Here is a 144,179-nt window from a genome sequence, read left to right on the forward strand (position 1 = left end):
GCTTCTTTGAAAATTGAAGACTATCAATGTCAATATGACCCGAAAGTGGACATATGCATATATTACGTGCTATGTACTAAGAAATACACAAAACCTTTCGTACCTGAAGCGTCCAGCTTCCGGTTTCCCGACTTGTTTATTTATATTTGAGGTTGGTTAAATTCTTGGCATTTGCTAATAATATTAGACTCAGAGTGTGATTCGTATGAGGTTGACCATTATCAACACAGGGCTTTCCATCAAATGATTTATTTAAATCGCTTTAGAAAATAGAGGGCAATGGAATTTTTAGCTATATTATACGGAGCTGTTGCGCACTTGTCGTTCCTCACATCTTTTGCTTTTTCTTCAGCCTTCAGTTCAGAAGCGGGGTCGGCTCGTGGTGATCGGTTTCGTCATTTTATTTTATAAAATGCTTGATCAGGATGTAATCTTGAGACCTTTAAATCCCCATCCAGCGTATCAAGCCACCATTGTTTTGGCCGGCTTTTTAGTTGCTTACCATTGCTTTCGATGTTCTGACCAATACTGGTTGTTGAATTCTCCTTAGCGTGAATTACGTGACCGCATCGTCGAAAACGCTTCTCTTGCAGTTTTTCCACGATCGATGCAAACCCATATCGATCGCGGATAATCTCATTTCAGACGTAATCAAAACGTGTCACGCCACCAGTGCAATGCAACATTTTCGTCCCCATTACCGCAAGTCCCGTTCAATGTCCTTTATAGTCGGCCAACACTCGGAACTATAGAGAGCGGCAGACGGGCGACATTACAGTAAATTTTAGATTTGGGACGTGCGCTGATACGTCGATCATAAAGAACACAAGTTGGGGAATGCCACTTCATCCAGGTTGCAATAATGCGTGAAACAATTTCATTACGCAGTTCTCCATTGGACAAAATTTTACGTACATTGGACAGCAGCGGGGTGAAGGTGGTGGCGTATGCCGACGACTTGGTGATATTAGTATCAGGGATGTTTCTGTCCATTATGAGCGACATCATGGATTGTGATTTGACGTCGGATACCAGTCGACTCAGCTGCGAATGAGTACCTGAGTCAAATCAGGGTAATAATCTCGGGCGAGCGCAATGCTGACCACATTGCCTCCTAGTGTACCGTTACGGTCTTGAATGAAGTGCTCTAACACACTTCAAGGCCCTGATCCAACATGGATTGTTGCGCCAACGATTATTATTATTATATCATGGAAGGAGCGTTGCAAAAGGTGTGCCTGTGGTTGAACATAGAACTGAGGGTTAAGAAGGCCTGTATAGCCTTCTATGCCTGTAAGAGAACCTTTGTGAAGAAATGGGGTCTCCGGCCGAGGATGGTTCTCTGGATATACACCGCTGTAGTGCGTCCGATCCTCACGTACGGATCTATTGTATGGTGGCAGGCTTTGAAGAAGAAATACAATAGAACGAAGCTTAATAGGGTTCAGAGAACCGCGTGTGCAGGTGTTACGGAGGCTCTGCAGTCCTGCCCGGCAGATGCTCTCAATGTACTCCTGCATCTCCTCCTCCTAGACCTCCACATAAAATATGTTGCAGCGTGCAGTGCCGTCAGACTACGTGAGTCCGGATGCTGGGCAGCGAAGTCCTACGGCCACAGCAACATTCTAGATGAAATACCTCGAGAAATCTGGGCATCCCCCACGGACTATGTCACACGCAAGCTGAACTTCACGAGAAGCTTTGCTGTGGGCCTTCCAACCAGGGCAAAGTGGAAAACCGGCGGCGTGTTGCAAGACTATGGCACGGTATTCTTTACGGACGGATCAAAGATGGCCTATGGAGTCGGCGCGGGGGTTTTCTCGAATACACACGGTGTATCCAAGTCGTATGGTCTCCCAGGTTTCACCAGTGTATTCCAGGCGGAAGTACTGGAGATATTGGAAGTCTGTCGATGGCTGGAGCGTGATTCGAGCCCCAAGCGTAACATAGCCATTCTGGCCGACAGCCAAGCGGCCATCAAGGCCTTGTACTCAACGACGACATCTTCCCGGTTGGTGGGGCAGTGCAGAGACACGCTCAACCATCTGGGCGGCATGCTCAAGATCACTCTCCTCTGGGTTCCCGGGCATAGGAACGTAGAGGGGAATGAGGGGGCTGACGGATTGGCCAGGCAAGGCTCTGCTCTTGGCAGTCCCTCGGCGAATACAGTCGGTGTTCCGCTGGAGGCTGTCGGGGGTGGAGTCTACTCGCACTACCTACCAGCCGCGGGCCTGAGATGGCGAAGGCTTACAAGCTGTGCCAAATCAAGGAGAATTTGGCTCGCTTATAACATAGCCCGATCACGAGAGCTCCTGTGCCAGACACATGCAAATGCATTCAAGATTACGACGGTCTCAGAAGATCCGAGCCAGCTGGACTCTGCTTCCCTGTTCCTATAACAACAGTCACGGTCTTAGGAGTTTGTGGCATCAAAACGGCGCACCAATGCGCTAATTGGGCTCCTCGGAGCGGCCACTGATACCTACCTACCTACCTCTCCATTGGCTGATAGCAATGACTCGAGATATTTAAAATGCTGAGTTCTGGGAATGGCAGTAACCTGCCCAGAACTGAGCGATTTCAATATCTCGGGTCAATGCTATAAGCCACTGGAGAGCTACGTTATACTCCTCACATAGGGAAACACAAAACCTTTTATACCTGAAGCGTCAAGCTTCCGGTTTCCCGACTTGTTTTTCTTATTGACTTGGGCTGCATAGTTGGGACTATTAATGACTGTATATGGTCCATCCCAGTTCTTCAGTTTATCCTTTTGTTTATGTTTAGTGCTGGAAAACACTCTTACTAAAACTTTTACTTTTATTGTCTGAATTTTCACTTTATTCTTTTGGTCATATCATTCTTTTAATTTTTGTTTATTTTCCCAGTTGAAACTTCTGGCCTTTTTAAGGTTTTGTGTGAAACAACCTTATTAGAATATGTCTGTCCGTCTTTTTTTTTTAAGGAGGTGGAAATCTTCACGGCTGGGCACGCCAGAGTGTGAGATTTTTACCCACTAAAACCGCCCCGAGTCCCCCCTTCCTACCCCGTGGAACCACCTTTAGGTATTACATCACGGGGCGGAGTTAGCTTACTTTAGCTAGGTCTCCTTCCGTCTTCCCGCGGGGTTCGTAAGCCCGCCTTCCTCACTTCTTCTGCTTTTCGCAGTTTCTCCTGGATTACTGTGATCATGGAATTGATCGCATCTCAGTCTTCCTGACAAGCTACCATTCTCCGGACAAAATTTTCCCGTGATAGCACTTCACCTAGAATTGCCTCTAGGTTCCTCCTTTCTTCCACGAACCTAGGACACTGGAACAATACGTGCACTGGGTCCTCTGGGACTCCGCCGCAGTTTGGACAATAAGGTGAGGTGACCAATTTAAACCTGTACAGGTATTGACGGTATCCTCCATGGCCGGTGAGAAACTGGGTGAGATTATAATTGATCTCCCCATGCTTTCTCTCCAGCCACTCCCTGAAGGGATCAACCTGGAAGTCCAATGACCCTTTTCTGACTGGTCTCACTGCTGTTGCCATCTGGTTATGGATATCTCTCTTTCGGCTTTTTTTACCTGCGATAAGGGAGAGGTAGACCTGGTGTTATAAATGTTCATCATTTTGGTTGCCAGGATGTCAATTGGCATCATTCCCGAGATGACGAACGCTGCATCGTCTGAGACGGTCCCGAAGGCAGAACACACCCTTAAGGATGTTCTCCTGTAAACTGTACACAGTTTATATGCATTGCCTAAAACCGGTAGCGCGTTTCCCCAAACTAGGAATGCATACAGCATGATAGAACTCACCACCCTGGCTATGAGCAGCCTGCAAGTATGTCGCGGTCCTCCCACGTTCGGCATCATCCTTGCGAAAGCCATACTCGTGGTGGATGCTTTTTTGCAAGTATGCTCTGTATGTTGCTCAAAATTGAGTTTTCCGTCTATCATCACCCCCAAGTATTTGATGGCAGGCTTGGAAGTGATGATACGATTCCCGATTCTAATGCAAGCGTAATTTCTTTTGCGACGCTTAGTGATGAGGACCGCTTCCGTTTTTTCTTCCGCGAGTGCCAGTCCAGCACTCTCCAAGCCTTAACAGTACTGATCGCATCCTCGAGATGGTTTGCGACCAAAACCAGTGCTATGTCATCGGCGTAACCCACCACGGAAGGTTAAGCACATCATTGTACATGATGTTCCACAGTAGTGGGCCCAGTACAGAGCCCTGTGGGATACCCGCGGAGACAATGTACTCCTTGGGTCCATCGTCGGTATTATACCACAATGTTCGCTTATGCAAATAGCTATCTATAATAGTGGCGAGGTAGGTGGGAACACCAATCGTCACCAGAGATTTTCGTATAAGGTTCCAATTGGCCGAGTTGAATGCACTTCTCACATCCAGGGTGACCACCACACAATGTTTGCTGGTACAACCCCTTCCGTGAATTGCATTTTCGGCCAAGCCAGGAACCATTTTGATGGCATCAATGGTTGATCTGGCTTTACGGAACCCATAGTGCCTATCTGAAAGGCCCCTTTGGCTCTCGACTACTGGGAATAGTTTATTATAAATGACCCACTCCAACATTTTCCCCATGGTGTGTAGAAGACATATGGGTCTATAGGAGCACGGTTCCTCTGCAGGTTTGCCAGCCTTAGGCAACAGCACCAGCTTCTGGCGGTTGCACGGTGCAGGGAAGATACCCTCGGACATATCCAAATTTTCGACAATTTTGCATTTTTCCATGTATTGCCGACACCGAGAACGAAGCCGCCACCGTGTCTTATTTGCACGTTTTTATTGCAATTCCAATTGCGTTAACAAGAAGAAATTCATTGATTCTGTTGATATCTTAGTGTAGAAAGAAGAGCCGGCCGCCATTTTGTGTGATTATGTGACGTGTAATAGGAAGCACACTGGTTTTATCTTATGTATATTGAAATGATGACTAGTTGTGCACTTTATCTATTGCACACGCTACTCTATACTTGATTTTGGAAATAATCAAATGTATTTCTTTCCGTTTCTCTCAAAAATATCTGTATTTATGTGTGTGTTTGTTTTCTTTCATTCCGCGAACACATCCGGTCTACATTTGACGGCAAGTTTGAGGGTCTTATTCGGTATGACATCAAGACTGGGGGCTTTACTGTTGCCTATTCGACTCCAGATCTCCATCAGCTCGTCCCTGGTGACTGGTGGAATCGGCGTCACATTCAGGGGACGCTGGAAAGTGTTAGTACCCCGCTCTTCCTGGGGAAATAACCCTTGGATTATTTTCAACAAGAGCATAGGTGATTTCTTATAGGCGCTACCCCACGGATTTATATCCGCTTCCAAACAGAGCTTCTTAAAATATTCCCTCTTACTCCGCTGGATGGCGAACTTGAGGTTCTTGCGAGCTTTCCTATAGGCATGCTCCTTTTACCCTTGATCGATCTTACCTATTTCACTCTGAGCCACTCGTCTGGCTCTGTGGCAAGTCGATCGAAGGCTGGCAAGTTCACTATTCCACCAATAATTGGGTCTTCTAGTGGAGAATGAGCATCTCCTAGGCATCGACGCCTCACATGCCTTAGAGATGCTTTGTGCAACATGGAGAGCTCTATCCGTGGAGGTGCCTGCTTTGCTAGGTAGGTCTAGCCACATTTCCATGAATGTTTGCTCATCCATCGCTTTTGCAGACCATCCTGGTATTCTTTTGGATTTCGGCATCCGAGGTGCGAGTATTCTGCCTTGTGGCTCTGTCCTTAGTTCAAAGGTGATTGCCTGGTGGTCGCTGTACGTGAAGTCCTCTCTAACTTGCCAGCACAGGGCTGACAAAAGCCAGATCTACAATTGAACCAGTTCCCCCTTTCTGATAAGTGTTTACATCGCCTTCGTTGGCCAGAACTACATCCAACTTGGCAAATACTTCTAATAAGCACCGCCCCTTTGCGTCCGTCTCTTTGCCGCCCCATTCAATAGCTCACGTATTAAAGTCAGAACAAGACCATCTAACAGTTTTTCAAACTCAGGAAGTGTGAGGCTCGGTGGAGCGTAGTAGGTGTATACGAATATACCGCTTATTTTCGGCCACACAAAGCCACTAGCCGCCTGACGCATGCTGTATTTTTTGGCTTGACGACCGCACGCCCATATCGCCGCTCCACCAGTCGAATCTGTGACCCATATACCACCGTCAAGATTTCTGTACGGTTCACTAATGATAGCAATCTCCATCGCGGATTCGTAAGTGGTCTGCGCAAGCAAATGTTGTGCGACCCTGTAATAATTAAGGTTTATTTTTATTAACCTCATTTTTTCATTGCAGCTAACGCCTTCTTAAATTCTGGGCATTTACCACTTCCGGCAATATGCCGGTTATCCCTTCCCTCCTTTTCTTCTCACAAAATGCATTTGGGGTCTCTATTGCACTCCTTCGCAATATGTCCTTTTTCCCCACACCTTCGACATCGATGGGACCGATCGATGCCGCTAGTGCATGCCTTCGCGAAGTGTCCAAACATTAGGCATTTGAAACACCTTTTTAAAGAGATCTGTTCCCTTAGTCGGCAAACAACCCATCCAATTCGAACCTCCCCACGGCCAACAATTTCTGGGCTGACTTCACTGACAGTCGCATTGTGGCCGTTTGAGTACCACCATAAGCTTTTCTTAGGCTCGCGATAGATTCTTCCCTCAATTCCTCCAACTCGAATTGTTCCTTCAAGGCAGTGCAGATCTCTTCTCTTGATGTTACCTCATCGAGATCCTTGCACTTTAGATCTCATGTTTTTGGGAACGAACCGCGACATTCTCTACAAGTGAATTTAAAACTTGGTTACGAAAGCCGTCAGTTTTCCAGTTCAGACTTGAGATCCCCTTTCTGGGTCCCCCGGGTTTTGCTGACGTTTCCGCCTAGGTTTTTTAGGTCGATGTCAGATTTCACCTTTTTCAGTATCTCCGCATACGTTAGATGTCTTCTGCTGGAAATTACAATTGCCTCCGGGCGAATTCGCATCTTTGGTTTCTTGTCTCTTTTCTTGATCACGACCTTAGTCCAACCACTGCTCTTATTTTCTTTCGGTTTCGCTAGCTGACGTTCCTACTTTAGGCACTTTGGGCCCTTCTGAACTTTTAGTCCCGTTTGTTGGACTGTTCGAGACTCCTTTCTTCCTTTTTGGTGCCTGATGATTCGGCAAAGCTTCGCGCTCTTTGTCTCGCACTTGCCTAGTTGATCGAAGATCAGTGACTTTGTGCTTGGGTGTCACTTGGGTCGCCTGTGACATTGTTGGGGCTGGAATGTCCGGCTTTTCCTTAGACTTTCCTACTTCTTCCTGGGACCTACTGTAAAGCACCCTGATGGCTCTCACCATGTTCTTAATAGCTTGGTGCACGTTGTGCTTGTTCTTGATGAATTGGGATAGCTTAACTATTTTAGTCCCAAGCTGCATAAAAGGTAGTTCTTCTCCTTACTCCTTTTACTGACTGCTTCGCCTTTTTCAATTACTGAGTTCCCAGGGGCTTTCTCTTTTGCCGGCTTTGATATTGGAGGCGATCGTAAAATTGACGAGCTTCTCCGGAACGGATCTATTTGCTGCTGCTGGAATACCTCTTGATCAAATCCGATGGGTGTCGAAACCGCCTTTTTTGGCCAGCTATCTCCTTTTAGTCCATCATTCTTTACCTTTGCAATTGGTGTTCTTGGCAGAGTTGTGCTTCGTTTGAACACTTCCTTCTCCAAATCTAAAACACTTGTAGTATTAGATGCAACGGTGGCCATGTTTTCCACCACCGAGGCACTACGGTCGAGGGATATCGACGGCCGGGAATCCGCTTGCTCACTCCCAAAAGCCGCCGGTACTGGGGTTTCGAGCGCCTGCACAGTAACTTTCTTCCTTTTCAATTCGTCCATCTTGGTTTTATTTTCTAGGTGTCCTTCCCGTAGCCATTTGATCAAAATCATACTATTACCAACAAAGTTACAGTACCTCAAAGTCGACTCTCCACTGTAAATTTCCTGCAACTATATATCAATATCACATTGAAGTGGGCAGACAGAAATACATAACGGGCTAGGTACAAATGGAATAGCTCTACACTTAAATATACTCACAGAAGAAGCAAACAAAACCTTTCATACCTGAAGCGCCCAGCTTTCGGTTTCCCGACTTGTTCTGCTTTATCTTCGTTTTAGTCTGTCATGCCCAAAAACAAGCGGCGACAAATAGTTGCTGCCATCCCACTCAAATTTCGCGAAAGCTTTGGATCAATATGTAATTATGATGGGCGTTTCATATTGAGCATGGACTGAAATCTTTTTGAATTTCCAAAAGTTTCTAAACTGTGATCCGTTACACATTGCTACATGTGGAGCTTAACATACCACCCAAAGATGGGTGTACAATTGTTTTCCCCCCAATATACTTTTTGAAACAGATATTCATTTTGATATTAGTTGCAAAGCGGAGGAGCGCGAGAGTCTGAAAAGAGTCAATTATTTGAAGGTCCTGTTCTTAGAAACTATTCAACCGAAATCTGAAAAAATATGGCGCTCCGTGCACATGGTACCTACTACTCAAACACCTTATGATATCTGTTTAAATAAAGTTAGCAATAGTATATGATCGCAAATCAGTAAAATTTTGCAGTAATATAGGCTTGAATAGCTATTATTAGCAAAACTTTTGGTAGGTTAAAGTTACCTCCTCTGCATCAAATTACTACTTCTACTACTTGGCATTTAGAGATTGAATTTTTTATAGAAAATTGACGAGAAAGCCAATGAAAGTCCGAAAGAATAATTATGCTTAGTAGAATTTTGACTTACAAGGACTCGACTGTACATATGCGACGTTACCAAAAAACTTCATTAACATATACATGTATATACCATGCATATTTATTTCGAGAAATTAATACTGATGTGCAAATAATTAAGAAAAGCTCAAAAAGAAAAATTAGGATGTTCCCATGTGCTCACTTTATTATGGTATAGATATATTAGTATATTATGACGACGTCATATAGGTCTTATAGTGAAATAAATTGAAATAGAAGCATCTTCTATAATTTTGCTAACATTTTACCGCAGCGTCTATTAATCAGTTGCCATGACGATAAATAATTTATTATTATATGAGGAATAAGTTATTTAGTATTCAGTATTGTTCAGTTACGTTACGAAAAATGGGAACTATTTATAAGATTATCCTGACAGTTATTCAGGAAGTGATAGTGGTGCTGAAAGTGATAGCAACGATATGATAATTCAAAGTTTCCCTTAAGAGATAGTAATTCAGAAAATCGCGAAACAAGTAACATCGATCTTATTTCGAATATGCCAATTATTGTGTATTGGTATATTATGGTATATTATGTAAACTAAAATTCCTTATTTGTACTTCTACGATAAGCACACACTGTGACTCCTAACTCCCCTATGTTTCACACAATATCAGTTTTGAAAAGTGCTAGTTGAGCCTTTCCATTTAGTATGCTACGTGCCAATACTCTGAAAAAGAAAATTACACACCACTGTGAATCACCGACTGCACCTTTTCACAAAATTTCGGGACGATAGGTTCAGCCATTTTCGAGTAAATCGAGTGTAGCAAAATTGATTTTAATAATGTTTTGTTTTACATAATACCTTTAAAAGGAATAAGGAAAACTATCTGCTTCATATATGAGACGTTGCCACTATATATCAACTGTTACCGTTAGTTATGACCACACCATAACATTTCTATGATTTGAGGTGCAATAAATTCACCCAAAATTTATAGCATTGAAGTGATATTGTTGTTTGTTACCAATATCAAGATTTGTACAAAACTTTCCAGTATTATACGTGATACTCTTTTCCATGCAACAGTAAGGAAAGCTTGCGGTGCTGCCTCACGCATCGTCTAAGGGCACTTGCAATTTGGGTTAATGATACGTGATAAACTGAAGTGTCCAAAAAGACCCCCGCATTGCAGTGTCTGGTTACTTCGGATGTCTGTAAGCGCATTTCGATTGTACACTTTAGTAGAGCTACAGAATTTGCGGTCCAACCTTCAAGGTCAATTTGGCCATCTTTTGACACTTTCTAAGTTTACTTCGCCAGCTCTGATCATCTTTTGACCATCGCATAATCTTATAAGATGAAAACGATTACGGAGAACGCATTTCAACGAGCGAGACAATGTATTGGAAAAATCGAAAGGTCTCTAATGGACATACATACCTGGCATAAGTGTGTTGCAGTCAATAGTTTTGAGAAAACAATATAGGTTCTGGGGAATAATCTTATATTTTAGTTTTCCGAATAAATTTCGAAATTTTTCGATCAAGATAGCAAGGTATCCTCTCCGTATTTATGATTTACATAAAAGGAAGCTTATTCAGTCCCTAAATTTGAAAAATAATCTTGCCTATTCTAATCACCATATCTCTTTCGTCTAGTTCTATTTAATATGCCATGTCTGTAACCCAAAAGAACTTTGATGAACGCCTTTTCTTCAAAGTTTGCGTGGTTATGATTGAGAGCTGTATCTTGCCAAGACCTTGGTTCAAGCTAGTTCATAATTGGCCAACATGCGTAACCAATCATCGTGGACGAATGATTTAGTTAAGATAATCCACACAAAATCCACATTCAGCCTACATTCATCCACGAAAACTTTAGTAAAGTTATTAACCAAAAATAAGTTTCTTTTTGAATTTTTAAGCGCCTTAAGATATGACTCAATATCTGATTTTTGCCGCGTTAGTTATTTCAGTCTCTGTTACCAACTAAAGCTTTATATTCTTCATGTTTTTCCACTGTAAGATATTCAAAAATTAATGTGATCTTACCTGTTTTCTTAACAGTTATTTGTCTGGTCCAATTGAGATCAATTTGGCCGTGTAAGTGAAAGTGAGCGACCTTGAAAACATTTTTTTATTACGGAAACTAATATCTAACGTCAACTTTGGATTCATATGCCTAAATGCGTGTGTATGTGCTCCAGGAGACACTACGTCTGAAGTGTTTATTATAGACAATAGATCTAAAATCTATGCGCATATGCATATGCATGTGAAATAGTTGGTTTGAATGAACTACTACATATGACAACTGTGCATTCCTCAATGTAACACTCTTGGTTTAAAGGTGCAAATTAGTCTTAACATTTGTTTTTTTTTTGCATTTAATTTTGTTACTTGTTTTGGTAGAAAAGTACTTTAAGAATATATGTTTGAAATTTCAAATTGATATTTATTTCCTTCTAATTTTATAGCTCTCAGAAGGGGCGCGGTCTTCTTATCTTTTTCCAACTTACAGCAAACTTTTCTGGTGAGCGTCGTCGAAATAAATTTATCAAATAAGGATGAGTGTGACTAATATTTTATTTTATCATTAAAATCTCAATTTCAAACTTTAATAAATAAACAGTCAAAATTTCAAATGGATATATTTTGTGTTACTTTTTTATGGCAATTTTAAAAGGTATTCTCCATGAACGCTTTAACAATAGAATGCCCTCTTAAGTTAATCAACATTTTTCTTATCTCAGTAAACAAGATGCAGTTGATTACAATTTAATGAACTAATTGGAAAATAACCTTGCAGCGAAATAAATAGGTGTGGAGGGAAATAGTTCAATGTTGAATACAATAAAAATTTTGCAATTAAGTATATTTATTGTTCTAATGTCGGGATTGATCGTTGGGTGAATATATATGTCTGTGTAAACTTGAATTTGGTTTTTGGAGTGCAGAATTGATATTAACCCCACCATGTTATTAACATAGCGTGCTAGTCCCAACCCGAGGTAAACGAGGGGAGTTCGAAGTAACGTACTTTGTGTTACCCTCAGCAAAATTAAAATAAAATGATGATGTCAGGTAAAGAGATAAATAAAGTACAGTTGTTGGAACAACTCCAACTATACTTTATTTATCTCTCTGCTAATTCCTACTTGATTTATCGTGGTAACAGGTCCGCGACGGGCTGGCCAAGAAAACGCATCCCATTTCGTTCAAAACAAAATGCTCATGTTCAGTCCTAAGCTTCGGAAAAATACTACCTCAGTCCATGAGGTACTTATGAACTTGTGAACGATTGCTTTATCTTCCTACATTTTGCAATGGGGACAGTAAAACGCAAATCGATTAAATCCTCATAATTGGCGACATTTTACCACCATCACTGCAAAGCCGTTTCCCATGAAACCTCGCATCTCAACATCGACATTTGGTCGCTGTCTTACCAATTAAGCTACCGATAAAAGTACATGAGGAACGCACTGGTCCAATGAGCATTAAATGGTGACGATTTATTTCGTGAGAAGCAAGAAGAAATGATCTCACTTACGTGATTACCAACCATTAGGAATGTGTAATAATCGTGGAACCAAGTTAAAGACACAACCAGGGCAAAATAAACCGCGGACTGGCAGAAGTATAAAAATGCACTGGCTGCGTATAGAAACGCGATCAGGGAAACGAATCCAGGGAATTCTGTGAAGGGAACGAATAGATCACAGAAGCAACCAGGCTGTACAAGGCTGTAGCCAAAGGCGGGGGAATATCCTCTGTCTGCTCGAAAAAGGAAGATGGGACATTTACCGAGAATGAGGAGGACAGGGTACACCTGCTTCTCAGAACTCATTTCCCGGGGTTCGCATCCAACGGACAGGAAGATGGGACATTTACCGAGAATGAGGAGGACAGGGTACACCTGCTTCTCAGAACTCATTTCCCGGGGTCCTAACTCTCGGTGGCAGGCGACAACATTCTGCCTGACACGCCAACAACGAATAGAAGGGGAAGGAAGGAGAGGTGGAAACTAGCAAAAGAGGTATGCTCAGAAGCTAGGCTAAGATGGGCAGTGGGAACTTTTAAACCAATGAGAGTCGATGGCATTTTCCCAGCACTAATCCAGAGAGGCCTAAGTATTATCTTAGAGTCCCTTCTGTGGGTGGTAAGGGGGGAAGGAAGCACTGGCATGCAGACCAAGGGCATGGAGACGGGCAAAAGTGGTCTTCATTCCGAAAGCGGGTAAAAAGAATCCTTTTCACCCTGAATCCTTCAGACCAATCTGCCTAACATCGTTCGTACTCAAAACGGCGGAGAAGGGCATAGACAACTATATTAGAACTAACGTTCTAAAGCGTAATCCCCTACATCACTGTCAACACGCTTACCGGGCAGGACGGTCAACTGAAACTGCTCTGTATCAACTGAAAGAGGCACTACGGGACGCCAAAGAAACAAAAGAAATTGCACTGTGCGCGTTTTTGGATATCGAAGGTGCATTTGACAACACATCGCACACAGAGATACAAGAAGCCCTGAGCCGCAAAGGAGTGGGAAACACCCTGGCATTCTGGACGGGCGAAATGCTACAATGCAGGCAAATAAAGGTACCGACAAGTACAAATTCTGTCTTGAACACCACTCAAGGCTGTCCACAGGGTGGGGTACTATCGCCGCTGATGTGGAGTATGGTAGTGGATGAACTCCTGGACGTGTTAACAAATACTGGAATACAAGTCCAGGATTAAGCGGACGAAATTGTTTCAATCTGTAGGGGCAAATATGAAGATACCCTATGTAATAGAGTCCAAACTGGATTAAGGGTTACTAGTGCCTGGTGCAGGAAGATGGGACTGCGGATCAACCCAGCCAAAACCACCATAATACCATTCACTAGGAGGCGTAAGCTTGATCACCTGGGAGCCATAACATTACATGATATTGAGGTGAAACGAGAAACAGAGGTCAAATATTTGGGAATTACGCTAGACCAAAAATTACTCTGGAAGACACATGTCGGAAACACTTGTCGGAAAGCCACGAGGGCTCTGATGACTTGTAGATCCAGCAGAAAAAAATGGAGTTGCCGCCCGAAGACATAACTTTGGATATATACTGCAATAGTAAGTGGTTACCTATGGAGCGGTCATCTGGGCAGAAAGAACCGAACTCAGCACACAAGCCAGGGAATTACACAAACTCCAAAGGCTGGCTTGCGTGCGTATCAATGGGGCAATGAGGACATGCTTAACTGCATCCCTGGAGATCCTTCTGGGGTTAACCTCTCCCCATCTGCACATACAGATGCAGGCAAGGAGGCCAATATTCAGGATGGCCGGTAGTATGAGTGAGGCGGGGAGTTGCCTAAAACGAAGGAAGGTTGATATTCTTTATAGGCGGGGTCACGAATTACTGATGCTAAGGGATAACACGACAACGATGTTTCACTTCAATAAGAAGTTTGAAACACGATGGCCTAACAAGGCAAACTGGGAGAGCGTGGTTGCGACATTCGGTTTAAACCAGCAACTGATTATTTGGTATACTGACGGATCCCTCACAGTAGAGGGAGCGGGTGCCGGTGTCATTGGTCCAAGGAAAGTGTACTTTGAGCTAATAAGCAAGTACACTAGTATATTCCAGGCGAAAATATATGTCATAGACAAATGAGCCTACTTTTATCTGCAAAGGAACTATAGGAGGCAGTTAGGTAGTTAGGTCTAACCAGGTGAACTCTAAACTGGTATGGGAATGCCTTGAGAGACTGAGTACACTGGGCTCGCCCAACAAGGTCTGGATACTTTAGGTTCCGGGCCAAGCTGGGTTGGAAGACAAAGAGGCAGCGGATGAACTAGCCAAGAAGGGATCAGCGACGCCTTTACACGGGCCAGAACCCTTCTGTGGAATTGCAAACGGTTTCATGGCTATGAATCTAAGAAATGAAACCTCACCAAAAAGAACCTCCGAATCCCATCACATCCGCAATGAGGATATCCGTGATTGAAATTGGGGTGCACCGATCGTAGAAAAGTTACAAGAGAGGCGTTTTCGATGCTATGGTGATGTAATTTCCGCTAAGGGGAACTCATTTGCCAAGATTAGTCTGAACATCAAAGTCGATGGTAAGGGACCAATAGGCCGGCTGAAACAACGGTGGCTTGTAACGCTGGATGTGACTGCATCTAGATCAGGCCTTTTATAATACACCGTACACGGCGAGCCAACCCTGCTTGCGAACGGGACTGAGGCCTAAGAAAAAGAAGAAAAGAATTGCGTTTATGTTCTGGACAAAATTAAGAGCATTACTTAGGTAATGGGGTTTATAGCGTGGATTGAAGCAAAGTGCTGACTTGGAATATATTGTTCCTGGCGGCACTTTTACAAGATTTGCATGAGTGTAGGATGAATTATTTTGAAGCTCACAGGAAAGAATTACAACCGTAAATAAAGTAACCCATAACAACCGTTGCTATAAGGGTCACAATTACTGCATTGGCGGCGATTGATGCAATCTTATGGAAAGGCTAATATTTTATCTTTTTAATATTATCTGCGTCCAATTTATGAAAGTATTTTAAGTTCCTTCTGTTAAGTTACCTTACCTCCTCTATTTTGTGTCAGGTAGTTTCTAGGCAACTTACCAAGTGTTTAAAATTTAAACAAAACGGCGAAGGCGGATTTAGCACAATTAAAATGTTGACTGACATCAACCTCCGCGCCATCGTTGGCGAAACAACGATAAAACTTCAAAGGCCAGCAGCTTTACTTCCCTTGATGAAAAATTTAATTTTCATTCTGTTGCTATATTCGTAAGTTATGTAATTAGCGTTTCACCTGGTGCATCGTATATTAGGAATCGTGGAGAAACCCTCATTCTACATCTCCAAGTGCGCAACAGCGAGGATAACAAGTCCAACGTTAATGTACGTGGTGCGGTATGCCATAGCGAAACTATTATTATTCACGGCAGTTTCAGCTTCGGTTACCAATGCAATGGTAGAATTTCTCAATCCCACTCTGCCGCGTCTACAATTCTCTCAGTTCCTTACTTTCATTGATTTGCTCCCACGTTCTCCAAGTCAGCTAGTGTTTGTAACGTCCTTTTATGACATGCCCAACAACTTCATTCGCATTACAGATAAAAGCAACTTTAATGGCGGCTTACTGTTCATCAATAATCTCGGGCAGGTTGTTTATAGTTTCCGCCGTTTGCGCAATAAGAAATTTTTTCTCACTGTTGGAATACTACCGGATTTCAAATACGCATATTTGATTTGATGGGTCGACGCTCCGTTCCTCTGTGAGGTAAGGGACCATCAGTGATTGGTGAATCAATACCAATAGCTCTGGCGCGAAATGCTATCTCAACTTACACTTAGTATTGCTGGAAGTTCTTGCTTAACGAAAAACTGCACACGGAGAAAGATAAACGCGAATCTCTCAAATTTTACTAATTGTACTAATTGGTTCCCTAGGTTGCGGGTTGGATACGGTTAACAAATCCACAAGCAAACCGACCGAAGCAAAGAGAAAGCCTCGAACTGTACCTCAAATTCAAGGATGGATTCAGGCAGGATATTATCTCATGGAGTATGTAATTACTGTACAGCAGTCTGACCCAATGTAGGGCTGCGACATTTTTGACAGATGGACAGATAACGCACTCCTCCCCGTATGAAAGGGAACAGAAAGTATAAGCAACCATTGACCGTCTTTGCTATATCAGTGGTAATTGAGGAGAAAGTTGCGAAGGGCACCAGGATAGTCGGTGGTTATGAAGCCCGCAGTTTAGGTACTGTTCACAATACAGCTCCTAAGCCGGCTGTTAAGAGCAGATGCAATTGGTTCCCCCCCGTTTTGCTACTGAAGCCCAATGAGTAACCGGGACATCCTTATCCTCATTGGAATGGTGGGAAAAATCCTAAAAAGGGTCACCTTCTATCACTGAATAAAGGGATGGCTTATCAGAGCTGCGGGTTGATCTTCGCCGAGCTCATTAAATGATCGACATTGTGGATATGGTTTTAAAACTGGCTCGTGACGAGATCTCCTCCAATAAATGTTGTGCTTTGGCAACACTGGACGAAAAAATGCGTTTAGGTCAGTCGCGGAATTTTTCGAACCACCGCCGTGTAGTTCGTTCGGTTACCGTGTCAGCTCCAAATGCGCTGTTAATGTTCTTGGTCGCCTCCGCCGCTTTATGATAGAGTTTGAACTCATACAGAAAAAGTATACCTTCTTGGTCCTTTTCCATCCTTTTTTGCTTTCTCCTCCTCCTGAGGACAATAATTAATTGGAATTCTTTCTGTTTGTTGTCCGTTAATTAAATAAATAAATAAATAAATAAATAAATGTAGGAGTATTTATACTTCAATATTCAACACCAACAGCGCCCACTGGTGGTGGTTTGATACACCAAAATCGCAACTAACTTCACTTGATTGCCAAAAGGGCCATTGCATCTGCAACAACAAAATAGCTCGCTGTCGCTGACAGTACTAGCATTTGATTCATTGGGGTTTATCGACAACTATTGTTGGCTTATTAAATGTTCGGTTTTGTCTGCAACATGCAAAAATTCTATAACTATAATGTTAACGTTTACTGCGGTGAATGGTACGTACATATGGTTCATTTAGAAAATAACAAAAAATAAAATGAGATTAGTCGATGGCCAAAAGACACCGGTGCTCACCTACGCGTGTGCTATCTGGTTTAATTTAAGTGCTAGCCAAATGAAGAAAATAAGGATCTTTGAAAGGAAATGTCTGCATGCTTACACGGGGCTTAATAGGACTGGTTCGTCAAACTATGAGTACTATGTAACTAATGAAGTGATGTATGCAGCTGCTGCTGTGCCAAGAATCGACACAGTTATCGTCAGATTGATTCGGAATCATATAGTGCGATCTGCTTCGCATGGTCAGAACCCTTGGGTTTCGCAGCCGTTCTACTTAAATGATGGGTATTTTGAGAAAACTCTCCCGACAGGCTTCATTCCTCCCGAAGTGTTCGTGTATCTTGACAGGAATTGTCTAATTATTGATTCTGCCGATGATCCGGTTATGTATCATATACATAGACGGGCCACGGACAAAAGGATAAATACTCCCCCGAATTTGACAGTGGGGGCTCCGGGATTCGACTGGAGATACTCCAGAGCGAGAGCAATTGATATTAACCGAGCTAAACAAGAGAAATCCTGGTACTGGTGGCTGCGGGATGCCGGCTAGCGGTGGCCTTGCTCAGTTCTGCCATTTGTTTCTTGATGGGGCTTTGTAAATATGTACATATTGAACGAGTGCTGATTTTCCCTCCAGCTGTAACTTATACATACATACGTTATTATTCTTTGTTTCTTTGTTATTATTATGTTTTCTCCCTATGGATGTTATTGTCAAAAAAAGAAAAAATACATAGTATAAAATATATAATTATGATAGTTTTAAGAACAATAATTTAAGTTAAAAGTATCTTTTGAAGCGATCAAACAATTATTATTACTTTTATATTTCTTTATTTGCCACTAAGGCCAAGTGACTCAAGTGACCCACAGTGACCATTAGATTTAAGTTATTTTTGTTATTTTAAAAGATTGTTTTTTATTGTTCATTTTTCCAATCAGTATATTATTGTTAACTATAATATTTCTTAAAAATAAAAATGATTCTAAAAAACCAAAAAAAAAAAACTAAAAAATGGCCAAAAAACCATCCTGAGTGGCCTGAAATGACTAAAAGGGGAGAGCTGTCGCAAAGCTAAAAGGTGGCGAAATTGACCATGTGTCTGGTCGTAAATATTGGAATTATTCCTAAGTGTTCTGTCAACACGCGCTTCTTTGCCTCTTCGCTAGCCTCGTTCGGGAATGTGAGTGCGTCTATTGAACATGGATCACCCATGTTCCATTTTACAAAAACTTCACCTGTGCTTATGCCGATGCAGGAGTCCTCACTGGAACTTAAAAATTAAACAAGTTAAAGCTGGAAATGAAAACAAAGGAAAATAACGGGTCAACCACGCATCTTCAAGCAATGAAATTGGAGTTAAGGAGGGCAAGAAGGGGTCCTTAAAATCGACTGGATACCTTTTTGTTCTTCCGAATGACGTTTTACAGACATACCAGACCATATCAGATCAGTTTAAAAAAAAGTCCGCAAATCAGAAGCTAAATTCTTCATATATATAAGGTTTTGTGTATTCCTTACTCTGAAATATTTAAATGGATATTTGTACCAGGTGCTTTATCTATATGCATATATTGTTTCCGGATAGCTCAAGTGGTTAGGGTGCTGGGCTGTCGTAGCGGAAAGTAGCGGTTCAAATCTTACTGGTCACAGAGGGATTTGTTATCGTGACTGGATGTCGGACACCAGTCGAATTAGCTGCGAATGAGTACTTGAGTCAAATCAGAGTAATAATCTCGGGAAAGCGCAATGCTGACCACATTGCCTCCTACAGTGTTCTGTAGCGTACCGTTATAGTCTTGAATGAAGTACTCCAACACACAGAATGGATTGTTGCGCCAACGATTATTATTATTATATATTATATAAGGCTATTCACGTTAGCGTGGTACTAACACTCGAAATCTTAGAATTTGAACTGAAGCAATGCCTTTGACCTATTATAATTGTATTAGTCAAAGCGCGATTTTCATCAAATTTTATTTATAACTATTTTATAACTAATATCACTATATTCTAAGATGAAATGAGGGGAAGTTTACTCTCAATTAGTAAAAAATAAAGAAATTCACTATTATTAACTTAAACTCAACGTAGAATGATGTTACTTCCTGACCACGGAATGTAGGGATGGCAAACAGGGAATTATAAGAAGGTGTTAAAGAGTTAGTTGCATACAAGGAAATTATATCTCTCATCCATTCATCGCCGATCAAAGAGAGCAATATACGGTTGCCATAAATGTCTATATAGGAAATAGTGCTTCAACCACAGCTAAGGACTATCGCAGTCGATTCATGGCAGTGTGTTTCACCTCATCCAACGATTTTCCGAGAGGTTTTCCCTTCCCTCTACGCCAGAATGACCAGTTACTCAGAGTAGTTCCACCGTATTGAATCTAGACATAGAGTTGAAACGGTTTCTGTATTCCTGAACGATTTCCAAGGTGATCAAAAGGCTGCTCAACGCCCTCAATGCGGCTTGGCTGTCAATGCAGATTGCGATGCGCCTGCCCTTCAACCGCTCGTCAATCACCCAGTTTGCCACCCTTAGGATCGCATAAACTTCGGCTTGAAAAATCGTTGCATATTGCCTCAAAGGAAAAGCCCACTTCTCGTTTTTATTCGAGAGGTAGACTCCGGCTCCAGAACCCTCTACTGTTTTTGAGCCATCGGTGTAGAAGACTTCCGTATATCCCGCCACCCATTCCTCTGGGTTTTCCCAGTCCTCTCTATGCTTCAGGGTAACTTCATATCTTCTACCAAACAGATCTATGGGGACACGAGAATCGGAAGGCATTGTAAGAACTGGATTCAGTCCTCCCAGTAACTCTTCCAATGCTCTGTACCTCCCACATCCGTTGTTTTCCCATAGATCTAATCGAATTAGCCTATGAGCTGCTCTCATTGCAGTGCTTTGAATAAATATATGCAGGGGCTGCAAATTGAGTAGTGCATTCAGAGCTGCGCCGGATGTCATGCTCATGGCACCAGTGATACCCAGACACACAGTTCTTTGTAGTGCGACTAGTTTACGGTGAAAACCTTTTTGCCTGATCTTCACCCACCACACTACGGATGCATATACGAACGTCGGCCTAATGATGGCAATGTATATCCACATTACCACATGAGGCCTGAGTCCCCATGTCGAGGCAAAGGTCCGTCTGCACAGCCCATAAGCTGTGAACGCTCTCCCAGATATTTCACTTCTTCGGAGAGTTGAAGGGTAATATCCCTCATCTCAGGGAGGCAAAGTCCATCCAGTTTTCTCCTTTTTGTGAATAAAACCATTGTGGTTTTATTTGGATTAACTGACAGACCATGTCTGAGGCACAAGCTGTCTATCAAATCAACGGCACGGTGTATATTCCTACACACCGTTCCAAGATCCCAATCAGTAGCAAGTACAGCCACGTCATCAGCATAAGCTTGAGCGTGTATTGTAAATTTTGCAGTTCGCATAGTAGTGACAGGTAGAGCACTTCGTAAAAGGGCCGAAAAATATGCAGAGACAATTCTTTGGTGCGATGCGCTATGCGAACTCCTGGCCGCGCAACAACCGGCATCAGGTCTAGCCCTGCTTTAGTAAGGAACTCCAGACATCTCGGTTTTGCGCCGAGGTCCACCAATTCGATATCCCTAAAAGCTGCCTCGTCTTTCCACTGTAGATATTGCCCTTATAGACTTTCCGGGATGGATCATCCTCATCCATATGGATTAAGTGACCCGCCCACCGTAACCTGTTGAGCCAGGTTTTATCCACAACCTGACGGTCATGGTAACACTCATAGATTTCGTCGTTATGTAGGCTACGGAAACATCCATCCTCTTCCCAAAAATTCTTCGGAGGATTCTTCTCTCGAATGCGGCCAAGAGTTCGCAATTTATTATTAAGTCATTAATGTGCATTAGTCGTTAAGTGCATTTCAATAAATAAACATTTTCTTTTAAGAAACTGTTCGTTTTTATCCATTACGATAACCAAGTGAGTAATTAACGTGGCAGTGTGACAACCAGGCAACTACGTGTTTACCCAAATACAAGGAATAGTGTTCTTAGGAAAAAGAGGCTCCCAAGTATTATAGCAGCAGCAAAACAGTTAATTTCTAAATTAACAGCCATCCTAATCAGCGTAACCAGCAGTCCAGAACCTGAAAATTATAAATTGATAACAGAGGCTCATCAATCAAAAATAACAAGGATACAGATAATAGCAGCAGCAATATTATTAATGTAAGTCAATTATATGTAAAAAGGTTGGTAAAAAAGTTAAAAGTGAAAAATCCTTGAAAACGGAATAATTACAAAAATCTACTAGCCTTGCAATTTTGTCTATTATCGCTTTGAGTTTGCCAAACTCATTATTGAATTTGCTAATTAAAGAGATGAGCGAATAGTGAACCCTTTATTACTACTTCAGTTGATAGTTGCATATTTATCGCGAAAAACGCAGCTTTGCCGGTGCATTGTGTAGCCCAACTTATAAACGGGACAGTATCTCTACCATAATAATTTATTTTTTCTCTAAAAGAAAAATAAAAACCTGCAAACTGTTTAAAAGAAATTTTCTTGGTGAACAACTCGAAAGAAGAATGACGAACTTAAATGTTATTCATCCACCTCGGATGCAAGTGGAAAATGAAAATGCCGATCTAATTGCTTCATCTAATCCTCCTCCAAATGAGGTCAATGTTCCAATTAGTTACGAACGATTAGTTTCAAGTTTCGTAATCCAAAACCTTGAATCCGAGGGTAGAAATATCATTAATTCAATCATAAATCCTCCCCCAGATACAAGTTATGAGCGAGATATATCAGTAAATGTCAATGCCGAGATAAACTTATGCAAAATTGATAAGATCTCTGACGTCGTAAAGAGCCTCACGGATTTTTCTGGTAAACCTGAAGAGTTCATTTTCTTTTTTAGGGATTGAGGAGTCCTGAATCCCTGCTCCCACTCTTGATGGTTCACGGACTCCTCTTTTTGGGTTTAACACCCCAAGTTTTGTCTAGTTCCGGCCAAGCTTTTGGTCTGAACTGTAGGTGGATTTACGTAGAATATAATTGGCACCCTTGTCGTGTTTTGCGAATTATAAAAGGCAGCGTATAACATCCGTGAGCCGCTTTTGTCACGCTGCTCCCAGGACAGAGGTAAGGCAGCGCCTGAAAAGTTGCCTCTGCTCTGGTAAGAAACCGTGGCCGTCTTCGTCCCCGTATTAATTTTGGAGAGTTTATTTCATGGAGAAAAAGTGTAGATCGCATTCTTAAAATTTGGGAACACCTTAAAGAAACTCCAAAACATAATAGAAACTTTTCAGTGGTGAGAAACAAAATTGTTGGAGCTGCAGACATAGCATTGGAATCATATAATACTCCTTTGAAATAGGAAAAAATAGCGAAGTGTCATTACATTATGCGGATAAGAGAGATTTAGGAACACTCGAGTGCCAAATTACAACTGTCTCGCAAAATAACTATTCACCAATTTTATCAACATGTGTATCATCACTTATGTGTTATACTGAATAAATTATCTTGTACGGAGATAGGTCAAGAATTCCTCGATAACATTACGCGATGCAATCGTGAAAACGCTCAACACTTTCATAAGGGGATTAAATGGCGATTTGCCAAGGCTGTTGAGCATTCGGGAGCCAGTCTGCCACAAATTAAAAATCGTTTTATTGAACTAATCATGCTCATAATTCTAAAAATTATATGCGAAAACACAATCCTCAAAAACCAAAGAAAAATATACATAAACTAAATTATATGTTAAGGAACGACTTCTACCCCACATTACTCCATAATCCACAGTTACCCCAACCACCAAGATTTACAGGAAGAACCCAGCATCCGACCAACTCTCAGCAACAATTACAAATACGGCACTTTTACGTACAACCTTATTACAGGCCAGTTCCGCCAAAACCTCGTAGATACGAGCCTATGGAGGTTGATCATTTCATAAAAAGTCGCGCTATAAATTACCAAAACAGACCAGCTGTTTGTCGCCAATTTCCAGCATCCAATTACACAACTTCAGAAATAGACAACAGAGAAGTTTCTTTATCCAAAATCATAAGATAATGCCTGAAATTCGCAATGAAACTATTCACCAAACGATATTAGAACCGACGACGACCTTCGCGAATACTTAGCTCAGGACGATACCGAACCGTATCCTCACGAGCAAAAGGATCAATGATCATCCCCTAGAGAAAATCATGAACCTGAACAAGGTATCCATTTTTAAGGTTTTGTGTAAACACAAAATCGGTTTACTGTCTGTCTCTCTGACCGTCTGTCTGTCTGTCGGTCCATCACGCGCATTTTTCTCGGCGACGGTTATAGCGATCGACACCAAATTGGTAGAAAGGTGGGAACTGTGAACGCTCACGCATATAGTGAGTTACATCCTTTTACGATGAATTTAAGGGGGGGGTGCCCATACATGCAAAAGGGGAGTGTACATTTTTTTTTCATCAAATATAGTCATGTGGGGTATCAAATTAAAGGCCTCGGTTAGTACTTTTCGAAGCCGGTCTTATTTTTGGGTTTTGTTGAAAAGGTGGGGAGTGCGGGGAGTTAAAATTGGTCATTTTTTAACGAACCCATTCTCAGGAACTACTTAACCGAAAAATCTGGAAAAAATCAGGGAGCTGCCACTATATGGTGCCTAGGCTCCGAAATACCCTCCATATCGATTCCTGTTCAAATAAAGTTAATAATAGTATAGTACTATAATTTTTAGTAATTGACAGGAAAACCCCCTTAAGTTCACCCTCGAATCACAAAATTTTGTAGCAATATAGGCTACAGTATAGAGCATGATCCTGCCAAATTTGGTGAAAATCGCAGTATTACTAACAAAATTATACTAGGTCGAATCTGTCGCTCCTCTGCAAATTCAAGACTATGAATGTCAATATCACTCGAAAGTGGCTATTTTCCAATAATATATGCATATTTTACGTGCTACATGTTAATGGGACAAATGCACACCCAAATCTCTTTATAAAAGAAATACACGAAACCTTTCATACCTGAAGCGTCCAGCTCCCGGTTTCCCGACTTGTTTATACTACATAGCTCTTCACTTTCATACATTGTACACGTAGCGAAGAGCAAAAACATTTTAAAATTCCTTGTTGACACGGGGTCGAAAAAAACTACATTCAACCTCGGTTTATAAGAACCCCCATTCTGAACGCATTCCATGCAAGCTCCGATCAATAGAAATTCAAATTGACCTGTTTGGCAACAATATCGAAAAACTTAAGTTCTTTATTCTCCCTAGAGTCAAAACGTTTACAGCCGAAAACTCCACACAGGTAAAAACTACATGACAATTAAGAATGGCATCCAAATCCCCTTAAAGTAATATATTTTTGAATCAATAAACAATATTAACATTAGGACAACTCATATTAACAGAAACCAAAATATTAGATTGCAGGCAATTCTTGAAAAATGTCGTAAAATTCTTTAAGCCCCCTGACGAAAAATTAACTTACACTACGGTAGTGAAAAAAGAAATCCGTACCACGTCAAATGATCTGGTCTACTGCAAATCATATCTGCACAAAGAAATTTCGAAACTCCTGGCTGATGGAATTATTATACCATCAAGAACACCACATAATTTTGGAGTTTAGATTATCCCCAAAAAAACAGGACGACTCTGGTAAAAAAATTCGGCATAATCATTGACTACAGAAAACTGAATTCTATTACCATTGCCGATAGATATCCTATACCAGAAATTAATGAAATTCTAGCAAATTTAGGAAAATTCTTTACGATTATTGACTTAAAAAGCGGCTTTCACCAAACCCCGCTAAAGGAAAAAGTGCATTCTTGATTAATAATGGAAAAATTGAATTTGTACGTCTTCCATTCAGACTAAAAAACTCACCCGTTATGTTCCAAAGAGTTTCGGACGATATCCTTAAACAACACATCGGTGTACGTTGGTCATATCTATATAGATGATATCATAATCTTCTCCGGAAAAATTCTAGAAAAGGTAAATATGAAAATTTAGCTGGATAAATGCAAATTTATGAAAAAGAAACTTGAATTTTTAGGGTTCAGAGGTAGCGTCGATGGTATTAAAACTACTCCGAAAAATGTTGAGACGATCGCGGCATTTCCTCCACCGAATACATTAAAAGAGCTTCGTTCCTTTCTAGACATATCAGTGTACTATCCACGGTTTGTTAAAGTCTTTGCTAAACTCGCGAAGCCCCTGACATCCCTCTTAAGGGGGGCAGATGGACGAGTATCGAAAAATTCCCCCAAAAGAAAGGTACTTCTCTCTACAGTAACGCGATAACAGCTTTCAACAAACTGAAAAATTCTCTTATGTCAGAAGAAGTCCTGCTTTCGCATCCAAGCTTCGAAAAAGAGTTTGAATTGACAACAGATGCATCTAACTATTGTGATGTTACCAGTCCAATGATAGTTCCCAAGGGTCGTATTTGTGCCCCCTTCGATCCTAGTCTCTTTATCTTGCCTTCTCTCTATGTGATTTTATGGAAAGTCGGAGCAGCTAAAGTGCCAAACTTCAGGCCAACCAATTTTGGGAGCAGCAATTGCTTAAACTCCCCAAGATTTTTAAACATATCCTGTTCAGTTTTGATAATTCCGACGAACTATATATTTCTAAATTCATGTTTTCTAATTTATACAAAATTTACATATGCTTAGTAGGCCTGTACTTTTAGGTACATATGAATGTACAGTATATGAGAGCAAATAGTACGTCGTAAGCAATAATAATGTGGGTAAGTTTTGCAGTATTTCACACTATGCTATTGGCGTAGTCCTTTCCCAGGACAATAAACTAATCTCTCTCTTATAAAGAACTCTTGATGAGACTGAAGAAAACTGTGCTACAAATGGGAAAGGGATGCTTGCCATAATATGATCGTCAAAATCCCTCCGTAATTTTCTATATGGGTCACGGAAAGTAAAAATTTATACAGATCATCAACCTTTAACTTATCCTTAAGTAATAAAAATACAAACAGGAAATTGAAGCGTTGGAAATCGATATTAGAATATAACTTAATAATATATAATTACGAATTACTGTACAAACTCGGTGAAGCCAATAATGTTGCTGATGCCCTATTAAGACTTCCAAGAGCACCCGAAATCAATTCGTTGACACCCACTGAGCATAGCGTTCAGACCTCCTCACATAATTTAACACCTTGTGTAGAGACCCTCGTCAATGCATTCAGAAACCAGCTATTCTATAGATTGGTGATGAAAATAGTTACCAAATCAGTAACCCATTCGACAATTACATACAAGTACACAACAAAATTACACAGAGCAGGACTTGATTAGAATTTTCAAAAGATACCTCAATCCCAACACCATAAATGGACTTCTTTGCCATGAGCGGATGATGGGACTTTACAAAAATTCTACCGAAGACACTTTAAGGGTTAGAAGATTAGATCCACAAGCAAAATTGTAGAAGATATCCTAAATGAAATTAAGTAGGACGAATAGATAGAAAACATCGTAGGGCTCATCTTAATGCGGAAGAAAGCCGTCTCCACCAATTACAAAACTTTTACTTCCCAAGAATGTCAGCGAAGATTAAAATATTGATTAATTAGTTACAACTTGTAAAGAAAATAAATATGACCGCCACCCGAACAACCTTTTTATCAACACAGCCATATCCATATCTTTTTCACAGAAAAACATCTGTCTTGACTGCAACAGATAGATCCACCAAATTTCTTAAAGTTCAGAGTTTAGAGTCAAAATCAGATCAAGATGTTAGGTATCCTCTTAGTAACATCCTCTTCTCTTTTTGTAACCCCGAAAATGTCGTTATCGACAATGAAGGCGCTCTGAGGTCAATTTTACTGAAATCCATAATGGAGCATGAGCTGCAGATAAAAGTTTAAAAAACATCTTGCTAAAATTGGAGCAGTAAACGCGTTGATGCTTTTGCAAAAGGGGATAAAATTAGCCACTCAAATCCTGGACAAAGAAAAACCTCTCTCACCAGAAGAGGCACTGGAACTCTCGAATGTTGAAATTCTTACAAATCACTCCTCATTATTGTAATTCTTAATATCCCAATGACACGGGAAGAAACATTCGAAAAATTTCTGAGAAAACTTGTAAAAAATGGAAATGCAATTGTAGAAATTACACAAACAATGATAAAAACACAAATAAAATTCATAGTTTATCGAAAAAGAAAGCTGTAGATCTTCTAACAACCTTTCAATTTGCAAACAAAGTGTTTTATTGGACATAACTAATTCATCTTTTGTATCTAATATCGTACACAGCGTATCTTCCACTTGTAATAACATAGGTAGCCAACATATACCAAGCGTTGAACATTTCGACCAAATATGATCCTTGGGAACGATTTCAATGGGACAGTTAACATTGGAGGCGCAGCTCAAGATCTGAAAGGAACATTCGTAATCCAATTCAACAACGCAACAATCGAAGTCAATGGTCAAACATTAATCTCATGACAAGTCACAAGTTTTGAAGCTCTTCCGGCTATCTTACAACCAACACTAAGGGAAAAACAGTATCGAGAACCATTATCCCTCGAAATGATGAAGAAGCTCAATATTAACAATACGGAACAAATCAAATTAGTTCGGGCTGAAAAGGAGAATGAGAAATGGACTAGCGGACTTGTTGATTTATTATTATACGAGTATTTGTCATCCTGGTTATCATAAAAACATGTTTTCGACCAAACATCAGAACGAACAAGTCTGTGAACTAGAGAAGTACCTGGAGCAACCGCACCAGGCGCGCAAGTTTTACCAACAAGTCAGCAGGATGAAGCCTTATATACCTCGATGTTCATCCTGCCGAGACAAAGAGGGACATCTGATTTTCGAGAAAATGGGCATATTGGGGTGATGTGTTGAGTCGCCAAGAGCCGATGGAATTACAGGCGAATTGTTTAATATGGAGGCGACCAATTACGCTGTGGTTTATCAACCTATGCTCAAAGTAGGGGATAGCGAATCAATGCCTGACTGGCAACGAGACATTATCAGTCATAAAAAGGGGGATATCACGCAATGGGCAATTATGGAGGTATTTTAGTTTCTTCTCTTTAAGTCTATTTTCAGTAATGTCTGTTGAATGCGTTTTAGTTTTGTCTTCCATTGATAGATCAGAAACAAATAAAAACGAAGATGCCTTTGAATCAGTGGTTGTATGTTACACAATAAGATAAATCGGATCAGCACAATATTCGTAACGTAAGTTTTGTAAGTTTTGTTGTGATGAAAACGAAATAGTTAATTAAACGAGAATTAGTTCCACTGAATGGTTAAAAAATTCGGATATTACTGCGCGTTCAAAGTACACTAATTGATTCTCGACTGTTACCCGCAACGACTGAAGACAGAATAGACCGGCTTATTTCCATGCGGTCCTTAGTGTCCCAACCAACGGCACTTTCTCACCGCTAATTATCCACTCTCGTGGCGAGTTCTAAATGAGTGGCGAGTTCTAAAGTGAGTGGAGAGTTCCGCGCCATCTACCCGTCCGCATCGGCAACATTTGCAATCAATTTCGAATGCTGCGGATCCTGCCGCGCCACAGTATCACGTTGCTGAGTACCATCTATAAAATATTCTCCTGTATCTTGCTAGGCCGGATAGCCCCAGACGCCCAGAACATCATTGGCCCATATCAAAGAGGCTTCACTCGAGGCAAATGAGCAGTAGATCAGATTTCCCTCTGCGGCAAGCGATGGAAAAAATGATGGAATGTGGACATAAGTTGCACCGTCTTTTTATCGGCTTTAAAGCCGCCTATGATAGCATAGAAAAGGTGAAACTGTACACGGTCATGAGAGAATTCGGTATCCCGACGAAATTGATAAGACTGACTATGCTGACGCTGACGAATGTGCGAGTCCAGATAAAAGCAACAGGATCACCCTCGAGACCATCCAACATTAACAACGGTCTAAGACAAGAGGATACCCTATCATGCGACCTCTTCAAACTGGCCCTGGAGAAAGTGTTTCGCGATTCCGATGTAAATGAGAGAGGCACCATCCTCTTCGAGTCCGCCCAACTACTGGCCTACGCTGACGATATCGCTATCATGGGAAGAACAACCCGAGATGTACAGTCCACCTTCACCGAAATCGAGTAGGCGGCGCGAGATCTTGAGTTGCACATTAATGAAGGCAACACGAAGTACATGGTGGCAATGTCAGCGCCAAAATCAAAGAACGAACGACATCGAATCGAACTGGTCAAACGAAAACAATGAAAATAGGAGACTACAACTTTGAGACCGTTGAAAATTTTTCCTATCTAGGGTCGAAAATCACAACCGATAACAGCTATGACGATGAAATCCACGCATGGTTGTTGGTAGCCAAACGAGCCTATTTCAGCTTACAAAAACTGTTTCGTTAGAAACGTCTCATCATAGGGTCAAAGCCAGTCCTCATATATTCCTCGAAGACTTTTTTTCTTAGCAAAAAAAAACTGCGCACTCTTGGCCGCGTTGAAGAGAAGAATCCTCCGAAGAAGTTTTGGTCCCCTACATGAGGATAGATGATTTCGTAGCCTACATAACGACGAAATCTATGAGCGATACCACGACCGTCTGGTTGTGGATAAAATCTGGCCAAATAGGTTACGGTGGGTAGGTCACTTAATCCGTATGGATGAGGATTATCAAGCCCGGAAAGTCTATAAGGGCAATATCTATAGTAGAAAAATAAGACAAGGCAGAACCTGCCTGAGATGGAGCGATGGCGTAAATCAGGATGCCAGGCAGCGTTTAGGGATATCGAATTGGTGGTCCTCGGCGCAAAACCGGAATGTCTGGAGTTCCTTATTAAGACAGGCCTAGAGCGGATACTGGTTGTTGAGCCGTTGATGATGATGATGAAACACCATATGCGAAATCAATGCACCTATAAGGAACGAGCAAAATACCACAGATCGTTCGATTGAGATAAACTCGCCATAATCAGCTAATATTGTACCAAACAAACTCCAACATCTACAAAATCAGACCCTCCAAATACCCCCCTAATATTCCACCGTTGTGAAGAGATGAAGATATCTCCATCTAAGAGGGGAAGAGTTACCATTTCGATAAACGAATGTCGGCAAATTATGTCAACACGGGCCGCTAACCCCATTAATAGGTCAGCAATAAAAACTCGCGCTACCTGACATGCAGAACTCCACCGGATGGGTCGAAACCTAATGCTGAAGCCTCAGTATTTATACAAAGTGTAATTTATTATTAAGTTATTAATGTGAATTAGTCGTTAAGATCTTTTTTAAGAAATTGTTCGTTTTTAAGGTTTTGTGTAAACACAAAACCTTATTAAAATCGGGTTACTGTCTGTCTGTCTGTCTGTCTGGCTGTCTGTCCGTCACACGCATTTTTTTCGGAGACGGTTATAGCGATTGACACCAAATTTGGTAGAAAGGTGGGAACTGTGAACGCTCACGCATTCAGTGAATTACATCCTTTTACGTTGAATTTAAGGGGGGGTCCCCATACATGCAAAAGGAGGGTGTAACATTTTTCTTCATCAAATATAGTCATGTGGGGTATCAAATTAAAGGTCTCGATTAGTACTTTTCAAAGCCGATCTTACTTTTGACATTCGTTGGAAGGGTGGGGAGCGCGGGGGGTTGAAAGTGATCACTTCTTTAAGGGGGCCATTCTCAGAAACTACCAAACGGAAAAATCTGAAAAAAATAAAGAGACTGCCTGGGCTCCGAGATACCTTCCATGCCGATATCTGGTTAAATAAAGTTAATAATAGTATATTACTACAATTTTTTGTAATTGGTTAGAAACCCCCCTTAAGTTCATCCTAGTACCATGAAATTGTAGTGATATAGGCTATAATATAAAGCATGATCTTACCAAGTTTGGTGGAAATCGGACTATTATTAACAAAGTTATAATACCTCAAATTTGTTGTTTCTTTGAAAATTGAAGACTATGAATGTCAATATCTCCCGAAAGTGGATACTTTCACATAATATATGGATATATTACGTGCTACGTACTAAGAAATACACAAAACCTTTCGTACCTGAAGCGTCCAGCTTCCGGTTTCCCGACTTGTTTAAAGTTAACTTGTATTCATCTTATGTGAGAAACCCTCTATGTACGATTTTCCATTTGTACATAGTTAAGAATACGAAATACTCCGTCTTATTTTGTCAAACTACAAGATATATATGTACAAACATATCAAACAACTAAAAGAAAAACAAAAAAGGAAAACTAAAACGTCCCTGTGGATTTTATATGATGATGACGTCATACACGACATAGGGTGTGATAAATTTATGTGAAGTGCGAAATTTTGACCTTCTATAACTTTGTTAATAATAGTTAGATCAGACTCAAACTTTGTAGAATTGTGTCATATATTGTCGCCTATGCTATTGTTGTATTTGTGGGATGAACTTAAAGCGCGCTTTTTGGTATATCTCTAAACCATGGCAATATACTGTTATTAACTTTTTTTGTGTAGATATCTGAACGGGATGTATTTTGAGGCCTAGATTTCATATAGATGCGTCACTTTGATTTTTGGGTCGATAGATTCTGAGAACGAGAATTGTTTCACTTTTTGGGGCACACATTTTGAGCTCTATTCCCCTTACATTTCATATAATATCAAAAATAAGATCTGTTTCGGAAAATACTGATCGAGTGATTTTATTGCCACATGACCATATTCTGTGCAGTATGTAAAGGGACACACAGGCCACATGTTGTCATCAAGTTTCGTGAAAATCAGTTCAGCTATTTCCGAGTAAATCGGGTATGGCAGACAGACAGACGCACATACAGTAAATTGATTTTTTGTTACACACAAAACCTTAAAAATCATCATCGCAACAACTAGTATCCCCTTTGTATAAGGAAGTTCAGACATCCCGACTTTGCGCTGAAGTCCACCATTCCATGTCCCTGAAAGCTATCTGGGGTCTCGGCCAACGACATCGCTCCATCTAAGGCAGGGTCTGCCTCGTCTACTTTTTCTACCATAGATATTGCCCTACAGATTATCCTCACCCATACGGATTAAGTGGCCTGCCGGCCGCAATCTATTCAGCCAGACTTTATGTTCAACTAGACGGTCGTGCTATCGCTCATAAATTTGGCCGTTTTATATACTACGAAATCGTTGGAGGGTTCTTTTTTCGATCGGGACCGATAGTTCGTAATTTTTCTTACTAAGAACTCAAGCCCCTGAGCAATACATAAGGACTGGCAAGATTACTATCTTGTAAAGTAAAAGCTTTGACCCTATGGTTAGATGTTTCTTACGGAACAGTTTTTACAAGCTGAAAAAGGCTCAGCTTGTTACCAATAACGGTGTGCGGATCGTCGTAACTGTTATCGGTTGTGATTTTCTTAGGAACATGTGACTTTTGCAACCAGACCCCTAATTTACTTTAACTAACAATATTTCGTAAGTCAGTTTGTTGAAAATAGGAAGAAACAATTTACAAACGGATGAAACAGGAAAAAATACGGCCTATTTTAATCCTAAAAGTTGTTAATGAAATACATATTTGAGTTGTCTCATCCGGTTTTCTTCTTTACGAATATACAAACATATGTATATGTATAAATAGTTAAATATTTACGTTTAAGATCCTTTTCAAATTATTGCGAAATTAAGGGATTTAACAGGTTGTTTAAGTCTATTTGACCCTAAAATTTGGACATACCGGTTAAAACAGCATACTGGATATAACCGCCTAATTTCCTGGTCCCTACTAGGAAATCATGTAACTAAGCTCGACCAAGGGAGTTTGAAAAGGAGAAGAGGGTGGATAGTTAATCGAGACGGCATCCAGAAGTATATCGAGAAATTCTTTGATATGATGGAAGGAAAGTAAACAGATGTGTGGACAGATATAAGGATTTATTTTAGATCAGATCTTCAAAAGAAAGGCTAAAAAGGTAGAAAATCCAAAGAAGGAGAGACCTTAGCCAAAAAGGCCATTGTGCTCTTCCGCTCCGTGTAGGTCGACAGCCAGAATATTGATGAACCCGAACAATTTATTAACCAAGTTAGCGTGGTTGCTGCGAAAGGTGGTGTCTAGCTCGATTTTGGTGAAAGTACAGCCTATGCTAAACGATAAATCCGGATTTTCTCGTTTTCGGTTTTAGTCTAAATCGATACGGCACGGATGCTGGAGAATTTCATTTCCTCAATTTGTGTTATTCAAAATGATTTATTAGATTAATTACTCTAGTTTGCGTTTCATTGTATATGGGACATAATATCTAATTATTTCCAAAACGTGGCTTTGATAATTTGATGAATATTGGAATAAATTATGGTTATTTCTTGCGGGAGGGTATAATTAAATACATTTTCTGTTGGGTTTTGGTGTAGCATTACATTATTTTCTTGGCATAATTTTCGCTTGATTGCAACAGAGGACAATTTTGGTTGCTTTATAGTGTTTTGTTTTATATTTTCCGAATCAATTATCAAGTGTGGCTTTGCTCACGTTAAGAGGAATTCTACTTACAGCGGAATAACTAACCTGAAAGGAAAAATTGATAAACTTCAAAATTTCATACATTTCTATGTGAGCCCCCAAATCAACACAAATAGAGAAACGTTTCAATCGAACCTTTCTAATTTGCAGTTGTAGATGTGTTTTACGTTAAAGTGGGTGATACCGGTCGACTTCAATCATTTTGTCACTTCCCATCGCATGCATATTTCAGTAGCACTGAACATAAATTTCCACAAACCATATTGGGGCCTTGCAGATACTCGTATATATCGCTTTGTCTCGATGAATCAATCTCTTAACTTTTTTCTTCAAAATGCAAACTGCGGACTGGATCACCTTCATGCCTTTTCAAAATTAAATCGAAACCACTTAGTGTGTCATTCATTCTACTCGTATTCGGGATTCAGGTTGCATTCAACTTCTGCTAGATACATGATCAGGTTGCATGCAGTGCAGGTTCTACCTAAGTGGCCCCAAAATCTGGTAGAATCTTTGTTTAAAATTCTAAGAAGGGTACCCTACGGTTAGGGGACTACGTCTCATCTTTAGAATGCTTTCTTTAAAAGCAATTGGGTAAAAAAGTAGATAAAACTAGTTTTTTGGTTTAAAATTAAAGTTGATTGCTCGATAGTAGTTTGCAGGGGGAATAATAGACGACAAGATTAAAGTTTTTCATTGTCTCTGGGGATCTCCACAGGGGAATGCACTCTATCGTTGGCCCATACCTAACATGGCAGAATCAAGCTGGAAATCATTTAGACCATTTTTTATACTTCCTACAAAAATAAACAACATATTTTCGAACTTTTTTATTTTTTCAGCATATTCCTTAGCAACATGATACAAACTTTCTTCTTTGAGAAAATCCGTCTTTTTTTTAGCCTCAGTTTTAGGTGCTTCTGTCATTGCACCCACATTAGCCCGAATAGGGGCAAGTGGCATAGCATTATACTGCTGTGTCATCACGAACCGTACAGGGTATGGCGGACGTCGCCAGAGCTGGGGTTCAACGTAATCTCCAAAAAATATGCTTCTGTCGTAAGACTGTGGCACAAGAACTGGATCGAAGTAAGTAGCCGAGGCCAGTCCGACCAACGCAGCAATTAAAACAATCGATCTCTGCAAAGATAATAAAATTGGTTGAATTAACGTTCAAAAAGCAAACCAGTGAAAAATTACCATTTTAAATGTCGACTTCCAAAGCAACAAATCTTGATTGATACAATCCTACAAATTCGAAAGCTTTTATATAGAACCAATACACCCAGTAACTGGTTTCTGTGAATCACGTATGTATGGCTGCCAACAAACATTTGTTTATTTGCAGAAAGAAGGATATGAACTACGTTTGCATTTCTTTCTTGAAGCTAAACGTCCTATTGGCTTAGTCATCTGATTTTGCACTTTTTTACCGACTATTATCTAACCTGACCTATAAGATCCCGCATGAGAGTTCGACGACATTGGGAGACTCGCAAAGGCTTACGTAAATAGCGGATTGACGTTATCTTTTATCTCTTGATTGATCGGAAGAATGTTCTGAGAACACATAAAATGCTGATTTGTAGGGGCAAATTTTGACCCAGGGGTACATAGTAGCGGTCAGAGAGGTAGTCTTCTCTCCTCGATGAACGTTACAAAATGTAGATAGAAACTTAATTAGGTGTGGGCACGCTTGCTGTGCCCCTAATAACTACTGGCTCAAAGGTAACGAAAGTCACGTAGTCCGAATTCATAAAAAACATAATGTCCATTCTCCATAGAACTGGGGTCTAACATTCAAAGCGAAACCTTGCGGACGGTAAAATACAAAACGCTATATTCGCGTCTTAATGAAATCTAAGCAATGACTATCTAACCAAAATTCGTTTCTTCCTCCATTAGCAGTAGGAGTTATACATTTTTTTTAGTTCCGAACTACATTACATAGTATTGTAAGCTTGCTGGTAACATACAACCTACAATGTCAGTAGAAACACAAAATGCTCGTTTTTCACCAACTATTCTCTTGGTAGATTGCTGAGGAAGCTATTGCTATTGAGAAAAGTATTGTAATTGTCGTGGAAATAATATACTTAATGCAAAATACGTACGTGTGTAAGCAGTTTCTATGGAAAATCCAGTTAGCGGTTTTTGTTTAAGAACCTAATTATCCATCAGCTTTCTCCTTTTAACCAGTGCATTTGAATTTATTAAATATCTGCCTCTGTGCAAACTGAATGATGCCACCCAATATGAACTTTTAGAACTTCTACTTCTTTCTCAAGGTAGGCGTGAGAAATCGGCTGGGTAAACAAAGATTCATCTCAAATCCGCAATCTTATGTTTCCTAGGCGGCCTCTTGATCGGCTTCCGCTGTGCAATTAATTAGTCTCATCTTTCATTTCAGTAATGCATTGAATCTTTATCTTTACATTCTAGATAAAAGCTAGTTTTACTGGTTTTCTAATAAAAGTATTAAGTCTGGTCTTATGCATTTTTTGTAAAGAAAGACGCGCAACATACATAGGTCTTGAAAGTTTTAGAGATGCACGCACCGATAATCTTCTAATGAACTTGTTTAGGTTAGATGACTTTTTGCTCCTTTTCTATTTATTTATGTATTTCCAAGTTTACCAAGTTTGCTGCCGAATTGAAGGTGTTAGCTTTTACGGTGGAATTTGTTGATGCCTTCGCCAGTGATGGAAAGTCCCGCGTAGCTGGTAAGATGTTCAGCATGCGTACGTGCTCTGCCGTTGATTCAGTGTACTAGTTTTTGCTCAATTTTCTTGAGGAATTCTTCCCATTCTTTTCTACTTTGCTGTGATTTCCTAGTGGGTTTCTTAGAAAAGTCAATAACACTTTATAACATGATCACAGTGAGTCACGTGTCCACTCTAGATATGATGTTTATTTACAAACAAAAGTGACCCTGGACCTTTCCAGCGGTGACTTCCGTGTATCGGTTTAACTCAATATGCTAAAAGCTTATTTGTGCCCGGGAGTTACGATTAAGGGATTCACATTACATAAACTAAACCGCATGCATGCCTCTCTTGCTGCTGTCATGCATTTTTTGCATAATTGAGATATGCATACATGTGGACGCGGATAATACTGAAATTGGTAAAGGTTGAATTGTGTCGGCCGTCCCCCTTGAAAAGGTTACGGACCTTTAAAGTGAGCGTTTTTTGATATAATCATGCAAAAGTTGCACTATCTCGTTGGTGCATGCCTAACATAGCAGAATCAAGCTGGAAATCATCCTACAAAAGTAAACAGCATATTTTTGAACTTTTTATTTTTCCGACATATTCCTTAGCAACATGATACGAACTTTCTTCCTTGAGAAAATCCGTTTTTTTAGTCTCAGTTTTAGGTGCTTCTGTCATTGCACCCTCATTAGCCCGAATAGGGCAAGTGGCATAGCATAGAAATTTTGGTTGTCAGGAAGAAGAAAAATACTGACATGCCCTGTGAATTGTAGCTGGCATTACCTGCTCATCGGACGGCGACGCAACCAAGAAGCAAGAGAAGATTCATGTTAATCGCTTTCAAATGGGGTATAACACCCAACTTCCAAAAAGGCACAGCTCTTTTGATATAGTTAATTTCCTTTTACAAGTAATGCACTATTGTTATGTTGTTGTTATGTCCATTTTTAGCTTTCTTTTGTTAACGAAAATGCTAACTTTTGTTTATAATAATAAACAAAATTTTAAATAATTGTAGTTTTAATTTACAGAAAATGTGAGTTGTTTATTTCTTTTTGTCTTCTTTTGCACTCCACTGTATTATTGTCATTATTTAGCCGTTTATGTGCATAATAAACGAAAGGCTGCCAAATAAAGTTTAGGCTGGATTCGGAATTACACTTGGGATCCAACGAACACTCGTGTGAGATGCTCTCTGTGGAGCGGCGTTGACTTCCGGGGGATGGTACTTAAAAAAACTACTGGAGCACTTAGGAACACTTAGGCAGACAACGAGAATAATAACACCAAAACTAAATTTCATCATCATTAACGGTTGTGCGCCGAGATCCACTAACTCAATATCTTTAAAAGCTGTCGGGCGTCCTGCGCTATGGCATGGCTCCATCTCAGGCAGGATCTGCCTCGTCTTCTTTTTTTACTGTAGATATTGCCCTTGTAGACTTTCCAGGCTGGATCATCGGATTAAGTGATCCGCCCATCGGCAACCAATTTTGCTGGATTTTATCCATAACCAGACGGTCATGGTATCGCTCATAGATTTCTTCGTTATGAAGGCTACGGAATCATCGATCATCATTGCCAGTTGTCAGGGGTTCGCTGTCCAACTGTCTCACTGTCATCTTCAGCAAAAATTGATGAACCACTTGGTATAATTGTATAATAATATTTAACCAATTCGGCTGTATTTCCATCGGCTCCTGGCTTCATCCTGACGACATATTGGTAAAACTTCCGCGCCTAGTATTGTTGCTCTCTGTACTTTTCGAGTTCACAGACTTGTTGGTTTTCCCAAGCTTCCTTCTTCCGTCTGTGAAGTGGCTTCTCCGCTCGTCGGATTTCTTGGTAAGTCACTGCTCGTGCCCGCGTTCTTTGAGAATGCGACATTACTTGGTATCCAACATTCTTCCGTTCCGTACCTAGTTTACAGTCATCGTCGAACCAGCCGTTCCGACTTTTTTTTGCAACTGGGCCAAATATATTAGTGGCCCTATTAAAGATAACGCTCTTCAGATGTTGTGAAGATCATTTATTCATGCTTCATCTGCAGGATCTCTGCTAGTCTTAGGTTATTGCGGCATCGATTTCCCTCTTATAGGTATTACGGAGGGCTGTGCTGTGGAAAGTTCCTGTGTAAACTCTCACCTGATTTTCAGACTAGATTCTACGTATTGTTGTTGTTCGAACCCCGAGCACATGGAAACGAGATAGTGATCCGAATCTATCTTGGCCCCTATATGTTTTGATATTCATTAAGGCTGAGGGGTAGTGGCGTTCGATCAACACGTGGTCAATTTATTTGAAAGTGGTCCCGTTTGGAGAGGCCGACGTATGTTTGTGGACCGCTTTCCTCGCAAACCAGGTACTTCCAACAACCAGGCTGAGATTATTGTATTATTTGTATTTTTATGTAAGCTATGGGAACCAAATGTAAGCTACGGGAACCAAATGCGCAAATCGTTATGCCGTTGTCGTTGCTGGGTTCGTCAGTGTCTAGTCAGAGCAGTCTGTGTGTTTTGTGGCTTCGATTTTTCGTCTAGGGGTGTTGGCCCTACTCAACCCCCATCGTGGAGGACCAATTGGTACAATTTGCTCCGTTTCCGATTCGGCTTCATCCTTCTTCGGCTGCAGCTTTTTATTAAAAGAACTCACAGTGGAGATGGATCAGGAGGCGTTTCCCTGGTTTTATACTCTATCTTGGACACTAAATTTACTTGCTTAAAATTCAGCGCTTTAGAAGTTTTAAAAAACTGCTTGCTTACTTTTATTTGCGCAGTCCGACAATTAGAAGAGACCAATTCGAAGCTCATCACCACTAGTGTCAATAACTTTTATGTTTATAGCACAAAAAATTGTGTGTGACAGAGAGTAAACCGATGTTAAAGTATCACTGTTGTTGTAACTTTAATTAGGTTTTGTGGGATGGGACCTCTCTCTATATGAGCTAACCCAATTTTGATATGAGCCGTTTATTTTGAAAGTATAATAGCATAAGTCACGTTTTCAAAAAAATCAAATTAGTGATAACATGGCCTGGAATTTAGCGGTAACCTTTCATTTGGAAAAAATCACATTCAATATATTGAGTATTATTGATTTTTTTTCTTAGGGAAGTTTTGTTAATTAATGATATGGCAAACATTATTTTAAAAGTATCACAGTACTTTGTAAATTAATTGTGGGACTTACTTAAAAAGGGATGTAATCAGTGCTCTATTAAAAGTAAAATAACGGTATGTGAAGCATTATTTTGGGTTATTGTCAGTATGATTGAACATCCTGGATCGTGGAAACAATATTGCAGTTTTATAGTTTACGTTATAGTGATATAACCTTACTTGACTTTTGTATATGCCATCAGGCATCTTATCAATGACCTAACACGTAAAAGAGGATGCAGAAACGAAAGAAACTATATTCAAAATTTTAATAAGGATGAAAGAGATAATGACGAAAAATATGTAGCGGCAAACTCTAAAAATTATTTTTCACAAAAAATTGCAGTTAGTTCCTTTTCGAAGGAGATAAACTAAGTTCTTCTAATAAACAACTTATCTTTGATAAATTTTGAAAGTTGCCAAACTGTAGGGAAGAGACAGCCAAGGAACCAGAAATCAAAACCAAGTTAATGCCGTTTGAAATATTATTTACCATATGAAAATGTATGTGTATTAGTTTGTAAGCAATTCTTTCTGGATGTTTTTAGTTTATCTGAAGGACGATTGATTCTTTAGAAAAGATTTTCGATTTTTCGAAATTGTTATGAATGAGCACATTCAAAGTTTTCCTGTCTTTACTAGCCATTGCATAAGGTGTCATATTCCTCATAGAAAATACTTAAGGGGTTGTTCCCGTATGACGGATCCGAGCAATCGATTTTTTGGCATCAATTGTATCTAGATATAGTGTAGAATATATGTGCAAAGTGAATTTTTGCAGACGTTACAGTGTTAAACAGGTAAAATGTCACATGCCTGGTTAATGTCGATCGCCGTAATAAAGTTTGCATTTATTGGTCGGAGTGACGTTCGAATGGCTTCGCTAAAAGCATAGAAATTGAACCCAAGGCTTTACTTGTGTTTCTTCAAGAAACCTAAGGTTGATGGACTAGGTGAACCAGATTAATGGTTAGTTAAGATTTTATGGTTAAAAATCGTATTCTACTTTTTAAATGCTTTTTTCTCGAAACTGCATGTTGAAAATCGGCTGCCACCATAGCCCAAAATCTACCCAACGAAATTCTTTGAAATTTTCAAAATTTATACAGAACACATTTCTATGGTCTACAGTTTAGGATAATTACCATTCATTCAGTAGTCTTCTTGTGCAAAAACACCAAAATTTACAAAACAAGTTTAACAAGGTACCAAAAATTTAACTTTCAATATTTTTAATAAGCCTGGTTTATGGACTGTGGTTAAGGCCGTACATTAGAATGCCATTTACAATTTTTCCTAACATGATCACTGCGCCCTCTAGCGTGCCTACAGAAAAACACATTTTTTGGAAAGACGTGTATAAGTTGTTCTGTATTTCAATAATGAACTTTACTATCGGGCTGACAAAATTACTACGCATGCTCAACATATTTATAAATATATGGTGAAAAATTCGCATTTGCAATTTCCAAATAAAGCGACAAAATGCGCCTTCGCACGGGATGGCCCCTTAAGCCCAGATCTAAATATTACCAAAATGTATGTTATTATCTCTATCCTCAAAAATGTAAAAGTGAGTGGATATATAGGAAAATTTTCAAAAATTATTTTCGTTTGCACTTTAATCAACCTAGAAAAAATGTATGCCAAAAATGCGATTTTTTTTTAAATTAAAGGTTGAAGCATGTGAGGATAAATGAGAGAAAAAGGGCAATTGAAGTTTGAATATGATTCAAATTTGAAATTGGCAGAAATGGCTAGGAAATATTTAGTAGAGCAAAAAAGGGTAGCACCAAGTCCACACACATGTATTTGATCTTTTCATTTGATTTTCAAAAAGCATTGACTTTTGGTGGTCAAAGGGTAGTATAGGTCCCAGGACGAAACGTGGATTGGTACCCACGATGGAGCATAAAACCTGGGAAATGCCTGCTGAACCAACACCAACAGCTCTACTACCAAACCCTATCTCCACCTCCACGTAGTGACCGCTGGGAGCTCTTTCTTAACGAAAATCTGCAGACGGAGAAGGATGAAGGCGAGTCTCCCGCGCCTAAAAACGGGACAAATTGTACCAACTGGTCCTCCAGGTTGGGGGTTGGGTAGGGCTGACAACCCTACATGGAAAACCGATGTTACGGAGCCACGAAAGGAGCCTCGACAGGATAGACTTTAAAAAGATGGACCCGGCAACGAACACGGAATAACGATTTGCGCATTTTCTCATGGAACGTGCGCTCCCTGTACAGAGATGAAGCTGATGAGCAGCTAGCCGATACCCTGTCCCAATATAGGGCTGATATTACAGCGTTGCAAGAGATGCGATGGACAGGGACCGGTTTCCTGGAGAAGAGCCACTACACCATATATTATAGCGGTCATCCAGTAAACCATGTGCTCGGAGTAGGTTTCTTAGTCAGCCAAAACATGAAACCTGCTGTTATCGGCTTTGAAAACATAAGCGAACGGCTATGCACTCTGCGCTTGCGAGGCAAGTTTAGAAATATAAGCCTCATAAACGTTCTCGCCCCTACAGAGGAGACTGCAGAGTCGGAGAAGGATACCTTCTACGAGGCAGTAGAACGAACCCTCGAAGCCTGTCCCAGATATGACATCAAAATCATACTTGGGGATTTTAACAGCCAAGTAGGGAAGGAGCCCGTATTCAGGCGATACGTTGGCTCCCATAGCTTACACGAAAATACAAATGATAACGGACTGCGGACTATTCAATTAGCAGGGTCACACGAAATGGTTGTTGGAAGTACCTGGTTTGCGAGGAAAGCGGTCCACAAACATACGTGGGCCTCTCCAGACGGGACCACTTTCAACCAAATTGACCACGTGTTGATCGAACGCCGCCACCTCTCAGCCTTGATGAATGTCAGAACATATAGGGGGGCCAATATAGACTCGCATCACTATCTCGTTGGCATGGTGCTCCAAGCTCGAATAACAATACCACCTAGAATCCCCTCGGATAATCAGGTGAGAGTGAACACTGAAGCCATCCACAACACAACCCTCCGCGACACCTATAAGAGGGAAGTGGATGCCGCAATAACCGCAGTCAACAGAGGACCTGGAGATGAAGCATCAACAAATAATCTTCACAATCACCTGAAGAACGTTATCATGGATACGGCCACAAACATACTTGGCCCCAGCCGCAAAAGTAGTCGGAACGGCTGGTTTGACGATGAATGTAAGCTAGCAACGGAACGGAAGAATGCCGCATACCGAGTAATGTTGCATTCTCAAAGAACGCGGGCACGCGCAGAGATTTAGCACGAACCCCGTCGAGCGGAGAAGCGACTCCACAGACGGAAAAAGGAAGCCTGGGAGAACCAACAAGTCTGTGAACTCGAAAAGTACACGGAGCAACCGCACCAGGCGCGGAAGTTTTACCAACAAGTCAGCAGGATGAAACCTTATACATCTCGATGCTCATCCTGCCGAGATAAAGAGGGAAATCTGATTTCCGACAGAATGGGCATATTAGAGCGATGGGTTGAGTACTTCGATGAGCTACTGAACAACCAGAACATCGGCGAGTTGGAGGTCCCGCCAACTGAAAACGACGGACAAATACTGCCACCACCAAGTTTAGGAAAAACAGTCCGTGCAATTTATCGGCTAAAAAATCATAAGCCGCCAGGAGCCGATGGAATTACAGCCGAATTGGTTAAATATGGAGGCGACCAGTTACACCAAGTGGTTCATCAACTTGTGCTCAAGGTATGGGACAGCGAATCAATGCCTGACCATTGGCAACGAGGCATAATCTGTCTCATACATAAAAAGGGAGATATCACACAGTGCAGCAATTATAGAGGTATTACGTTGCTGAGTACCATATATAAGGTATTCTCCACTATCTTGCTAGGCCGGATAGCCCCATACGCCCAGAACATCATTGGCCCATACCAAAGAGGCTTCACTCCAGGCAAATCAGCAACAGATCAGATTTTCTCTGTGCGGCAAGCGATGGAAAAACTGTTGGAATATGGACAACAGTTGCACTTAACTTGACTTTAAAGCCGCCTATGATAGCATAGCCAGGGTAAAACTGTACGCGGCCATGAGAGAATTCGGTATCCCGACGAAATTAATAAGACTGACTAGGTTGACCCTGACCAATGTGCGAGGCCAGATAAAAGCAGCAGGATCACTCTCAAGACCATTCGACATCAACAACGGTCTACGACAAGGGGATGCGCTATCATGTGTCCTCTTTAACCTGGCCCTCGAGAAAGTGATCCGTGATGCCGAGGTAAATGCAAGAGGTACGATGCTCTTCAAGTCCACCCAACTACTGGCCTATGCTGACGATATCGACATCATGCGATGAACCACCCGAGATGTACAAACTGCCTTCGTCCAGATCGAACAGGCGGCGCGAGATCTTGGACTGCACATCAATGAAGGCAAGACAAAATATATGGTGGCAACGTCAGCACCGAAGACGAATCAACCAACAACATCAAACCGCACTGGTCAAACACAAACACGAAGAAGAATAAGGATAGGAGAATACAACTTTGAGACCGTTGACAATTTCTCCTATCTAGGGTTGAAAATCACAATCGATAACAGCTACGATGATGATATCCGCGCACGGTTGTTGTCAGCCAACAGAGCCTATTTCCGCTTACAAAAACTGTTCCGCTCGAAACGTCTCACCATAGGGTCAAAGCTCTTACTGTACAAGACTATGATCTTGCCAGTCCTCATGTATTCCTCGGAAACTTAGCAAGAAAAATTGCGAACTCTTGGCCGCGTTCGAAAGAAGAATCCTCCGAAGAATTTTTGGCCCCCTACATGAGAATGGACGATTCCGTAGCCTACACAATGACGAAATCTATGAGCGATACTATGACCGTCCGGTTGTGGATAAAATCCGACTCAATAGGTTACGGTGGGCGGGTCACTTAATCCGTATGGATGAGGATGATCCCACCCGGAAAGTCTATAAGGCAATATCTATGATAGAAAAAGAAAACGAGGCAGACCCTGGAGCGGTGGCGTGAGTCAGGACGACAGACAGCTTTCAGGGATATCGAATTGGTGCACCTCGGCGCAAAACCGGGATGTCAGGAGTTCCTTATTAAGGCAGGCCTAGACCGGATACCGGTGTTGCGCCGTTGATGATGATGATGATTGACTTTTCCCAAACTTACGACCTCCATATCATATTACCAGCGGAATATGTACGTATTAAATTTAGGGTTTCATAATTTTCATGATAATAACGTTGACATGCACCTTCGTAATGTATAAAACATTTTTAGGATGTTACAACTCAAAAGCATTTTATTGCATATATGTGAGTGACGCATATACAGGAGAAAATTATAATATAAAACTAACACTGACTTGGATGAAAATTGTTCATTCACCAAAAAACCAAATCGTTGACCATAAATTTTTAATTTCAGGGTATTTACTTGCCCAATGGTCATGAAACGGTTCTAAGAAAAAAAAGGAAATGTTGGACACACCAAATGATGTGATGGAGGCTTGACGCAGAAAATCCTTCACCGTACATAACATGAAAGAAGGAGATTTTATTTCGGCACATTTTTCGGAAGGAAACTGCTTCAACAGTCAATTTTTAAACAAAATACCATTTCGGAGGGCTGAATCACTTCTATTCATCCCGACGATTACATTGAATTACGGTACTTTTATATTAAAATGCATTACAATTATGAATTAATTATAAATATGTTCCAACTTGTACTAGTTATTTTTGACTTTTATAAATACTAGCATGAATTAATCTTAACATGCAATACACGATACAAATTAATATTAACCTATATGTTCAATTTACTCATCAATTTTCTAAATAACTTTGCTTTCAACACATCACCTCAGTCAAACAACTCCAGAAAAAATCATATAACCACCAATTTTTGAAAACTGTTTATTTCGACTGTGGCATAAGTCACCCTGAGTAATGAAAAAATGGTGATTTTCAATTACTGTACTCAATTATTCATGCTGAGAAAAATATAAGTAGACTGAGACAACAAATCCACGCCAAACTTTTCGAAAGTTGCCGTCAATATTTTTTTTTAACACATTAAAACGTAAACCCTTAAATAAAATATAAATTAAAAAACAAGCAAGTAGCATAAATAATGCTAATTTCAAAACAAACTTCATATACGACTACATTTTTTTTAATAATAATTAGATTTGTAATTTTCTTGTGTATTTTCTCTATTCTGGCGGTCAAAGGGTAGGTATAGGTCCCAGGGCGAAACATGGATTGGTACCCACGATGGAGCATAAAACCTGGCAAACGCCTGCTGAACCAACACGAACAGCTCTACCACCAAACCCTATCTCCACCTCCACGTGGTTACCGCTGGGAGATCTTTCTATATGAAAAACTACAGACGGAGAAGGATGATAGCGAGTGAGTCTCCCGCGCCTAAAAACGGGACAAAATGTACCAACTGGTCCTCCAGGTTGGGGGTTGTGTTGGGCTGACAACCCTACATGGAAACCGATGTTACGAAGCCACGAAAGGAGCCTCGGACAGGATGGGTCCTACAACGACGAAGCCGGTAACGATAACGGATTAACGATTTGCGCATTTTCTCATGAAACGTGCGCTCCGTGTATAGACCCAATGCTGCTCAGCTGCTATCCGATACCCTGTCCCAATATAGGGCTGATATAATAGCGTTACAAGAGATGCGATGGACAGGGACCGGTTTCCTGGAGAAGAGCCACAACACCGTATATTATAGCGGTCATCCAGTAAACCATGTGCTCGGAGTAGGTTTCTTAGTCAACCAAAAAATGAAACCAGATGTTATCGGCTTTGAAAACATAAGCCAGCGGCTATGCACTCTGCGCTTGCAAGACAATTTTAGAAGCCTCATTAACCCTCACGCCCCTACAGAGGAGAAGGATACCTTCTACGAAGCAGCTGAGCGGACCCTCGAAACCTGTCCCAAGTATGATATCAAAATCATACTTGAAGATTTAAACAGTCAAGTAGGGACGGAGCCCGTATTCAGGCGATACATCGGCGCACATAGCTTACATAGGGATCCCAACGATAACGGATTGCGCATAATCCTGTCAGTAGTATCGCACGAAATGGTTGTTGGAAGTACCTGGTTTGCGCGGAAAGCGGTCCACAAACAAACGTGGGCCTCTCCAGACGACACCACTTTCAACCAAATTAACCACGTGCTGATTGAACGCCGCCACCTCTCAGGCTAATCCGAAAAATCGGGACTCTGCGGAAACCCTGTTCACTTAAGGCCGAGCAGATGGACTGCATTGTTCGGGCACTCTTCCCTGCGCACCCCGTATGGGATGGTGACGTCGGCGCGGAGAGCGCAGAGGACTGTCCACTTTTGTCTGAAAAGAGTTGGAACAGGCAGTTCTCTCTATGAAAGACAAGAAGGCGGTAGGACCCGATGGTATTCCAGCAGAGGTATACAAACTGGTATTCCAACACCGGCCAGACCTACCGTTCGGCGCATTCAACGCTGGCCTGAAAGAGGGCAATTTCCCTGCTCGATAGAAAGTTGCGAGGCTTGCGCTGATCCATAAAGGGAAAGGCGACCCCGAATTGCCGTCTTCATACCGCCCACTATGTATGCTTGACACTGCAGGGAAGGTGCTCGAAAAGCTCATCAAAAGTAGACCCGCTGAAGCGGTACGCGCTTCTGGAGATTTATCTCCCCGGCAGTTTGGTTTTAGAGCAGGGAGATTGACAATTTATGCTGTCATGCAAGTCGTGGACGCCGTTCGACGAGCAGAGACACCGAACCCGCGAGTGGTGCTCCTCGTAATATTTTACGTCAGAAACGCCTTTAATTCCGTAAGATGAAAAGACATTCTAGGCACACTAGACAATATTTTCAACGTGCCGAACTATCTCTTACGGATTCTGAAGGACTATTTGAGGAACCGCTCCCTGCTCTATGAAACACTAGAGGGTCAAAGGTAGCATAGGGATCTATCCTAGGGTCGGACCTCTGGAACGCTACCTATGACAGTATACTTAAACTCGACATGCCGGAGGAGTCACGCCTGGTCGGCTACGCAGATGATGTCGCAGCGCTTGTTGCTGGACGCACTGTCGAACAGGCACAAAGCAGACTCGACATATTGATGCGATGGGTAAGCGGATGGATGACTACCCATGGTTTCAACCTTGCACTGGAAATAACCGAAGTATTCATCCTGACTAAAAAGAGAATTTTGACCCTGCGTGCCATATCGTTCGGCGAGTCGATAATCGAGTAAAAATCAGCGGTGAAGTACCTCGGGTTGACTCTTGACTCAAAGATGAGCTTTTCTGAGCAAATCAAAGCAGCAGCGAACAAGGCTGCACCTGGAGTTTCGGCGTTAAGTAGGCTAATGGCAAACATTGGGGGTCCTACGTCTAGTAGGTGACGTCTCCTGATGAGTTCAACGCAGTCTGCCCTGCTCTACGGCGCAGAAGTATGGGCTGGCGCTCTTAACAAGGAGGTATATCGTAAACGCCTCACGCAAGTACAGAGACGGGGAGCTTTGGGGGGGGCGTCTGCGTACCGCACTGTCTCTGAACCGGCCGTGATGGTGATCGCGGGAGTGATCCCCGTTGCCCTTCTTGCTAGGGAGCGTCAGGCCATGTAGAAGCGCAAGGGAGATGAGCCAAGGGAGGTGGTTGCTCGGGAAGAACGGCAACACACTCTAGACGAGTGGCAGCTCTCGTGGCAAAATGAAGTTAAAGGCAGATGGACTGCGCGGCTCCTCGGCAACCTAGGTGCGCAGCTGAATCGGAAGCATGGTGAGACTGACTATTTTCTTACCCAATTTTTAAGTGGGTATGGAGGTTTTCAGTCTCACCTGCACAAGATTGGAAAGGCGCGTTCTCCGGATTGTGTGTTTTGCAATGGAGTTATGGACGACGCCCACCACACTTTTTTTTCTTGTGGAAGGTGGGATGAGGTTCGTCAGCAGCTTTATTTAGACACAGGGGATCTCTCTCCAGACAACATTGTCGAAGAGGTGCTGACAGGTGGAACCGTGTTGCCCATTACGTTCGGGCCCTTCTCGTTACTAAGAAGATTGAACTCGACCGGTGGAGGAGCCGGATGGCAGGGGGTTCCTTGAACTGACAGTTCCCTTCCTCCTTTCTCCCCCCGTTGGTGAAAGGAATTCCCTGATTTGAAGGCTCCGCAAGGCGGGAGAGTTCGGGGACTAGCCCGAAGTAATGTGACAAACGGTTCCAGGCTAGCTCTCTGACGACGGGGTGGTGTTTAGTTGGTATTCCGACGACGTGGCGAATCGGGAGTCCAACACTGTGTGCGTAAATGCATTCGCCTACCCTACCCGAAAAAAAAACCTCTCAGGCTTGATCAATGTCAGAACATATAGGAGGCCAAGATAGACCCGGATCCCACTCTCTGGCATGGTGCTCCGAGCTCGAATTACGACACCTCCTACAATCCCCTGTGACAATCAGATGAGAGTGAATACTGAAGTCATCCAAAACACAGCCCACCGCTGCACCTATAAGAGGGAAATGGATGCTGCAATAACCGCAGTCAACAGAGATCCTGTAGATGAAGCATCAATAAATGATCTTCACATCCACCTGAAGAACGTTATCAGGAACACGGCTACAAATATACTTGGCCACAGCCGCAAGAAAAGTCGGAACGGCTAGTTTGACGATGAATGTAAGCTAGCAACGGAACGGAAGAATGCCGCATACCGAGTAATCTTGCATTCTCAAAGAACGCGGGCACGCGCAAAGACTTATCGTGAAATCCGGCGAGCGAAGAAGCGACTTCACAGACGGAAAAAGAAAGCCTGAGAGAACCAACAAGTCTGTGAACTAGAAAAGTACAGGCAGTAACCCCACCACGCACCGAAGTTTCACCAGCAAGTCAGCAGGATGAAGCCTTATACACCTCATCCTGTCGAGACAAAGAGGGAAATCTGATTTCCGATAAAATGGGCACATTGGAGCTATGGATTGAGTATTTTGATAAATTGCTCAACAACCGAGTTGGAGGTCCCGCCAACTGAAGACGAGGGACAAATGCTGCCACCGCCAAGCAAAGAAGAAACAGTCCGTGCAATTCATCGCCTTAAAAATCATAAGTCGCCAGAAATCGATGGAATTACAGCGGAATTGGTTAAATATGGAGGCGACCATTTACACCAACTATAATAGTTCATCAACTTGTGCTCTAGGTAATCTATACCCGACGATTGGCAACGATTATCTGTCTCATATATAAAAAGGGAGATATCACACAGTGCAGCTATTATAGAGGTATCACGTTACCTGAGGACCATCTGTAAGATATTCCCCTCTATCTTTGGCCCATACCAAAGGGGCTTCACTCCAGGCAAATCAGCAACAGATCAGATTTTCTCTGTGCGGCAAGGGAAGGAAAAACTGCTGGAATATGGACAACAGTTGCACCATCCCTTTATCGACTTTAAAGCCGCCTATGATAGCATAGCCAGGGTAAAACTGTACACGTCCATTAGAGAATTCGGTATCCCGACGAAACTAATAAGACTGACTAGGCTGACCCTGACCAACTTTCGAAGCCAGATAAAAGCAGCAAGATCGCTGTTAAGACCATTCGACATCAACAACGGTCTACGACAAGGGGATGCCCTATCATGCGTTGTCTTTAATCTGGCCCTCGAGAAAGTGATCCGTGATGCTGAGGTAAATGCAAGAGGTACGGTCCTCTTCAAGTCCACCCAACTACTGGCCTATGCTGACGATATCGACATCATAGGAAGAACAACCCGAGATGTACAGTCTATCTTCATCCAGATCGAGCAGACGGCGATAGACGCGAAATCTTCGGTTGCATATCAACGAAGGCAAGACAAAATATATGGTGGCACCGTCAGCACCGAAGAAGAACTAACCAACAACATCAACTCGCACTGGTCAAACGGGAAGAATAGAGATAGGAGACTACAACTTTGAGACCGTTGATAATTTCTCCTATCTAGGGTCGAAAATCACAACCGATAACAACTACGATGATGAAATCCGCGCACGGTTGTTGTCAGCCAACAGAGCCTACTTCAGCTTACAAAGACTGTTCCGCTCGAAACGTGTCACCATAGGGTCAAAGCTCTTACTGTACAAGACTATGATCTTGCCAGTCCTCATGTATTCCTCGGAAACTTGGGTTCTTAGCAAGAAAAATTGCGAACTCTTGGCCGCGTTCGAGAGAAGAATCCTCCAAAGAATTTTTGGCCCCCCACATGAGGATAGACGACTCCGTAGCTTACATATTAACGAAATCTATGAGCGATACCATGACCGTCCGGTTGTGGATAAAATCCGGCTCAACAAGTTACGGTGGGCGGGTCACTTAATCCGTATGGATGAGGATGATTAAGCCCGGAAAGTCTATAAAGGCAGTATCTATGATAGAAAAAGAAGAGGAAGCAAACCCTGCGTGAGATGAAGCGATGGCGTAGGTCAGGACGCCAGACAGCTTTGGAGCTTGGTGGACCTCGGCGCAAAACCGGGATGTCTGGAGTTCCTTATTAAGGCAGGCCTAGACCGGATACCGGCTGTTGCGCCGTTGATGATGATGATGATGAGGATGAATTGAAGGGTAGTTTTCGGGTGAATTTCTAAAGTATGGTAACCTCCCATTATCAGCTTTATTCGAGCATATATGGATGCCTAGACTTCGTATGGATTGTATTATCGTGACCTTTTTCAAATTTTCCGGTTGTATAGGATCTGAGAACAAGATCTATTCCACTTTCTGGGGCGGTTTTGAGGAAATTGGGAAAGAAAGTTAGTTTTCCCACCAAGGGCAGAAATGTTATTACAAAACAAATTTGCTACTAAAAAAATACGAACTAATTGTGAAAAAATGCCCTTGGCGGAAAAAAATCGAAGGTCGCATCCGATTTCCAACTTTCATAACTGGACTAATCTATTTTGGCGATGTTTGCTCGTGTGGAATTTTAACGGAAGGTGATCCATTTTCAAGATTTTGTCTGAAACAAAACCTTATTAAAATCGACTCAATGTCTGTCCGCCCGTCGGCCCATCTGTAGTCCTTTTTTATGGAGATGGAAATCTCCAAAAGACACTGGTCCAAGCACACCAGTGTGTAGAATTCTTACCCATTAAAACCACCCCGCACTCCCCCTGTACCGCGGAATCACCCTAAGTTATTATACCACCGAGGCGAAGTTAGCTCACTTTAGGTTGGTCATCTTTCTTCTATACGCGGCGTATGTAACCGCGCTTTTCTCCTCTGCCTTTCACATTCTATCCAGAACAATAGATGCGATCATGGAGTTGACTACGCACATCATGGATCATGGAGTTGACCCCACACTTTCTGTATCGATCGGATCGATCAATGCTACTGATGCATACCTTCGCGAAGTGCCCAAACATGAGGCCCTTAGAGCACCTCTTTAGTGAAGAAACGGCAGAATACCCATCCAATCTGAACTTTTCCGGCTGCTAAAAACTTCCACTCTGCCTCCGATGGTAGTCATATGTTTGAGTATCGTCATAGGCTTTTCGTAAACCCACAATAGACTTCTCTGCAAATTCTTCCAACTCCATCAAAGCACCCCAACTTTCTTCTTTCGATGTCGGTTCATCGTCTCTCCGTCTGTCCGTTCATCTTATAAAAATGTCTGTCCGTCTGTTCGCCTGCTCGTCTGTCCGTTATAAATATAAATATCTGGAAATATCTGGAAAGAAATATGATGGTCCATACACATAGTATCTAGGTCTCAAAATACTCTCCATACCGATGGTGGTTTGAATAAAATTAATAATAGTGTATTACCGTATTCATTATACGTATATTTTTTAGATCCCCCTCAAGTTTTTTGTTGAATCATCAACTTTTGCAACAATAAAGGCTATCCTATAGAGCACAATATTGCTAATTTTAGTGGAAATCACACTATTATTAACAGACTTGTAATATGTGAAATTTGTCACTATTGTGCAAATTTATTGCATTCCAAGACTTTGAATGTCAGCATCAAACTAATGTGAATGGTTTGATAAATGCATAAACGTTGCGAGCCAGGTGCAAATAGGACGAATGCCCACTCAAATATCTTCATAGAGGCAATACACAACATCTTTCACACCTGAAACGTTGGTATCTGTTTTAGGTGAACTTCATCACATTTGCTAATAACGTTGAACCCCTAGTGTCACACGTATGGAATTAACTATAATTGCCATTCACTCTAAGCTCCTCACATAGGGAAATACAAAATTTTCCATACTTGCAGCGTCAAATTTTCAGTTTTCCGACTTGTTAAGGTTTTGTGTGAAACAAAACCTTATTAGAATCGAGACGGTGTTTGTCTGTCCGTCTGTCTGTCTGTCTGTCTGTCACACCCGATTTATTCAGAAACGGCTGGACCGATTGTGACGAAAATTGGTGAGAGTATATAATCTGGTGTTTCCTTTACATGCAGTAAGTGGCGCCATCTTGTGTTAAGTTTAAGGGGGGGCTCCCCATACATGTGAATGGAGGGTGGAAATTTTTTTTTCACAGAATGTAATCATGTGGGGTATCAAATTAAAGGTCTTAATTAGTACGTGCGTGTAATGAATAACATAATGCACAGTTTGGCCAAGTTTGAAGAAAATCCAACTATTATTATCAAAGTTATAGGAGGTCAAACTTTACAATTTTTTGTGAATTTCGTGCATTCTACAACCTGCATGACGTCATCATCACATATCAATTCGTCAATACCACAACGAAATGAGTTCTTATGAATTGGGTCACAGAGAATTATTTTGTTTTATTTTTTTAGTTATTTGTCAACGAGACATGTGTGTATGTAGGTATATAGTACATGCGTGCTAATGAACTTTGCGGGTAGTGCCTAATTCAAATAGATATAAGAAGTAAATCGGACAGATGGGTACGATCAATTTATATACGTGCAGATATGTGTACAGTATTCGGAAATAGGCACTTTGTTTGTTTAGGGTGAGCGCAATATCTATGGCTGTAATATCTACGTATGTCTCTTAGTTTGGAAAAATATGAAGGATTATGTTGGATTTGCAGCTATATACGGATAGAAAAATGTGCGTTGAAATTTCTTACATAAGATGAACACAAAACCTTTATACCTGAAGCGAGAGCTTCCGGTATTCCGACTTGTTTTTATTTAGGGACTATGGAGTCAATTTTAAGTTTGTACCCACTTGATTTCGGGGCGGACCAAATGGAGAGCAACTAACTCTACCCTGGGTACCAATCCATGTTTTCGCTATGTGACTGATACTAACCTTTTCAATTTATGTGCCTTTATATGTATGTATGCTTTTACGTACGGAGTGAAGCGAAAATGTTAAGATGCGTACGATCAGTTTAGATGCCTACACATAAATGCATAAGTGGATTAGTGGCTTGTGGCTGATAGATGGAAACAAAATGTCAAGCAGGACTGCAATCTATTTCCAATTTTATAAAATAACAATTACTTTCTAAATTATATTCTAAATATACCTATTGCCCTTCACTGGCCATCGAATTGACGGTGGAGGTTGCCCAAATGGAAGTTACAAAGCACATCTAAATTTTTCTTCCACTCCATTTACTGCAGAAATCTAAACCGCTATCACTGCGCTACGTAAGGGTTAATTTTTTGCTGAAATTGGTCGATCAACCACTTAAGATACGAGCACTCGCCAATGTATTTGGAGTAGAGTTCCTCGCTTAGTTTTAGGGATTCTGATTTGCTAATTGGGTTGATTGTCTTCAAGTAGAGTCCAATAAATACTGCGGCGGAATCTGCAATACTTAACGCGAGATGCTTCGGTCTGTGTTCCGCCAAAGCAGTGAGAGCTTCTATAATAATCTGTGGTGTCAAAGGACCAAAATCAATTTGCATGTCTTTTAGTTCGACATTTAGATAAGGTTCAGTATACGGCGGCATTTTGACACGGTAATAAAGTGATGGATTTTCCAGGAACTGCAATGCACAATCAGCAGAAGCAGAAAGGTATACCTACAAAAATAAATGTCCATATTAGAAGCATGGCATTGGATAGAACCACCAGATAGGAACATTGTTTCTTAGAATTTGGTTTCAAAATTTGCAAATAAGTTTCACATTCAAAAGAATGAGTCTAAGCATGCTTACGTTGCCTCGATAGTACACAGCATAGTTCGGGTTGCCAGGGATGTAAATTTCTTTCGGCAAATTTTCGTGATAAGTCACCACGCAGAACCCTTCGTTGGCAATATTTTTTTGAAAATAATTTGTAACTAAAAAGGGGAGATATGGCGGATAAGAGAGTGTACTTGGAGGTAAATGATTTTCGCTATTCAACAACACGTCCAAATGATGCTGATCACAGGTCCAGTAAAAATGGTTGAGGTACTGCACCAAGTTCGTTTTGAACATATTCTTAGAGAAAATTGGCGGGTAACTGATATTGACCTTGTATGGTTTCGGAAAACCATGCTTGTTCCGGAGGTAATATATATTGTATCCAAATGGCTCATTGATAATTCGCTGGCATGCCGGAGAGTAAAATTTTGCATCAACGGAGTGGTAATCGTGACGGTACATCACCAGCTTTCCGTCTGCTTTCAAACAAATCGGACAGTACATCTTCGTTGGACTTAGTCGCCTTTCATACTCTTTTCGAAAAATATTAAAGCGGGAAATCCCCACGCACTCTTGGTTGAGGAGTTTCTTCTTATAGCTCCCAATCTCTCGAAGGCACAATAGTATTTCACTCTTAGCATCTTCCCACTGGGCCCACTTCGAAACAGTTCGCTTCAAGTAAACTATGTTGAACAAGTCGAGGTCCCTCTGGGGCGTTTCATACCGCTTCAAAATCTTAGCATACCTTTGAAATTTTTTGTATAGAATGGAGAGCTCATAAATAAGGTTGACCATTGTCTGAGGCTCCGTCTGCTGATAAGCTGTCTTCCAATTTCTCCATACAGTCGAGAAATCAGTCTTTATAATCAACACGATATGAAATCCGATGTTTTCCTGAGCGGCATCGATGAGATCTTTGGGTGTGATAGGGAAATTATCAAGCACCATACCTGAAAAGGGAGAATGTTTTATTACGATATTATGACTATTATAATCAAAATTATATATCCTTAACAAAACTCGATTTTCTATGAAGTACATAGTTAGCAACATTCCAGAGTTCAGGTTGATTCATAATCTTTTCAACTTTATTCTTAAAATCTAATAGTTATTCTAAAAGTGACATGAAGGGAAAGTTAAAAAAACCTAGATGAGTTAGCTGCCTTAGACCGATCTTAATTCTAACTTAGCTTGCCATAACAACTACCTAGAATCTATCTTCGCTACGAGCATAAATTATAGAGCGGGGGGTTTTCCAAAGATTCAGCTAATCTGTTGCTGCCAATGCTTCTAATTTGAAGGTATTTGTTTTGTGGTACCTGAAGTTTTGTTTTGTGACTCTCTGCAGCTTGAAACCAAACTGGAGCCCCATAGGTTATTATAATAATAATAATAATCGTTGGCGCAACAATCCATATTGGATCAGGGCCTTGAAGTGTGTTAGAGCACTTCATTCAAGACCGAAACGGTACACCACAGTACACTGTGGGAGGCAATGTGGTCAGCATTGCACTCGTCCGAGATTATTACCCTGATTTGACTCAGGTACTCATTCACAGCTGAGTCGACTGGTGTCCAACATCCAGTCACGATAACAAATTCCTCTGCCCCCAGCGAGATTTGAACCGCGACCTTCCGCTACGACAGCCCAGCGCTCTAACCACTTGAGCCATCCGGTTATTATGGGTTGCATAAATGTTTTGTACAGGAGCATTTTATTTTGGGGTTTTATCTATGAATTCCTGTTAACTAGTAACTACGACGCGCAAATACATCTTGTCAACTTAATTACAACATTGTCCACGCAATTTTTGACCTTTTCCAAAGTCATACCAAGATAAATTATTACACCGGCCAAAGCGGTACATTAACCGATGAAATTCGGATTGACTTGAGGAAAATTAGATTTTTTCGTTTTCTCCAAAAAGTATATCGCGGTTATCTTACCTGCATTTATTTTAATACGCCAAACATTAGTAAATAAGTCTGAGTCCATTTTATTTTTTTACAAAGTCATTCAAATAATTTCAATTTTAATACAAAAATAATCATTAACTTTTTTTGTTGTTGCTTTCCTTATGCATTGAAAGGCTCAGGCACCTGATTATACTGTATACTACAGATGCATTTTTAGCTTCTGCTTCCTGATAGGGAGAAACGTTGTAAATTTAAATTACGCTGTGGACTGCTGATACTGCAGAATTGTTGTTGCAGTTGGCGCGTGCTGGTAGGAAACTCAGCTGGTGAGGACCAGTTGATGCTATGAGATTTTTGAGTAGGGGTAGCGCAGTTCTTGAGGCGAAGAATGAAATAAGAGTTTTGAAGTTGAGAGTAGACGGCTGTTTTCACTATGGATCCCGGTAGAACATTTAAAACGCGCGGCGGTCAAAGAGCTGTATAGGTCCCAGGGCAAAAACGTGGATTGGTGCCCACGATGAAGCACAAAACATGGGAAGCGCCTACTGAATCCACGCCAATAGTTTTACTACCATAACATAGGTTTATGTTATTAATTAGCCAAGAAATTAAATCTACTGTCATCGCCATGAAAACATAAGCGAAAGGCTACGCATTCTGCGCTTCCGAGGGCAATTTAGAAATATAAGTCCCATTAATGTTCATGTCCCTACAGAAAGGACTACCCTGCCAGAGTAGGATACGGTTATGGCTCCTTTAGCTTACATAAAAATACCCACGATAACGCACTGCGAATTATTCAATTAGTCATCATCATCAACGGCGCAACAACCGGTATCCGGTCTAGGCCTGCCTTAACAAGGAACTCCAGACATCCCGGTTTTGCGCCGAGGTCCACCAATTCGATATCCCTAAAAGCTGTCTGGCGTCCTGGCCCACGCCATCGCTCCATCTCAGGCAGGGTCTGCCTCGTCTTCTTTTTCTACCATAGATATTGCCCTTATAGACTTTCCGGGTGAGATCATCTTCATCCATACGGATTAAGTGACCCGCCCACCGTAACCTATTGAGCCGGATTTTATCCATTACCGGACGGTCATGGTATCGCTCATAGATTGTGTAGGCTACGGAATCGTCCATCCTCATGTAGGGGGCCAAAAATTCTTCGGAGGATTCTTCTCTCGAACGCGGAGTTCGCAATTTTTCTTGCTAAGAACCCAAGTTTCTGAGGAATACATGAGGACTGGCAAGATCATAGTCTCGTACAGTAGGAGCTTTGACCCTATGGTTAGACGTTTCGAGCGGAACAGTCTTTGTAAGCCGAAATAGGCTCTGTTGGCTGACAACAACCGTGCGCGGATTTCATCATCGTCGTTGTTATCGGTTGTGATTTTCGACCTTAGATAGGAGAAATTGTCAACGGTCTCAAAGTTGTATTCTCCTATCCTTATTCTTCTTCGTGTTTGTGTTTGACCAGTGCGGTTTGATGTTGTTGGTTGATTCGTCTTCGGTGCTGACGTTGCCACCACATATTTTGTCTTGCCTTCATTGATGTGCAGCCCAAGATCTCGCGCTTATCGCCGCCTGCTCGATCTGGATGAAGGCAGTTTGTACGTCTCGGGTGGTTCTTCCCATGATGTCGATATCGTCAGCATAGGCCAGTTGTTGGGTGGACTTGAAGGGGATCGTACCTCTTGCATTCACCTCAGCATCACGGATCACTTTCTCGAGGGCCAGGTTAAAGAGGACGCATGATAGCGCATCCCCTTTTCGTAGACCGTTGTTGATGTCGAATGGTCTTGAGAGTGATCCTGTTATCTGGCCTCGCACATTGGTCAGGGTCAGCCTAGTCAGTCTTATTAATTTCGTCGGGATACCGAATTCTCCCATGGCCGTGTACAGTTTTACCCTGGCTATGCTATCATAGGCGGCTTTAGAGTCGATGAACAGATGGTGCAACTGTTGTCCATATTCCAACAGTTTTCCATCGCCTGCCGCAGAGAGAAAATCTGATCTGTTGCTGATTTGCCTGGACTGAAGCCTCTTTGGTATGGGCCAATGATGTTCTGGGCGTATGGGGCTATCCAGCCTAGCAAGATAGAGGAGAATATCTTATAGATGGTACTCAGCAACGCGATACCTCTATAATTGCTGCACTGTGTGATATCTCCCTTTTTATGTATGAGACAGATTATGCCTCGTTGCCAATCGTCAGGCATTGATTCGCTGTCCCATACCTTCAGCACAAGTTGATGAACCACTTGGTGTAACTGGTCGCCTCCATATTTAACCAATTCGGCTGTAATTCCATTGGCTCCTGGCGACTTATGATTTTTTAACCGATGAATTGCACGGACTGTTTCTACTAAACTTGGTGGTAGCAGTATTTGTCCGTCGTCTTCAGTTGGCGGGACCTCCAATTCGCCGATGTTCTGGTTGTTCAGTAGCTCATCAAAGTACTCAACCTATCGCTCTAATATGCCCATTCTGTCGGAAATCAGATTTCCCTCTTTGTCTCGGTAGGATGAGCATCGAGATGTATAAGGCTTGATCCTGCTGACTTGTTGGTAAAACTTCCGCGCCTGGTGCGGTTGCTCCCTGTACTTTTCTGGTTCACAGACTTGTTGGTTCTCCCAGGCTTCCTTCTTTCGTCTGTGAAGTCGTTTCTCCGTTCGACGGAGTTCGTGATATGTCTCTGCGCGTGCCCGCGTTCTTTGAGAATGCAACATTACTCGGTATGCGGCATTCTTCCGTTCCGTTGCTAGCTTACATTCATCGTCAAACCAGCCGTTCCGACTCCTTTTGCGGCTGGGGCCAAGTATATTTGTGGCCGTATCCATGATAACGTTCTTCAGGTGGTTGTGAAGATCATTTGTTGATGCTTCATCTCCAGGTCCTCTGTTGACTGCGGTTATTGCGGCATCCATTTCCCTCTTATAGGTGTCGCGGAGGGTTGTGTTGTGGATGGCTTCAGTGTTCACTCTCACCTGATTGTCAGAGGGGATTCTAGGTGATATTGTTATTCGAGCTCGGAGCACCATGCCAACGAGATAGTGATCCGAGTCTATATTGGCCCCCCTATATGTTCTGACATTCAACAAGGCTGAGAGATGGCGGCGTTCGATCAACACGTGGTCAATTTGGTTGAAAGTTGTCCCGTCTGGAGAGGCCCGGGTATGTTTGTGGACCGCTTTCCGCGCAAACCAGGTACTTCCAACAACCATTTCGTGTGACCCTGCTAATTGAATAGTCCGCAGTCCGTTATCATTTGTTTTTTCGTGTAAGCTATGGGAGCCAACGTATCGCCTGAATACGGGCTCCTTCCCTACTTGGCTGTTAAAATCCCCAAGTATGATTTTGATATCATATCTGGGACAGGCTTCGAGGGTTCGTTCTACTGCCGCGTAGAAGGTATCCTTCTCCGACTCTGCAGTCTCCTCTGTAGGGGCGAGAACGATTATGAGGCTTATATTTTTAAACTTGCCTCGCAAGCGCAGAGTGCATAGCCGTTCGCTTATGTTTTCAAAGCTGATAACAGCAGGTTTCATTTTTTGGCTGACTAAGAAACCTACTCCGAGCACATGGTTTACTGGATGACCGCTATAATATATGGTGTAGTGGCTCTTCTCCAGGAAACCGGTCCCTGTCCATCGCATCTCTTATTCTTATTCAATTAGTAGTGTTGCCAAAGATGGTCGCTGAAAGTACCTGGTTGCGCGGAAAACGGTTCAGAAACTGACTATGGCCTCTCCAGATAACAATACCACTAAAATTCACTACTAAAATTCCCTCTGACAACCATGTGAGGGTGAATGCCATTTGACTCCAGTCGTAAAAAAAGTGTCGGAACAGCTGGTTCGACGATGTAAGCTGGAAACGGAACGCAAGAACTACTATGACGAACTCCCTACAGTGAAGAAGCGACTCCACAAACAGGAAAAAGAAGCCGAGAAGAATCTGGAAGTTTGTGAACTGGAGAAGTATTATATATATAGGATGAGGCCTTAGACACTTGACTGCTCGTCATATTGAGATACAGAGGGAAACTTTATTTCCGACCGAATGGGTATATTGGAGCGATGTGTTGAGTATTTTGGTGAACAACTAAAATATTGGGGAGTTGAAGGTCCCCCCAACTGAAGACAACGGACAAATGGTGCCACCACCAACCATGAAAGCGACAGTTCGTGCAATCAATGGGCTACTTGATGACTGACAAAGAGGTATTATCTGCCCAATACATAAAATGTCGGAAAACCGGAAGCTAAACGCTTCTGGCATGAACAGTTTTGTGTATTGTTTAAATAAGTATATTCGAGTGGGCATTTATTCCATTTGTACCTAGCTCGTAATTTGTATGCATTACGGCCGTTTAGCGTTATGCACACCGTTCACTTTACCACAAAACAAAGTGACAATGTTGATCTGTCATAGCTTTGATTGCAATAACATAGAATGACAGCCTCCAATTTTGGCCGCGTCCTACAGTATAGCCTTCATTATTGTGAAACTTGATGATTCTTGTATGAAGTTAAGTGTTCCTCCCAGTCAATTTCGACAAAATATACTTATAATGAATATGGGAGTATACTATTATTAACATTATTTAAATAGGTATCAATGGGGAGAGTATTTTAGAGACCTAGGTACCATATGCATCGACCATCATATTTTGTTTGAATATTTGGGTTGGGTAGTTTCTAGGAACGGGTACCTGACTCATTTCGGGCCCTCGCGCTCCTCCCCTTTCCAAAAAATGTCAAGAATAAATTTCGCTGTCGGGAGAACTCATCGAGACCTTTCATTTGATGCCCTGCACGACTGTACTTGGTAAAAAACAAATTACCCCTCCCTTTTGCATGTATAGGCAGATACTTCTCGGAGTCTTCTCGGATCTGCTCGGAGATTCAGAAGGTTATCTCGGCTCCCCCTTGATCGATGTTATTTCAGATGAGTCTCCGTGCAGGCTCGAATACTGTATCATGGCCAGCAAGTCAAAGTGAGTACAGCGTTTCCGGTACCATCTCTTGGACGTTCTCCCCGGTTTTGGTTTTGGTTCGGCCGACAGGTTTACTGCGCCGTCTTCCTCATCGTCATCCCAAAGCACCGAATATCTGAGGGAGGAGAATCTACACGGGACTGATGAAGCAGTTCAGTTGGTTTAGAATAAGTTAAGTAGAATATAGAACCGGCGTAGTAAAAGTTAACGAAATATTTGCTCTAGGTGATGCATATCATCCTGACCCAAGCAGCACAGAATTGCCCATTTATCCAGGAATAAAAATATGAAGAAATTGAATAAACTCAAAGCTTAGCCAAAATCGTCAATTAAGTGAAGCAATTGCCTACTGTATGAAAGGAACAATGAAATTTATGATATAAGAACGCTACGCAACACAGCTGGGAAGTAGTGCATTCAAGTCATTTCGCAAAGCTAGGGAGGCAACCGATATTAGATTCATAAAGATACCACACGGCAGACGAAGTTATTTCAATTGTAGGGTGAGGGAGGGTACCCCAACTCATTGCAGTCTTCAGGAGCGCGTCCACTGGGGACGCCACGGCACGATAGATTTGTTAACGCCCTCTGGGAACACAGCGACAGAATATAGCTTGTTGTATTTGCAAGATTATCCATATATATTGAAAACACGAATGTGAACTTATGTTCGGCTTAGGAAATCGTCCCTTTCTCCATCAGGCGGACAAATGCCTCTGCCTCCTTGACACAAAATAAACAAGTGTCACATATATTTCTGAATTGGGGGTTGAGCGTCAGCCTCTTAATCTTGATGCTCTGGGATCGAATTCCAGTCGTCATGAGTGGCTGTGTTTATTTCGGGGATAAGCTCACAACAGCCCTTGAACTGCATTAAGTATGGTGATAGTGAATCTGAAGCAGCGGTTGGCTGTATAAAATTGAGTGCATACACATATCCAGTCCACATTGTGGATGCTCGTTGTCCAGCAGTAGAGGAACTATCTTCCTGATCAAAAAGGAAAGATCTTGAATAATTCGACTGAGAATATTCATATATAATGGCTGCCATTAAAATGCTTTTTGCAATTGGTTGCTGCGATTGGAGACGAACGCTATACACTTAAGTTCCTTTACCGCCGAAAAACTAAGGGATGTGCCGTGACAGACATGAATTTATTATTGTCCTGGCCAGGGAGGCAGGTGTTGCATTGAGGTAAAATTTCGAAGGAATTGGAAATCGGAAGGGAAGTCCGCTAAAGTTTCACCTCTCACCGATACTTTTTAGTTTTGTTATTGGTGATACTTTTCATCCTGTCCCGTCTGGAGCACTTAGAACGTTTCAATTTACGATGTCATCTTTTTTCAAAGAATTTATCCATACTGATGACATCTGCATGTTCTCAAATTGAGTGTTAGATCTTGGCCAAATCGCAGTCGATTCAGAGATGTAGTCAAGTAGAAATCAAGCCCATTCATTATTGTGTACCTGTTATGACGTAATAACGAAATTTTTAAACGAGGAAGCGAATGAAGAAAGTTCCCCAGCAATATCATTGAAGATATCATTGTGGCCTCACATTACTTTCAGTGTTTCAAATGAACTGCCGACGATTTTTCGTCGTCATTGAATAAGGAATACCAACAAAACTAGTGCTTGAGGAGGTTTTCGTCCCAGTGGACACGAAAAGCTACTGTTTGTGAAATCCACACAATTGGTGATGTATTCAGATGATATTAGATACGACGGCTTACTCAATTTTTCTTGTGAAACAAGTTTGGAAAGAGTTTAAGTTTCCAGAGGCTGAAGTGGGATTCAGAATGAAGGCAAAAAAGTTCCCAATGGGGGAAATGGTACGATAAGCGAATACAAATCTCTAGTAAGGATATCAATTTGCCTATGCAGAAGCTCACTCTCTAAAAACTGTAACCAACGTTGCTGATCTGGTGGTGAAGCACGTATGCTTGTAAGGCGTTCTACACTCTCCCCCTCTAGATATCTGCAGGATACTAATAACCTCATGCTGCTTTGCGAAGCCGGGACGCATCGACGCGTTTGAGTGAAAAATTTGCTGAAAACTATGCAGAGCAATTAAGTAAGGAGACACTTTGCGAAATGGATGCTGCAATGCAGTTGCTTTACAGATCACTATCTCGCTTCATCGAATTCGGCAAGCCGCAATGGACGCATGCACGATGATAGAGTTCCAAAATGAACATTTAAAGAAGAAGCATAAGGAGGTAAATTAAAGCTAAGTCAAAGGTAAAGGTAGTCAGCCGACGTGTAGACAGTTGATTATTTTAAATGCTACCATATTTGGGAAATTCTTAATTAAAAATAGGGGGGGGGGGGGGAGTGAACAAAATGGACGTCCATTTCAATTTTACTTACTTCAAGGACTTACCATTAGGACAGTCATTTCGATGCAAGTGAAGGCATTCCACTAACGTCACCAAGTCGATTGAAGACTGTTGAGATACCCGTGCTCGTTGAAACTCTTGGGATAAGGTTCTTCGTTTGAATCCGCTCTCTCTTTGTTCGGGGAAATAACTGTCGGAGTTCAAATGAGCCATACTGAATTCACGTGCAATCCGTCTGCATAGTGTTGTCGCTCCCGAACAAGCTGCACCTATAACCAGTATCCTGATAGGCCCAACAAATGCGAATCTATTGCTTCCTGAAGCGTAGAGGCGTGGAGTTGCATGAAACTTCACCACATTTTCCTTACCGTTGATATAATAAAGGAGATTCCGGTAAATGCAGCCATAAAGTTTCCTACAGTCTTTCATGCTGAAGTGTAAGTTTATTGGCATCAAATTATATGCATCAACTGGACAAAAATTCTTGAAATGACTGTAGAGACAATAACCGGTCTGAAGGCACTTTTCAGCTACTTCCGGTGAAACCATGATCACTTGATCAAATATGAACTTTCGCAACTGTGAACTACACATTGAGTGACGATCTTCATACCTTCGGGTTGAGCAACAACTTGGGATGTTCAGCACGGGGATGGAATTGTCAATGCACATTTTGATAACTTCTTTCAGTTCAACTAATTCTGGGGTCATTGCTCTTTTCGTCGTTTTCATTATATTTTGTGTAATTTTCAGCCGCTCCACCTTACTTGGTAGAGGATTTTCAGGGATGTCGTTGATTTCTTCTTGCTCTTCGAGTTCACCCTCTCCTGAGTCTGCCTCCCAGTTGCTTTCATCAGGTTCGTTGGAGAATATTTCAAGCTCTGCGTCCATTTTTGTTGGTAGACTGGACTTTTTTGAAATTTGTTCCTTAGCCGAAAGCTGAATGGACTGGACATTCTCAATTCCCTGAACATCGGGAGGAAATTCTTCTTCACCTAAAATTTCTTCTTGAGTTAGCCTTATTCGTTTGTTCAGCGTATTCAACTGAGCCTGAAAACATTTGATTTAAATTGATAAACTGAAACTACATTAGTACAGGAAGCTAATTAAAAAGTGTCTACCAAGAAATTTCGCAAACCTTAATATCGATGGACTGTCGCATTAGATATTCTGACATTCTGCGTCTTTCGGGTTTTTCAGACGATTTTTTTTGCAGCTCTCCTACTTTTTTCAGATATTGCTGACATTTAAATTCTAATTGTTTTTGCCAGCGAAGTTGGCGCTCGATGAATCCGTAATAAAGAATCTCTTGTGGATTACCATCAACAATATACATTAATTCGGGAATCAGTTTGTTCCGAACCATATCTTCCATTTGCTTCTTATTATTTGGAAACCCTTCCAGAATTACACCCTCGTCGAAGTATTTCCTCAGATCGCTTCGTAGAAGTTGTACCCCATAATGGTCGTATACCTCCTCTTCAGTATCCAGGATAGCGCTGTTTTCTGGATATTGTCTTTGCAGAAAGTGTGCCATGAGTTTTGTGAAACGAATATGCTTCACACTCAATTTATTAGCAAGGAATTTGGCGAAGCTATTTCGGTTTCGTCCTGCAAGAAAAATTAGACTTTGGTAGTGCAAATACATCAATTAGATAGCTAATTATTACCGGCAAGGCCAATGACGCAAATTCTAAATGGTGGGATGGGAGGAGGCTCTTGGTCACAGACATATCGCAAAGGGCATCTCATAAATTGCTCATATGTCTGTGAAGAACTCATACTATACAGTTTGTTCCCATATTCCACCGTGTATTCTATGCTGCCTAGATGTAACCTTTGATTTTCTTCGAGCTCAACGGGGCAATACTTGCCGGTATTTCCGTATGAAATTTGGGATAAGGACCCCTTCTCTTCCATGCTTTTGATATTTCTTTCAGAGAGGAAGTCAATATCAAGAGCAGGATCAACCTCCTCCTCCACTACAACCTCCTCATCACTTTCCTCATCGATTTCTTCTTGGTTAAAATGTATAAAGTTGTAATTCCTCATCTGCCTATCGTATTCGAATTTCACGCCTTTTCTCATGTACCCTACATCGAGCTTGTACACAGACTGGTAATCTGTGAAACATTTACTCGGCAATTTTGGATTCAGGTCGTACGATTTTTCGCATATCTCCCGCAATTTTTCAATGTCTTCTCCATTTAGACCTTTCGGTTTTTGCCTAAACAGGGTCAAATAATTCAGTAATAACTCGAACGCTCCTGAGGAATACAAAGGAAAAATTAGAAAATCATGGGAAAATCTCGCATATGAATTACATACAAAAAAGTCAACTTTAGAAGAGAAAACATCGAAATGTGAATTCTTAGTGTTATTTATTCTTTAAACAGCACATGATCGGAAATGGCATAAAAACTACAATTTCCTGATTCTGCATTAAACATGCTTTAAGGTGTGACCTATTAAATGTGAATGAGTAGTGATTCGAAGCAAACTTTCAATTGCTTCTTACTTTACTAAAGTGGTCATCTGTAACCCCGAATCGGACACCAATATATTTTTTGGAAGTTTTTTCCGGGGTAATTTCCTCCTTAATGGGCAGGGCGCCCTGTTTTGCCATTTTGATGCCATAAACTCCTAAGACCGGGACCGTTTTTAGAAGGGTAAGGCGAGCAGAATTTGGTAGATACCGACTTACTCACCTTGCACTCAAAAACTTGTTTGAGGTCCACAAAGAATTGTTTAGTTAATGTTTGAAGCCTGACCCTAGTAAGAGCTTGCTATGACAAAGGAAGTGCCTGTAAGTTTTCCTTCTTGCCCGTAACTTGAGTAATACGAACTCTAGGGCGTGACCGCAGCCCCGTGTAAACCTGAACACGTTTACACGCGTCTACCACAAAAACTTCTGCGATCGTGTCTTGTAGGTGGTGAGCCTTCCCCATTAGGAGTCAGTGGTTGTTAAGTGTTACGGTACAAGTTGATTCCTTTTCATCAGTCAAACGTTAATTGCGCCTACTGAGGGACTATCTGGGAGACTCTGCCTGCCTCCGGTCGCCATTCCCCTCTTTGCTTCATAGCCGGAAATCTGGAGGGTAAGAGCGTCTCTGCACAACCTCACAAGCCTGTAGAAAGCTATCATAATAGACTCCGCCTTGTTACTTACATAACATGCTGGTTTTAACATCACATAAAGGAGTATGCGATGTAGTTAAAAAGAGTGATCGAGCCATTAACTATAAAGCCTCGGAGAAATACGAGGGCGTTTGCATCAGTCGGTGCAGCAGGACGGGATCTGGTTTAGTGGAGCCAGGGCAGCCTTAGCAAATCAAATACCTGTCTGTGCGCTAGTTATTGGCACCCTCACTGGAAAGAGTCAGGCTATTTGACGACCGGCTGATGAAACTCACCATAGTATTAATTGATAGCATGGTTCCTTTTCTCCCGCATACGCACCGCGTCGACCCGATGCCAAGAAAGATACCTCCTCGCAACGAGTTGACACCAAGACCTGTAGGGTGCCTGCCGATGATCTCATCGACATTGAGGGCGATCTTAATAGTGAAACGAATAAAAAGGAAGACAAGACCAAGTACCATGAGAAAAGAGGATTTAAAGCACGCAATAAAGGTGGCCACAGTATAGTCAACTTTGTGGTCACTCGTGACCCTATACTTTCCAAATATGGTCTATCAAACGATTATCCCATCTCTCTACATTATACAATGGATATAATATATTCTCATAAGACGCCGACGTTTTATCATCGCTACTGACCGCAAAGCCGTTACCTCTGCAGCCATTACTTCCACTTGCCAAAAACAGTCACATGATATCGAACACTTCTGTTGCGTTAGTGACAAAAACAATATTTTCATTACTGATCGACGAGTTACGATGGAGAGTTGATAGGAATATTTGGGGCAGATTTCTGTAGAAGAATTCGTTCATCCTCCGCTTCCTAAAGTACTGCCTAAATTTGAAGCAATTCCACCTGTCAGCGCAACTGAAGCCGAGGAAGCAATAAAACGTATTAAATCAGAGAAAATGACAGGGCCTGACGACATTACAGCTGAGTTTTGGAAAGCGAAAATCACTGTGTCTTAATAGATTCGGCTATCGGGTTACGGAGGAGCTTAGAACAGCATATGACTGGTGAGAAAGCATCACCGTTGCAATATGGAAAAAGAAAGGTAATCCAGCAGAATGTTTAAATTACCGTCCGATCCGTTGCTGTACTTCCCCATTAAAATTTTTGAATGTATCAACTGGAGTTCTTTGTAATCGACGTATAATCGATTGTCTCAAATCCAAAATTTACCGCAGTGTCGCGTGCCTGTCACCCTATGTAGTTCTAGCTCGCAGTTATGAAAACGAAGATGATCCATGGACTATATTCATAGCACGTCATGATCACATCTAACTTGAGGATATTAACGATTGAATTGAGGTCTCACCGATTGTAGGGAGTGATGACATCTGCGATGGTATGCTCGTGGGATTTTCAACATTGGTAAGAAGGAGATTGCTGACTAACACCAACTAACAAACCCTGTCTCCACCTACACTTGATGATCGAGTTCTTTCTTATTGAAAAACTGCAGACGGAGAAGGATAAAGATGAGTCTCCCGCGCCCAAAAGCGATACCAATTATACCAACTGTTCCTCCAGGTTTGAAGATTGGTAGGACTGACAATCATACATGGAAAACGGAGTTAGAGAGCCACCAAAGGAACCTCTGGCCAGATAAACTTTACAATGATGGTAATGAAACCGGCAAACGAATTACCCCTTTCTGACGGAACATGCGATCTCTGTTTAAAAAAGGAGCTGCCAAGTAGCTAGTCGATACTCTTGACCTAATATAAATGTGGCAAATGTAACAGTGTTACAAAAGACACGCTGGACAGTGGCTGGTTTCCTAGAGAAGAGAGCCTACATCATAAATAATAGTGGCCACCCAGTAAACCATGTGGTCGGAGTAGGTTTCCTAGTCAGCCTAAAAGTGAAATCTACTGTTACCCGTTTTGGAAACATAAGGGAATGGCTATGTACTCTGCGTTTGTGATGAAATGTAAGCCCCATTAACGTTCATGTTGCAGTCGGAGAAGTATACCTTCCAAGAGGCTGTAGCGGGTACCCTTAATGCCTGTCCGAAGTATGTTCGCAAAATCGTACTTGAAGATTTTAACGAGTAACGCGCCAGGCAATACCTCGAGTTCCATAGCTAATATAAAAGCGCCAATTATAACGGACTACGGATTATTCAATTAATATTGTTTTACGAAATGGTGGTTGAAAGTTCCCGAAGAAGCGACTTCACAGGCAGAAAAAGGAAATCCGGGAGAACCAACAGGTCGCTAAATTCGAGAAGTACAGGCAGTAACTGCATCAGACGCGAACATTTTACCTATAAATCCGCAGGTCAGTTAAAAGAGACTTCGATGCCTATCCTGCCGAGACAAAGAGGGAAATCTGATTTCCAACCATATACGCATTTCGAAGCGATGGATTTAATACTTTGATGAACTGCTCTACAATCCAAATGTCAGTGAGATGGTGGTTGCACCAATTAAAACGGCGGACAAATGCTGCCACCACCAAGTATGATGAAGTAGTCTGTGCAATTCATAAGTCGCCAAGAGCGGACAGGACTACAGCCGAAATGGCGAAATAAGAAGGCGGCCAATTACAAAAAGTGGTTATCAACTGACGCGTAATAGGGAGTGAAGGCGTGGAACAGTGAATCAATGCTTGTAGACTTGCAATGAGGCATCATTTGTCCACACATAAAAAGGGAGATATCACGCAAGGCAGAAATTATAGAAGTATCTCGTTGCTAAGGACCATCTATAAGATATCTATCTCGATAGATCAGATAAGTCCCATAAGCCCAGAACATTATCGGCCTTTACTAGAGATGCATCTTTTTTTTCTTCAGCCTTTATCCTATTCACAAGTGGGGCCGGCTCGGAACTAGATTGGCTCCTGGAAAATCAGCAGTAGATAAGATGTTCGGTTCCCTAAAAAAGGAAAAAACAATTTCGTAGCGTGTGTAACAAGGAATAACTTTAAACAACATTGGTTTATCTACTTAGATGTATATTGTCGATGCATATAGCGAGGCAGTGGAAGCTGCAGAAATAGACAACCTATTGGTCGTTATCCTCGCAGTAAAAAAAAAACACATGTCGATGGGAAGTTTTACTCGAGTTTACCTTCGCATTTCGATCACTCGTCAGGATCGAAATATCTCCCTTAGGAAGCTTCCATTAAATCCTGTGTAATTGCTCTCAGGAGGCATCGGGTTCATTATCGTTCGACGTCTTCGGTATTCTGCCCATTCATGTTCATGGGGAGAATTTACTTCCCTCCAAATCCAAAACCATTTGATCAAGGTGCATGACTGGCTGATTAATTAAGCAGATGTCATCAGCGTAACCGAAATGAAGAAACGAGAAATAGTCCATTGAAAATCCACGACGTTGCCGTCGGTAGAAGAAGCATATGGACTATAGGACGTCTTCAATGTTTTTTTCCAGTAATGCAGATGAGAAGAGCGCAATAAGAAGAGTTAGTCAAACTGAGTTCCTTATTTTTTTATTGTAGAGAATAAATGGAGGGAAGCCGGAATAGCATTATTCCGATGCCCAAGTGGTAATGCAGTGATGTTTCATAAAATAACACAAATTTCGAGGAAGAGAAAAGGGGAGACAGTTTACAAGAGCGCCTGATCCAATCAATTTGGCATCAAACTCCTAAAAGGTAAAAGAACTAACGAAAGAGAATAGGACCGGAAAAAATACATCAACGCATGAAGAAAGGTGCATTTTCAAGAAAAACAAAGGTAAGAAAAGAATATGACTGGAGGCCACTTTTACAATCGGGGAAAGGGAACTTATGTCGGCATCCTCCGAAATATTATGGCATACCCAAAATTTTTCAACCTGGGAGGGAATATCAACAATAGTATTACATTCAAATGGATCTCAGGATATTACTCATAGGGAACGATATTAGTCATTGGTGGGGAGGCACAATCCATGTTGCTGTGTCCGATGTGCGTGTCCGGGTGTCAATCATTAATAAGCTCGCAAAACGGAGAAAATCGGTGGCAAGACTTTTGACATAACATTAAATGAAGTGGCGTTTTTGTAACGAGCATACACTTAGCCGATAGGTGCATTGGTCATCTGCATAGAATCAAGGTGTGCGCGGGTGGAATGAGTCAATAAATGGTCGATGAATATAAGAGGGGTAATATGAAACAAACCCCCAATTTACACAGCTACTCGTAGAACACCAAACTGCACCTCCTCCGCTTTGAATTGAATAATTCAGCGAATTTTCCTAGTAGCGTGGAATACGTACTGTCCCATATCTATAGATTCGAACTAAGAGAAAGAAGTTTAAGGACGATATGCTAGGTCGATAGTTGGGTTTTTATTCCAACGGTTGAACAACACTCTACCAGAAGGGGTCCCAAGCTCATTTGAAAGCTGAATAGAGGAGAGTGTAAATACACTGTTCGAAACCCCGGCGTCGCCGGGAGTATGCATCGGCCAACCCCACCCGGACTCATGGTACTTTTTATTGGAGCGGGAAATCGGTGCCCCGCTGAGGTAGTGATTCCATTGTCGGTCAGCGATTCTAGAATATTAAGTATATTAAGTATTTCTGGTTGGTTGTCAAATGCGGCTGAAAAGGATAGGGATCTGTGGGCTAGCAATTTGGAACGCCTTGCCCCTTGGTATCGTACTGATATTGACATGACATGACAATGAAAAGAGCGTTGCCGATTTCTGAAGCTTCCAATATCTTGTAATAGATGGCATATTGTTTTGAACACAACCCTTAGAAGCCAACAGCAACATCAAAGTTGTAGTCTCCTGTCTTTATTATTTTCGTTTCACCAGTGGAATTCATTGTTGTTCGTTCTTTGGTTTTTAACGCTGACGTTGCCACCATGTACTTCGTCTTGCTTTCATTAACGTGCAGCCCCAGATCTGGCGCCGCCTGCTCGATTTGGATGAAGGGAAATCGTACATATCAGGTTCTTCTTCCCATAATGTCAATACCGTCAGCGTAGGCCAGTAGTTGGATGGACTTGAAGAGGATGGTGCCTCTCGCATTCTCATCTGCATCGCGAATCACTTTCTCCAGGGCCAGATTAAAGAGGATGCATGATATGGCATCCTCTTGTCTTAGACCCTTGTTGATATTGAATGGTTTTGAGAGGGATCCTGCTGTTTTTAGTTGGCTTCGCATATTGGTCAGGGTCAGCGTAGTCAGTCTTGTCGATTTCGGATACCGAATTCTCTCATGGCCATGCACAACTTTAAAGTCGATGAAAAGGTGGTGCATATTCCAACAGCTTTCTATCACTTGCCGCAGAAAGAAAATCTGATCTATTACTGATTTGCCTGGAGTGAAGCCTTCTTGGTACAGGCCAATGATGTTCTGGGCGTATGGGGCTAACGGAGCAATATAGCTGAGAGCATCTTATAGATAGTACTCAGTAACTTGATACCTCTATAGTTGCGACACTGCGTGATATCCATCTTTTTAAGGTTTTGTGTAAAACAAAGTGATCTCCTCTTAAACGGTCCCATTTTTAGAAACAACCCAATTGAAAAATCAGAAAAAAAATCAGGGGACTGCCACTATATGGTGCTTAGGCTTCAATATATCTTCCATACCAATATCCTTTCAAATAAAGTTCATAATAGTATATTACTATAGTTTTTAGTAAGTGACTGCAGTTCATCCGAAATTTTCTGGCAAGGTAGGCTATAAAATAGAACATGATCCTACCAAGTTTGGCGGAAACCGCACTATTACTCACAAAGTTATAATAGGTCAAAGTTGTCGCTTCCTTGCAAATTCAAGACTTTGAGTGTCAATATCACTTGAAGGTGGATATTTTCACATAATAAATGCATATTTAGCATTTATTTAGTATTTATAAAAGGAATACACAAAACCTTTCATACCTGAAGCGTCCAGCCGCCGGTTTCCCGGCTTGTTATGTATGGGACAGATAATGCCCGGTTCCGGTTCCATTTGTCAGTCATCTTCAGTTGGCGGGACCTCCAACTAGCCGATATTTTTTTTGTTAAGCAGTTCATCAAAATACACAACCCATCGCTCCAATATGCTCGTTCTGTTGGAAATCAGATTTCCCTTTTTGTCTCGGCAGAATGAGCATCGAGGTCACCCAGGTGACTTGTTGGTAAAACTTCCGCGCTTCATGCAGTTTCTTCGTGTACTTTTCAAGTTTATATACCTGTTGGTCCTTCCAGGCTTCTTTTTCCTTTTGTTAAGTCACTTCTCTACTCGCCAGAGTTCGTGGTAAATCTCCGCGCGTGTCCGCGTTCTTTTAGAATGCAAAATTACACGGTATGCAGCATTCTTCCGTCCCGGTGCCAGCTAACATTCATCGTCAAACCAGCCGTTCCGATTTTCCTTGCGGCTGGGGCCAAGTATGTTTGTGGCCGTCAATGATAACGTTCTTCAGGTGATTGTGAAGATCATTTGTTGATGCATCATCTCCAGGACATCTGTTAGTTGCGGTTCTTGCGGGATCCATTTCTCCCTTATAGGTATTATGGAGGGCTGTGTTGTGAATGGCTTCAGTATTCATTCTCACCTGTTTGTCAGAGGCGATTGAAGGTGGTGTTGTGCGCACATTCGCAAATTGTTGTTCCGTTTCGTTCCGTTGTAAGGTCTATCTTATCCGATGCTTCTTCTATGGCTTCGCAACGTCAGTTTTCCATCTAGGGTTCTTACCTAACCTCCAACCTGGGAGACGAGTTGGTATAATTTCTCTCGGTTTTAGATGCACTTCGGCGTTACCACATTAATACAATGCTGATAATTCTGGAATCGCTCGCAACATATAGATCTCCGCGTTAACTATTCTTCATCTATTTCGAGAAAGCTTTCGATAACGTGAACAGGGAGTGTATTTCCAATGCTCTACGAAGGCATGTGTAGCCTGAATTAACTAACAGTTATTATTAGAGCGACATGTGATGACCTAAAATATCACGTGTTGCAGCGATGTAAAAGCTTAGACGCAGTAAAGGCCCAAAGCGGAGTCCGCCATATCTTGGCACCGATATGATTTCTTCTTGTTACGGGTGACTTTCTTCATGTTACTTTTTCCGGACGAAATGAAAAGTTTCAATTGGCCATGACAGCTTTTCTCAAATATCTCGAAAACTCCGATGACATTTGTTTGTTCCCTCATAAAGCTTGACGAAATGGCTCTTAATTTAGAAAGCGAGGCAGTGACAAAGAAAAACTTCAACAAAGAACAGGCTTCAGCCCAACTGCTCATCGCGTTCCTCTTACCTGCATTAATAGGAAAAGGATCGACGGCGTTGATCAATTTGTATATCTGGGACGGGCAAAATCAAGTTGAGATTGTTCTGTGTGAACGTTTTTCCTGTGTTGCTATATGGGAGCACCACATGAAAAGTGGCCACCACTATTCGCTATTGTATACACGTGGGAAAGCAGAAGTATGTACATTTCAGCAAGCTGTAAATTATGCGCGTTTCCATGCTTTAAGCGTTATTTCCCATTAAAATATGAAAGAACCAGTTATTGTAGAGCATAATGTGTTCTTTAAGTTTAAGTTTAAGTTGTTAAACTAAATGGGGCGATCCATCGTAGATCCAGCTTCTGTTATTAAGTAGTTAGCTGTCAGGACTCTCCTGAGGGACCAAGTCGTGAAAGTTCTCATAATGTATTCATGTATTGTTAATTTTTGCTCGGAACCGTAAAGGAAACAGAGGTCGGTAACGAAAAGGTATATAACAACCAACACAGTGTTTTTAACGGGACAGATTAGTTGAAGAAGAGAAAAGCTGCATTGTACACATATATTGACTTTACTGTACTTTGTTGGACTTCAGCGAAGATGTCTTGGTTAATAAGAAATTAGCACATTCAAGGCCTTAGGAGGCTTACATAAATTTGCAAAAGTACGCAACCCCTTCCCTTTTCCTCCCTTTTGTTCCTCTTTACTCTTACTAGATTACCGATCTTACTCAGTAGCGTTGCTCAGCGATAAAGGCATCATTAGTGAAAAAGAAAATTGTAACAAAACAAGGCCTAAATTTGAGAGTGATGTTGAGGAGAAGTACCAAGCCGGAACTGGCCGAACTCAATCCGCACAATAAGCTTAACATCGCCCAAATCATGAGAAGAGAGACATGGTTGCGAATGAAGTTGCTCCAAACATCAACGGGCGCGAGCGCTTTTCTAAAAACATATCTTATTCCAATAAAATTGTGATAAATAGTTAAACCCCGAGAAAGTATAATTCTTAAATTGTTTTTGTTTCTCACCACTTTGTCCTTTTTTCTGGCTTACCACCAGCGGAATATGTGAGTTAGCCAAATAATTACTCAGGTCGTCTACAACTTTCGTTTTCTCATCAATTTCCATTTCCGATTCCCCGAAGTAGTCCTCTTCAGCTTTATGAAATAAAAACGGAAGCACAAAATTCAAAGGACTCCCTTCTTGTGTCATAGTGCTTGCAACAACTTCAACTAAATCGATCTTGTCGGCTTCGCTATTGGGCCAAGGAAAACAGTGTCTGATTTTCGCGGAAATTTTCTCGATACTGTCAGAATGAAGAAAAAAATCCGCCATATCATAACTTTTAAAATCTGAATATCCGTCGTCCTGAAGAAGAAGAACAATGTCAGGGAGGCAATGATTCGCTGCTAGTTTTTCCCAGAAGTCCAAATGAATTGGTACATCTTCCAGAATCCATTGTGCATAAAATCTCTCTCCATTGTCTGGTCTATTTTGCGTTTTACTTTGGAGTTTTATCCACTTGACTGCTGCATCAGCTATCTTAGTTGGATACTTCTCCTTGTAGAGTTGATTGAATTTATATTCAATAAGTTTGTCTAGAATTGCCTTACGATTTGCCGTGAGGCTAGGATTGAGTACTTGTAATGTTGTATTCTCTTGAATTTCAGCTGAACTTAAGGCGGTGTCTCTTAACGAAGTTCCCAGTCTCACAGCGTTGCTACTCGGGGACAGAGCATTCCAGTTTTGCGTAATGTTTGAAATATGTTGTATTTCTACAGATTTTTCTAAAACTGCATCCAGTGACAACGTTGAATTCTCCTGGGTGAAAACCGTGGCGGCGCTAATGCTCTCCAGCTGCATGCTAAAAACAGTCGAAGCCCAGCTCACAGCTTCCGCGTAAATATCTCTTGCTTCCTCCTTGGCAGATTCGCCTATGGATTTTCGCCAACTGAACTGTTCAGCATGAAAAAGGTGCTTAAAAACATTAGAAATTGCTCCAAATCGCATTGACTCAATGCTAACTATGGCAACTCTGCAGTTTGGTTTGCTAAAGAAATACCTGAAAGGGTAGTTGTAGAATCTCCTAATCCGAACCTAAACATTATGTTACGTCAATCCTTACTTTTTTGGATTAGCCATAAAATTATCCAGAGCGCGTGGAGAAGAAAGCAGAAATATGCGTCCCAAATACCTCGCAGCATACTCCGCCTTTCCTTGCGTCATTTTACCCTCAGTTAGCTTTACTGGGCATAACGTCCCCATGGCTGGTTTCATCCATTTCAAATTCGGTTGTATGCAGCGATGTTCACATAAGATATCCAGATATTGATCCAGGGGTAGAGTGGACATTTTCGCTGATAGGCTGCTACTTGGGATAATGCGTTCGGCGTTGTGTATGACTTTATAGTTGGTAAAGGCCGTTGCGGTCTTGAACTGTTTCACCATCTCGTGAACGGAAAATCGACTATCAACCTAGAAAAACATTCCACATTGAAAAATTTTCCCACGGTAAGTGTAAACAAATAATAAGTCGTGGTTTTATTAAAATAATTAGTGTTTGCTGCAGGCAGGAGGCAGGAGACACTATAGAACGAAAAGCAAGACACTCGTAGATGCGTTGATCAGAACACGAAAATGGCAGCACAATGGCCAAAAAGTAGAAACATTTTAGTTGAAAAAAAGCAATCAAGTTGGTTACAAGATAAATTGATCGGTTCTTGCTATAAAAAAATTAATTCCGAAAAGGAGCGCCGCACATAGGAGTATTTGAGTAAACTCGGACAATAGTAGAAAACAAAAAGCTTTTATAAACTCACCGCCATTTTTAAGGATGTGTTAGAAACACAACGGTATTAAAATCGGTTGTCTGTTCGTCCATCAATCACACGCACTTTTTTTAGAAACGGTTTTACCGATTGACACCCACTGGTGGAAATGTGGGTGCGTGGGAAGATGCGAACTCTGAACGCCCATGCATGTAAAACTTTTTTCACAGAAGATGGTCATGTAGGATATCAAAGGGTTTAAGAACCAAGCGGGGGGGTCTTCAATTTATCAGCAACACCATGCCATCTGTATCTCTGAAAGCTTTCTGGACGATGTTATATTAAACTCCGAGCTTCTCAAAGAGTATTTCACTTTCCGCTGTTGCAGGGACCGGGATGCATCTGCCTACGTTCGTAGCTAATTCGGTTCACAACGGAGTTTCTTAATACCATTCGCCTGAAACATGCACTGCGGAAGAAGTTTCGGGCTTCTAAGACGGACGCCGATCTTGCTCACTTTAAGGCTATGCGCTCCACTATGAAATCAATAATTAAACAAGTCGGAATACTGAAAGCTGGTGCTTCGAGTATAAAGTTTTGTGTTCATCTTATGTGAGAAAGTTTCTATGCACATTTGTCTATTTGTATGTGGCTAAAAACTCAAAATATTCCTTCATATTTTTTCAAACTAAAAGAAATATGTACATATTACAATTGAAGATATTATGCTCATCCTAAACAAACAAACATTGCCTAACATCGAATACTGCATTATATATGTAGGTAGATAAATTGATCATACATAAAAGTAGAGATATATACATATACGTACATATACGTACATTTTTTTTTTTTGTGCGTACACGCAGGAAGAAAATCTTAGAAAGACACGTCCGCCGCAGCTCCGCCGCCCGAACGGCGGAACTACAGCGGGCGCGTGTGGGATTCACACCCACTGAAAACCACCCCCGGTGTCTCCAGCCCCAGCCCGCGGGACCACCACTGAGGTATTACTTCGCGGGGTAGGTTTGCTCTTAGGCACTCATCCTTCTCCTATTCGTAGCTTTCCTCCTTCTTTGTTCCTTCTGCAACTCCTCCTGCATTTGGATGATTGCAGAGCCAACCGCAAGCCACCTCGGACTCCAGCATCTCAGTAACCAAGCTCTCCGGGGCCCCGCTCCTGCCCAGCACCTGGTTGAAGCTCCTTCTCTCCATCGCAAATCGTGGGCAGTGAAACATCACATGCTCTGGATCCTCCGGTATGCCATCGCATCTGGGACAGTTCGGAGAATCATCCAACCCAAAGCGGTGCAGATACTGCCTGTAGCAACCACCGTGTTCCGTGAGAAACTGGGTAATGTGGTAGTTGGTATCCCCATGTTTTCGCTCAAGCCACACCCTAAAGTTGGGAATGAGCCTGTGCGTCCACCGACCTTTCGCAGCCTCGTCCCATCTGCGTTGCCAGAGATCAAGCGACTCTGACCTTGCAGCATTTCTACGCTGTGCATGCCCCTCCATATGTCTTGCATTGTACAGGACACTCATTTCTTTGGCCAGAATGTCAACCAGGATCATGCCTGCCACCACCAATATTCCCTCATCTGATGTGGTTCTAAAAGCACTGCAAACCCTCAAAGCCATCCGCCGGTAAACCGAGTTCACTTGATTCCGTCTCCGAGAGTTTGCAAGCGCCTCTGCCCACACAGGCGACGAGTAGAGCAGGATGGAGCGCACCACTCCGGCTAGCACCAACCTCCGGCAATGTTTCGGCCCACCAATATTTGGCAACATTTTTGCAAGTGCCGTGGTGGCACTGGCTGCCCTTTGGCATGCATACTCTAGGTGTTCCCTAAAACTCAATTTGGTGTCAATTATTACCCCCAGGTATTTGATAGCCGGCTTTGATACGATCGTATGTCCACCGACCTCCACTTTTACAGTGTTATTTTTCCTGCGTTTCGATATTAAGACCGCTTCCGTTTTCGCGTCCGCCAAGGTCAGCCGGCCTTTTCTAGCCAGGACTTTACCGCTCTCACTGTTTCTGTTGCGTAAACCTCCACATCTTCTGTTGTGTTTTGCTGCAACAACCACAACTAGGTCATCAGCAAAGCCGACAATCGTAGTCCCCTCTGGGACGGGAAGAGCAAGCACCCCATTATTCATGATATTCCACAACAGGGGACCAAGTACCGATCCCTGTGGTACCCCGGCTGTGACAATGTACTCTTTGGGGCCCTCATCCGTCCCGTACCAGAGAGTCCTCTCTGAGAGGTAGTTTTCCACCAAATTCGCTAAGTATCCGGGGACATCTATGTCAGACAACGCCCCTTTAATACTATTCCAGTTGGCCGAGTTGAATGCGTTTTTGACATCCAACGCCACCACGGCACAGCAGCCGCCAGAAATCAGTGCACTTTTTGCCAGGTTTACCGTAGAGTGGGCGCGTCGGAAACCAAACTGGCGTTCCGACAAACCATTGCTGGCTTCGACGATGGGCAGGAGTCTGTTGTAAATGACTCTCTCCATCATCTTCCCCATTGTATCCAACAGGCAGATAGGACGATACGACGCTGGGTTTCCAGGTGGCTTGTCAGGCTTCGGAAGCAACACCAACTTTTGCTTTTTCCACTAGGCAGGGAATATTCCTTCTTTTAGGCACGCCTCGAAGGTGTTGGCGAAAAGGTCGGGCCTAGTCTTCACTGCCAGTTTCAAAGCTCGGTTGGGAATGCCATCCAAACCTGGGGCCTTGTTGTCACCGAACCTACCACATATTTCCCGCAGCTCCTCCACAGTTACGGGCGGTATTATGCCGTCATTTAGCTGTACAAAAATTTGCCTTCCCCTATTTTCGTGGTGAGGGAACAGAGTGGTAACAATCTGTATCAGGAGGCGCGGACAGGTCACCTGGGGTGATTTCCGCAACCTTTTCATCACGACTCTGTAAGCCTCGCCGCAAGGGTTTATGTCGGCATGGTCGCACAGCTGTTTGAAGCAGTTCTTTTTGCTCCTCCGAATGGCTTCCTTTAGGCGGCCACGCAATTGCTTGTGTGCCTCCTCTCGACCGTCGCCACCGGGTTTTCCCCTGAGCCTCTGGCAAAGCCTCCTTGCCCGAAAACATGCGGCTCGCAAACCTGCGATTTCGTTGTTCTACCAGTAGTTGGGTTGCCTACTGGGGAGCAATCGCCTTCTGGGCATAGTAGCATCGTATGCTTCCGTCACCCATCGAGTGATCTGGATGGCTTTCTCTCCAGCCGTACCACTCAGGGATATGTCGGATTTTAGCACGGCGGAAAACGTGTCCCCCTCGAAAGCTTTCACTGTCCAGCCAAGCATACCACCCGGCATTCTGCGAAAACTCTTTTTCGAGCTCGATCCGCCCTTGATCTCTATGCAGATTGCCTGGTGGTCGCTGTGAGTACAGTCCTCACTGACATGCCAAGCGATTCTACAGGCTAAAGTGGCACTCACGTATGTCAGGTCCACTATAGACCCCAGGCCCCTTCCCCGGAAAGTGTACGAAGACCCAACATTCGCCAGTACCACGTCCAGCTCCGCGAATGCTTCGAGGAGAACACGTGCCCTGACATTAGTTATCCGGCTGCCCCATTCAAGAGCCCACGCATTGAAATCGCCTCCTATTATGATCGGCCAACGTCCTCTTGCATCCAAAACAAGAGCAGCAAGCATCCGCTCATACTCGACGAGTATAGCGCTGGGTGGAGCATAGCAGCTGTAGATGTGGATGCCCTTCACCTTCGCTCTGATGAAGCCCTCCTCCGGGTGCTCCATTAGAAATACGTAATGTACGTGAATTAAATACCCCTTGCCAAATGTACAAATATATTTATCTGAATTAGGCTCTACCTCAATGCATTATTTACATATAGCATACATATAAATTCATACATATGTTTGTCTGAAGTGGTTGATATTAATATATAAATGATCAAAGATCTAAAACGAAATGTTTACCTGCGACCTCACATGAGCTCACTTTGTTGTGGTATTGACAAATCGATACGTTATGATGACGTCATACACGCTTAGAAGGCACGAAATTCACACAAAATGTAAAAGTTTCACCTTCTATAACTTTGTTAATAATAGTAGGATTTTCTTCAAACTTCCCAAAGTAATGTCTTATGTTATCCCTTATGCAAATGCCAAATTTTGTAGTTCTAGCGTGAACGTTCTAATATACTTTTATTCACTTTATTTGTGCAGATAACGGAACGTGATATATTTTGAGGCCTAGATTTCATTTAGTGTGTTGTGCTTTTTTTCCGATTTTTCGGTTGGATAGGTTGTGTGAACGAAACCGGTTACACTTTTTGGGGGTCATATTTTTAGCCCTCACTACCTTATGTTTCACCCGATATCAAGCGTGGTGCCAGTTGCAAAAAAATACTAATTGAACCACATCCCAAAATTTTTTGGAAAAAATGTTGCACCCTCCGTTCATTGTAATGTGACTTCACACAAAATAGCGCCACTTACTGTATGTAAAGGGAACAACAAACCATATGGTCTGACCGATTTTCATGACGATCAATCTAGCCGTTTCCGAATAAAGCGGGTGTGACAGACAGCCCCCCTTGCCTACGGTGACTTGAAAACCTTTGGTATCACATTGGTAATTGTCGTAATCCCAATCAATCTCCCCTGTTTTCTATCAATTTTGCTGACTCCACTGCCAACTGCCCACAATACTACGACCTTCTTTGCACCTCCATGTTTTCTCCCTCGGCCCTTCCACCGTCTACGCCTCTTCTAACTGCAGGCTGCTCTGAATCTATCTGTTGAGCTACTTTGCCCATCTCTAGAAAGAGGCCCTTATCATCCCTATCCTGAAGAGCGAAGATCCTTCTCTTGCTGTAAACTCTTCTCTCCTCTTGCTCCAAAATCCTGAAAAGATATGTCAACGACTGGTTGATCGCGCACTGCGGTCACCTCACCTCATTGTCAAAGAGCAGCATGGCTTCGTGAAACATAGAACTACGGCTTCAAACCTTCTGGTCTTTACCAACATCGCTTTAATTCGCGGCAGGAGGTACATGCTATTTATACTGATCTCTACAAAGCCTTTGAAACCGTTGATCATAATTTTCTCTTCTCTAAGCTCTCATTACTCAACTTCCCTCCCTCAATCATCTCCAGGCTTTCCCACTATCTCCCATACCGTTCTTGCAAAGTTTCTTTTCATGGTTACTAATCTCGTTCCTTCTCTTCTTCCTCTGGCGTTCCCCGAGGCGCTATACTTGGCACCTTACTCTTCTTGTTTCTTATCAATGACCTCGCCTCCATCCTCACCTGCCCGGGTTTGCTTTACACACACGATCTTAAATTAAACCTCTGTTTCGTCTCCGCTGCAGTCCAACCTTGTTAATTTGTCTCCCTTGGTCCGCTGGTGTTCGCTCAACAAGCTAACACTGAATGTTAAGAAATGCCACTGGATGTGCTATTTGCTTAAACCCTCCCTAACATCCTTTTCCTATTCTCTTATTGGACACCTTCACTACTGACCTCCTTATATGACCTAGGTGTAATATTCGACTACATATTTGTGGATATTTTTGAAGTAGCGAAGCTCGAGGTTGACTGTCACTGCCCGATCCCGAGACTATGCCGGTCCTACAACGACCTACAGGTTGAGTCGTTTAACTCTGTCTCCTTCTTTAGTTTTAAGCGTAAAGTAAGCCATTTGTTTGCTCCTCCCTCTGAGGGCAATATGTAATAAGGACTTCATTTTCTGTATATTGTCCTGATTAAATAAATAAAGTAATGGGCTCCATTAGCACTTTTCGAAACGTATTTCTGATACTGGGTGAAACATAGTGGAGTGAGGGCTCAAAATGTATGCCTTGAAAAGTGTAACAGTCTCGTTTTCAGAACTTAACCAATGGAAAAGTTAAAAAAAAGCAATGATGGTTTACAAAATTTTGCTCTCAAAATACATTCCATTCCGTTATCTGCTCAAATTAAATTAATAATAGCATCTTACTAGCTTCTTATTAGCATTCTATGCGGCCTCGGCATATAGTAAATTTTCAAGAAATAGGCAAATATATATAAGTAAGCTTTGTTAATATTAGTACGATTCTCTTTAAACTTGCCTCTTAATAATAATAATAACGTTCCGCAAAATTTACATAAAGCGCTGAAAACGCTGGATTTTAGCGCTGGACTATACATGGTGATGCAAAAAAGGGTTATCTTTGCAACCTGTGCAATAATCCGAAGAGTCCTGCCTGATAACAGTCTGTCTTAGTGGACTTCAGTCTTCATTTTTACGGTTTGTGCAACAATCAGGATGTAGCAATACATTTTCGCATGGTTGTACACACCTTGCGTTGAAACGCATCATCGCTGTGAATGCGGGCATTTGAATGTTGCCTTCAGCTCATCCTTAGGTTCGTCGCTCTTGGTCCGGTTGGGCGGGAAGAGGGTTCGTGAGGTGTTTTAGCTATATATATGTCTATAGATATCTTAATCTACCCGCAAACTCTGTGCACATATCAATGCACCGAAAAATTCGGACTGTCATATAAGTAACCGAAAAAGCCAAAAAACAAAAACAAGATTTTTTGGGGATTGGGGAATCCTAAGTCCACATCTGCTTGATACCGGGCGGTGCAAAACCGTAAGCCGTCTTCGTCGCCTCTTTATTTTTACTACTTGGGTCTTAAGCGTACGGACCAAAAAAATTTGGAACAGCTTGCTGACCAATATTGGCTTACTGCGAAGACCGCAACCAAAAGAGGCTCCTGCTCGAAAAGCAGGAACCAGCAAGAGTGAGGACAGTATATCAGACATCAGGACGAAAGTAGGCCTTAGTGGTGGAGGTGCTAAATGGTATCTGCACTATGTGTTGGAAGGCCTGAACCCTTAAGAAGCCTCAGGAAAACCCTAAGCTTTCAGTCTGGGTGCCAAGGACGAGGGAGGCAGCGGAGATAAGCCCACTAGAGGGGAATGTTCCCAAGAAATCGAAACAAGAACCCGGAGAAGTCAGGGTAAAGGTAGGTGCCGTGAACTATGTTGATGCGATAGAGAGCCTTCGGTAGGCCATACTGCCGAAATTATTCCTCACTCCATTGCTTGTCATCGTAATGGAGCTGTCTAAGGGATGAAATAAGTGGCTTGGGTTCATCAGATTCAGGTGTGGTAGATTACACCACGGAGAACACGGCGGATTGGCTTAGGATTAAATTGCCAAAACGGAAGTGAACGGGGCTGTCGACTTACCCAGTGGATGATACACCACGATCGAACATGGTGATGGTCCACCTTTCAAAACCGTACTAACTGCGACGTGGAAGCTTCCGCGTCTCTTCATCCTTCGAAACGTAGATCTCCATACAGGATTACGGAGAAATTCTGAAAGCAAGGAGGAGGGCAAATCGAACTGCTCATGATGGGGGTAAATGACCAGGCGTAATCAAACGTGGTAACTGCCCCACCAATTACAGATTTGGAAGCATACCTGTGTACGTACACATGGAGAAACCAAGAAACTACCCTTCGGAGGCTATATCAGGTGGTAAGCCTACCGAGGGCCCCGAAGGAATTTCGGAGGCTATAGAGGCTGGACATGCTATCCACGGAAGATGGGAAGCTGGGTGACCTAGATCTAGACACTGTAGAATTCAAATGGTACAGTGAAATACGAGGAATTGAATGTCGAAGAAGAGAATGATACTCCGACATTGGAGAAGAGCACCAAGTACTAACGGAACCAATGGCTGGCACTTAAATAACCCAGGTAAACCATGTGCTGCATCTTCAATAGTCGCAGGGGCAAGTTCCAAGCATAACATTGGATTGATGCTAGGCTAAGAACCAGATTGGTGGTCTGCAAAGAAGAAGCATCCAGATAATTTGGAATTCCTCTTGCAGAAAACCAGGAGTTTGTATTATTCTCAGGCAAAAATTAGAATATGCCTTTCCGAGTTTCTGACTGTAGACCTGTCGTCGTTCAAAACTCAATAAAAGCCGGGAGGAGAACTCGATAGAAAGTCATGGTACCAGGGTACCTCCCAGGAAATGACACCCGGATACCATGGAAATTAATTGTTAGACTAGCGGAATTCTACGAAAGAAAGGCATTCCCACTGCTCCTCAGCTGCGATGCAATATCCACCGCCAGATTCGGGAAAGGAGCGACACCAGTCTCGAAGAAGTAAGTGCCTTCTTCATTTCATCGTTAGCAATAACCGAGAAATACATAGTGAACAAGCCAGCATTCGTTACCAATATCAAGAAGAAGGTGTTAGAACACTCGGATGGAAGGCTTGGAAAAAATTGAAGGGTGATGGATAAATCTCACAGAATAATGAGATTCGCCATTAAGACCATCTCCGAAATAAAAGAAATAGTAACGAGAGTAGACTAGGATTTCTATACAAGATAGCTGCGCAATAACACGGCATATTTACAGGTGAATGGCGACAGCAGGAAAGAAATAGTTGTGGAAACAGTGATGAATCGTCTTCAACGCACATGAAGCCAGGTGTTCGGACAAAATGGGCACGAAGACAGGCAACAGTGGTCTTTATTCTGAAAGTGTACTTAAAATAGTGGAGGCGGGGCGTCTGGGCAGCCAACGCACACATTGAGGTGCAGAACATTCGGGTATACCAGCACGGGGGGGGGGGGAATGCCTTAATACACTGAATACGCAGGGCTCGTTCAATGTATCCAGATACACAGCATTTCAGACCACGTTGGGTTTGAAGGCAATGATGTAGCGAACGACCTAGCCAGGAAAGGAGCAGGAATGTTGCTGCACAGGCCGCAGCCGGACTCGGAAATAGGTTCATGGCTGCTACGCCGGGAAACAAAAAAGAACGGCTGAGAGGAACTTTACTGGACGAACTTAGCAGGAATGAAAGAGTCCTAGTCAACCTAAGCGCTCGAAGCATTGGTTAAACGACACCGAAAAGAGCCTCTGGATTTCACTGCAGGCTAAATATACCCCTAGGGAAGCTAATAATATCTACGGATATTGTCTGTAAATTCTGTAAGGAAAGTGACGAAGTGTTGTTCGGTACTTGAACAAAGTAGGTTGAAGCATCTAGGAGAATACTTAATACTAGATGCCCAGTTGGACGATTTGGAAGTAAAGAGCATAAGAAAGTTCCTCTCGGTTATTTGCTCATCTTCCACGTCTAGAATCGCTACCAGCATTTGGAGTAATTCCACTTGTCCGCCCAGCAGAAGTCGTAGAAGCAATCAAACGAACGAACCGCGGAAGGAAGATAGCCTGACGACATCGCAGCTAAGTTCTGAACGGTGAAGCTCTGGGACCTAACATTGTGGCTCAGTGAATTCATCAATTCCGTTTTAAATGCGAAGGAAACACCACCTAACTGGCAAGGAAACATGGCCGTTCTTGAATGGAAAAGGAAATGCAATCCAACCGAGTGTCAAATTACCAGTCCTATTCAGTTGTTGTCCCATACCGGGAAGGTTTTTTAACGCATTATTGACCACCGTATTTACATCACAAATAACCGTGAATTAGACTGATTTTGTTAAGAACTGCGGTACTGCTGTCCTGATATATAATACGCTTTACAACTATAGGACCACCATATATTTGGCTAGTTTAACCTTTCGCTGCGATCAAGCTGAATGTTTTTTTTTGTTTTTGAAGAAGGACCTTCTAGAACCTTTGTCACATCGCTCGTAACATTTCAACCGTGTAATAACTATAAGACAACGCTCGGAGTACTGTTGTCTGTTATCTGTTATCTGTTGTTATCTGAATTCGGCGAAAGATTATTGTTTTTGGGCTCGGAAAACCAACGGGGTATTGCACAACTTCGCCAACAAATCAATGACAAGTATCCCCTTTTCACCACTACTCTCTATTTTCGTTATGGACACAGTCACACGGAAAATCCAGCGTCTAGCGTCCTCTAGCTCTATACGGATGATGTTTTCCTTACGTCTCATAATAAAAATGATCTCGAATAACATATCCAACATCTCCGATGGACATGATGTTGGAGATGTTGCTCGAAAGGGGCATCTATGACGATATGGATATGCAACTCAAGCTGATGAGAAGTCACTTGCTAAGGTTGGTATGAGCATCGTAGTCTATGGGAAACGGCCAAAGGCTGAAGGCTGAAACAACAATGGCCTGATACGCTAAATGGTGTTTTAGAAGCTTCTCGACTCCATGCAGATCAGGCTTTTCACCGGGCAAAATGTCGCACCCGACTAGGTGAGCTGCTTCTGAATGGAGCAAAGGTTAAAGAAGAAGAAGCTTATATGGCAGTTACACCGTACATTTTTTGTTATAATTAAATCTGCAACTTATTTTGATTTACCTTCGCAGCTTCCACCCTTAATTAGTTTTAATCACTGTGGACGGCAAAATTTACTAGAAATTAGTTGAGGTTCTTTGTTTGGCAGACCTGCCAGCTTTTATCTTGTGACATTTGGCTTCCATAGCTTACATAAGGATGCCAATGGTAATGGATTGCGAATTATTCAATTTGCGGTGTTGTACGAAATGCTCGGTCGAAGTACATGGTTTGCACGGAAAGTGGCCCACGAACAAACATGCGCCCCTCCAGATGGAACCAATTTCAACCATATTAACTACGCCGCCACTTTTCAGCTATGATGAATGTCAGAACAGATGGGGGGGGGCAATATAGACTCGAATCACTATCTCGTTGGCATGGTGCTCCGGGCTTGAGTAATAATACCGTCTAGAATTCCTTCAGGTGAGAGTCAAAAATTAAGCTTTCCACAGCATAGCCTTCCGTAACACCTATAAGGAAGAAATGGATGCTGCAGTTACCTGGCTCAGCATAGATCCTGGAGATGACTCATTGATAAATGATCTTCACAAACACCTGAAGAACGTTAGCAATAGAACGGAAAAATGCCGCTTGTCGAGTGATGTTGCATTTCCGGAGAAAGTGGGCACGCGTGGAAACTTGTAACGAACTTCATTGAGGGGAGAAATGATTTCATACACAGAAAAAAGAAGCCTAAGAAAACCAACAGGTCCGTGAACTCGAGAAGTAAAAGGAGCAGCGAATCAATGCTCGATTAATGTCAAAGCGGCATTATATGCCCCATACATAAAAAGCAAGATATCACACAGTGCAGTAATTATAGAAGTATCACGTATACGGCCATGGTAGAGTGCGGTATGTCGAGGGAATTGATAAGACTAACTAGACTAACTCTGGCCAATGTGCGAGGCCAGGTTAAAATAGCAGGATCCCTCTCGAGACCATTCGAAATCAACATCGATCATATCGTGCACCTTTTTTAATCTGGCGCCGAAAAAAATTATCCGCGACACAGATGTTAATGGAAGAGGAACCAACCTTTCCATCTCCACCCAATTGCTGCCCCTATGCTGACGATATTGACATTATAGGAAAAACAACTCGAGATGTATAGTCTACCTTCATCCAGATCAAAAGCCAGGCGGCGGGACATCTTGGGCTCCACATTAATGAAGACAAAATGGAGTACATAGTGGCAACGTCAGCAGCAAAGAACTAAGAAACGACAACATCAACTCGCATTGGTTAAATAACGACAATAAAGATAGGAGACTACAACTTTGAGACCGTTGATAATTTCTCCTATCTAGGCTCGAAAATCGCAACCGATAACAGCTTCGACGATGAAATCTGGTAACAGATCCTATTTTACTTTACGAAAACTGTTTCGCTCAAAACGTCTCACCACAGGGTCAAAGCATTTACTTTGCAGTATAATGGTCTTCCCAGTTCTCATATATTCCTCCGGAGGCTTCGGCTCTTAGCTAGGCAAATTGCATTCGAGAGAAGAACCCTCCGAAGAATTGTTGGCCCCCTACATGAGGATGTACGATTCGACAGTCTACGACGAAATTTGCGTTCGCCCAAGATTATTACCCTGATTTGACTCAGGGACTCATTCACAGTCAAGTCGACTGGTATTCGATATTCAGTCACGGTAACAAATCCCTCCATCATCAGAGAAATTTGAACCGCGACCTTCTACTTTCTAACCACATCCGGATACATTTGAAGAATGTTGCAATTCAGCCTAAATAGGCATCCACTTTCTACAACCCACACCAGAAAAATAGCTGAAAATCCATTGCTGCTGCTGCTTCTAGGCGGGGGGCTAGAAGACCTAAAAAATAAAAATAAACCAACTTCATTACGGATAGCTGAGTGGTTAGAGCACAAGGCTATCGTACGGAAGGTCGTGCTTCGAATCTCACTGGTGGCACTGATATTTCTATCGTGATTTGACGTCTGACACCAGTCGACTCAGCTGTGAATGAGTACCTGAATGCTGAGTACCTGTAGTGTACCGTTACGGTTTTGAATGAAGTCCTCTAACACACTTCAAAGCCCTGATCCAATATGGATTGTTGCGCCAACGATTATTTTTATTATTAACTTCATTACACATGTGTACATACCTTGACAACATTTGCTTTGGAATAATGTTGAATCATTTTGCCTATTTCAGGAAGACATTTGAAGTAACGACCACGGTGAATCGCTTCTAAGTCAGTATACGAAGGGAAGCATCTATTTTCGCTCGTTGAGTCCAGTTCAAATATTAATGTTTTTTTGAAATATAAACTATCTCCGTAGCGTCCAAGTTTGCTAAGTTCCGGGTCTCTGTCCCTGATAAAAAATATAACATCAGGTGTCAATTCCAAATGCATCAGAAACTTGAGCTGCTTCCGGACTGAACTAATTACATCTTCTTCATATACACGTAATTTTAAGTTAGGGTTGTTTGCAATGCTTTCGAAGTATTCACTTTCCTGTAATGAATGCTTTTGAATACGGAAACGCAATTGAAACTTAAACTAGACATACTATATATGATGAGCTCCACTCTGTGTTCTGCTGGAAAAGCCGCAATAGATTTGTTGATAAATCAACTGCTGATTCCTCCTCTGTTTGGAAGCTTTCGGTACTGGATTTCGTTGTACCGAGAGATAAAACCAAACTGTCACGTTTTTCCGCTTCAACGGTGAGTTCGGCTTCCTCTGCATATGTGTTAAATTTTGGAAGAATTCCAGCGAATCCTCTAATATGCACAGCCTCTGGATTGTTTACGGTCCAATCGAAAACCAAATCTTCGGGTGGCTTTCTGAAGTCTTCCTCGATTTCCGTGAGAAGCTTTGGGAACACATCTGAGCAAAAGTCAGCTTCAGGAATTATAGGGAACCCCGATAGAACATAACCCCGTTCTTGCACAAGATGTTGTTTCACAGCAGCCCGTACTAAGGATAAAATAATCGAAATAGGGATATGCTTCCCCGCTGACATGTTGGCATAAATCCAATTTCCACACTTTGAACCAGAAGCCATTTCCAAGTTTACTAAATCGACTACGTCCAAATGAACACGATTGGTTTCCTTGGCGAAAAGTTTCGCTGCATTATAACGTTGTGAGCTTGGCCCTCCTAGCATAAGGAAACATGTCGGCTTTAAACTAAAATAATCGCAATGAATCTGATCGCCTCCATATATCTCGTTAAAATATGCGATTGACTTCTTTTTGAATCTACGGCTAACGAATTCATCCACCAGAGCTATTTTTTCTCCGGGCGACAAACGTTGCACAAAGCAATTCATATTCAGTATAGTGGGGATGCATTTTTCCGAATCAGTTTCCCGCTCATATGAGAAGAAAATATCGTCAATTATCTCGTCGATAATCTTTTCACAGAAGTTAGCTGTTCCCGTTGGAATGAAGTATTTGGGACAACCACTCAATGGGAAAATTTCAGTCATCCTCACTTTAACTTACTTCAAGTTGTGTTTGATTGCGCCCAGGCTTTTTCTTGAAAAATTAATATCAAAAATAAAAATTTGGAGTCACTTACGAATGTAACAAAATACAAAAATATACATTTGCTTTGACATTGTCATTGCAAAAGGAAGACTACTTTTTAATAGGACTGATATAGGCGCATATCTAAGTGAGAAATGCCTTAGCTGTAAATTTTACTCTTCTTCAAAACCAATAGATACTTCGACGCCAGTGAAAAGGGTCCATTCGTCCAGAAAATTACTTTAATAAATTTCGAGCTCTCTAATGCCTAGCTTCTTGCGCGGAGAAGATGGTTTGCGAAAGGCTTTTTTATGAGCTGCTTGTTAAGAATATACTCAAAGTATTCCATGGGTGTCAAAATAGGCGACTGAAAGTGATAGAAATTTGGCCTTGGAATATGCGCATGCTCCTTAACAATGGTATCGAATTTGACCGAAATTCTTCCGTTTTCCAACTCGTCCAAAAGGTCCAGAACTGTGGATAGTACCCCGCTCTCTCTTGCGGCACCAGACTTTTGTACCCTGGCGGTACAAGTGGTAGTAGATGCAAATCCGGCACGGGACTGTTACTTACGGCTATCGCAACCTCTTTACCCGGGAGTCGGCTTCTGACAGGGTTCTAACTGCAAGATTCCCATCCTGGTGCAGTGCATTAACGAAGATTTTGGATTCGGTGGAAAATGAATGCTTTCTATAAGCAATTACGGACAGCCCGGGCAAGGTTTCCTAAAGGTGAAATTGTGATCTTAATGCGTGATATGAATACCAAAATTACCTTTGACAACAACCTGCTCGGACCCGTGGTGGGGAAAGATGGTGATGTACGTCACAAAAATGGTGGGAGGTTTGGGAATTTCTACAGTTTCCACGACCCGTCACTGATGGCACGTTGTACAAGCACAGCACTTTCCATAAAGTCAGTTGGGTTTCTGCTAACACCGTACGAGCAATTAGATTGACCCCAATGCGATGAGCAGTAGATTTACGAATTGTCTTCTGAGTGCTGGACAATAGAGGCCCAATATCGGCTTTGAAAGGGAACGCCATCAAATGGTCGTTTTTCCTTGTTGTGTGTGGGTGGGAGAGCTGCGACCCCCTAAGTTCAATACGAATCTGATGATCCAGCCTGCTGATTGGATGGCAAATATTTTGAATACCTAACCGCCTAAGAATATTGATGAGCACCATGGCCACCATTCAAAAATATTCTTTTCTGAGGTGCTACGCAAGTCGTCGCAGACTTCCCAAAGTGGCGTCACAAGGTGTACTTAATTTCGAAATTATGGAAGTTGATCGATAAAGTAAGCGATTGAAAGCTCCATGACTGAGTGATGAGGAGCGTGATGTACTTAACCTCCGGTATCGTGCGAAATTTCAGAGGAACTAATTGCCATTATCAGGGAAATATATGATGGCTCAAAATATCATGCTCTACATCCAAGAAAAAAGTTATTTCTTCTTGCTATGCTCACTAGTTCGGGGGACGTGGAGGGCTTCCGAGCACCATGACATCTTTCCCCGAATACGTCATTCATGACATCTGCTTGTTTTCTCACCGAGTCACGCACCTTGGACAAAAGATAAACACCAACAAAACCAAGGTTGTCAGTTTGAATGGTCATTGCCCTCTTGCTATCTGCATCCATGGGCACAGCATCGAAAGCCTTGATCAATTTGTATATCTAGGAGACAGAGCTAGATTTGCTTTTGTTGTTTTGTCTAAAATCTCGAAACGGTTCCTTCAATACTGAAGTCAATGAAAAATAAAAAATTATGCATATTTCGGCGGCTATTTGCGCCCTCCTCAGTATTTGGGTTTGATTGGGTTTAGTAAGTTTTTATTTGTGGTTATAAAACTTTTCTAAAATTCACTAGACACGGCTCCTTGTTAACAAAAATCAGACTGCTCTGTGGTGATATTTTTTCTGTATTCTTTATGTAAAGCAACCAGTACTGTTACTCAAAAGCTCCTGCCTCAATACTTGTCAGAGACGTGTCATTCAGATACGCTGAGAAAGTTTCGAACTTAGGGCATCCTCGGCGCACAGGCCATACCCCGTGATTATATTGATGAGAAGGAGGAAATGGCAATGGATAAGTGACGCGTTAAGGGAGAACGATAACTCCATTGCTGTCTACATCATGTAGTGAAAATCACTCTGCCAAAGATGGCTGACGAGGTGGTCGTCCCAGCAACATATGTTGCAGAACAGGGGAGAAGGGGTGAAAGCGTTTTGGGAAGTCCCGTGGGAAGCTGGGGTGTATTTTGGGAAAACGTGAATTATGGCTTTTAGGCATGTGTCCGGATAGCTGAGTGGTTAGAGCACATGGCTGTTGTACGGAAGGTCGTGGTTCAAATCTCACTGGTGGCTGTGGAATTCGTATCGTGATTTGACGTCAGACACCAGTCGACTCAGCTGTGAATGAGTACCTGAGTCAAATCAGGGTAATAATCTCGGGCGAGCGCAATACTGACGACATTGCCTCCTACAGTATACTGTAGTGTACCGTTACGGTCTTGAATGAAATGCTCGAACACACTTCAAGGCCCTGATCCAATATGGATTGATGCGCCACCGATTATTATTATTATTACTTGCTATGCCCTACCAAGGGGTGAATATAAGCATATTGTCGGTAGCATAGTATACGATTGCTAAGTTTATTTTAATATTATTTAGAATTCGAAAGACATATTTTTAAAAGCCTAGATACATAGACTAGGGCACAAGACCATTTCTACATATATATCTGGGGGAACCGATGTTAATGCGATGCATTAGAACACAGATACATACTATGACAAATTTAAATTCTTCTGCTTAGGAAATATATATGATAACCCTATACCATAACAATATATAGGACATATTGCGTTAAATAAACTTAAGCTTCATTGTTGGGGATTCCCAGCAAAGTGCAGGTTTGCATTCTTCCTATCCTATTTTTTGTCATATAATTCTAGGGCGACTTAAGTAATCCCTATTGCATGGCGCAGTGCCGGAACTGTCGCCCTCTCTCAAAGCGTGATCTTCAAAAATTTGACTGAAGAACAAAGTTCATATTTTATAATCCCGCGGTCGTGGGTTACGGAAGAGAGCCATGGACGATGAACGATGAAGAATCAATGTTTCGAACATTGAGTCCTCCGGAGAATCTTGAGGTCACTGATAGTGATGGCGAATGGCGAATCAGATGCAACAGTGAGTTGTTCCTATTATATGGCGAAACAGAAGCCGCTATCCATATCTCGATAATTTTAAAGTCATAGTTGGTAGTCATAGTCTACATGCAATGTACGGCAGAATGATTATCAGGTGCTCACTCTTTTGAGTAGAAGGTGGGAGGTAAGCAACTACAAGGAAAACGCAGATATCGCCAGAATTGGCGGGGTATTTGAAAAATGATGACGCATCCCAATCTATCTGCTAGCTCGGGGAAAGGAACATGAAAAACATCAACGAGAACAAGTAGAAAATGTATCGATGACATGACGCAACCTTGCTAGACCCCCTTTGGATTTCGCAGGTAACTTTTATAATATCTGTCCCTCAGCGTAGGGGTCACCCACAGTTAGGGGTACACTTCTTTGGTATTTTATAATCTTTTTCATCATAAGATTTTTCCTTGTTAGAAAAGGATACTATGAAGGTCCTATTTGTTGAATGTCAGTACCTGCGGTGTAGCAATAATCCTGTTCAGGTAAGGATTGATTAGACGATCATAATCAGAGCCAGGCTTTGTCCAATATCGAATTTCTCGATTTGATTTCTGAGGATGAGTGCATATACATAAGAATTGAATTTATTCCAAAGTTTCCAAAAAACAGTTGCAAAAGTGTCCATTGCGGTTAGTGGGAAAATCGGTCCCGGGAGGAATCCCCGTTGAAGGGTTAATAAGGGACAAGTTAAAAATGCCCAAAACGGTGAAAAGTGTCAGCATATTCTAAAATCGTTTTTAAATACTGGTTGACGAGGTCAATGATCCCTCGAGTATCAACAAAATTCAGGCACCTAGACAAATAAAGGTATCTTCACCTTCATACAACTGCAACGCGCAGCCATATTGGCATTACTTTATGAATCGAAAATTAATAAATTTTCAATTAAATTATTGTCGATCGGACGCAGGCTCTCACCGGAGAAGATGGAAGATTTTGGGAAGGTGTTGGCCGGCAAATAATATAAAATTCTTTACCTACCAGTGGCCTGAATTGCATCCCATAAAAATCCTACTATCAGGACTGGACTGATATCATCCCTTGCGAGCAATTAAAAAACCATTTGAAGGCAGGGCTCAATGTTGCCTGGTTGGATATAAAGAAAATCAGTAGGAACGAGGAGACTCTCAATAGAAATGTCTACCTCCTCTATTTAGAGAGGCGAACGAAAATTAGCTCTTTCACGGCCCATAAAGCTATCAAACATGCATTAGTGCAATGGAACTTATACTCCAACAAAAGGCGTCGCCCCACGCATTTTCTAGATGCCAAATATTTGGGCGTGGTTCCTCTATATTCATACGTAACAATATTAAGCAGGATTGAATAGCTAACGTGAGGGTAAAAGTTATTGAATCCATTGGAGTTAATTTAGATTTGGTTATCTGCAACGGGATACCTAATTGGTTAGAGCCCAAGGCTGTCGTACGGAAGGTCGCGGTTCAAATCTCACTCCCGGCAGTGGGATTTGTACCGTGATTTGACTTTGGATAGCACTCGACTCAGCTGTAAATGAGCACCTGAATCAAACCAGGGTAAGCGTAATGCCGACCACATTGCCTCCTACAGTGTACTGTAGTGGACCGTTCCGTTCTTGAATGAAGTGCTCCAACCCACTTCAAGGCCCTGATCCAATTGGGTTGTTGCGCCAACGATTATTATTATCTGTAACACCCAAAAAGTTTGTCCTGGATTAGCAGTGGTTAACAAACTTAACTCGGACCACCTACTAGTAATGTTTAGAAAGTTTATTTAACCCGAGTTAACGGTAATAAAATGTTTCGTTAACTTTAAGCGGGAAAATTGGTCTAAATATTAACGTAGTTCTATATATCTTTTGAACTTACATCGAGTTATTCCCGAAAATTACAATACAAACAAAGAGTTAATATTCCCTTTTCTCCGGAAACAAATGCTCATAGAAGGGATTGACAGAGGCACAGAGATTCAAACTCAAAATGCAGATGAAAGCAGCTCATACAAGAGATTCTTTTGAGTCTCAGAAATAAAAGGTAGAATATTATTAATAGGTAAGGGGTAGCTTCTCCAAACTATAATTCGCCCCCGAAATATATGTATATTTACGTTTAAAACCAAAAGTTGAAGTTTGTAGAAAGCTAGACGAAAATCTAATTTCTTAGAATATATTGTTGAGTAAACTGAAGAAAGGAGGCAAACATTGGTGAGGAATTACAAAAATTTTAAACGAAAAGCTTTGTCAATAACTTTCGCATAAATGATCTCCATGATGCTGCAGTAGAATATAATGTTGAAATTTTGTTTAGAGGTTACGAAATAAGCACCAGGAGTACAAGTAATCTGCCCAGTGGCCTTTATTAAACCCAGCGATATAGAGGATATAATTAATTGAATTAAACCAAAATTGTTGTCTGATTTTCATAATATCCCAAACACATGCTTGCAAAAATTGCCATGAAAGGGAATTGTCTCTCTAATGAACATTTTCAATGCATGCATCAAATTTGGTTATTTTCCATCTGAAGCCTCAAAAACCACATGAGGAAAATAGTTATAGACCGATAAGTCACCTCGGCAATATAGGAAAACTATTCGAATGGCTAATCAAATAGCGTCTTGGAAAATAAAAGGCTGATACCAAATGGACAATTCGGCTTCAGGCAAAGACATTGAATCAGTTATTGTGGATCACGAAATTAAATCTACGTTCATTGCAAAACCATCTATGGCTTCGATATCGCTGGACATACATAGAAAAAGTTTTCGATAGGTTTTGGCACAACGGTTTGCTCTATGGACTAATAACATAGAGTTTTTCTTCCTATATCATCGATATTGATAGCAGTTTCTTAGAAGCGAGATCTTTTAGGATCTGTATCAGTAATTCTCTTTCGGAAACAGAAGTTATTAAACCGGGGTTCCACAAGGATCGGTATTAGCTCCTCTACTATACCTCATATTCACTTATCCCTGGTTCGAAAATGCGCAGTTTGCTTTTTTTCAGATGATACTGCCATTTATGTATTCAGAAATTCAATTTTCATTAGAAAGTGCAATGTGGGCGATTTCAGACTACTTCAAACAATGGAAAATTAAGATCACCAACGACAAAACACAAGCCATTTATTTTACAGAGCGCAACGCTGATCTACTATACCTGTATACATAAATGGTCATCATGTTAAGTGGAGCAAGCAACTGAAATATTTAGGTTTTCTTTTCGATCGCTTCTTGACTCATAATTCTCATAGTATAAGCAAAATTAAATTAATTAAAGTTCTATAAAATATAAATACTAAATACATTTTCCAGCCATTATTAATATACGGTGCGTCAATCCTTCCTACTTATCCTAAGTCGTAAAGTCACTTAGTAAAAATATTATGGCAGCTTTGGTTTATACAGTGCAGGTTTCGGTATTTAACACCTTAGACGCATAGAACCGCTCCACGCTTGAGCACAACCAGCATGGAATTTTCACAACCACAAATAACAGGGGGCAAACGCATTCCACGTGAAATCTCCTAAGATATTTGTTCTCAACAGAGATCCCATTTCTCATTGCTACCACATAATCATCGGTGGAGCTTTGTGTGAAGACCTTCGTCTGAAGGCCACATGAAATTATACATTAGCGCATTGAAGCGTATCAGCGCTGGCTAAAATTAACGATACGCTTCACTACCTGAACGCCCATGTTGTCAAGATTGCGGATGTCATATCTGAATCTGCCCCACACAGGACAGAACCCACGCTGAGCCAAACACATTCCCACTACTATGCGCTGTTAGGAGGAAGTCCATCTCGAGCCCAAAGACCACGATAGAGCCCTGTCTACAACATACGTCAAACTGCCTTCAGATCAAAAGGAGGAACACCCAACAACACCTGCATGGCGTCAGTCGCAACTAGGCGACATACAAGAAGACATACTTACAATGCTACCTGCTGGCAAATGCACCGCAATTTCCCGAGGGTACTCATACGTAGAACACGCAAGAAAGAATACTTTTGGGATTTCAGACATGCTTCGCCCAACCTAACCAGAAGTGGACGACTTATGTTATCTTTCAGTACCACCGCAAGGGATTTTTTACGCTTACGTTTACGTTCCTTCCTGTTTTTGAAATTTTACTTTAGATTGTTAAACGCAAATATTTATCCCCTCTCCGACCCCTTCACTCCTCTAATTTGTCACTATCTGCTTCGAAAAGTATTAATCGAAACCTTTCATTCATTGCTCCACATGGATATATTCGGTGAAAATAAATGGTAGAGCCCCCCCCCCACTTGCAGGTATGAGGTCCGCCTTAAACTTAATGTGGAAAAAGGTTAGTCACTGCAAGGAGATTCCGGTGTCAATCAAAACCTTTCTCCCAATCCCACCCACCGTTGACCAGCTGTCCACCTACGAACCGGTCGCCACGACGCTACGCTCGCCTTGAACTCTATTAAACGCCGGGACTTAATGTTGCAGCAACATGCGCGTACGCCTACGACACCCCAAATCATTCCCCTCTGTCAAGATCAACTCGCCGGAGTTTATTCAAAAACGTGCAATCTGCGGCGAACATTAGGGTAATTACACATTGTGGAATGCATTATTTGAGCAAATTAATTCGGAAAGAAGCGAATGAGATTCCGCTCCCGTCAGGAAGCCACGGTCACTACATTTCATTTCATGTGAAAAAGTCTCGTACATGGCTATGGTTGGATAGGTTCCTAGAGTACTTTTAGTGGACACATTTTGAGCGCTTACTCTCCTGATTAAGCTTAAGATCAGTTTCGAAGCACTAACCGAGTCCTTTCGTTTGATATCGTATATTCCATATTCTGTGAAAAAATGTACACCCCCCTTTTGCATTTGTGGGCAGCCCCCTTCAAACTCACCACAAATGATGCTACTAGCTACATTTAAAGGGTTTCACAGACCATAATTTCTCACCAAATTTCGTGGCAATCCGTTTTTGATTAAATCGGATGTGACAAAGAGACAGCCAGACATTGAATTGATTGTTTTACACAAAACCTTAAAAACGTGAATGCGTCGATAGTAACGGGTACTACACGCAATAGAAAGGGTACCTTTTAACAGGCTAAACTGAAATGGATTTCTGGGTAGCTCTTAATTACAGCTCTGAACACAAACTGTGAAAAGAATTTATACCAGTCAATGCATGCTCTACTTGCTTGTATAGATAATTAGATAAACGCGGGTATTGCCTAAAGCGGCTGTACATTCTGACGATGATAGGAGCTAACAGCAAGGATCCACAAATAATTTCTTTACAACAACAGCATCAGCAGTAATCATAATATCCTACCAATGGCAACTGAAAATGTAGTAAAACGACTAGCAGTAGCTGAAGTTTGTAGGAGTAGCGTCAGCGGTGCTCATCAGTCCTTACAACAAATATGGTGGATTCTTTCATGTATCCCTTTCCTAGTTACAGTGGTCTTCCAACTGAGCCTCTATTGAAGTGTAGCGAAACTCACTGTTCCATTGGGGAAGGGGACAGAAACTAACTAAAATAATGAAAAAGAGAGTAGTGCTGCAGAAAGCAAAAGCTTGGGAATCAAAAAGTAGGGACTGATTTGAGACGAAGTGCGAAACAAGGGCCCTAAGAAAAGATGGCATAGTTGTTACTTAGTTGTTGGTACAGGTTACCTTCAGGGAGGATGGACCCTTTCCGAAGGATAATGGCAGAGAAAAAGGGGTTGCTCAGGAAAAAATTTGCACAATAGTAACAACTTTGACCTAGTATAACTATTATACGTGTTATAGCTATTATAACTAACTAGAGTGATTTTCACCAAAGTTGGCAGTATCATGATTTATAGTATATCCTATATTACTACAAAATGTAATGATTCTAGGATGAACTGAAGGGTTAGTTAGTTAATCAGTAAATTTCTAAACAATAACTTATAATGAATGTGTTTATCTTCTGTTATTAACTATAGATAAACCGGTATTTGTATGGAGACTATTTCGAGGCCTAGATACTTTGCATGGACCATCGTATTTTTCCGTAGATAGTTGTGTTCGGTAGTTTCTGGGAACATGTCGTTGAAGTAACTGACTCTTTCGGACCCCCGCGCTCCCTCCTGCAACTAACATCAAAGTTAACAACGGCATCGTATAGCATAGCAGTTTGTAATTGCTTAACGCCAAAAGAACACCTGGTCACGGAAGTTGCATGTAGGGTGCCTAATAACTTAAATTATCAGTTTAGGAGGGAAATGCCTGAACTTTTAGGGGATTGAAGGCGAGATCATTCTAAGATCCGAAATATGCTTAAGAAAGAACTCGAATAACTTATTGGTAACCGAAAAGCATATTTGTAATAGAAGCACGTGAATAACAGTAATAAGGATGTAGAAGTTTGGGTATAAGTTAGTCATGCGAAAACGTAGAGCACACCATTCCATTTCATGGAAGAATCAAAGATATAGGCAATTATGAAGGCACTTCTGTCCCCTTATAAAAGTCAGGTTTCTCACTCTATACTGTAAAAGAATTGGAAGAAGTGGTCTAAACCATAATGTCCAAAAGGCTTTAAAACCGAGTGGTATACCTAGTAACGCGTTGAGCTATTATGCATAAGCCGGGCTCAATATTTAGCACACTCAACGCATATTTATCAACGGGTGTCTACTTCTTATACTCTTATTCATAAGTAAAAGCAAATGGGATTCTGAGTTTCGTCTGGATATCATCCGCACAATATCTTGTATACAACAGGGAGTTTATGGTAGCTACTTCCGGGACGATTCAGAGATCCATTGTGGTTGGATCCTTGGAACACCTCATAAAATGGTCTGCTGTGGTAGATGTTTGCATTTATGAGCTGGGAAGAGGCAAAGCCTTCAAAAGGCACATCACACATCCCTTATGTATCGCAGAATTTCCGCTAGTAAATGCTATGCTCTTCGCTAGTTAATCCCCCATGTTGTTGTGCTTCGAATCGCATTCACTTCAGCCTGAAAGACCATATTATATTGTCCCAAAGGGAAAACCTATTTGTTGACTAATTCACAACACTACAGGTACATAAGCAATCATCAGGCGTATTGAGCACCCTTAGCCTAATAGTGTGTTACTGCAGAATACATCAAGATGATAGGCTGGTGTCAGAGGAGAGATAAATATTACAGGCGCTCAACAAATTGTAGTTGATCGTATAAGAGGATAACATTTCTAATTAATCGCCAGGAGCTTCATCGAACAAGCCTACAACTGAGCTAGAAACGGCTGCTATGAGCCAGTAGAACCATGAATAGAGAGCAAACACAAATTCACCCTAGCTCCGCAGAGAAAAGTCCTTTTCTAAGGTTCTGGGATGTAATCTGGTAACTTTATTAAATTGGTGTACAACTAGTGCCTATCAATGATCGGATGCATTGCGAATAGCACTAGCTCAAAGCCGACAACGTCGGTAATGACAACAGGAATGGCGACTGTCCAAAGCTTTGTAGAATGAAGTTTGAAATACCTCAGAAAGGTTGGGAAGAATAAGCAGGTGGTTACTCGTAAAGAGGGGATCGCCCTGGAAGCGAATGGTGGCACACCTGGGAAAACGAATCGAAAAGCAAAGAAAAGCAGGACCGTAGTTCTGGCGAAGGCATTACAATGTTGATTACTACTTAACTCAATTAGAATTTTGGGACACCGATCCTATTGAAACAGGAACTATCATTGTCAATGGCAGCTATCTGTCCGCAACTGGGATCAATGCTATCAGCCAACGATTAACTGTCTTTTGTGGTCGGGGTATCAACGAACATCTCAAATCCGAAATTGACCGCAATGCACATAGTGTCTTCCGACCTGTCGCCCATCATGGTTCTCAGTGCTAGCCAATTATTAAAGGTAATGAACACCGCCTCGCATAAATGGATACAAAGATGCTGTGTGACGTAACACGCTATCATCACATGTATAATGAGGACATACCTGATTCATACTGATACGAGAAATTCACAATTCAAGCTGATGAGAACTTGCTTGTCTCGATTGTGGCTTGATCTGAACATCCAAGTCGATTAGAACCGACCGGAAGGTCGACCGAAAATACAGTGGATTTATACGCTAGATGATGTTTCGATAGCCTCTCGACTAGAACCGGAACAAGTTTACGTCCAAGACAAATGGCACATTCGATCAAGAGCTGCCGATCTTGCTACTGGACAAGACAAAAGCTAAAGAAGAAGAAAAATTTAACCCAGTCACCCAGTGGATATGCGTTTTACTTACACAAAATAGGAAAATTACGGTTGTTGGTTATAAATTAAGTACATATGGTATGATGTAACCAATGTATTTTTAAAACGGAGATGATGGTAGATAAAATTGTGGTTAGATAACTGACCCTCTCTGAACTATTGCCTGTTGTCAAAAAGTTCTACCCGAATGTAATTTGTCAAATTCCTCAAAGCTAGTCTTCTAGGACAGAGAATGTTTCAGCCGATAGTCTGTCACAAACAGTTGCCCCCAGTACTCTGCGCGATATAACTGAAAGCGACTGAAGCAAATGAAAAGGTGACAATACTTATGATGATGATAGCAGCCAATAAAGAGTTGTAAGGATTCAGGACAAGCTATGAAGAATGATATGAATGGTATAGCTTTGTCAATTACTGACTGAGTAAGGCTTCACGCCGATGCGACGGCTATGATGATATATTATATTTACGAAGATTACTGATAAGAAGCGAAGTTTGAATCCTCTATATTGACTTTAATGAAGAGTCATGAGGTTTGGGAATTCTACAAGATCCAAATAAATATGCAGACCACGGAAAGAATATGTTATGGAGGTAGAATATTAAAAACCATAATTAAAAATGATGAAAGTTTAATCAACTAATCCATAGAAATTGCCATTACTGCTTTTTTTCACTGTATTGTAATCAATTCAAATTTAAAGTCCTGGTTTACCAAGAACTAAACTAAGAAGCGGACCAAGCAATCCGCCTCCTCCCAGGTTGAGGCCACCTAGCAGCGGGAGACCACCGAGAAGCGGAAGTCCACCACCTAAAAAGTAAGCTTCAGGAGCCGGAATATGTTGAATTTGCTGAACTGGTTGTACGAATTGCGGAGCACAGAGTGCAGATGCGAATACCATCATCATAGTTGTTAGGAATAGTAAATTTGCCTGAAATAGACGTGCATTTAGGACACCGTTCATTGAAAGAAATTGAAACTTACCATCTTTGTTACAGGACGTTCTCGTATCTTCTATCGTTGAAGTTTCGCGGCAGATTGTGCACTTCAGCATGTAAGTGAATCTTTTTATACTAAGGAATGAATGCGGTCCATCTAAGAATTTAATCGAAAATCTTGATTTACTCCATCATTCCTTTTTTTGTGGTATGTTATCATTTCGTAAAATTATTGTTATTTAATTGTTACTGTGTACAAATTAAAGACCTAAAATGAATATGTTATACATGGCAATTTGGTGAATTTTATCGTTTTAAAGAAGAAGAGGAAACGGCTGGATTTCCGATGGCTGTCGAAGGTTTCGCGATTTGACCTGCAATCCCGTATCCAATTCTGAAATAAGTCGAAAACCGGACCTCGGCGCCTCAAGCATGAAAGGTTTTGTGTGTTTCTTGTGTAAGTATATTTCTGTGCAGAACTATTCTATTTGTACGTAGACCATAATATACATGCTGTTAGCATATCAGACTACTCACTTTAGTTGGATATTGATATTTAGTGTTTTGGGTTTAAGTCAATTTACATAGAAGAGACGGGAGGTTTCTAGCCAATTTGCTGAAAACATATTAATTCAATATTATTAACTTAACTTGAGTAGATTTCGATATGGAGGTTGTGCAATTGTTGGAGGTTACGTAATTTGCGCCTGGACACATATATAGGGGCAACTTCATGATTCTTGTCAAGATTTTTGGGCTGGAAAGTTTCTGAAAATTTGTCCGTCAAGAAGACCTTTATGTTGAAATCCCACACGATTATATTTGGTGACGAAAATTTGTACACCCTACTTTTACAAGTATGGGAACCCCCCTTTAAGCTTATCCTGAATGGATGTAGCTCACTGGTTTTGTGGGCATCTATAGTTCCCACTTTCCCACCAAATCTCGTGTCAATCGATTTAGTCTTCTGAGAAAAGTGTGTGTCAGACCGACATTGAACAATAAGGTTTTGTTACACGCAAAACCTTAAAAAATTTAAACTAAAAACTACCCCAAAATTGCAAACCCAATATGTTCCACCAAATTGCTATCGTTTCCTACAATAACAACCTAAGTCGCACCACCAAAAGAAGTGTTAAGCCTTATTCATTGTTACATAAATAAGTCGTAAGCCATTGATGCGGTTCTGATAATCGCAACTAGCGACCGTTTCTTCAATGAGTGACGTCATGGCGGGACAGAATTATACACCGCCTTCAACAAAAAGTGGTGTTGAAACTACCGAAAGCACGAAGATTAGCCTTAGCAAAAGATTGCATTCAGACGTAAATTGAGCTTTGAACAATTAGAGTTTATGGCTCTGCCTCCGGAATTATAATTTGGACCAAAATTAACCACCAGCCCACTCCTGCAGGCCTCTGAGAGGGATATAAAATATTGGAAACGAAATTTTACAAGCTATTATACAAAGTTAATTGTTGTCACTTAACGCAAATTTAAATTTGATGCTGTGGCGATAAAGTGACCCAGGTAGAAGCGAAAAGTGCAGTTTTGGCTGCATAAATATGCAAATAAAACCTCGGACTTGAATACCAATTATTGGTAAAATATTTGTAATGAAATTGTGGGAGTAAATTACCCTCCGCCACTATAAACGTTTTATTATGTTGTAGACGGAATGTTGTATTGGAATAAATCAGCGGGCAGATACCTCACATTTCTAATCTTTATTGATCCGAGGTAGTTCAAAATCATGCAGGAACGGATAAATCGTTTAACTTGATAAGTATACAAAAACAACTAATTGTAAATAAAAGTAAATAATTAGATGGCATATTCTCTAAATTCAATTGAATGACCCTCGGGTAAACTAAATCTAATCTAATGTATCTAGCTACATAAAGAAGTGAAACTCGGTTCACCAAACAGAGATTATTAGCTAAATATTAGGATTTCGAAAGTCAAACTCAATTGTAACCGTATGTGCGCCTTTCTGTCTCCCAAACCTTTTCAGTTTATGAAGCCTCCTAGCAAGTATAACTATTCCCCATCCAGGTTGCCTCGTAACATGCCCTCCATGCTTTGCTAGATAAGATTATTAATAATACTCTTCATGTGAGCAATCTTAGATGACAAGAATTAAGGCCGAAACACAACAGCGGATTGATTGCGTGCGTGTGGAGTGAGAGAGCTGTCAAATGGAGTTCACTACACGGATTTCTATGAAACAATACACAAGTCCGATGTGCAATGCAGCACGCAAAAAAGTTCGTAAAATTGAACTTTTGCGATGCATGACAAATAATAGTTTGTTGTGTCATTTGCAATATGGCGGCACTTTTCGTTTCGATATTATTGAATGAATTCGTTTTGAGAATTGCGGAAGGCACTATTTGCGTTGCAAGTGCTAATTATTAATGTCACTTGCATCAATACCGTCGCTCCCATTCATAAAAATTTATATTAAGCCGGAGGAATGTGAACTCTTAGTGGCATTTAATTTTATGAGTTTCATAACATAAAATATAGGAAGATTTATAAACTAATTTCATAAACTTGAAGATTATGTGCAATGCCATGATTTTGCGCGCAGACAATCGACTAGCGTGCATATTTTATGTTATGAAAATCATACAATCAAATGCCACTAAGAATGCGTATACCTCCGGCTTAACTTCAATTTGTATGAATGGAAGCTTCGGAACTAATGCAAGTGATATTCCGAATTGGCACTTCCAATTCAAATAGTGCCTTCCGCCAAATTGCAAATGGCGTAATCTATCATTGAGTACATGGAGCGAACTTTGCCGATCTGAAATCTTCATTTTACATTGAAACTGCGTGCGGTCTACAGATTCTCTCGTCGCATTTCGCACGCATCGATAGATCTACGGCTTTTCACAGTTATGAAAGCTAGAAACTAATCACACTGTACTAGATACACGTCTAAGTATCTTTTATCATCAATCGACATCAGAGGTGTAATGGCACATTCACTTATATTATTGTCACAAACCCATAAGTGAAGCCTAGCAAGTCAACCGCATTTACGTCCCAGCATTATTGGTCCCTGCTATTTGCTTCATACATGATACAAACCAAAATTAACTTTTCGCGGTTTGTGTAACTTGCGCTGATTAGAGTCGATGAAAGCTTGAGGCTTCCGAGTTACACTGATAAGAAACAATTTCCCTCGTGCATTTCCATATTGTGCGTTGGCTATCGTTAAACCGATTCTGCTTGCCTCTTGTTCAAATACAGACCGATTTGGTCAAAGTCAAAGACTCGTAATGAGATAATGAGAGCGATGTCATCAGTGTACTCAAGGAGCAAAAAAGTTCCGACGACATATCTGGAATGGAAGTATCTGGAATGTTCTAAGTGGGAGGCACATTCCGGAAAAAATGACAACTAATACACACCGAGAGTGTTTGCCATTGTTACTAAAAAGCACAATTGAAAAAGGAATTAATTCCGCTGGTGACTATGCCATGTTTAAAATCCATAACCCTTGAATGATGGACGTGACGAGCAGGATATAATTTAAATATCTCCTCACACCTCAGCTCAATAGGCATGCTAAATTGGGAGTCTATTTTTGTAAGGTTTTGTGCGAAATAAAGCCTTATTTTAGCAATTAATGAAGGAATGTTCTGCATTTTTAGCTATGCATGAATGGAAAACCATTCCTGATCTAAGATGAACACAAAACCTTTTCCCTGAAGTGCCAGCTTTTGGTATCTCGACTTGTTTAAGTTTAGAATGGAAGGTGAGATGCATTGTCGGGCAATGTGTAGATAGAACTCCTGTTCTTAAACAGACCGATGGCTAAAAAATTCTTTGTTGTCTTTGTTTCACTAAGCTGTAACGATTTGACACATTACATGGAGCTAAGATCATTTATTCAAAAAGCACAGAATCCGTGGTCCAGGGGGCTTCGGCATCTTACTGTCCCACTATGGAAAAATTACTTAAGTCTACGGTAACACCGGCCATCATGCCCTCATTTTCCAGCTTGTTCTCAATTAATGTATATTAATGTGTGTGGAAACACGAGATCCACGCCGACGGTGAAGCCAAGGCGTTTCCATTTTGCATATATGGGTGAAAGAAACGCCATTAACCAAGACCTTCCAGTAATCGGACATGTGAAATTAATAGTCGCATATTTCTGATGAGCCCATCTTTACCTCGATTCCTTAATCCAGAACTTTTGAAACCCGCTGAGAGTTCGAGCCTTTTACTTGACAAGCGAATGCTTGCTATATCGCTGGCTCCACGACAGCGTGGTGGGCGGAAGCTATTCGAGTCCTATAGAGTCTATCATCATGCAGGGGTATATCATTATGAACTTGGGCCCGATTATGATTCCGCTAATTAACATAGAATTGGTCAGAACAGCGGCTTCCACTTCCTTCAGAGCTCAAAGGAGTCCTGTTTCGCAACTTCGAAAAATTCATAGCATTCTTTATATCCCATGACGTTTGATTGTTTACATCATTTTCTCGATCGCATAAACTGAATATCTCCCCGGTTTAAAAACGCGTTATCCGATTTTGGCGATAATAGCTTCCCGAGCTCTTGACTATCAAACTGCTGGAAACTCACGGTGATTTTCGCTTTCGCTTATTATCACTGGCATAACAAACTTCCTGCATTCATGCCGCACTACTGATACCTCGTACTGCCTACATGTTAGCCACTTCTTTGCAACAGGGTGACCACTTTGAGTCCAAGTTTTTGAGTTTCCAACTTAAATCCAAGGCCACGTGGGTCCTTTTTAATGTCACTAGCTACTATGTCACTAGGGGAATGCTTTTTGATAATTCACTACATAGCAGAGTAACTTTTTTTCTAGCTTCGGATTCCGCCAAAATAAATTTACTTTTATTTTACTCGATCATTCAATTATGGATACAATTTTTTGTAACGTTTTATATGAAGCCTGTCCCAAGTATGATATCAAAATCATACTTGAAGATTTTAACTGTCAGTAGGGACGGAGCCCGTATTCAAGCGATAAGTCGGCTCCCATAGCTTATATAGGGACACCAATGATAACGGACCGTGGGTTATTCAGTTAACAGTATCGCACGAAAAAGTTGTTGGAATTACCTGCTTTCCGCGCAATGCGGTCCACAAACATAAGTGGGCCTCTCCAGACGGGACCACTTTCAACCAAATTGACCACGTGCTGATCGAACGCCGCCAATCGGGGGAGAGTTAACATCTTTACAATCACCTGAAGAACGTTATCATTGATATGGCCACAAATATACTTGGCCCCAGCGGCAAGAAAAGTTGGAACGGCTGGTTCGACGACGAATGTAAGTAACGGAACGGAAGAATGCCGTCAATCGAGTAACGTTGCATTCTCAAAAAATGCAGACACGCCCAGAGAGTTATCACGAAGCGACTTCACAGACGGAAAAAGGAAGCTTGGCAGAACCAACTCGAAAAGTACTGGGAGCAACCGCAACAGCTGCGGAAAAAAAAACAATAAAGATAGGAGACTATAATTTTGAGACCGTTGAAAATTTCTCCTATCTAGGGTCGAAAATCACAACCCGCAATAGCTATGACGATGAAATCCGCGTAAGGTTGTTGGCTGCGAACAGAGCCTATTTCAGCTCACAAAAACTGTTTCGCTCGAAATGTCTCCCCAAAAGGCCAAAGCTCTTACTTTACAAGACAATGATCTTGCCAGTCCTCATTTACTCCTCGGAGACTTGGGTTCTTAGCAAGAAAAATTCCAAACTTTTGACAGCGTTCGAAAGATGAATCCTCAGAAGAATTTTTGGCCCCCTACATGGGGATGGATGATTCCGGAGATTACTTAACGACAAAATCTATGAGAGTCAGGTTGTGAATAAAATCCGGTTCAATAGGTAGGTTACGGTGGGCGGGTCACTTAATCCGAATGGATGAGGATGATCCGACCCGAAAAGTCTATAAGGGCAATATCTATGGTAGAAAAAGAAGATGAGGTAAATCCTATCTGAAATGGAATGATGGCGTAGGTCAGGACGCCAGGCAACTTTTATGAATATCGAATTGGCGGACCTCGGCGCAAAACCGGGATGTCTGGATTTCCTAATTAAGACAGGCCTAGACCGCATACCGGTTGTTGCGCCGTTGATCATGATGATGGTTTCACGGCCTCCTTTCTGGCAGACAAACGATTTTGTTGTTTCTTAGGCAGCATATTATATTTCATTCATTCATGTTTCAATGTCCTCATTGAAGTTCCTCAAATTGTGTCACAATTCTTCCCTAAAATGCAATTTTGGTACATTGAACTGTCCGTAAATATTTATTGCCAGATTGGCTTGTTTCTGAGAAGTGCAGCAGGAGGAGTTGTTCAAAGCAGCCTGAGGTAGCTTATTGAAATTGGTTCCTCCAGTAGGAATAATAACACGTGGGCGGATAAGGAGTGGGCGTTTAGGCAACCAGTAATTTCGTTTCCGAAATTGACTGATGACCAGAGTGTAGGCTAAATTTTTGCTATTGGAATGTTCTCGGAATGATGGAAAATTGATGACCCAAACGGAATTGCTTCGATACAAGTTTATGGAATCAAATCCATGCTGATGGGATACAGTGAAGCTTAGAAAGTGCTAAATTAATAAGAAAAAAAAATGTTTTGCGTAAGAAGACGAGACTCTTTGTGAATGAAGTGGGACAATTCTGAAACAAATCGAGGGTTGGAACTGGCATACGCTCCTAAGAGTTTTCCATCACATACAAAACTATGCTATGGCTACAAAAAATGATGGTTTGTCAAAACAGCCTGCAGTATGCCAAAACCACTTGCTGCCTACTGCCAAAAAGGCTGACAAAGCTGCGGTAGTGCATTTATATCCTTCAGGTTCAAGAGTCATGGGTTTAACATAACCGTATCTGCGAAATTTAATTAGTCAAGGGGGTCAGCATGTGTTATGTGTCTTAATGTCGAAATCGGGCCACCTTGCTGAAGTAATTCCATATACAGTCCATCTAATAATAAGAGGTTAATGGTAAGTATAACAACTGCGGTCGAACAGAATGTAATACGAAAATGGAATCCTTGAAAAGTAAAATGATCAAAGTTGAAAGTTTGACAATAAAATGGGGGTTCTTAAGGAGCTTGCGACAACTATAGCAATTTAAAATCGATCAAAAACCCTTTTTAGAGCGCTTTGTGAAGATTTCTTCCATTAACTGAGAAAAAGCGCAGTGAACCGATTCCCAGGTAGAACCATGAAATGCAGAACTCAGAAAAAGAAAACGACTTCTGAATCGCGCTTGTAAAAGTAATGAAAATGAAGACTGGTTAAACTTCAGGAACTCGTAACAAGAGTGTAAGATTCTCCTACACCTCCCTGCAGGCCATTTTGGAGGAGTGTGCCGAGCTCAGATATTCGCTTCACCTCTTTTTGATCTACTTCATCTGTTCTTATATTTTGAGAAGACAGTGTCAACAGGCAGTGTATTTGGAACGCTCTGCGCTAGGATGACATTCGAAAGAAATTAATAGTTATGATTAGAAAGACATATGATGGCTCGAAATGTGACGTGATGCATTGATATAAAAATTCTGAGGAATTTCAAGTCCTACTACTACGATACTATTCCTCTTTGTTATCGGTGACTTTCTCCACGATCTCGCATTCGAAGTTCATAGAGGACTTTATCTTTTCTCAAACTCCTCGATTACGCTGATGACAGCTTATTTTCTCATCAAGTTGATCAAATGGCTCTGGAGTTGGAGAAGGAGGTAAGTAAGGTCGGACTGAATACAAACACCGACAAAACCAAGGATCTCAGTCCGACGGGTTATCACACTCCTTCTATTAGAATTAACGAGCAAAATATGGAATATGCCGATCAATTTGTACTTAAAACTGTACTTTTTTTTTTGGGAGTAGGGTAGGTGAATGCGTTTACGCACAGAGTGTTGGACTCCCGCAACAGCACGCTGGCGGACTACCAACTAAACACCTCCCTGTCATCAGAGAACCAGCCTGGAACCGTTTGACACATTACTTCGGGCTAGCCCTCCCGCTCTCCCGGCTTTGGGAGCCTTCAAGTCAGGGAATTCCTTTCACCAACGGGAGGGGAGGGGAGGAAGGGAGTTGTTAGTTCAGGGAACCCCTTACCGTCCGATCCCCCTGCCGGTCGAGTACAATCTTCTTCGTAGTAAGAAGAGCCCGAACATAATGCGCAATACGATTCCAGCTGCCAGCGCTCTTCAGCATCTCTCTGACAATGGTGTCTGGAGAGAGCTCCCCTGTGTCTGCATAAAGCTGCTGGCGGAGGCCGTCCCACCCCTCGCAAGAGAAAAACGTGTATTCAGCGTCATCCGCCACTCTATTGTAGAACACACAATCAAGAGATCGCGCCTTCCCAACCCTGTGCAGGTAAGACTGAAAACCTCCATGCCCACTTAGAAGTTGGGTAAGGAAGTAATCAATCTCACCGTGCTTTCTGTTCAACCACGGGTCTAATTTGTCGATGAGCCGCGCAGTCCACTTGCCCCTTGGCTCATTTTGCCAAGAAACTTGCCACTCGTTAAGGGTGCGTTGACTTTCTTCACGGGCAACCACTTCTCTTAAGTTTTCGCCCTTACGGCGATAGATAGCTTTGCGCTCCTTGGCAAGGAGGGCAACGGGGATCACTCCCGCAATCACCATCACAGCCGGTTCGGAGACGGTGCGATAAGCAGACGCCACTCGCAAAGCTCCCCGCCTCTGCACGTGAGCGAGGCGTTTACGATGCACCTCCTTGTCAAGGGCATCAGCCCATACCTCCGCACCGTAGAGAAGGACGGACTGCGTTGCTTCCATGAGGAGACGTCTCCTAGTTGATATAGGGCCGCCGACATTCGCCATTAGCCGACTCAAGGTCGCGACTCCTGTTGCAGCCCTGTCCGCGGCTGCTTTGATTTGCTCGAAGAAGCTCATCTTCGAGTCGAGCATTAAACCAAAGTATTTAACCGCTGGTTTTGACTCTATAGTTAACTCGCCGATCGATATGGGACACAAGGTCGGGATTCTCCTTCTGGTCAGGATGACTACTTCGGTTTTTTCCAGCGCAAGGTTGAAACCGTGAGCAGTCATCCATCCGCTTACTCGTCGCATCAATATGCCAAGTCTGCTTTGCGCCTGTTCAACAGTGCATCCGACAACAAGTGCCGCAACGTCGTCTGCATAACCGACCAGCCGCGACTCTTCGGGCATATCGAGTCTCAGCAGACTATCGTAGGAAGCGTTCCAGAGGTCCGGCCCTAGGATGGATCCTTGCGCTACTCCCGACGTAATTTCCATCCTCCTCTGGCCCTCTAGCGTCTCATAGAACAGGGAGCGGTCTTTCAGATAATCCTTCAATATCCGCAAGAGATAGCTTGGCACGTAAAAGGAGTTCTCTAGTGTGCCTAGCATATCTGTCCATCTTACGGAATTGAAGGGATTTCTGACATCAAGCGTTATGAGGAGCACTATCCGTCGAGATCGGCGGCAGTGTGCCCCGGCTCTATTAAACGCATCGACGACCTACATAACAGCATCCACTGTAGATTTCCCTGTTCTAAACCTGAACTGTCTTGCGGATAAGTCCCCGGTAGCACGGATCGCTTCAGCGAGTCTACCCCTGATGAGCTTCTCGAGCACTTTTCCGGCCGTGTCAAGCATACACAGCGGTGGGTATGCAGACGGGAGCTCCGGGTCTCCTTTACCCTTACTGATCAACGCGAGTCTGGCCACTTTGCAACGACAAGGAAAAATGCCCTCCTTCATGCACTCGTTGAACGCTTCGAGCAGCAATTCTGGCCGTTGGCGGAACACAAGTTTGTAAACTTCCGCCGGGATGCCATCCGGACCTGGCGCCTTCCTGTTTTTCATTGTGAAAACCGTTTCTTCGCGTTCTCCCATTGTGAAAAGGGGGCAATCCACGACGCTTTCCGCGCTATTTACATCAACCCGTACAGGGTGTCTGGGGAACAATGCCCGTACAATGCGGTCCATCTGGTCGGTGCTCAATATGCAGAGCTTCCGCAGAGCCCCGATTTTCCGAGTCACAAGCTTATAGCCAAGTTCCCACGGGTCATCATTCACCTTATTAACAAGATTTTGCCAGCCGCGAGCTTTACTTTTATTTATAGCGCTGAGGAGTCTCCTTTTTGCTGATCTATATTGTGCCTTTATGGCACATGCCTCTTCGTTGGCGTATAAACGTTGTGCCAAACGGCGGAGCTTATGACACTCCTTCCGTAGGTCGGCAATTTCTGCCGTCCACCAGTACGTAGAAGGCTTCTCGCGCCTGGGGCCTCTCCGGGGCATGGAAGCCTCACACGCCGTCGTTATCAGATTCATCACTGAATTTAGGACGGTGTCAGCTGCGACACCACCACCCCCCGGAGTGCCCCCCAGCGCGGCCCTACCTGCTCCAAGAGCTTCGACGAACCTTCCGATGTTCACCCTCGCGACATTCCACACGCAGGGGGAATGTCGTGTTGGTGCCCGCCGGCAAGTAGCGTCAAACACTTCGAACGCAATGTACTGATGATCACTTGCCGAGAAGTCTTCTAGGACTCGCCACCCGTCCACCGATGATGCCAGAGATTCCGACGCAAAAGTGATGTCAGGAATGCTTCCTTCACAACCTGAGCGCCGAAACGTTGGCGTGGATCCGGTGTTTAAAATTACGAGCCCGGTTCTCGCCGCCATTTCCAGAATCCGTTTCCCTCTGGAGTCTGATTGAGGCATGCCCCATTCAAGAGCCCTGGCATTAAAATCACCGCCAACCAGGATTCGTCCCTCCGTGCTCGAAACGGCGTCCTCCAGAGCATCAAGCCGGCGTTGAAAGTCCGGAATCGACTCATTCTGCGTCAGGTAAACGCTAAAAAACGTTATCCCTAAACACCGGATCCAGGCAAATCCGTCCCCCCGGCCTTCGGCAAGAACGCGAAGTCGAACGTCGTCCCGAACCCAGATGGCAGCGGTGCCCGATAAGTCCAGATACCATGAGGACGGGTCCTTGTTTCGGTATTGCTCGCTAATCAGCACTAGATCAGCATTTACTTCCGCAGCGAACTGTGCTAGCAACTGGTGAGCGGTTGCACTCCGATGCATGTTAATTTGCAAAATGCGGATCATGGCGTTCGCACCCTAGCCCTCTCCAATTCCGCCCTGAAGATCGGACACCGTCCCGAGCCCGCAGTGTGTGCGATGCTTTCGCCAGATGCACCACGATCGCTGCAGAGAACACAACTCTCGCTTTCCTTGCAAGTCTTCGCTTGATGACCCGCTTGGCCGCATCTCCGGCATGCTGTCCTCCTGTCCGGACCCTTGCAAGCTGCTGACGTGTGTCCATAGTCCAGACACCTGTAGTACTTGGTGGGGACTATCCGCATTCGTACCCTGCATACTACCCATCCGATCTTGATTCTCCCGCTGTTAAGGAGTTTCCTCGCATATTGCTCGGGGACTTCCACCACGACGAGCTTTTGGCCTCGAGCGTTTACAGAGGTAATACCTACCCGGGCATTGGTCACCTCTAGACATTCACGCTTTAGCGCCTCCTCTACTTCGGCCTTTTCTGTGAGGCAGTCAAGATCCCGTATTTCTAGGGAGCACATGAGTTCTAGGCTGGAAACAAGAGCCTTCTCCCCCAATAGCCCCTTGACCGCTTCGCAGAACGTGCTCTTGTTGGTCGTCTTTGGGCCCAGTTCGACGAGAACTCCACCACTCCTCGATCGAAGACACCTCTGCTCCGTTCTCCTCGGGTTTCATTCTGTAGCGGATTTCACTAAGGACTTCCGCAAATGTCTTGCCTTCCGTCGGCTTAATGAGCAGAGCCGACGGTCTAGTCCTTCTTCGTTTCCTCGTTTTTTCCGCTACTGGCTTTGGGTTGGCAGCCTCCTTGTTTTTGGACAGACGTGTCTCTGGCGACGGAGTCCGTTGTTTCTTTTTATCCTTTTTCGCCTTCTTTTTTTGGGCCTTGGAGACTACTTCGATAAAGTCTCCTTCAGGCACGTCGTCCTCTTTCCGCTTTTTCCCCAGTTCACTTTGCAGAGGGCAATCTGCGGTCCGTTTGATACAAGCAGCATTCTCAGCGGGGAGCGCGATTGTTTTTGCTCTACAATCGTCTTCCGCTGCTCTCCACGTGCGTCTATAAAAGGAAACGCGGTCCAGTAGTTCCTCCAGTTCCGTCAACCCGTTTTTGGCGCCTTTGCTGACGTTCCTCTGAAGGAACGTTGCCTACCGCATACGTTTCACCACTGCTGCGCACTTTCTGATGAGCCTTTCCTCTTCGGCTCTAGCCAGGACGGTCGAATGCATTTCCGCTCGATTTGTGTCCAAATCCATCTGCTCAGGACTAGCGTTTCTCACTGAGCTTACTTCCAGAACAGGGGCACTGCAAGGTAATGGAGTTGCCATCTCCGCACGGTCAGTCGCGCCACTTGATGAGTCTTCCTTTTTATTTGGGCGCCCCGGTGTCTCATCGGGTATGTCAGCCCTCGTTGCCTCTTTCACTGATCGCTGCGGTGAACGACGCATTTTTGTGCTCCGCCCAAACGCACCCAGCTCTTCCTCCTTGTCTATTGTTTCGTCGTTTTTTTTTATAATCTTCTGAATATTCTCCATGAAAAACTAACCAGCGCATCGTGTGCAAGGGAGCGGGGCGCAAAAGTCAAGAACGGGTATACCCTCGGGAACACAGCTCCTACCCCAGTTCCCTGAGGCCTGACCTACTCTTAGCTGATCTCGGAATTCACGGACGGATCAGCGCTCGCAGGGGGCAACGCAGTCTACTAACACCGGTTCAATGCACACTTCCCGACCAGGGTCCCGAAGGGGCTGGCTCCTGATACACGTCGCAACTAGCACCTTGGCAGAGCTACGCTCACATCACCCCGTCGGCGCCGACAGAGAGTTGTCGACGTACCGGTCATTCGCGGTTCGCTCTTCACCGAGAAGCTTTCTCGAGGCTACTACCTAGGACGCAGGTATGCTGCCAGCTAGGGGGCACAACTACTTACTCGGGCACCTCGTACTTAAATTTGTTCAGCGTTACTATTCTCGCTTTGCTGTTATATGGAAAGTGACTGCCACTGTTACTTATAGACTGTAAATTTATGTCTCCACCATGTTATCTTTATACTCTGACCTGACGGAGAGCTGCATCGGCGTACGAGGGAGGTACCGGTAGGCATGTTGAGTGGAAAGCGGAAGTAGCAGTGGACAGATCATATTTTAGAAAGGGCGACAATGAAATAGAATCCACCATTCCAGACTAAGCACGTCGCCTTATAACTTGTGCCATAGAACGGCAGAGGCTATGATGATGGCGCGAAAGCGTATTTGACGCGATCATGAACTATCAAAGACAATGAACGATGCACCACACGAAAAGATGTTGCGATCCAAGGGAACATGCCATGACCCCATTAGAAATGGGGACATCCGTGATCAATATGGGATTGCACCCATCATAGGGGATTTATGAGGAGGGAGGAGACGGCTTCGAAAGTGTAGACATCTAATTCGCATCTGAGCATTGAAGTCGATGGGAAATGAACCAAAAGAACTATCGACTTGATATATTAGATGACAATTTTAGAGCCTCTCGACCGAATAAATCTTTTGCTCAACAGATGTAATCGATTTATCTTAATGTTTTCACTGCTTCGTTGATTGTACTTTCATCCTCTTTGTTGAACTTTCTGCTCCTGAACAAATGGTCTAGATCGTTGCCAATACTATATTTTCTCGTGGGACTGAGATATGGAGAAATTAAGCTCGGCAAAAAATTTAAAGGGATAGGAGAATACAACTTTGAGACCGTTGACAATTTCTCCTATCTAGGGTCGAAAATCACAACCGATAACAGCTACGATGATGAAATCCGCGCATGGTTGTTGTCAGCCAACAGAGCCTATTTCAGCTTACAAAGACTGTTCCGCTCGAAACGTCTCACCATAGGGTCAAAGCTCTTACTGTACGAAACTAAGATCTTGCCAGTCCTCGTGTATTTCTCGGAAACTTGGGTTCTTAGCAAGAAAAATTGCGATCTCTTGGCCGCGTTCGAGAGAAGAATCCGCCGAAGAATTTGTCGCCCCCAACATGAGGATGGACGACTCCGTAGCCTGCACAATGACGAAATCTATGAGCGATACCATGACCGTCCGGTTGTGGATAAAATCCGGTTCAATAGGTTACGGTAGACGGGTCACTTAATCCGTATGGATGAGGATGATCTCACCCGGAAAGTCTATAAGGGCAATATCTATGGTAGAAAAAGAAGACGAGGCAGACCCTGCTTAAGATGGAACGATGGCGTAGGTCAGGACGCCAGGCAGCTTTTAGGGATATCGAATTGGTGGACCTCGGCGCAAAACCGGGATGCCTGGAGTTCCTTATTAAGGCAGGCCTAGACCGGATACCGGTTGTTGCGCCGTTGACGATGATGAAAAAATTTAAATGAGAAAATATTTGAATAGTAATCAATGAGCTTTCCTTACTCAATCCAAGAGTATCCTCTCTTTTCCAGTGCTCAGATAAGAATTAAGGGTATAGATTAAAGAGGCTAAGTATGATATAATATACCTGAAAGAAGCATATTTTTGTAATGATTGTTTTATAAACATTCGAAAGACAAGATATCATTATGTGAACTCGAGCTCTCGGTTAGATTGCCTTCAGTATAAGGAGAGATATAGCCAATGATTTCTGACGCAAAATATCTTACAGGCCTTGGATATGCGACTGTGTAATGTTATGTGATGTGTGTTTCACTAAAGTGTGATGGTAATTTGCCAAAGGAAACAGCGGGTATACTGAGTACCGAAGGCAAAGTTAGGCCAGGTTGGGCCGTGGCAGACGTAAATAGCAGGTGCTATGGCAGTGTAAGTATAGCACAATATAAGGCTTAGTGGACATCGTGGGAGTCTTTTGCCTTTGCGTGCGTGAGAAGGTAACATTAATTGACTTTGCATTCGATTTTACGGCGGTGGTAGATGCGATGCACTATGTGTATGTGGAACTTTAACGAGGTGATACTAGACCCTCTTAAGCCTTCTACTGTCATGGTCTTAAAAAATATTTTTCTTTGGATATTTTGAAAGTAAATGCTGTTAAGCATACGGCATAAAAAGGATTTTATGAAAGCACGTTCCTTCACGAGTATTTTGGAATGGGACTATGAACACCTGCGGCCTTTTGGAGCGCTTGCTGACGTGAAACTGCTTCGCTCATCAAGTGGCCGAGGCTCAAGGGACTTTAACAAGTTTTTGTGTGAAACAAAACCTTATTTTGTGTGAAACAAAACCTTATTGAAATCGATTCAATGTCTCTCTGTCACACCCGATTTACTCGAAGACGGCTGAACAGTTGTCATAATTGAATGAATGAATCCGTTAACATATAGCAAGTTGCGCCATTTTGTGTTGAGTTTGAGGAAGGCTCCTCATATATGCTCGTATGCAAAGGGAGTAGATTTTTTTCAAATATAGTTATGTGGGATATCAAAGGAAAGGGTTCAATTAGCACTTTTCTGATCTTATTGTGTGCTCCTAAAAGTGTAGCAGATCTCGTTCTCAGAACCTATCCAACCGAAAATCTGGAAAAAATCATAACGAAATCTCAAAATACACCATCTTCTGATATTTGTGCAAATAAAGTTAATAATATAATAGCATATTACTATATTTTAGAAATTTACTCGAAAACCCCCCTTAAGTTCATCCTACAAATACAAAATTTGGCATTGGTATTAAGAATAATATAAGGCATAACCTTGTTGTCTGAATGAAATCACGTGAATTTATTGCACTTTAAGACGGGTATGATGACGTCATGATCATATAAATCATCTTATATGAACGGTGGGGGGGGGGCATTACTCGAGACAGGCATATGTATGGACATGTGTATACGCTCGTACCCTCTCAAAGTGGTATTTACGGCTCGTTAAAATATAAGAAACTCGTTAGAAACGAGACTGCTTTAGAACAAACTTTGGAGAACTGGATGACGAAAGAGAGACTTCCAAGCAGTACATGGTCCTAGAGTCTGATGAGTCCGCCTGGTGGAGTTAAGTCAGTTGCGATTCTTTTGGGAAGATCAGGCACCAGAACTTGGAGGGGATAATTGACGGTTTCTGTGTATTCAACAGATAAAAACATTGCAAAAAAATGGAAACCCTCAAGAATTATATTTACAGCTACTATACTTTTTTTGAGCACTTCAAAGCAGGTGGCATAGATGAGAGTGTAGAACATTTTCACCCTCTAAGAAAAAAATGCTGTGGACTAAGTGTCTACCACTCGGCAAAAAGCTACGATAATCTTTATACGAAAGCCTGGTACGGGTGTCTGGACAAAAACAAGGACTTTTGCACAAATGATACAAGAAGGATACAGTGAGATCAGAGTGCATTGTGTTAATGATACTTTAGTAACGTGAATCGCAGAGGTTGCTGTCCGCAGAGGTAGGCGTTGATTGCTATCTAACAACGAAAGTAACAAAAATATTGCCTCAAGGAGGAGTGTTCTAGCTTTTCCCGGCAATGCGCTTCAAAGGTAGGTGAGAGGAGACAAAAGAGTCTTCAAACTAAGTTAGCAACTCTTCATCGAACTGTATATCTGCGTATTACCAACGGAATTGCTACCGAAGAAGTAGACGTCAGGCGTAACGCGTTCTGGAACCGTAACCAAGCTGCCCTGAGGGCGACGAGAAGTCCATTGTTTACCTCGAAAGGTTTTAACGAATGTAGAACTTGTTCAAGCGGTATGTACACATTCACTATCGTGGAACTGGCCTGGGTACCCAGTCACACTAGTGTAGTGGGAAATGAAGTATCAGATGCATTGCCGAGAAAAAGTGTGATTTCTCCACACCGGGAATGAAACCAGAAATGGTAGCAGCGATAACCGCGGCTAGCGCTGTTGTCGGAAACGACAAATAACCTTGCAGCATGGGCGGTTGACAGAACCTCGCTGCCTTTAAATGCATCAAACTTTCTCATCACAGCAAAACAAACACATGAAGAAGTATTGTGGGCACTGTGAATGGCCATAGTTCGATCATTATCATCATCAACGACGCAACAACCGGTTATCCGGTCTAGGCCTGCCTTAATAAGCAACTGCAGACATTCCGGTTTTGAACAGAGGTCCACCAATTCGATATCCCTAAAAGCTGTCTGATATCCTGACCTACGCCATCGCTCAATCTCAGGCTGGGTCTGCCTAGTTTTCTTTTTCTACCATAGATAATGCCCTTATAGACTCTTTTCTACCATAGATAGTGCCCTTATAGACTTTCCGGGCGGGATCATCCTCATCCATACGGATTAAATGACCCGCCCACCGTAACCTATTGAGCCAGATTTTATCTATAATTTGACAGTCATGGTATCGCTCATAGATTTCGTGGTAACGGAGGCTACGGAATCGTCCTACCTCATGTAGGGGATAAACAATTCTTCGGAGGATTCTTCTCTCGAATGCGGCCAAGTGTTCGCAATTTTTCTTGCTAAGAACGCAAGTTTCCAAGGAATACATGAGGACTGGCAAGATCATTGTCTTGTACAGTAAGAGCTTTGACCCTATGGCGAGACGTTTCGAGCGGAACAGTTTTTGTAAGCTGAAATAGGTGCTGTTGGCTGTCAACAACCCGGGACCTACACTACCCTTTGAACCGTTAATGTCCTTCTAAAATTTTGTAGCATTATAAATTACTATCGCAAACTCATTTGGAGTGAAACGACCTCTTCCTTCCTATTCCCTCTTTGCACCATGGTTAATTTTATGATCCAGTAAATTTCGATAGCGCCGTGAAATTTATTGAAAAATCGAAACAGTTTTTGTAAGCTAAAATAGGCTCTATTGGCAGCCAATAACCGTGCTTGGATTTCATCGTCATAGCGGTTATCGGTTGTGATTTTCAACCCTAAATAGGACAAATTATAAACGGTCTCAAAATTGTAGTCTCCTATCTTTATTTTTTCCGTTTGACCAGTGTGGTTTGATGTTGTTGGTTGGTTGGTTTTTCGTTCTGACGTTGCCACCATATACTTTGTCTTGCCTTCATTAATGCGCAGCCCAAGATTTCGTGCCGCTTGCTTGATCTGGACGAAGGCAGTTTATATGTCTCGGGTCGTTCTTCCCATGATGTCGATATCGTCTGCATAGGCCATTAGTTCGGTGGACTTAAAGAGGATCTTACCTCTTGCGTTTACATCAGCATCACGGATCACTTTCTCGAGGGCCAGGTGAAAGAGGACGCATGATAGGGCATCCCCTAGTCGTAGACCGTTGTTGATGCCGAATGGTCTTGAGAGTGATGCTGCTGCTTTTATCTGGCGTCGCATATTGGTCAGGGTCAGCCTAGTCAGTCTTATCAATTTCGTGGGGATACCGAATTCTTTCACGGCCATGTACAGATTGACCCTGACTATGCTATCATAGGCGGCTTTAAAGTCGATGAAGAGATGGTGCACCTGATGGCCATATTCCAACAGTTTTTCCATTGCTTGCCGTACAGAGAAAATCTGATCCGTTGCTGATTTGCCTCTTTGGTATGGGCCAATGATGTTCTGGGCGTATGGTGCCATCCGGCCTAGCAAGATAGCGGAGAATATCTTATAGATGGTACTCAGCAACGTGATACCTCTATAATTGCTGCACTGTGTGATATCTACCTTTTTATGTATGAGTCAGATAATGCCTCGTTGCCAATCATCAGGCATTGATTGGCTATTCTATACCTTGAGCACAAGTTGATGAACCATTTTGTGTAATTGGTCACCTCCATATTAAACCGATTCGGCTGTGATTCCATTGGCTTCTGACGACTTATGATTTATGAAGCCGATGAATTGCACGAACTGTTTCTTTTATACTTGGTGGTGGCAGTATTTGTCCGTCGTCTTCAGTTGGCAGGATTTCCAAATCGCCGATGTTCTGGTTGTTCAGTGGCCCATCAAAGTACTCAACTCATCGCTCCAATGTGCCCATTCTCTCGGAAATCAGATTTCCCTCTCTATCTCGGCAGGATGAGCATCGAGGTGTGTAAGGCTTGATCCTGCTGACTTGTTGGTAAAACTTCCGCGCCTATTGCGGTTGCTCCTTGTACTTTTCGAGTTCACAGACTTGCTGGTTCTTTCAGGCTTCCTTTTTCCGTCTGTGAAGTCGCTTCTCCGCTCCACGGAGTTCAGGATAGGTCTCTGCGTGTGCCCGCGTTCTTTGAGAGTGCAGCATTACTCGGTATGCAGCATTCTTCCGTTCCGATGCTAGCTTACATTCATCGTCAAACCAGCCGTTCCAACTCCTTTTGCGGTTGGGGCCAAGTATGTTTATGGCCGTATCCATGCTAATGTTCTTCAGGTGATTGTGAAGATCATTTGTTGATCCTTCATCATCAGGTCCTTTGTTGACTGCGGTTATTGCGGCATCCTTTTCCCTCTTGTAGGTGTCGCGAAGGGTTGTGTTGTGAATGGCTTCAGTGTTCACTCTCACCTGATTGTCAGAGGGGACTCTTGGTGGTATTGTTATTCGAGCTCGGAGCACCATGCCAACGAGATAGTGATCCGAGTCTATATTGGGCCCCCCTATATGTTTTGGCATTCATCAAGGCTGAGAAGTGGCGGCGTTCGATCAACACGTGGTCATTTTGGTTGAAATTGGTCCCATCTGGAGAGGCTCACGTATGTTTTTGGACCGCTTTCCGCAAAAACCAGGTACTTCCAACAACCATTTTGTGTGACCTCGCTAATTGAATAATTCGCAGTCCGTTATCATTTGTTTTTTCGTGTAACCTATGGGAGCCAACGTATCGCTTGAATACGGGCTCCTTCCCTACTTGGCTGTTGAAATCCCCAAGTATGATTTTGATATTATATCTGGGGCAGGCTTTGAGGGTTCGTTCGACTGCCTCGTAGAAGATATACTTCTCGAACTCTGCAGTCTCCTCTGTACGGTTGTGAACGTTAATGAGGCCTATATTTATAAATTTGCCTCGCACGCGCAGAGTGCATAGCCATTCGTTTATGTTTTCAAAGCCGATCACAGCAGGTTTCATTTTTTGGCTGCTGGCTAAGAAACCTACTCCGAGCACATGGTTTACTGGATGGTCACTATAATATATGGTGTAGCGACTCTTCTGCAGGAAACCGGTCCCTGTTCAACGCGTATCCTGTAACGCTGTTACATCAGCCCTATATTGGGACAGGTTATCTGCTAGCTGCCACATGGAGGTGGAGATAGGGTTTGGTAGTAGAGCTGTTGGCATTGGTTCAGCATGCATTTCCCAGGTTTTATGCTCCATCGTGGATACCAATCCACGTTTCGCCTTGGGACCTATACTACCCTTTGACCACCATAGTTCGATAGCTGCAGATATTTTCAGAATTGTGATTCCACGATATAATACGTGTCCTTCTCGTAACGTGAAAACGGAGTTTGCTTCGCTTATGGACACACAGACATAAAATTTTTGGATTTGATGCACTCCAATTGGAGCGGGTATCACATCAACCAATGGAAACCCAGCAGCAAAATCAAATCAAATCAAATTGATCTCTTCAGGTTTGCTACCTGACTCAAATTGCAACTGGCTAGTGTGGGGGTGAGCGTACATTCTCTTTTTGGGAGATTGATTAGTAGTTGGTTGGCATAAAATGCATGAATAGAATCCCATCGACAATAATTTTTGGGATTAGTCTGGTTCAGTAATTCATTTACACATAAAGGTACCATTTCAAATTTTACTAAGTAATTGTCTCTATTTTTTTCAGAAGCTTAGTTTAATGTAATAAAGTAACGCACATTATTCAACGTACTTTTTACGAAAATTGATATGCATATTTCAACGGCTTTCACCAATTTAAATCCGGTCAGCGAGAATCAGCAAATTAAATCTCGAAATTAGCGCTGTCTAATATTTTACATTTTAATTTGCTTTATCTCAACAGGACTCCATGTCAGCCATAATTCAGTATTATTCAAGCACCACAAGGTCTCAGCGAAGAGAATGTCACTTTTGTTTTGATGAGGACAAAACCATAAACATAATTTGTATCGCTTCTCGTGAATATTAATACCCGAAGCGATTTGCTCAATGGGAATCCATCCAATTGGTGAGTCGTCATTAAAATTCATTTATAGTTTTTCGCAGACTATTTTGCTTAAATTCCTTACCCTAGCAGATTAAAAAGTTCATATAAATTGGACGATTCCTTTAGTCACCAGAATATTTTAGTTCAAATTGAAGTTCACTTCAGACAAATAACGATAATGGTACATATTAATTGGGATTGAAGAAGAATAATCTGAATTCAACAACTTTTATTACAACTTTCTAGAAAATTGCAGTACTGACTATTATTTGTCTCTTCGGAACTTTGGGCTCTTGTGATGTATTACTGGAGAATGTCGCTCCCGGTTACCATCCGCCCGGCTTCCATGCCCAATATGACGTGCCAGTTTTAGTTTCATCTCCCATCGAAACCATCCTCTACCCTTGGCTGGATGACAATCGCCATGGTCCTGGATTTATAAGCTCCTCAACCTACGGCCAAAATGCTATTTGGTAAATAAAACTTTGTACATGTTATTTCGTATTGCCTACTTTGTGGCAATTTGATTTCAAGGTATTTTATATGTAAGTCAATGTCAAGATCAATAGATTCAAAATAAAATTTCTTGGTCGAATTCGAGACGAAATAGCAGGTAAACCAGTTTGCAGACAGCAATCAAACCGATGAGGACTTGAGGTTTTATCTACTGGTCGAGACTTAATGATTCAGGTTAGATTATGCAATAATAGAAAACAAATTTGGACATATCAAATGCTCATTCATCTTTTCAAAAGAAAAGTAAGTTGATTATTTGACAAAACATTAATATTAAAAAAAAAACGCTTCTAGTTGAAAATACTGTCATGTTTGTGCTATCCGGTGAGATCATACTCGGTGGAACTACTACCTTGAATTGCACTTCCCATAGCGCCACGAACATATTTCAAGGTTGTGATAATGATCTTTCTAGAACTCCAACTATAAGAAGCAATTAAGCAAAACCCTGTCTCCTCCTCCTCCTCACATTGGCTGCACACAGCCGAAACCACTACCCCAATCTTTTCCATATGGTAGTTTAAGGGGCAGTGTCCCGTTAAAAGTCCTACTAGAGTTTTCATGTCCCACTTCTTAAGAGACAACAAAAATGCCACTCTAGTGGCCCTAGGCTCCTTCACAAGGATTTTCGCTTGCCGGCAAGAGTCCAAATTTATCCACTCGGTTGCGTGAATCCTTGCAATTTCATCCTTCAGAGTAGAGTTGACAGTAGATGGTCGGATTCCAAGAGCTGGTTCTGGCCCCACCATTGTGGATCCAGACCCTCGGCGAGCCTCTTCATTACCGGCGATGTTAGAGTGCCCTAGCACCCACATCAGCAATGTTTCGTTCAGTCCCAAGTTTCAGCAGCACCTGAGGACAACTCCACACTAACTGGCTTGATATGTTGTTGCCATTTAGTACTGATAATGCCGCCCGACTGTCGGAACAGATTCGAATGGTGCGACCCCTCCATTTTTGTCTTCTGCTGCCAATGAAATGGCATATATCTCCGCCTGGAATATGGTCGTCATTTTTCCAAGGGGTTGGGCCAGTTCTATAATCGGATTCTCCGAGAACACCACTGCACCCGATCCATCCTCCATGACTGACTCGTCGGTGAAGATTATTAGGTCTGTAATCTGAAAAGACTCATGGCCACTTGTCGACCATTCTTCTCTTTCGGTGATTACGACAGTGTATGTCTTTTCAAAGACGAATCTGGAAACCATATGATCGGTCGGCATCAGGGCTACCGGATGTTTTTCAAGAAATTTCCAGATAGACGCATGCCCGTTGGATTGGCCGCCTTTCCACGCCCCAATGGTATCGAGCCTATATGCGTCGTTGGCCGCTTTCCGTTTCACCTCCAAGTGAATGGGGGGTAAATTTAGGATAGATTTAGTGCCGCAGTCGACGTAGTACTCATTGCTCCAGTAATACTTAGGCAACCAAGTCTCTGAATCTGCGTTAGCAGCTTTCTGCTGTTAGCAGAGTTCAGTCTTGGCCACCAGACGATGCATGCATACATCAAAATGGGTTTTATTATGGATGTATACCTCCAGTATATCCAGTCTAACCAATCGCATTCCTACAACACCAGAGCAATCTGCAGGATTTCTGATATTGTTCCTGGATATGATACTTTCATGTTAACTTGGAGTCGAAATGTACTCCTAAGTACTTGACTGTTTGTGCCAGCTGGATTTCCGCCCCTGCTAAGGTGGGTAGTGTATAGCTGCCCCACTCCTAGTGAACGTAACTAGTCCAGTCTTCCTAGCGTTCACCGTGAGTCCATTGCGGAGACACAGCTGTGGATTATATGCAGAGTTGCATTCAAGCGGTCACATACTGTGTCCGCAAGCTTGCCGGTAATTATTACGGCTAGGTCATCGGCAAATGCTTACGCGAAGACTTTTTTGTCTTCCAGGAGCCACAGTAGGGTATCCATCACCAAGAGCCATAACAGTGGAGAGAGAACCCCTCCCTGTGGGCAGCCCCTGAGACATCCTGCGTCAATAGACTTCTGGCCGACCGATATGTGGATTTTTCTCCACTCTAGCATGTGAAGGATCCAACTGATTAGCAGCGGTTCGATTCCATGCTGTCTTGCCGCATCACAAATTGCCGCAAATGAGGCATAATTGAAGGCACCTTCGATGTCCATGAATGCGCCTAAGGCATAGGTGGGTTTTCCTGGTTTGGGAATGAACAGCACCTTCACATCCCGCCATTTAATTGGAATATAAGCGTGTGCTAGGCATGCACGATATGAATGTGTAGACCCAGGGCATCCATTCCTTCTATTACTAGCGCAGCGATGATGCCATCCGGATCTGCAGACTTGTATCTATGGAACGAATTAAATGCCCATTTCACTCGCTCCAGTGATACTACTTTGCATGCCAGATTCCAGTCTCTCGGTTGAGGGCTGTAGGCACCTCTTGGCCCTGAGATTAGATTTTGGATGCTGCCTGGGAAGTGTACTTCAAGCAAATGATTGGCCGTTTCTTCATCGCTTTCTGTGTACTTCCCATTCTGTAAACGTAAATAACCCAGTTTCTGACTACGTTCTTTGAACAGAATCCGCTTCAGCTTTGATGTTGCCCCAAGAGAGTTAGCCTCTTCGCAAAAGCGTCTCCAAGATGATCGTTTAGCCGATCTTATGCTCTTCTTTAGAACCTTCTGTGCCTCTTTATAGCGATTCCAGCTAGTGCTTGATTCACCCTTCAGAGCACGATTAAGGAGCATCCTTGTCGTTCTCCTCTGTTTTGCCAAATCCGAGTTTCACCGTGGTGTTTTACACTTCTTTGGCATTTTGAGTGGACAGCTTTCTTCGAAAGCTTCTCTCATGCTAGTTGTGATCATCTGGGTCGTCTTCTCAATTCCAGCAATGGATTTGATGCGTTTCCCAAGGATCGTGACTCGGGGGCTCAATTCTGTTTGATACATTACCCAATCTGTCTTTCTCGGATTCCGAAATGGAGTGGGTGGAGGTGGATCCATGCCCATAACGAAATCAATGCGTCTGTGTTCCGAGAGTGTGATATCGTTTGGTACTCTCCACTCTCCGATCAGAGCTGCAATGTCAGGAGATGCCACCGTGATGTCGATGAGGTCTCGCCTGACCACGTTGAAGAAAGTGGGTTCATTACCCACATTTAGGATCTGCAAAGCGGTTCCTACTAGATACTCCAGTAGTCTAGATCCTCTTGCATTGATGTTCGAACTTCCGCAGCATATGTGGTGAGCGTTGACTTCACATCCTGCTATTACCCTCATGCCTCTACTTTTGGCATATTGGATAGCTCTGATGAATGTTCCACTGGGAACGTCTTTTGCGTCGTGGGGGAAATATGCAGAGCACCATAGTATCTCTGTATCTCCCTGTTGACTTTTTATGGTTAGCTTAGCCGATGTGGTGTCGCCATCACATTGGTCGTTAACCATGTTAGCCTGGAAGTCTTTGGAGACTACCATGCAGGTGCGGGGTCGATCGCTTCTATTGGCATACAATAGATCAGCATGTTGGAAGTTTAGGCCCCTGACTGCCCCACCAACAACCCACGGTTCTTGTATGAGGTATATAAATGTCTTGCAGCTATTGATCCGACGACTGATAAGTGTAGTCGCCGCTTTACAATGCTGCAAATTTACTTGGGAAACGTGGCACCTCATCTACGTTTCAGATGTAGATGCCGGGGGCTGCATGTCCCCTTCAATGGTTTTAGGAGCCGACACTTGTAACGTGACGGTCTCCAGCCCATAGTAGAGCCGGCAACCCGATTTTTTCCAAACCTTCTTAACATCAGGTTCCGGAACGCCGTTAGTGAGAAAAGTTCCCGGCCTATCGGTTCTCTCTCCTGTTTTGCTGCCTAGCAGCAACCAGGTGGAAGTGTTAAGGTTGTTCTGTACACCAAGTTGTTGGGGTTCTGGAACATTTTGCTCTTCTTCTGGAAGCCAGAGAAAGCACTTTTTGATCGATGGAAGCTCAGAGACCCTTTTTAAGGTTAGTCGCGCATCCTCCCATATATCGTTAAGGGAGGAGCAGTACTGCCTGAGCCACTCGTTCGTGTCTTCGTCGGCAAAGTTCAGCCGTAACATTTTACGGTATACCCCTACCGACTCAAAGCAAAGCTTAATGCCTTGCGCGGACGCAGTCCTTACAGCTAGGAGGAGTTTCCTCCTAAGCTGTTCGCACTGCTGTATCGTAGCCGGATGGATTAGAGCCGTCATACAGGACCCATCCATCCCATCAAACCGCACTGGTCAAACAAGAAGAATAAGGATAGGAGAATACAACTTTGAGACCGTTGACAATTTCTCCTTTCTAGTGTCGAAAATTACAACCGATAACAGCTACGATGATGAAATCCGCGCACGGTTGTTGTCAGCCATCAGTAACTATTTCAGCTTACAAAAACTGTTCCGCTCGAAACGTCTCACCATAAGGTCAAAGCTCTTACTGTACAAGACAATGATCTTGCCAATCCTCATGTATTCCTCGGAGACTTGGGTTCCTAGCAAGAAAAATTGCCAACTCTTGGCCGCGTTCGAGAGAATAATCCTCTGAAGAATTTTTGGCCGCCTACATGAGGATGGACGATTTCATAGTTGAAGTCTCTTAGCGATACCATGACCGTCCGGTTGTGGATAAAATCCGGCTCAATAGGTTACGGTGGGCGGGTCACTTGATACGAATGGATTATGATGATCCCACCCGGAAAGTCTATAAGGGCAATATCTATGGTAGAAAAAGAAGGCGAGACAGACCCTGCCTGAGATAGAGCAGTGGCGTAGATAAGAACGCCAAACAGCTTTCAGGGATATCGAATTGGTGGACCTCTGCGCAAAACCTTATTAAGGCAGGCCTACACCGGATACCGGTTGTTGCCCCGTGAAGTCTGAAAGTCGTTTCTCCGCTTGCGTCTTTGCGCGTGCTCGCGTCCTTTGAGAATGCAGCATTACTCGGTATGCAGCATTCTGCCGTTCCATTGCTAGCTTACAATCATCTTCAAACCGGCATCTCCTTGATCCTAAATGATAGTATTGACAAGGGAAGTGGCACTGCGTCCCCTTGGGCCCCCTTACTGGGTATAGTACACCTATGAACTATAGTATATCGTTTAAACCTACAACAGACAGAAGAAAATTTATTATGTTCCCTTCTTCAACCGGGCATCTGGTATTAAGTTTTCTGCCAGGTGCCTGAATCTACTTTACGCAAGTGCCGGACACTGTCCCAAACATGTCTGGAGGTTAGATGTTGTCTTCTATTTCTAATTAAGTCTAAAATTGATAGACCAGTAGCTTACTCCAAACTACAATTTTATTTTATTATGTATATATATTTCGGGAGCAACCCTCCCTTCATCAGTGCAAAGCTACTGAAAACAATTGCGATTATACGGTTCTATTTATACTAAAAACACTAATTACCTAAATTTCTTTTTAGCAAAACAAAAAAACAAGATAATAAATTATTAACCTCATTATCTGTTAATTACCGCGACGAGTCTTATTAATTTTGAGGTACAATTACCGGAATCTGTGTTTAATAACCGCGTCGCGTCTTCTCTCAAAATTTCTAGACTTTCCCAAGGGTCCAAGGCTGTCGTTCGGTTTGTATGCCGTGGAGGTTTCATCACTCTCCTGACAGAATCTACAGAAAAAAATTGCTGTGTCCGCAGATATCCCTAGCTTCCCCAGATGATAGTTTAGCCTGGCCGGTTAGTATTCCCACTATTAACGGTAGGCTCTTCTTGATGAGGTTTAAAAAATGTTTCGAGCACCCCACGAGCATTTTTCAAGCTCTGACTCTGGCCCATATAACAGTGTCGCTGCTCCTTTCCATGGTCAGCTCATCCGTTCAGTTAATTATACTAGTTTGGAATTTACCTGGTAGGACCAATAATATCACTTTTTCCCTGCTATGAACATGCAAATCATTGGAGTCCTTGTGCCTCAGGTGATCAAGCTTACGCTTCCTAGTGAATAGTACCATATTAGCCTTGGCTGGTTTTATGCGGAATTCCGCCATCTTGAGCAAGTTACCAGTGATCCGCAGTCTGGTTTGGGTTCTGTGACATAGAGAATCCTGATATTTGCCTCTACAAATTAAAACAATATCATCAGCGTAATCCTGGATCTGTATTCCAGTTCCAACTAATCTAGGAGTTCATCAAATACGATGGCCCGACATTAATGTTGCAAATATCCCACTATGTGGACAACCTTGAATAGTGTTCATGAATACAGACGTAACATCCTTCCCATCGGGTAGACGAGAGTATTTCTCACTCCCATGCGGATTGGGGCATCTTATACCTCTGTGCGCGATGTATTATCGAACATTTCTTCAATATCCAAAAACATATACAGTGCTATTTCCTTTGTTTCTAAGACATCTCGTATGATATTCGTCAGCTGATATAGGACAGTTTCCATTGTCCTGCGTGGTAAGCTTAGCACGCATGGATGAAGGGAATTACGAGCTAGAATGTTCCCCCTTTTTAGTACGGACGATGCAAGACAAGTTCGTCTGAAGGATCCTTTTTACTCACTTTTCGAATGAAGACCACTCTTGCCCGTCTCCTTGCACTTGGTATATACCCAAAGCTATGCTGCCCCTTACAACTGTTAACAGAACTCCTAAGATGATTTCAAGGCTACTACCCATCTTAGCCTAGCCTCCAATCATACCTTTTTCACTGGTTGCGGATTCACCTTTTTCTGCCTTCTGTCCATTTCTGGGGAATCAGGCAAAATAACATTGCCTTTGGCGTGGAATAGGACCGCGGAAAATGAGCTCTGAGAAGTTAATATACCTTGCCCTCCTCATTCTAGGTAAATGTTCCATCTTCTCTTTTCAGACAGTGAGGAGATATTGCCTTTGTCTTTGGCTATAGCTTTGTATACCCTTCTATGCTTTGTTCGGTCCCTTTACAGAATTCTCCGAAGCTGTTTCGTTTTTCTTTCTGGATCGTGTTGCTATACGCCGTAGAATAATTTTCACATTTCTTTTCTCATTCAGGGTACGTCCCTTTATGACTTGACTGTCTTAGTCAGACAGCTGGCCTCATATGCGTCAATGACGACTCTGTTAAAGCGTTCCACCACTGATTTTAATTCTATTTCCCGCTTATGTCGCCGCTCACCGGTAGATGAGCCATGTTTTCATTCAGGTGTCTTGTGTAAGATTCCCAATCTGTTCTCCAGGGAATCGTTATTATTTTATCTACTTCTGTGTTGCCCTCAATTTAGTATCTAATTATTCTATGATCCGATATGCAGGGGTCATCCGACACTCTGCAATTCTTGAGCAAACCGCTCATCACAGTGTTCACCAAAGTGATATTTTGCACTTGCTGCCTGGTGCTGGCCAAGAATGTTGGGGTGTTCTCCAGTTACGTGTTTGTAGCTCATTACGGAGGATAAAATCCGATTAATGTCGCTGCTTCTTCAGACCTCGTAGTGGGCATTGTCATCGCAGCCGGCAAAAAGTGGTAGCACCTTCCTCTCGTAGAACTTTGGCAGTCTAACGAAAAATTCCGGTGGGATCCGAATATCATTTGTTGGGAAGTATCTTGATGTTGCGACTGCCTCTTGAGTTCGTCTCCCTGCTTCCAGTCAGGCTTAAACAGCTACGAGGTCTCCTGTTAGAAATTCTGAAAGGCATATCTATCTTAAGTATCTTATGAAAATGCCTGCATACTTTCTCCTTGCAGACCACGAAACTGTCCAAGGAACACCCAGGGTTTTTTAACTAGCACCATTCCAATCCTTGAGATTGCCCTTGTGCAGATGCAGTTTTTGCATGGTGGATATTTACCTGGGCTATTTTAGTGCTGGCGATCGGCTTTGTTAGTGTATGGAGTTGTTCTCCAATGTCGGGATATTATCCTCCTCTTTTCGCCATCCGACTTAAGCCCTAGAAGCTCCAAGCCAAGGTTATATGCTCTCCGAAATATCCTTCTTTTCCCCTGTGAACGTGCTCAGGTATATTATCAAATCAGTAGTTGATGAAGCGGTTACGACGTCCAATTGCCTTCAGAGGTAGGTCGTCTACTCTGGTCGCGAAGAATGTGCTTTTACCCTACTCCTTGTTTCTAAAGATTCTCGAGCTCCGTATTCCATCTTCCACAAATCTCCATGACGATAAGGTCCTCAATTATTTCCTGCTCCTCATGAGTGAGTATTTGCTCCGAAAATAGTTTCGGGAGTATTCTGTGGCTCCCCGTTTTCGTGGCTCTGATGCTGCAGGCTAGGGCCTATCCTGAGCTTTCTTGAGGGGCTGGTTTTATGTCTTCTTTCAGAACTATTATACTTAGATAATCTAATAGATAATCTATTGTCAAAGCTTAACTAAATATCCGCCCTACTGTTACACAAGTTTGGTGTCTTTGCTAATGTATACCAAACTTTTCATACCTGAAGCTCCGATCATGAAGTTTTCGATTCTTTATGATTTGAGGATGTCATGGAGGATTTATCTGGAGCTTAATTCTGAATATTTACAGCTGAAATGTAGGGGCAGATTAGTCGTAACTGGCGTGATTTGCTTTGTCTCTCTCCTCATCTGGTAGGAGGCTAACTAGCACATGAGAATAATCGAACAAGAATACATATGATCCATTGTTTGGCAGCTTGAGGGCAACCTAAAACGACGCAGCGCATGCTATTGCATTAGTAGTTACATTAAATTTATTGAGAAGTGTCGAACGCTGCCTATATGAGAAAAGTATACTAAGTCTGCTTAGAAAATCGGAATATCGAAAAGGGGAAGAATATGATGATTCTCGAAAAGATTGCATGGGTCCCATATTGGTTTTCCCTATTAAACCGTACATAACGACATTGAGGGAGAGCGATAGGCGAACACGGGGAGACTTACAGACGCCTGTCAGACTGACATAATCAAAATATTACAAAAATATATGAAAAATATTATTTAAAATTCCACAGGATTTTCCGTTCTAGCCTGAGAAAATCCTTATTAAGTTTATGGGTTGGATTTACTATCTTTACAACAGACTTTGAAGCGTCGAAGAAAGAAGTGAATTTAGGAATGCACGAACCCGTTGTTTACTATATTTGGTAGCTACTGTTATATTCCATCATAAAGTTTACTGTTATGATTCAAATTGCACAACTCTTACAAAGGCACACTTTGTGTAGAACTTCTCCTTCTCCTTAAAATCTTAAAGCATTGTTCACTGGAGCTTTGTACCGATAACCATCGGCTCCCAAAGTATGCGCGGGTGCAGGTTCAATTGAGTCAACACCGAAAGGAACTGGTGGTTGCGGCAACTGATTGTTTCCTCCGAAGCGGCCACCGAAAGATCCTAAGGATCCTTGACTACCTTGTTGATATGGAGGTAAGTATTCGTTAGATGGTGCAAATCCATTTTGTCCTTGCTGGAAGGGAGGCAGGTACTCATTTGATGGACGGAATCCCAAATGGGATACGTCAGCTGCAACAACGGCGAAAACGGCAGCGAATACAATAATGAATTTCTACAAAAGGAAGCTTTGTATTAGGTTTTGAAATATTTTCATTGCAGACAATTTACCATGTTGCGAGATGGCGGAGGTTCGATCAGTCGATATTTTGAAGCTGAATTAACTAACTGCTCTTAAGAACATTTTTGGTATTTATACTCTTCGGTCCGAGGAACCAATTCACCCATTATCAAATTCCTATCAAAATCTTTAATGAATACTCCACCAGAACATCATTATCCGCGCAAAAATATAGTAATTATCAACGTGCGAAATAGTCGAATTCGAAAGTGTAAAAAAACTGAAATACTTAAGTAGGCTCGATTATTAATTCCTGACTTTTTTTCCGATCGCAAATGCTTGCTGAATTAATTAAATTAATTCGCGGTTGCGTCTCGCAATGTGTGTACATCCCACAACTATGCGTCTTCATCAGCTCCTCAGTATTTTTAAGAAACTTCCGCCGAGACACGTGCAAATTTGGTAAGAATCTATTTGACTACTAGCGAACCACAAAATAAAGATGCGTGACGCAGCGAAAATCGAGGTAGGTAACAAGTGCAGAGGCCGCAAATAAGAGAAGCTACTATTGGGGAACAAGTGTTACTTTTTTGTCCGAAGCCGTTGTACCTTTATAAAGTCTAGACTAAGTATCTGAATCTCTACGAGTGCTGCTCATTATGAGATAAATTTGCTGTTTCTGACGTCATGCTTTATTGATAGATAATAATTGCAGTTGCGTCACTTTCATTTTCGAATAGTAATTGTGAATATAATTAGGAACAATCAGATATCGTTAAAAAAGTAGTTGTTCTCATTCCGAACAGGATGGTAGCGTTACAGACTTCAACTAGCGTTTTATTGGTGGGAGTGTGCTAATTAGTGCCTGAGAAGTAAGCCAATTTTTTAAAGGACGAATGTCTGATAGCTCCAGGGTTCATCGTCTATTATATTATTACTTATCCAGGAGGATGTGCAATTTGTTCTTAAAAGCTATTGCGCCCTGAACTACCGTTTTGAGGTCCAGTGGACTTTTTATGTCGATACGAGTTGGCTTTGTATTAATAATTGGCAAAAAAGATGAAGCTAAAACAAAGATGCAATCCACACCTTTTCATAAAAGCCATATCGAATAAAAGTTTCAAATTGAAGTGTGATGTGAACAACTTGGTTTTACTTTTTTCACACAGTGTTGAGTTATTTGTGAAAAATCGTTCTAGATATGAATGAAAAGGAGAATCCCATGAGTTAAATATGTTACAATTAACAGAAGCCATCAAAATAATGCTATGCAATTTTATTGCGTTGAAAATCGCAAAATGCCTGCACTCATCGCAAGTCCACCTTCAATTTTCGTGCCTAAAACAAAGAATAAAGGGTCCACCCAGTACCTTCACAGGACAGAAGCTTATAATATTCAGAGAGAATTTATCTATAGGGTAGGTAGAGGAGATGCACTTCAACCACGTGCCAAAAGTTAGTGTGTGATTGGATGTAAGCCTTGAAATAAAAAGCGCCCCAGATATGTATATATGTATGTGAGAGAAAAGAAGTGCCCACGCGGTGGCACTCTGGCTTTAATTATTCGATGAACCCAGCAAACAGAGCTGCAACAAACCCAAGCTACCACCTTAATATTTGCGCGAAGAAAAGAAAAGAGCTAGTTATAATTATATCGCAACTTATTGGAAACATTCATGAAAAAGAAATACAAATATAGCGAAGATTATTTATAATAATTGGTGTTAAACTTCAATATAATACATATATATATACAAGTTGAAAACCGCCCTTCAGGTATGAAAGGTTGTGTTGATTTTTTGTGGAAGAATGTTTGGGTATTTGGTTTCATTTAAATGTAGCTCGTAGTGTCTATACGTTGAATATACCGGATATTCAATTGAATATACCCGATATCCAATTCGATGTATTATTGGCATTTCATTTCTTAGGGAGTATTATTTAACCCAAAAAGGGCAAATTTGACTTACTGTGACTTTGTTAATAATAGAAGGATTCTTACCAAGCTTCGTAGAGTGACGCTCCGTTAGAGACAACACTACTGCAAAAGTTTGCGAGTCTACGATGAACTTAAGGAGGTACTCAGGGAATTCAGGGTATCAAATTCTCCGATTTCCCCAATGGTCGCCTTTGGCAGTACAAATTGGAAATTATATTAAATTCTGAGGGTCACGAAATACTCCGTGATCCGGTAGTTGAGCTGTCTGAGTTTATTAAGGACAAGCCCAATGTGCATCAAGCTATTAAATGGTGAGAACTCATAGGATCCTTTATAATAGGTCGCAGGAGGAGGAAAAAGCACCTAAGCATATGCTGAAACCAGCCCTCCAAACAGTGCCACAGGCGACCCAAGTGACACCTGACCGTAGTACAATCGACCTACCATCAAATTAAAAAGTTAAGAACCCACTTGAGAAGAATGTCACGGTACGGGCCCAATGACCTGGGATCGGCATACAGGCATACAGGATCTCCGAGAAGTAGCATCCAGAGGTGAAATTTCTAGTGCGTTGAAAAAGCAACTGGAAGAAGAATCCATTGGGAGCCTGAAGAAAGCCTATGGTAGCACTCAAACTCCATCAATGCGACTGCCAGTGGCGAGAGTGCAGGTGAAGTTCTATGGTGTCTGCCGTCTGAGAAAGCAAGTTCCATTAAGGAGGTACTTCAAGTGCCATAAATTTGGACAATTTGGAAATTGGTGAAGGCATGCACCGACGCCACCGATCGGTGTCATCGATGCAGACGGTTTAGGGAGAAAGGCTCTCAGGGAATACAATACTGTCAACAAATGCGGAAAAATTAGGTTCATTCAAAAAAACCTCAATTATTGCAGGGTCGCTAAGAATTTACTTGTTATGGTGGCATCGTAAGTGAAAAATACAGGAACCGTCACGGGGGCGGATGCGTTACAGACTCGACTGGTGGAGCGGCGATATGGGCTGAAGTCTATTAGAGGCTTTCATCTAATTAGATATTGTTCTGGCTAACGAAGCTAACGTAAGTTCCTTCTTGAGCTGGCACGTTAGCGAGACTACCGACTGTGATTACCAGTCATAAGCTATGCAAATTATATACCCAAAGTCGAGAGAAATATCACCTGGCTGGATGAGTAGATCTTCATGGAAGTATAGCTAGAGCTTATCATGTCGCACAACATATTTCTGGAATATGTGACGCGTCTATGTCTAAAAGATGCACATTCCCCAGTACAAAACCCGGGGAATAGCGAAATGCCGACCTGCGATCAGTCCACCACCAAGCCGGATGAAGTGCAAAAAGAGGTAACATGCAAATGAGGAAGCCCGAAAAAATCTCAAGCTGGCTATCTAGGGGAGCAAAAGGGAACGCATAAGAAGCTCTATCCGTGGGTGAGCGCCAATAGAGTTGTAATGAAACGATTCAGAGACTATGGAAAAATACTACAGCGGAAAATCTATAATAAATTACTTCCAATCGTTGGGGGTCAGCTTCTCAGTTAGAATAAACATTAATGCCATGGAACGGGTTAATGCCTGCAATGAAATGCAATTCGCAGAGAGGTAAGTACCTGCAATTATTACATGGGCGTGACCGTGGTGATCAAAAATGCATTCAATTTGGAATGGAATCATATAAAGAAGACCCTGGCGACACTTTGCATTCCTACCTATCTCGCTGCAATTGTACTGGGCTGACATTCGCGGAGGAAAAGACGGAAGCGGTCCTCATCATCAAGCGCCGGAAAAGAAATTTGGTTCTCATTGCAATTGGGAGCCATATCGTTACTTTCAAGCTATCCATAAAATATTTGGAAGTGGTGATAGATATGAAGCTCAGTTTCAAGCACCACGTGGACTATATTTGCGAAAAATTATACACAAGCAGTATGCCTTTGGCAAGAATAATACCGAATTTACGAGTTGCGCGGATATTTGCAGGCTGCCTGTACCCAGGGTGATGAGTTCTATCTTTGCGTATGGTGTCCCAATATAGGGATCAGTTCTAAATACTCTAGGTAATACACATAAAAGTGCGGTCTACAGCAGAACAGCCCTAAGGGGTTCGTCATCACAGGAATGGTCCCCATTAACCTCTTTCCTGAAGAGATGATGTATATATGTTCAAGCTCATCAAGTCCATCTGTCTATTACGTCAACAGCGAGGAGATCATTCAAACAAAGATTGTTGGACACACAGATTGATCCCTAACATCATCCGTATGGGTTTAAATTGGACCTAATATGATTGTCCAAATTATAATGGTTTCTCGGAGGATCCAGTACATGTATTCTTCCAATGCGCGAGGTTATTCGAAGAAAGAAGAAACTTAGAGGCAACTCTAGGTGAAATGCTATCACCGGATACGTTTATTCGGAGAATGGTAGCTTGCCAGGAGGACTAGGACGCGACCAATTCTCCGATCGCAACGATCCAAAGTAAATTGCATAAAGTTGAAAAGGTGTGGAAAGCTTGGCTATAATTACCATGGCATACGGAAGGAAATAGGCTCGGTTGGCTCCCAACAACCGTGCGCGGATTTCATCATCGTAGCTGTTATTGGTTGTGATTTTCGATCCAAGATAGGAGAAATTATCAACGGTCTCAAAGTTGTATTCTCCCATCTTTATTCTTCCTGTTTGACCAGTGCGATTTGATGTTGTGGGTTGGTTCGTCTTCGGTTCTGACGTTGCCACCATATATTTTGTCTTGCCTTCATTGATGTGCAGCCCAAGATCTCGTGCCGGCGCACTCTAACCAATTTGGTCGTTTTACCCTAACCATGCTATCATAGGCGTCTTTAAAGTCAATGACTAGATGGTGCACCTGGTATCCATATTCCAACAGTTTTCCCATCGCTTGCTGTAGAGGGAAACTCTGATCTGTTGCTGATTTGCCTGGAGTGAAGCCTCTTTGGTATGCGCCAATGATGTTCTGGGCGTATGGGGCAATCCGGCCTAGCAAGATAGTGGAGAATATCTTATAGATGGTACTCAGCAACGTGATACCTCTATAATTGCTGCACTGTGGGATATCTCCCTTCTTATGTATGAGAAAGATAATGCCTCTCTGCCAATCGTCAGGCAATGATTCGCTGTCCCCCCGAGCACAAGTTGATGAACCACTTGGTGTAAATGGTCGCCTACAGAGCCTATTTCAGCTTACAAAAACTGTTCTGCCCGAAACACCCCACCATAGGGTCAAAGCTCTTACTGCACAAGACAATGATCTTGCCAGTCCTCATGTATTCCTCGGAAAATTGGGTTCTTAGCAAGAAAAATTGCGAACTCTTGGCCGCGTTCGAGAGAAGAATGCTCCGAAGAATTTATGGCCCCCTACATGAGGATGGACGATTCTGTAGCCTACATAACGACGAAATCTATGAGCGACACCACGACCGTCAAGTTGTGGATGAAATCCGGCTCAATAGGTTAGGGTGGGCATGCCACTTAATCCGTATGTGTGAGAAAGAAAACGAGGCAGACCCTGTCTAAGATGGAGCGATGGCGTAGGTCAGGACGCCAGACAGCTTTTAGGGATATCGAATTGGTGGACCTCGGTGCAAAACCGGGATGTCTGGAGTTCCTTATTAAGGCAGGTCTAAACCGAATACCGGTTGTTGCGCCGTTGATGATGATGATCCGAATGGAGATCTAGCTAAAGTGAGCTAACTCTGAGCCATGCTGAAATGCCTGGTGGTGGTTCCACGGGGTTGAATGAGCGGGCGGTGGCTTTACTGCGTGAAAATTCCACGCACTGGCGTGTCCAGGTCAGTGAATGTTGAAGATTTACTCCTCGTTAGAAAAAAAGACAGATGGACCGACAGACAGCGAACCGATTTTAATATGATTTTGTCCTACACTTCTCAGGTTAAGTCCAACAAAAGATTAGTTCTCGCGAAAAAAGGTATCGACCCTGATGTTTGCACGGGTGAAATAAGAGATGCTATTCGAAGTAAAGTCTTGCAGTCTTGCAATATATCCAGCTTACCATCTCCATTATTTCCTCCATCAAAAAATGGCCGTCGAAGAACCTCGTAAAAAATAGGCTCACCTCAATATCAAAATGAGGTCTGCCACACACAAGCATATCGCGAACTGGCGATCGTTTGGGGGTCTGCCCTGATTTGCATCCAACGTCAAACTGCAAAACAAACAAGGATGATGCAAAAGAAATGTGGCAAACTGTGGACGAGCCAGTATACCTAATCGTGAGACCGAAAACCGATATTCCCATCACTGAACTAAACGCGCTGACAGAACACCAGCAAAACGGCTCCTGTCTTAACTTACATACGTAAATGTTTTATAATCTAATGCTCAAGAGAAACTTTACGACAATAGATAACATCAAAGCCTAAAAGAATTTGGTTAGTTACTACCTCAATCGCTAAACCAATGTGCAAATTCTGTGATACAGGAATTACTTATAATTCGCAATCAATTACGAATGCTTAAAATTTTATTCAGTAAATTAGCTCACTTAAAATATGCCACTAGAAAGCTAATACAAAGTCGAATTGGAATGCTTTGTAAATAATAACGGAATAGATATCATATGTCCGGTGCCATTTATTCTTTGGTGGGGTAAAGGGTGCCTACCACACCTACATGCCATTTTTCCCGGTTATCTGAAATACGCTTTAACTCTTCCCCCGCTTTCCCCTACTTCTCCTCTATTGCTCTTTGTTTTTGTTATTTGGGCAATGTGCTCCTGGAGTGGCCCACACATCGATGATATTGGAAAAATTGGTTACATTCCATGACGTAGTCAGCGTCGTTGTTTGATCTATCTACTGCCACTTCCGCTTTCCGATTACATTGCGCACTGGTGACAGATCCGTTCGCCGACCAATTCTTCATTTGGAATAATGCCAGGCCAGCGTACACAAGCAAGTGTTGGCGAAGGTTTGGAGCTTTCAAGTAGCAGTGGTGGTCAATTTCCATGCACTACACCCATATAGGAATACAGAAAAAACACATGCCCAGAACAGTCTCCACTTGATTTTGGTGTTAAGATAACTGCATTTCAGATTTTAGATAATGCACCGAAAGGTACCTAGTGCTGTGAATGGGTCAGGCAACATCTAGTTCGGTTAAAAAACCACAGTTCCTAGATATAAAAATTGATCGACGCTGTCGGTAGTCTGCCCATTCATGCAGATAGGGAGAGTGTGATGACGCGTCCGACTTGGTTTTGTTGGTGTTTGTCATCAGCCCAATTCTACCTGCCTCTCTTTGCGAATTCAGAACCATATAGCCAAGGTCCATGACCCGGTGGAAAATAAACCAATGTCATCAGCGTTACCGAGGTGTCTGAGGAAAGATGTCATCATCCATTGACTTCCTCAGCATCCTCCGGGTAGGACAGCATGAAGAACGTCACCGATAAGAAGAAGGAATAATATCGGCGACAAGATGCAACCCCGGTGGACCCCGTTTTCGTACTTTAAATTTTTCTGAGATTTTATCTCGAAGCAGCACGAGATTTTGCGTCATTATATGTCGCGCTGATAGTAGGTATGATACACTCCCTCTTCAAGCTGTTGATCTATAGGGTGTCTGGATTCAAACTTTCTAGATATTTTTTGCAGCGTTCCAGGATTATTTTAGCTATTATCTTTGCGACGGTAAGAGGAAAGCAGGGGGAGTAGTCCGTATCCTAGTGTCACGGTGATTAGTCATTTCATCCACTGGCTGCGATACGGGTATGAACCGGAGTGAAATATTCTTTCCAGCTGGTCGTTATCGTGGATGAGGAAGGATAGGAAGATATTATGCTTATTTTCAAAAGACATCTAATGACCAAAGACAATTTTGACATCTACGACAAGTAATGTTGACTGCGGTACGGGCATTCTTATAAAAGGTGAAAAAGCCCATCAAGGCTGCATGTTCGGAGGTAACCAATGTACGAGTTTGGAATCATCTCAGCGAACTTCCGAGGCCAGAAACTCGCTGTAGTGGAAGTCGCCGACCAATACGCGAGCATGCTTCTTAAGATTCAAATTCAGGCCAGCCGAACCAAATGTTACACCCTTGCAATATACTGCGGATGCTGTCAGGTAGGCCGTGAAGTAAATATCTGCAAGGAAAGAGAGAGTTGCGTTCTATGCAAGGATCGTGGAGAGAGTGTTGCGCACATTGAGGGCTTGGGATGGTAACTACATCTTACAGATAAATATACACCGGGGCACAACCGCTCATCAGTTGCTAGTGCAGTTCGCTGCAAAGACCTAAGTGGATTTAGTACTCATAAATGCGCAGTAATGAAACAAAAACCTAGATTCATATCACCCAGACATATCATCTTGGGACTCTTGACTAAGGCCGAGGGGTGGTTTCGTCCGATTTCGGTGTTTAGCAGTAAGATTTTTCAGTGTCTATCTAACACTGAATGAAACGATGTCTGACTTTCGACGCATGCTTGATGCTCTGCGCTATCTTGGGTACAGAAGGGCGGATCCTGGTCGGGAGTGTGTTCAATGCTAAGGCATTTGAATGGGGCATGCCTAACCAACCTTCAGAGGCAACGACTTCTCAAAATGACAGCGAGAACAAGGCTTGTAGTTTTAAACACGGGACCACCCTTTAGCGACACGAAATTTAAACACTTCTTCTGTTAATAATACTGCCACTTTATTATATTTTATCAATTCAATCCCTTAGTACTACATTTCTTTCCTCCTTAAGTTCAGATATGTTCTCTATGTGACGTGACTCGACTCCCTTGTTGACATAAAACTGTCCCTTTATGGAAAGCAAGAAGATGCCAGCACATGACGGTATTCCAGCAGACCTAATTTTCGACGCATCCAACGCTTGCCTGAAAGAATGCATTGTTACCTCTCATTGGAAGTTGGAAAACTTTTACTGATCGGCAAAGGGAAAGGCGACCCTGAGTTGCCCTCTCCATAGCTCATCAGAAGTAAATTCGCTAAAGCAAGACGTGCTGCCGGAGACTCATCCCCACTTCAGTGCTGCTTCACAACAGGGAAATCCACAGCTGGTGCAAGCCATTTATGCCGTTCATCGAGTGGAGGCACAGAGCCATCACGTTCGACGGGAATTTTTCCTCGTAACGCTTAATGTCAAAAATTACTTTAATTCCATAAGATGGCGAGCCATTCGAGGATCACTAGACAATATTTTCCTCGTGCCGAGCTATATCTTACGGATATTGAGGGATTATCTAAGAAATCACTTCCTACTCTATGAAATGCTAAAGTGTCAGAGGAGGACGGAGGCAACGTCGAGGGTAGCGCAAGGATCCATCCTTGGGACAGACCTCTGTAACACTTCCTATGATAGTCTGCTTAGATTCGACATGCCAGAAGAGTCGCGCCTATTTAATGATACATATGATATCGTAACGCTTGTTGCAAGATGCGCTGTCGAATAGCCGCAAAGCAGAGTTGGCATATTGATGCGACTTATAAGCGTATGAATGACTGCTCCTGGTTTCAACCTCGCACTGGAAAAAACCGAAGTAGTCATCTTGACTAAAAAGACAATCTCGACCCTTGGTCAGGATTGCGCT

General features: G+C 42.3%; 3 protein-coding genes and 1 long non-coding RNA gene across 4 annotated transcripts; all 4 read right to left on the reverse strand.

Moving 5' to 3' along the window:
* Nucleotides 1-34,817: 34,817 nt before the first annotated feature.
* On the reverse strand, nucleotides 34,818-35,357 carry LOC119649548. Its single transcript, XR_005249152.1, has 2 exons — nucleotides 35,203-35,357; nucleotides 34,818-35,142 (listed from the first exon to the last, which is right to left on the reverse strand). It is a non-coding gene; the product is annotated as an uncharacterized LOC119649548 (long non-coding RNA).
* Nucleotides 35,358-54,353: 18,996 nt separating this feature from the next.
* LOC119649600 lies at nucleotides 54,354-64,707 on the reverse strand. The gene is made up of 3 exons (XM_038051814.1): nucleotides 64,310-64,707; nucleotides 55,040-55,959; nucleotides 54,354-54,904 (listed from the first exon to the last, which is right to left on the reverse strand). Exons 1-3 carry the CDS (start codon nucleotides 64,692-64,694, stop codon nucleotides 54,515-54,517), a joined length of 1,695 nt encoding a protein of 564 aa, XP_037907742.1. The 5' UTR covers nucleotides 64,695-64,707; the 3' UTR covers nucleotides 54,354-54,514.
* Nucleotides 64,708-64,791: 84 nt separating this feature from the next.
* Nucleotides 64,792-91,271, reverse strand: LOC119648451. The gene is made up of 8 exons (XM_038050207.1): nucleotides 90,224-91,271; nucleotides 89,815-90,168; nucleotides 76,724-77,073; nucleotides 75,627-76,660; nucleotides 65,936-66,532; nucleotides 65,404-65,876; nucleotides 64,879-65,315; nucleotides 64,792-64,819 (listed from the first exon to the last, which is right to left on the reverse strand). Exons 1-8 carry the CDS (start codon nucleotides 91,145-91,147, stop codon nucleotides 64,792-64,794), a joined length of 4,197 nt encoding a protein of 1,398 aa, XP_037906135.1. The 5' UTR covers nucleotides 91,148-91,271.
* Nucleotides 91,272-134,290: 43,019 nt separating this feature from the next.
* Nucleotides 134,291-134,868, reverse strand: LOC119649567. The gene is made up of 2 exons (XM_038051767.1): nucleotides 134,714-134,868; nucleotides 134,291-134,657 (listed from the first exon to the last, which is right to left on the reverse strand). The coding sequence occupies exons 1-2, from the start codon at nucleotides 134,714-134,716 to the stop codon at nucleotides 134,334-134,336; spliced, it is 327 nt and encodes a 108-aa protein (XP_037907695.1). The 5' UTR covers nucleotides 134,717-134,868; the 3' UTR covers nucleotides 134,291-134,333.
* Between the last annotated feature and the right edge of the window lie 9,311 nt (nucleotides 134,869-144,179).

This window comes from Hermetia illucens, chromosome 2 (assembly GCF_905115235.1).
Source record: "Hermetia illucens chromosome 2, iHerIll2.2.curated.20191125, whole genome shotgun sequence".
Lineage (NCBI taxonomy): Eukaryota > Metazoa > Arthropoda > Insecta > Diptera > Stratiomyidae > Hermetia > Hermetia illucens.

What these genes read in the sequence shown, in the direction of transcription:
- LOC119649600 (XM_038051814.1), bottom strand. Translation starts at nt 64,694, where the DNA reads ATGAAAGACTGTAGGAAACTTTATGGCTGCATTTACCGGAATCTCCTT. An exon ending in TCGAAATGACTGTCCTAATG is followed by an intron (nt 55,960 to 64,309) that starts GTAAGTCCTTGA and finishes CTCCCTTTTCAG; the next exon opens with GTATGGTGCTTGATAATTTC. An exon ending in CTGTGTACTATCGAGGCAAC is followed by an intron (nt 54,905 to 55,039) that starts GTAAGCATGCTT and finishes TTATTTTTGTAG; the next exon opens with GTATACCTTTCTGCTTCTGC.
- LOC119648451 (XM_038050207.1), bottom strand. Translation starts at nt 91,147, where the DNA reads ATGACTGAAATTTTCCCATTGAGTGGTTGTCCCAAATACTTCATTCCA. An exon ending in CCAAAGCAAATGTTGTCAAG is followed by an intron (nt 77,074 to 89,814) that starts GTATGTACACAT and finishes ATGTTTTTCTAG; the next exon opens with GTTGATAGTCGATTTTCCGT. An exon ending in CCAGAAAAAAGGACAAAGTG is followed by an intron (nt 66,533 to 75,626) that starts GTGAGAAACAAA and finishes TGTATTCCTCAG; the next exon opens with GAGCGTTCGAGTTATTACTG.